Here is a 122,585-nt window from a genome sequence, read left to right as displayed (position 1 = left end):
CGAACCACCGCACATCCGTCTGCCGCAAATACCGCATTTGCCGCCGATCACGTTCAACGACAGGAATTGTCCATCGCCCACCCCTCGCCGGAAACAGGTGAGCTCGCGCGCGACTTACTCGGCTTCTCCACTATATTTTTATTTTGCGTTTTTCGAATTTTTAAGAGTATTTCCATCTCGTATTTGTATTGTATTAAGTTTAAATAATCTGTCAAAACGCCATCGTGTTGTCTGGATATCTAAACTGGTCAAGTTCCAGTTTGAAAGTTATACCACGCGTTGATGTGTATCCTAACACTTTTCTGAAAAATAACAGTTAAACTCGATGATTGCGTTGCGTGTTATTTATCGTTATTGTTTAACCGAATGTCGAAGATATAATCTTTATGAAATAAATTTAATTTTGAACATTTTGACGATTTTTACAACGCAGCGGTCCGATTAAAACAAATACATTTTCTTTGTTGCCAATGATTAGATTAACCCGTTTTGTCCAACTGGACCAGTTGAATCTAACTTTTTTTACTATCGTCGTCTTTCAACCTAACGAGATAACTTTTTTTTTTTTTTATTTAAACGCCTATCTTTGTTGTGTAGATTTGGTTCGTTGTTTGTGTTTTGAAACTCGATACCTATTTCATTTCACACAGAACAACACAATGCCGTTACATTTCAATTATAAATAAATAAAATACTCATTATTAAGTCTTTCACCGTCAACACGTTTTTTCATTGTGTACCTTAAACATTATCAACTTCAGAAATTATAATCTATTTATGATTGTATGTATCTAGGCGAGACCCAGGCGAAGATCCGGCGAAGCGATTGGCGCACAAGACCTGAGGAAAGCCTCTTCCCCATCGCATTTCAACAACAATGTCGCCGAGAATTTGTCAATGAAAAAGTCACCCAACAATGAAAATATCAACAACGAAAACATGCCGACAAATCTAAGTTGTAATAATAAGAGGCCCGACAGGACACCCTCACCGTCCGCAAATGTGAGTTACAGTTATTATTTCCGAGGTCTATTTGCATCTGATTGTTATATTAAATTAATTTCACTGGTTATTCATATATTAACCATATATAATATTACCATTTATCATTCATAAAGTTTGTTGTTAAACCGATACGTTATTTTCGAGGTGTAATAAAATATTAATTTTATAAGCAGTAATGATCAATAATTCTTCGAACTAATTCCAAATACGTCTTTTAAATAATCGATTTAATTCGTACGTAAACAGAAATATCTATGGTTTCCCCAAAATAGTGCATTGCGACCGAAAAACCAAAGACGAAATACAGAAATGTATTTATTTCTCAACCACAGTACCGCGTTGGTGTTCTATTTTAATAATTCGTTTTCACCTCTTGGTTTTTTTTTTTTTTTAACGAGACGTAATTTTTATTTTATTTTTTACTCTCAGAAACAAATGAAGGTCGAAGTGGAAGAACAAGAAATGATTGGAGACTTGGGACATAGTCAGCCGGTGGAGTTGACGGCCAACAGTGGCAATCCGAACGTAAACAACAATAATAATAACAACCAGTCGAGTAACAAAAAAAATCACCACCACCACCACCATCACAACCACCACCAACAGCAGCAGAGGCACCCGGACTTCCCTTATTACGGCCCCGATCCCATGAGCATACCTCTTAATCCACACGTAAGTACATATACGTCTTTGCTATTTATTTATTTTTATTTTTCCCCTTCTTTACCATGGGGAGTCGTCGGTATTGTTTAGCCTGTTTATACATTTCGCAAATTAAAGACCTTTATAAGTGTTATTAATGTCAACCGAAATAACATTATGGTCGTATTATAATATTTCTGGTTATTTTTAACGGGTACAAAAAAAAATTATAATTCCCTCGGCGATGACGTCGGCCACATATGATCGAAACGTCCTCGGAATGTAACACGTTTCTTCATATTATTATTGGAAACATTTTCAATCGACTTTGCGTTGTACGGAAAATATTTTCAACAAATCGTTGAAATAAAGTTGTATTCAACGGTACGCAATATCTGATAAAAATATAATGCAGAGACTTATTCCGAAGTATACGATCGGGAAACTATTGACTTTGTGCACTTGAATCTTTATGAAATATTCCTAAGAGCTTTAAACATGTTAGTTCGTGTACATCTACCGCTTCTCCACACTGTGCACGTAGTTTAATTGGGTACATTGTGTTTTTCTTTTTACAGGATCCGCACTTTGAAAACTCGTTGTTTCCGCCTTTCGGACCATTGTCATCGCTATCTCTACAAGGACCTCCGCACAGTAAGTCTACAAACATATGTACATATTCTCGTATATATATATATATGACTTTGAATAATTAAATAAAAAAGAAAGTACACCGATGGAAAAGTATAATGTGGGCAACTGGGTAGGTACGGGACAAAGAGATACAGCAAGCGAACGTAGCATTTCTATTTCATACGTTTTTCCTTTGGGTTTAGTGTTTTTTTTTTTTTTTTTTTTTGTTGTTGTTTGGGATTCATTATTTTAAAAGTGCACTCGACACATATGAGATTGTTTTAAAATATCAAGTATTCTATATGCTTTAATTCTGAACACGCTCTCAGAGTTATATAATAATAATAATAATAATACTCGTACATACCAACATATTATTAATATATTTACAACATAACGTCATTATTGACACGATAAAATGTCGCCTTATTTGTATCCTAGTTTTTTTTTTCATCATTTATATTTAATCTTATGTCATTTATATGAAGCTAATGCTTTTATTTTTTTATTTGTTCCTATTATAGTGTTTCCGATTGATGCCCAATTCGGTAAGATCTACGAACAATTAATATATCTTTACAAAATATTAGTTGTGGCTCGGTAGTCTGTATCAGGCGTTTTAGATAGATGATTTTTTTTGCTTTAGTGTTGTAGTGTATGAAATAAAAGGAGTAAAAGTATTTTATTTTATTTTCATTTCATAATCAGACCGGACCGTGGCCCAAAGTACAGTAGCTTTTAAGAAATAATAGTTGACATTATTTATTCGCATAGGAATTATGTTGAATATTATAGTGTTATAAATATATAACATTTTAATCAAAAACGAATAACATACCGTACCTGACTATATGTTTTATAATAAAACGATGAGATCGGTAATCTAAAGAGAACAACGAAGTAACACAGTATAATGTAATATCGTGTACTAAATTTTATGACAAAAACCCATTTTTAAAGTTAATTCAAACCTTTATAATATCACTATTATATTTTGTTGAAAACGTTAGCATGCTGATGATTTCGATTCGTTAACTAGATTCATCGCTAAAAACTTGTATTAAAAAAATTAAAAATAACCGCATGATATTTAAAAAAAAAATGGCTCTCGCCTCGTTGATTGACTTGTATCGACTGTTCCGAGTCGTACAACGTTCCGATTGACTTGGTGCGGCACAATACCGGCTCGTTTTAACGTGAACGATGTTGTTGCGCAGGTCTGTTTCCCGGTCTGGACGGCTGCAGGAATCCTCTGCTGAACGAACTGATCGAGCCGAGGTTCGACAATCCGCCACCGAGCAAAAAGAAAAGTAAGCGTTACTGGTGCAACAACAGCGTCATAAGACGTTCGCCGTTACCTAATCCAGTGATTTTCAACCTTGGGGTCGCCAATGGATGAATTTCCATATATTATTTAAAAAAAATACAAAGTAAATTATTTATTTTGTGAAATTTTTAAGTGTAAATTAATCAAAATTGTTTATCGTGTAAATATTTGATCGGTAATTAAATCAAATTTTGATGAATAAAATAACATTTTTTTTTTTTTTTTAAGGGGTCGCATTACAAAAAAATAAAAACATGGGGGGGTCGCGATCCGAAAAAAGGTTGAAAACCACTGACCTAGTCTAATTAGTGTAAGTACTAGTCGGTTTAATCGATTTTTTCTCCCCTCGCAGAGAAAATGTTTCCGGTTGGTCGACCCAAAGGCCAGCACAGCGCACCACGGGGTGGACCGCCCAGGTCGTGGACGAACGCTGAGCTTACGGAAGCATTGCAGCACGTGTGGAACAAGAAGATGACCACGTCGCAGGCGTCCCGGATCTTCGGGATACCATACAACAGCCTGTTGATGTACGTGCGCGGTAAGTACGGAAAGTCGCTGAAACTGGAACAGCTGAAGAAAGAGTGTTTCGGCGATATCAACGGTCCGCTGGACCTGCTGCACTTCGGGTCCATATCGAACAACAACAACAGCAGCAACAAGAACAACAACAACAGCAACAGCAACAGCAACAACAACAACGGCGGTGGCCACAACGGGGGCAGCGGCAACAACAACAGTGGCAGCAACAACAACGGCAACGGCAATGGCAACCACAACAACAACGGCAGCAACAACCAGAGCAACGGCGGCAACGGGCCGGCCGCGCCATCCGAGCCCGTGGACTTGATGCTGGGACCGCCGGGCTTTAACCCGTCCGCGTTCCCTGCATCCAACTTCTTCCCGGACTTCGGGTCCACGTTCCCGATGGGCATGGACATGATTCACTTGATCCAGCAGCAGCAACAGATCTCGCTGTCCGAGGCGGAAAAGCAGCAGTACATGGGACTGGACATGATGGGCGTGCAACCGCAGTCGGCCGTGGTGCTGGACTACGCGATGAAGTCACCGGCGGCCATCCGCAGCAACTCGGAGCCGCCGATGACGGGAGGCGGCGGCGAGGATGAGACGATCGACGGCGACGGTATGGCCGTGGGCTTGGCGAGTTTAGGCGACGTGGACGCCGAGTGCGACGACGACGACGACGATGACGATGACGAGGACGAGGACGAGGACGAGGACGGGGCCGACGATTGCGGTGTTGACGACGAAGACGATGAGGATGAGGACGAACCGGTGGCCGTGGACTTCTCGAAAGCCGGGAGCGGTGGTGCCGGTGGTGCCGGCGGTGCCGGGAGCAGCAGTGCGGGCGGAAGCGGCACCGGTGGCGACGGCGACGACGTAGACGACGACGAAAGACTGAGTCCGGAAGCGGAGGAAAAGGACAAGGAACAAGACTGACACGGGGTGTTCAGGGACTATGCGCTATCGTTTGACGCTGTGCTCCAAACATAAGTCCGGCGGTGATCTCTCTCTCTCTCTCTCTATCTCTCTTTATCTCTATTTATACATTACTTCCATCACCGGCACAAGAACGCACACATGCACACACGTCCCTGTGTTCCACTCGTTCCCACAATCACAATCGCCTTCTTCTACCCTCCACACTTTAACCCGCGACCGGCCCCACTCGTCTTCTATTTTAATTTGTACAATTATTATTATTATTACTACATTGGTATGTGTAAATATTTATATTATATTAATATGTATACGTCGGTCGTACGGCAGTGCGGTCCTTATGTGTATCGTAATTGTTATCGCGTTTTGCGGATGATAAACTTTTTTGAGTGAAAAAAAAAATAATAATAACGATGTTCGGCATAAGGCGAAAACAAACGTGTAACCTTATGTCTTATACGCTACAGCTAGTGAATACAAAGAAACGTGTAAATTAGATTTAAAATAATTAATACTGATCGTGTACATATTTATAGTGATCGTCCTATTGTATTTTGAAAAACGTATAAAAAACCGAAAAAAAAAATTAAAAATTACTATTATTTTAGACTAAAACGTAGCCATTTTTAAAATAAATAATAATTATTGTTCCCAAATAATACAATATTAATTCGTCTCAGCCCGATAAACAAATCAAAACGATTATCTAATATACAGCCGAACACATTATGGTGTCTACATACAGTTCCTAAGTTTTAGTTACAGCAATTATTTTTATTTATTTATTTATTTATTTTTAGATATAAATCATGTGTATACTTCTATGAAACTGTGATTCCTATACACAAATATTGGCTTTAAGTTTAACTGCATTTCGTACGTTTTTTTTTTTTTTTTTAGAAATAAAACAAAAAAAAACATATTTACCTCGAAATTAGTGACGAAACGACAAACACAATATATTGTTCCTCCTATATATTATAATTACAAAGCCACTAAAATATGTATATATATATATATATATATATATTTTTTTTATAGTTCCTGTTCAATCGCCATTATATGTTTGTTTTTGTTTTCTGAGCCATAAAACACACATACACACACACACACATGTTTGCACTACGATTCCGTAATAATTAATCGGATAAAAATATATGACTAACCGGTTAGTTTTCTGAAATAGGTATTAAACGATGCTATTATTTGTCCATAAGGATCGCATTAAAATTTAAGCGTCTCTTACGACTGCAAGCGGTTGGTGAAACTTTGATAACGATTCTTAAAGATACTATAGTCATCATAATACGCCAATAATAATAATAATGGTTGTAAAATATTCCAAACTATTGCGGTTAAAACAACCGAACGATAAGAATTTACGAGAAACAGTAATTGACTCACATTATTCAACAATTGAAATAATTATAACTATTCGTGTGGCGAACAATTATTTTTATTTTTTATTCGTAATACATTGATCATTTTTTATTTCTTTTTTTTTCCGTTTCGATTAATTGTAATAGTTTTAATAGGATTTTTTAATATAACTATAATGAAATACACTCGTCACTCATGCAGGGTAAACATGAAACATTTATAATAAAATACAGGTACCTCTATGTAATACATAATAATAATATAATAGTAATAAATAATCAGGAACGATAATTTAACTGGGCAAAATGTTATATTACTCACACACAGATACACTTCATACCAAAAAGTTCACTGTCTATATCATAGTAATAATGATAATATGTTTAACAAAGTTAATTATTATTATTAATTATAATAGTCTGTTATTGAACACACTTTTGTGTAAAAAAAAATATTAAAAAAAATATATAATATTATTATAATATAAATATAAATTAATGTGTGTTAATTGAGTGCAATGTATTACTTTTCACGGTGATTTATTATGTTACCTTTTACGATAAAAATAGTAAATGTCTTATGTTTGTATTTCTTAAGTTCCAATGAAGCTTTTTACTAATCTGTTTTATTTCCTAAGGCTGTGTTTCTGCTCCGTTTCGTAATATTATAATTCAAGTGTACAAAATAAACAAATAAACGAATCGTTATGCAATGATAATAATATAATACATTTAATATTATATTAAATAACAACGATAGATACGTTTTAATGATACAAAACAATGGTGCAGCATCTCAGGGCATTAACTAGATATATCAATTTTCGTTAGATAATAATTATTCTATAAATACAATATAAATATAAATATATTATATTATATTACAATTGAATCACATAACGTCCGATAGTTTATAACCTATTTTAAATGTGTTTTTATTTTGTCTGTTTTTATCATGTACATGTAAATTAATTGAACAAAAAATCATATTGTTAATATTATATAGAAAGTAGGCGTTTAGGTTAAAAGTAAATTACAAAAAATACTGTTTTACTTTTGTCTTGATTATTTTTCGCGCGTGTGTTATTATTTGCATTATTATTATTTTATTATTATTATTATTTTTTTGGTAAGTGTCATTTCGTATGACCTTGTTAAGTTGATTTTTGGTATTGGTTCCTGTTATAATTTTATGATTTAAGCTTTTAAGAATTATTATTATAATTATTTAATTGTTTTTTTTTCTATTTATTGTCCCAAATCTCTTGTCGAGTGAACATACAAATTTAATTGTGTTGCTAGGTTTAATCAATTAAGGTAATTTAATTTTTAAATAAATGAAATTATTAATTAATTTACTTATTATTATTATTATTATTATTATTATTATTATTATTATTATTATCAGCATCATTATTATTATTATTATGATTATTATTATTATTATTATAATTATTAATATTATTATTATTATTATTATTATTATTATTATTATTATTGTAAGAATCGAGAAGTTATTGAATGGATGTCGTTGAAAACGAAAAATTATAATATGTTATACGATTCATAAGCAAAATAATAATTACAAAAAAATAAATAAATAAATGAACAAAAAAAATAAGAAAAAAATAAAAATATATCAATTCAAAATAACGTTTGTTATTAATTATTTTTCCCTTATTCCAGTGTTACGTATTTGATATTGTAATTTGCGTAACTGTAATGTTCGCGAATATATGGATGATTGTGAATTCGTTCGCATCAGAAAATCCTATGGCATATCGAGTACAAAACAATATTATTGTTAATAGGTAACAGACTATCATTCAACTGAACACATTAAACTAAGAACAAGGAAATTTTTGCTTTTGTTCGATACACAATCGATACCAAAACACGCAAAGTGCTATAAAATATTTATCTTATATATCATACTAGTACTTATGTTGTGGTTTTAAATTATTGAAATAACCAAAGTTCGATGTATGAGGATGCAAATTTAAGTGAATGTTTACCGTAAAAATTACAAATAGCAAACTTTCGTGGTTTGAAATTTGACGGTTATACACGAATATAGTATAAACTATGCACGGGTGTGTTTCGAAATTTGAGAGACGTTGTAATGACGAGATAAAATAAAAAACGACACTTCAAATCAACATTATCATCACTCGGGAGATTAGTTGACGAATTTTTTCCACGCGATGTTTACCATTGTAGTTTCATCGCTGACAAACAATGCGGTGGTGTTCGATTCACCGAGTTTTGCTAATGCAACTGTTCGTTTTCATCGAAACGTTTGACTTGAGGTAAGATTTTTTTTACTTTTCGATTATTATATTCACTAGGTACTGACGTAAAAAGATAGATGTTCCGAACGCGAATATGGTACCAGTTTCCTAAACAAAATGTATGGCATTTTATCACGTCGGGCGGATAGTTACGGTCGCAACATCATGCAGTGTACATTCCCGATGTAAATTTAAAATCATTCTAACGAAAAAAAAGTCACGCGTGTACGCGAATTTAAATTATTTCTAGCACAATAACCTAACACGCGATTATTCTAAAAATCGAATGCGTGAAAATGTATATTTTTATCGATCCGTACACCCGTCCCGTAATGACGGTCATTATAACACAGCATTTATCGTGCACGAGAGAAAGATCCACGTGTTCACGGGTAGAACTTCGGACATTTGTCAGGTGAATTGCAAGTGAATGGATTTGCACTCATACCGGACGGACGTTAGAGTAGAACGACACAATATTATTGCACAGTCTTAAGCGTACCGGAACGTGATGTATCGTAACGGTTTCCGTTGCACGATAATATGACACTGACGCACACGGGAGCGCAACAATTTTTAACCAAACATATTTTACATTTTTCCGCGGCTAATAAGTAATGTGCATATATAGCTGTTAATATGGGTTGAAATAATTAAAAAATATAAGTTTTTCATAATTCGTACTCGAAAGAAACAATTCGGTCAGACGGCCCAAAGACTATAGTATTACGATAGTACCAATTAAAGATTTTATACCAATTGTAATTGTTTTTTATTTATTATTTGTTTTTTTCATACATCAGAGTTTACGAGAACTCGGAGCATGTCAAATACACCCTTAAGGGACGGCAGTTGTTTAATAATATCTAGTAGAAACCGTGTTCCAGATCGACCTGAACGAATTATGTACACCAATTCTTTGAAGTTTTGTTAAATATATATTTACTATATAATACATTTATTACATAATAATGACCCATTATGCGTCGGCCCGTCGCTTGAACAAACATCTAAATCCCACGGTTGGTGCGTCATGGAAAAGGGTACGTGGGATAGGTTTGAGAATGAGTAATATTACGTAACGCGCAGGGGTGGAGCACAACACGACTAACCGTTAAATTGGATATAGCCGGTCGACATGTGGATGTGTGTGAGCCAAAGTGAACAACGATAACAGATGACGAGGTAATCCTTAGAAATAATCCAAAAAACGTGACTTCAAACCGAACAGCCGAAAACTAAAATACACATATTTGAACGACTGCAGTATAATATTTTCATTAACAGAATTAATTGAGCTTTTGTTACCAAGCATTAGGTCAAGTCTACTTTAATATATTTTAATTAAATGTTACTTCATCGGTGTTCGGAAAACGAACATATTTATTCTTCTTTACTATTCGAATATTTGAGTATGTTTTCTGGAGCGCACATAATAATGCCTTAAAAACATTTAAATTATAAATGGACTAACATTTCTTTTAAAATAAAATGATAAATCAATAATCTAACAGAAAAAAAAAACAATTTTATCATGATTTTAATAAATTTACCCTGCGGAAAACGGGAATACGTTAGAAGTAAACACATTTATATTGAAAATAGTCGTTATAAATGTTGTTTTATTATACACAAGCAGTGTAGTATAGTGGAAAGTTTTTTGATTTGATATTTGGCTTTGAACATTTTGGTCAGCAACCTTTGACATAAGCTCCTTTACTCGGGACGTTGCAGAAAGACTATCACTTCGTGTAGGTACCCGTACACATGTTAGCTCTTCTGTCCCGTGCTGTATCATAAAACGCCTATGTTCAAAACATCAATAAAACACGTTTAAACACAGTGACGAGAAAGGCGATAAAAACAGAAAAAAAAAAGAAAGAAAAACGATAGAATGAATTCGTTTTGTTCTCAAACACGAGTCCCGAACGGCGTTTCGAAAAGCATTCGTCCCGAACCGCACAGGACGTATCACCGTAAATGGGGTGGGTGGGTAGATAGTGTTGTCTGACAGAAAAGCTTAATACTTAATTTGCACATTTGATATAAAATATTATTATGAAATATTTTCTTTGGAATCGTTGATTTTAATATCTATGCACCTACAAGTACGATTGAACTCTGGATCTACAACTTTAACTTGAGGTGGGTACTCGGTACACTGCTTCATTGGAAAATAAATTTCGCGCCGTCACTGATCGCCACTCCCCACACCATGAGTGGGCACCTTGTAGGAAAGGACCGCGACGCGCGTACGCGGCACGACCGGGGACCCGCGTTGCCTTCCCCTATGTGCTTGCGTTTAACGGTCACGCCGTCCTCGGGACTTGATGGTTCCGTCGCGAATAATGCGTGCGCGGTACCGTTTTGCGAGCGTAACGCGTTTGAGCAAATTACCTTAAAAAAAACAATATGTTCGGGCAAATATAAAATTTATTGTTGTTAAACATTGGTTTTTCAGTATGTTATAAATCAGACAGAATATACGTCAAATGATATTAAACTTTTAGAGTGTACGGATAGAGCACAGGAATGAAATGTTAAGTGAAACGGATTTAAAACGACAGTTTAACTAACATTTAAAAACGTGAACATTCTTAGTGCAATCATAGTCCGTTTTTTACCCGTAGAATTCACGGACAGTCCCGAGTCCGTCGAAACGAGAGTGAAAATGGATTAAAAGTGTAGAATACGCGTTTAGAATACTTTAGAATCACTCGCCCAAAAGCGTCATGATATAGGGCCCGAGCACATCGCGATTGTTAAAAACTCGCCCCCCCCCTGTTTCGCCCTGCGACGGTTCCGGGGTGTTTTCTCTCGTTTTTTTTTTTTTTTTGCGCACAGACGAACGCACGGCCGGCGGCACTGCGGTGATCGCGTCGTGGGGTATTTTCCGGGCGGAAAATCGAACGCAGTTTCATCTCTGGGCACGGGACAAGTGCGTCTCGATTGGGTTAGGTTAGTGCTGGTCGCCGCCGGCGCCGCCGCCGCAGATAGGGAAAACGGATTGCAACGCGGAACCAACGAACGACGAGATACAGGTACAAACGCGCGCGCACACCCTTAGGACTTTTTCTGGACTCGATCCAGAGCAACTCGACCTGTTAACTTTTACTTTTCAACTCATCAACGCCTTAGCCACGGTGATTAAATTTCTGACCGTATTAGAAATAAAATCGGATCAGCCGTTTTTTCGAAACCAATTTAAATTGGGTCTCGTATGCAAACACCCCTAATAAAATAAATACGTGATATTGCATCATGTGTAAGCTTCATATAATAAATTGGAATATTATTATTATTATTATTATTATTATTATATAATATGTACAAAACATTAAGACTGATTAATAAGTGTTATATCCTTATATTATTATTGCTTTACGCTTGTTTTTACCTTTAATAAAAGTTCGTACTGGTGTTGGATTACATGTATGTAATTGATTTTTAATTTATTTAGGCTTGTGTAAGGAATAACATTTTTACCATCGCAAACAAGTTTTTACATTCCATTATATTTCTCTCGAAGCAATTTCGTTGTTCCATGTTTCGTTAAAAAAAAATCTAGGCTGATTCATTTATTCCTACGTTTATTAAACCTAACCATTAAAATATCATCTGTTATAAATTTTTTTCATCTAACCTTGAAAGAGTTATAAATATAATGATATTTTAAAGAAATAGTGATGTTTTAGTTCATCGTTTTAAAAGAACCATTTTGTCTTATAATTTGTATATTTTGAAATTTTTGTCAAAAGTCTAATTTTTTAATTGATTTTTTTTTTTAATGTTTTTAAACTATAATGGATCTTTGAAGCAATATTTTTGTCGGCTGATTTGAATGTTGGGCACCCCTTGAAGTTAGCAGTGTGGTCTGAGATGCGTAGAGTGTATTTAGCGAGACTAATTTCAGACCTTGGTACATTCATTCGTTTAGTGGTTTTCACCACATTAGACGCTACAAACTTCATGACAGCAGTAGTTTTATGTGTATTCGTATACGTGGAAGTTATGGTATTGTGGTAGACTTCGTTTTTTTTCTTGTATCATTTTTCTATTGAGAAGATATGTTATGTCGTGGATATTATTGTTATTATCTTGCAGATTAATGTCCACGAGGAAAACGGAAGTGGACATTTGTATTTATTTTGGCATTGTATATATTTTTAGCCGGATGTCAAAGTTTGGTTAGAGTAGAACTAATTTCGGGGTATAAGGTGGAATTAAGTACATTTCTTATGATGTATATACGTGTGATGAATAGAAGAGGTATATGAATGGAAATTAGAATTAGCCTCAAATAAAAGATTTAGTAACTTATGAGATCTGAGGGTTGAACAATAATAAATAATGGAGTAGACCTACGTGTAAAATCATTCGAAAGGATGTTTTTTAAGACGATATTGAATGCAGAGAAGTTTGATATATTTTTTTTATGCGGATGAGAGGGGTCAAGAGCTCCGCATTGTGATTTTTTTTGAGGTGAGAATTTCGAATCTTCTATAGTATTATTTGTGGGTGTAGCGATTATGATTGTATTTATCATTGTGTCATAATTAATGTATTTCTCATGTACCACTATTATATGTTAAACATTTTAAATTAAAATCAATTATGTTGGTCGTATTTGATTGTAGTTAATTATTGTACTGAACAATACTATAACTATTTATATTAAAACGTTTAATTTTCTTTTATCGTCATATTATCTTCATTTTCCTTATTTTATTGTCTTTATATCATACATATACTGCAGACATTTTTCTATCTTAACAATCTGTAATATGAAGTCTTCATAATTTCAAATATTTTCTCATTTCTAAATGACAACATTTTATATATTGAACTAAAAATTATTCATCTATCAGATCAGTGCGCAATGACAATTTTATCGTACTTATTTAACTTATTCTACTCATAAAAAATTAGCTTTGAACACTTATAGTTCATTTACTACTAATTCATCATTTGATTTTTACACATCAACATTTTAAGGAAAAATTTATCTTCAGAACCTTATAAGATAAATTAATTAAATCAATATGTAATTCATTGCAAAAATATATATAATTCTGTCGAAAAAACAATATAAAAATAATGATTAACAGAATTTGATCGATTAAATAAATGCTAAACGTTAAAAAGCATATTTTTTTTACTTTATAGTAGTATAAAATCGGTAAGATTTTTTTAAATTCTTTAAACGTACTAAATAAATGTTGTGACTTAAATTTGTAAATTTAATTTCACTTATCCATAATTTACGGTATAGCATTATAATAACAATATGTGTGTGGTACTCTCTAACTTTAAAACATGTAGGTACCACTGCAGCTTGCATTAATCGCCAGCATAACGATACCATACAATAATATATATTTTTTAAGATTATTATTATTATTATTATTAATGTTATTAATAAATATTTATATGAAATAATAGTCATGAATCGTTTCTCGCTACGGAATGTGCAATTCATCATTGTCAATCAGCGCGTACGTCGAACTAACTGAACTAATCGGCGTTACCCAGAAAAATAATTGTGATTCTTCAACTTCTTTGGGTGTAACTCGCTATAGAATCATTGTCTTTTTAAGTGTAAATCACTAAAAATAACTTTAAAAATAATGCGTTATCTATATATATATATGAAACCCTCGAAAAATGAAAAATATCTGTATCTATATTACATTTTTTTCTTTGAGCCCTTATAGATCTGTTGTGTTTCTTAATACGTAATAATGCCAAATCGAAAAGTAAAGTAATTAATTACAAATAAAAATTTAATTATATGAAAGTTTATAAACAATGAATAATATAAAAAAGTATTCTAACACGAAGACTTATATGTTTAACATATCATACGTTTAATAAACATGATAAAATTATCAAGAAACTGCAAGAAAAATTTACAAAATCAAAATTATTTCAAATCTTTTGAGTTTGATTGTAATAAATTATGTATTGTGCTATCTTTCATTTACAAATTAGACACTGTAAGTTGACATAATATAAACTGATCAAAAAGTCTGTCATTACCTGTCTTACATTAATAAAATAATTAAAATGAGAAAAAAAAGATGTACGTTAAATGTGTGGAATATGTAACACATCTAGGTTATGTGTAAGAACCCTGTTTTAACATTGTTCACAATCAAAAGTAAAATGTTTAGTGAATTTATAATAATTGTATTGTTTGTTTAATATTTTTTATACAATAAGATATTATTTTAATTGTTTTTATTTGAATGCAAGAGTTAATTTTTTTTCATATTTTAATCAAATACTGAAAAACGCTATTCATAATGTTGTACTAAATCACGTAAATTATGTAACGCTACGTGTTGAATAACGGCGATGTGATAGAACGTCACATCGTAATAGATACGTCATATGACATACGAGTAGAGTAGCAAGACGATATCTAGAGGATAAAAAAAAACTAATAAAAATTAGACTACTTAAATTTTGGTTTTTATCCATTTCAACCCCTTGAAATTGAAATAATTCAAAAACCCTTTCTCGTTACACGTCTAAACTATAAAACAAACATACCCTAAACATTTCAATACGTAAGCCATCATAGCTTATGGTTGTGCGTTGATTATAAATCAGTCGGCCTAAACTTCTTATTTTATCCACACCGATTATAATAAAATATAATATACAGAACATTGCAGTGTACACGGAATTTACGTATACACGGTATTTCGCTTTTATTGTTATGCATTTTTTTTTCACGCAATTGCTGTCCGACGACCTAGTCGTTAGTGTTCGTCACCGTTTACACACATGAAACTACGATGATAATACACACATTACGGATTTCTGGTGAACATTTTTGGAATGTTTACTTCTATTATAGAATCACACGAAATGCCAATTTTTTTTTTCACAAACGACGCCACGAGTCTCGTTCGGACCAGGGTTGTGTATAATATTTTAATGTATTCGATAACAAGCCGCTCATTCAGCAGTTTGACGAAACGCGATCCAAATAGAATTCCATTCATTCAACGGATTATCAGTCACCAGTAAGTATTTAATATATTACGCGTGAGATTGAGTAACCTTATAATATGCAAAGATCCTTGAAAGTTTAAATTCAAATTTATTAATTTGTCTATTAATTTATTTTTGTTTGCAACTATGTCATGATCATCAAACAGTCTAACTATTTGTTTACTTTTGGTACTCTTTATCATGCCATTAAAAAATACTTATTAGTATAAAAAAAAAAAAAAGAATAATTTTAATAATTTTTTTTCGAAGCACACCGATTGTGTAACCTTTTAATAGCTCAACGATTATGTTACATTTTTAACAAATTATTCGTTATTTTTAACTACTAGGGTATGTACAACATTCAATCTATATGATAATCTAAAGTCAGCTTTAATAATTTTTTGTAAGTCAAATTTTTTTGAAAATATCATAAACATTAACAGTAGTCAAAGGCGTCTTTTGGGGGGGGGCAGACTATAGCAAATGCCCCACTCTAAGAAATTAAAAAAAATCGGCAATTCTTTGTCCGGTGATCAAATGCTAAAATCGGTATATCGTAAATTTTTATTTACTATTTTGTACTCAGAAATCGGATAATATTCTCTTTAAAATAAACGTTCATGGTTTATTAAGTTGGGAAACACTGGCTCTTCCCCAGTTTATGACAATCATTATTACGCGAATATTATAAACTTTATTTTTGGTATATTATATATTTCTATATATGTGAATTTTATAAAAAAGTTTTCGTGATATCCATACCATAAAAATTGAGCTCATACAGGCGGGTACTGGCTCACCGGGATATCGAGAAAATCCCGGTAAGCCCTTTCAAAAATTATAAGCTCCTTACCAAATAGGTAACTGTAGTTTCAGTTAAATTCAGTATTTTTATTATTTTTAACAATTACAATACAATACTGATGGACAGTCGACTTCATAATTTAGTACCCAATGGGAAATGAGTAAAACACGCAATTTTTCGAATAATTTAATTGATTTGCTTTTGGTAAATATGTCTGTTACCATAATTTTCGATCATTAAAATCATTTTATTATTCCCATCACTAGTGATAACATCACTCACAGAATCAGTAATTAATGTTGCTGAAGTTCGGACGAAAAAACGACCTGTATCAGCTCGGGAATACAGTAAATTTAAATATATTGCAATTTCTTTAGGTATATTTCCAATTTTGTTTTTTCCAATAACCTGCTTGATGCATTAACCGTTTTTATAACTAAAAAAAAAATCTATCTGACGTTACATTTGTGGGTCATAAATCCATGTATTTCTTAAAAATATCATATAACTCCCCTTTAATATTAAATAATCGTGAACAATTTGTTTTCGAATAAAGAAGTTTAATGTGTAATATATATTTCACTAATAAATATTACATATATCGTAATAAATGAACGGAAAATGAATAGCCAATATATATATGTTAAAACAATTTTATCTCACCTACCTTTTTACTAATTATTGAATATCAGGAGCTTCGTCAATGAATTTTTTATATCGGTTGAAGTTACAACTTTGGAATTTTTACTTTTAATCCACTCCATTTTCTCTTTAAAAAAACTTGTAATTTTAAATAAGTACCAACGTTATTATTATGTTTCATATTTTTCATGCTTTTAAGAATTAAATAAATATACCGTAGAGTTAACGGTTTAATTTCTGTAGATAATTTATTAAAATTTGTAAGAAACACATTTTCCGACAACGATTTGGTTTTATTTATTTTTCTAATTTTTAAAAGTTTTTCAAAAGCCATTATATATCTTCCTTTTGATTTTTCTGGCAATAGATTTAGTGAAACAACATTTGCCGTTTTAACCATGTATGGTGAAGTTAATGGTTCACTACAACTATTGCACCGATTGTCATCTTTCGTATTTATGCTTGTTTGCGCGCTTCGCAGTCAAACCATCACTGGTTCGATCGTGTGACGTACTCGCGTCGTTTGCAATAAAAAAGAACTCTTAACAAGGATAATTAACTAAATTATAATACGAGTATATGCCGAGATAAACGGGCCAAAAGCGCCACATTAATATTAACAAAAAAAAGTAATAATAAATACGATGAATCTAAAAATAACAATAAAATCATATATGCTCCAAACGTGTTGTAATAAGGTAACAAGACGAATCGTACAAAAATAAGCATAATATTTTTAACAAATATAACGGAACATACCTTGGACGGTGTGGCGTTCGAGTGGTTATGACCACGCGACCGTGTTCACACGTGCGACGAACGCCACAGCCGGAAGATCAGCGGCGTTGGTCTCGATTTACAATAACTGGCTTCTACCCGCACGACGATAACCGAAAGAAAATTTCGCGGGCACGGGTCAGCTACGGTTCGAACAGTCGTCACACACACGAAGTTGTCCCCGGAGACGGCGACTCCACCGTGCTATGCCGCAACAACGTCCAACGCACTTGTGTGGGAACAGTGAAAACGAAATATGTTTAAAGGTTTATGCGTCGTGCAAGGAGGTTGTGTATAAGATTTAACCGAAAGTTTATGTTTTGTACGGACCGTGGTATATGTACATTTAGGTTTCTGGTTGTGCTGGGCCAGCGCCCTTGGAAATTTCCACTTTACTACACGATGTTATAGAGATTTCCACTTTCCTTCTCCCCGCGCACTTTTTGGGATTTCTACTTTACCGGCCGCCACTATGGGATTCCCATCTTATCGCCTGCTGGACGGATATATGTGACATTCTAACGCTTCGACCGTGGTTCAACCGATGTTTTACCTAGAGGAATCATGTTTTAATTTTGATTACCGAATACAACGAATACAATTTACACAATATAATGAGAACATTGAATGACTGATAAAATTATCTTTTGAGATGATAGTAATTCAACAGTGGACGATCCTATAAACGTAACCATAATTTTTTAAACATTATGAAATCGGCAAATTTAATCAGTTGTCCCACCATGTCAAAAGTTGAAATGACGCTCCTGACAATAGTTATAGTTATCAAATATGACTAGGTATATTTTAAGCAGTTTGATTTGAAATGATGAATATTTGTTTTGTTTTAAATACTTAGACACTCCGATTATGTACTAATTAATGTTCAAAATTAAAATGAATACAGAGTTGGTCAATAATTTTACTATAACTGGTTCAATATGTAAACGTTAAAAAAACCTATTGATACAAATCCATTTATAACCTATAAGACGCAAAAAATATACTTAAAACCTGTTAAAATAAATTGGTAATTTTTCTTTTAGATAATAAAAAATATTTTTAAGACTAGAAATAATAATCTTAACGAGTCAAAATAAATCCTACAAATAAAAATGAGGTAAAATATTATGTTAGTTTCACTCTCGATATTAGAAAAATATTTTTAACTAGAAAAGCTTATTTTAAGTAATATAAAAAGACACAAAACTCATCAATCTGAAATCATCTCTGAAATTATAAAAAAAAATATACTAATTATTTTCATTCTTAATACTACCATCGGTAGTTGATCAAATTATTGATAAACTATTGTTTAAGTTCCATTTTGGTAAATCGTTCTCTTTTTAATTTAAAAATAAATATGTCTAATTTGTCGTTGTATGTACGTAAACCACTTCACAATTTCACAAAAAACATTAATTTTTTTAAACCGTAAGTTTTTTTTTCAATTATTTTTAATATCATTGACACATTAACCATTGACTTAATACTAACTATAAAAATTAATTACAATTTCAGATAGTCACACGATAAGATATTTAATTACATAATATTATAATAAATAATTACGTTTAACGTTTGATTTGTATAGAAAACTAATTAGTTACACCTCCTTCAACCGTTGTAGTAACGTTCTTTTCTGTGGTAAATACAAAAATGCACTAAAAAATTCTTAAAATATTACATCGTTTTGTATAGTAAAAATTTCCGTATACAAATGGACTTCAATAATTAATTCGATACTATTTTACGATTGAAAATGTTCCATTTTATATCAATGATATTATTATAGAGAATATTTTAATATTTTCTTTTTATATATTATCATTATATATATATTAATTTTATAAGTTTTTCCACGGTTTAAAGTAAAAAAATTAACATTTGGATTCGTACATTAAAAAAATATTTTATAGTTAAATGTTGTACATTTTTTTAAATAATATATTTTTAGATATATTTTTATATTTTTTAAAGTTTTAATATTTTACAACATTTTCTAAGTATTATAATTTATAACAAAAAGTTATTTTTTAGTGCAGTACTGCAATCGATTTTACTACTTTTTGATTATTACAATATCCGTCCTCTAACTATAATATTTATAAGGTCGTCCGTCATGATGTTATACTAAGACATAATGTAACGTTAAACAGTTCGAGGAATGACAATTGTACAGCGTACTATATTTAGTGTATTATTCAGACGTGAAGTATATAGTAAGCTTTAACATTCCAATCAGCTGAATTTTTTTTTTAAACCCTAAGATGAATGGTATTTTTACTTGCATAATCGCCCTGAAAAACGAGTATTCTATAAATCAATGCTACTGAACGCTGGCTTTGTCAAATTATATGGCTGCTGCTTTTCTTCCTGTCTTCGTGGCCCTTTTAATTTTGCTACATAAATCAATGCCAGTTATATGTATATATATAATATTTTTTATCATTATCTTTATCATTATTATTATTATTATTATTATTATCATCATTATCATTATTTTTATTATTTTTATTAAATAATTTATGATTTTATTCCTCCCCCCACTTCTTCTTTCCCTCACACTATCAAAAGATATACCATCTGCTCTCCGTCTACATGGGTATTTATTTTTTTTTTGCCAAGAAGTTTTTTCTTTCAACTCTTCGTAATAATATATAATTCAGTTTTTTTTTGTCATTTTTCTCCATTACGATTTCCATTTAATTGTATCTATCGACAATGCACATTGCAGGGACATGTAATTCGGGTTCGACGAACTAAAAAAATGATTCGAGAAAAAAGTGTATTGTGTACACTTTTGCAGTGTGCACCGAGAGAGTGAGCAGGACGAAAAGAGAGAGTCCATCAAGGCGCGCCATCAGCAACAATAACTAATTATTCGATGGTTGATTTATGACACCGGAGCGATTTTTACTGGGGACAAACTAGAATGAAGCATATACGAGTAAATTCGCGTGCGTGCGCAATGTATAAATATATAAATATAAATAATTATATATATATATGTGTGCTTACATACGTGCGTTTGTCGAACAAGCCGAACGTGTGTTATAAATTGGTTTTTTCTCGTCATCTGTTCGCATAATACTCTCGGTTACTGCGGCTTGTACGGTTAAGTATAAGAAATTATTGCGCACTAAACTATCAGCTCTTGGTTATTTGTACCGGATGAACCCAAAGGTCAACGTTGTAATACCTCATTATGTGGAAATTGATAGAAATCTCGTCGTCGGAGTGCCGACAAATAATCCTGATGTTCTCTGGATATGCCAATTAACCATCCAGTCCTTCCCACCCCTTATGAAAAATAAACCGTACGTGAGTACGAGAAGACCTTGTATATTAATGCGAGCATTATGTGTGTGTGTGTGTGTGTGTATGTGTGTGCGTTTTCTGAGAAAAAATATAAATGTGTAATTTTAAATTAACGATTGAAACCAAACCATAGGTAATACATCCATATTACAATATGGATGTATTATACAATAATATGTATTATGTTCTATACAATATTGGTGTTGGTTAAATTGTTTATGTCAAATATACCCACGGAAAAAATGTCTAAGTAAAAATGCCACTTTAATACTTCACTTATTATTTTATTTAATACAAACGCTAATACAATATTATGAGGGGAAAAACTCAAAATTATTGAAACATAAAAATATCGAATAATCAACAAAACATTTCAACAAACGATCGAAAACTGTTGAAAGTTTTCATGAAATATTTGTTTCACTATAATTTTTTTTTTTTTTTTAATAGGAAAATATAATTTACAATCTGTACTTAATTTAAACAATAATTAAACATGCTAGAAATAGAAACAATTCAAAAATAAGACCCTTTTTTGGATTTTTAAATTTTTCCAAACAAGAACCCGACATGTTTTCATTTCTTTAAATACATAAAAGGGAATTATCAAGACTGTCATGAATGTTTATTAACTTGAGGATAGTAGGTTTGGGCGGAGTGTCCGAATTGATTCCCGGATTGATACGAAGAGTATATCCGAGTTGGTTCCCGGGTCAAAATATTTTCTTTTTTCCTTCCCATTTTATACAGACTTAGGACTGTATGTATATATAAAATTGATTTTTTTTCACTTTAATTTGTGTAATGATATTCTTATAATAATAAAATAAACATAATATTAATTCGTCAATTTATTTTTAAGTATTATTCTTATTATTTTTTGTATTATTATGGTAAAAATGTATAACAAACATTTTTTATAAACTCTAATCGATTTATTTCATTATTGTTATATCTCTCTATTTCTGTTTTGATATACGTTTTTTTACTTTTAGATTTAACATTTTGTTTTTTATCAGTATTTTGTACTTTTACATAAGTTTCAATTTGAATTTCTTTTAATACGTTCATGAATTGGAAAATATTTGGATTTGCGGAATAAAAGCATCTGTTGAACTTGCTGTGAAATGATTCACAACAATTAGTTGTTCGTTCTATACTACTGGTATATTCAGCCCACATTGATGGTGGAAATAAGCTATAATTTTCAATATAATTTTCTAATATGTAATCAAAGAATTCTTCAAGTTTTCCATTAATTTTAAGTTTTAATGACATCAAATCGTTAGTAAAGCAATCGTTAACTTCTTCGGGTGATAAAAAAGATAAGCCAAAAAACAATTTTAATGTTTGTCCTATTTCGGAATCATTATTTTTAAATTCATTTGAAAGCCCTAATTAATGTATCTTCCTCCACTATGATTGACCCAAGTGAAACCGACAACCTTTTAATTGAGCTAAAAGCCATACTTCGGAGATCGCTACATAAATGGCTCTTTCAAAATCCATATATATTTCATTCGGGCTTAAATAATTTTGAATTAAACGGAAAGCTTTTGTATACGTATCACTCGTTTTATTTGGAAGTAAAAAGAAAACTAAAGGAACATAGTAATTATTTTTTACACCGTGAATTGAAAAAAGTTGGCAAAAAAGCTTTAGGCAGCATTTAAAAGCACCGTCAATAAACACAGATTTTATTTGACGCAATACTTCCAAATCGCTATCACAAGAAAAACCAATAATATTGGTTTCAGCACTGTTAATAAATAAAAAATTTTCTCCATGATTAGTTATTAAATTATAATTATAATTATTTAAGTTATTATGAATCTCGCTCAATGTTTTGGGCAACTTGGGTACTGTACTACATCGACTAGTATGTATATTTTTTATAATTCTACGTACATCTTGAGCATCTATGGTTTCAATATCGGATTTAGTCAACTCACTGCGAATAATTTTTGCTGGCTGCTCATGTAATGCATCTTGAGCTTTTCGTTTTGAAATATTGCTTAATTTCTGTCTGTTAAGTTTTTTTTCATCGTCTTTTTCGTGGTTATGTATTATATTTTTATCAACAATTGTATTTAAATTATTTGTTTTCAAATACGACTTACATGCTCTTTTTCCACATGTCCAACGGTCAATATTGTCTGCCAACTTTTTTTGAAACCCAAATTTATAACCTTCAAATACAATAAGTTTTTTATTTTTTTCGCTGTACATAAATTCCATATTCGAAAAGATTTAAACACAAATGCAATCACTTATACAAACACTCTGCGGTTATTACGGCGGATTACTGAATGCCGTACTGATTCATAAGTACGACTAGATATCCGTTAATATCGATAATATAACGCCCGTTTTATCACGGTTTTTATCTAAATGACAATTTATTTTATCTTATCCATTCCGAAATTCGTACTTATCAATCCACCTTGGTACTTATAAAGATGGGAAATTTCAAAATGTTAGTAAAATAATAATATTAAAAAATAAATATAATTAGATTGGATTTCGCCTTTTTCGAAAGTATTTATTGGGAACCAATTCGGATGTGTGTTGCCTGGAATGTCGGGAACCAATTCGGATGTCAATTTTCAGGTATGGGAACCAATTCGGATGCAGCTGATTTGGGGGGTGGGATATTCTTGCGTGGAATTTTTCATTGTGAATTTTTAATAAGCCGTTGACAATTTCAATACAATAAACCTTTATGAAGGTTGTGATTAGATGAATGGAATTACAACCATAGATTAATACACAATATGCACAAATTTTACTTAATATTAACATTATTTATTTTACCCTGTGCGTATAACAAAATAAAATTGTAACTATTCCAATATAAGTACTATGGCTACAATACCAATAAAAATACATTATAAATATAGTTATATCCGTACAGAACAAATAGAATAGATAATCAACAAGATAAAAAAAAATTCTTCAAATTTTTTTTTTTTTTTTTGTTGAATTTTCATCGTTTTATTTTATTATTATTATAGACTGAAACCTTTGTATGGAAGCAATTTAGGGTTGACTTTATAGGACTGAAAATTAACTCGTTTTCTAAATTGTGTTGTATACCAGGAACCTGACGAATAAAATATTAAATAGTAGGTTTAGAAAGTTCGTAAAACCTCAACTTATAATGGGATTACATATGATAACTTCTAACGATTGAATATTCATGTGTTTCCGGTAAATACTTAATTGTACTTTTGTTGAGTTATATTTAATCTCATATGTTGTCATTTATTATCCCTTATTTATTAATAATTTATGGTTTCCAAATTTTCTAGGTGCATAAATGTTTCTGTCCCAGGACAAAAAGTAAACGATCGATGAAGTATTTATTTTATTGATCTTAATTTGAATTTGTAAATTAAAAAAATCAGCTAAACCATCTAATTGTAAATTTGTTTACAAGCGGCTCTTGTCTTCATATCGGTGTGAAAAAATATGCGCTATATAAAAAACGACGGCTGAATAACTCCTGTCCTAAAGATGCTTGATGATAAGTCGTAAGTATGTACCAGGGATGGCAAACCTTTTTTGTGTGTCTGCACGTAAAATAAATTCAATTTCAGAAAGTTTATTAAAAAAATCGAGTATATCGTTGAAAAGCTTATACGATTTCGAAATGTATCATATATATATATTAAATTTATTTAAGTTTGCACTCCCAATAAATTTCCTTAGATAAAATTGATTTTTTTTTAAATTTCCACATTTTTAAATTATAAAATATGTATGTTATTCCTTTTCCCAAAAAATAAGGTGAGAACCTTATAGAGTATATTTTATGAGTTTTTCATCTGTTTATTTTGTAGAACAAATGGCTTAACAGTTATGAATATTTTTACGAACTTGCATTCAACAAAAAAATACAACAATTTAAATATCTCCTTTATTTTTAAGAATTCAGAATTCAATAATGTTCATTATGACTTATTTTGTTGCATTTGAGGTTTAGAAATAATTCTTGAATTTTAACAAATTTATTGTACAACACATTGAATATATATACGTTAATATTACAACGCTCACTTCGCAGATCAAACGATAATAACAAACGAACGTAATTAAATTACATCGATGACTGTAAAACATCAATTCTTTTTATTTTTTTCGAAACACACGTACTTCAGCTCTGTTGTATTCGACTATACGAGTATTATTATTGTAATGTACTGTACACTGAAGTGTTGGAAAAATCCGAATCAGAATAAAAACTATTTGGCTGCTTGATCGCTAAAATTTTATCCACGTGTCTCGGAATATCTCAGAACGATTCGTTATAGGTTTTCGAGAGCGCGGCAATGAAAACACCGTTACTCTGCTATCCGGTCCGTAATAAAATATACAGGGTGATTTTTTAGCCATACTCAACGCTTTTCATATTGTCTCATACGCCAATTTACGTTTATTATGATATCTATTTATTTGCGTAACCTTAAAACTTCAACGGCAAAAGGAAACGATCAATATTGTAATTATTTTACATTTTTAATATTCAGTTTTAAATTTGAACCGGTCCAAAAGTATTGGTCAAAACATTTGGCTGTGTTGTATTAACAATTCTAGAAAGCGTAATAACGAATGGTGTTAAAACGTTCATCAAAACCAACATTTGATATTGCCACAGGATAACACTCCGCAAGAGATACAAAAATGTTTAAGCGTTGGAAAGTATCAGAATTCATCGATCAAATGCATGATTTAGGTCCGAAAAAAAGGTTGTGCAATGAGCACGCAGGGAAAGATCACCCTATACAATTTGACGGATTTGGCGGAACGACGACGGACACCCCGGGTACCACCGCGATGTATTGTACGCGAGCGCGGAACGTGCAATCTATTTATAATAGATATTGCAGGACCACGTTCACAATGTGATTCTCGCGAACCCGAAGTTTTTATGTCCTCATTCGAGCAACCAGTTTAGAATGTGGTGATTTTAGGCGGGACGTAAACCTTGAAAACAAAACAATTGAACACGTAGCGCGTATTATAATGTTCAGGTACGCTCTCGGGTTTTGTTTTGTTTGCGACAACTGCTCATGTGGGCTGCGAAATCAAGCAAATAAAGACGTTTTAAATCAACACGCATGCGTACAAGAAAGAACAAAAAATAATGGCAATAACAATAATAATGGTTATAGCAATAATAACGTTTGCCGTTTGCCATTATACATATAGGGAACCAGTATTAAAAACCGTTTGGAATATGTAATATTGCAAAACTCTGTTCTGGGTATTCATTTGCACAATACTTTTCTTAAAAACGAGTTTTCATTGAATTGCAATACCAACGCAGATCATTATTTTCGGGTTTTGCGAAATTGTTGATTTGGAGAATGAGAAAAGAAAAAAACATATTTCTACAAAGACATTATTAAAATATTGGGGGGATTGTAAATTCCACCGATTTATAGGTAATCGATTTAGGGTTGGATTTATAACGTAAATTCCACTGATAATTTTTTTTTTCCTGAAAAAAAAATGTAAATTCCACTGGTACGTATTTTTTACCTGAAAACACATAAACTCCTCTGAGAACACACATCCAAATATACATCAATTTACAAAAGCTCTATTAGATATTCAATCATTCACTTACATTAAATTAAACAGCATTAATGAACCTAATAACCTTAGAAATTGACTGTCAAAATCACGCCAAAAATATTTAAACACCATAATTTTGGTATTTAAAGAAAACAATATTACCATTATGTAATTCATCAAAGCTGCATCTAAATATTACCCAACCAAATTTTAAATTTTAAATTATTGTAACTAAATACAATAAATATATTATAATAACTTTATACCCACATAAATTATGTAATCTAAATCAGATTGGATTTGGATTAAAATGATACCTACATAATGTTACTATTATTTCTGGTAAAAAAAAACTTACCGGTGGAATTCACATTATTTTTTTTCGGGTAAAAAAATATATTGGTAGAATTTGCTTGAAAAAAAGGTCTAAAAAGGTAGCAATCGGTGGAATTTACATGTGCCCAAATATTGATAAACGTTAAAATTTAAGTACGAAAAAATCATCAGTGCTTATGAGCGTATACATCGAAATGCTTTTAGATTGTAATTGAGGGTATATGGTAAACGGCACCACTAGATGGCAGCAGAAATACGAATATTAGTTCTGTAATAAACTTGAAAAACTTGTAAATTAATGACTTTTGATCGTTCTATCAAACAAAAAATATAACTGATAAAGATTAAAAATATAATGAAATAATGCAGTTCGATTTAGATTAAAGTTAATCCTTACATTAAAAAGTTCGTATTAATTATAATTGTTTAAAGAATAAAAGAAAAATTTCGATTCCAGTACCAGCTCGCATTATTTCACGTCCAATAATTCTTTCGTATTTGTGGTTTAACTGAAAAAAGTATTTTAACAACAAATTAATAGATAAGATCTTCGAACTTTTAATTTGAAAAATAACAATGAATTGATTTATTATTGTTAAGAGTTTATAGATATATTATAAACTGTAAAGAAATATCTGCATAAATAATAGATAATGATAAATACATAATTATTATACATTAAAAATCAACTATTTATTACGGTGGAAATTCGATTAACCGTCACTCTCTAATATTCGTCATCGCTCTCGTTAACAATCGCGATAAACCCGTCACGGCGACTATCAACCATATACAATTTTTTTCCAATAACCAACATATGCGATAAACGTGACGCGAACGAACAAATTTAACCGTTTTTAATTTCATTTAATCGGCGACTGACGAGTAACCCGATCTTACGGCTACGTAAAATATGAAATATTGCGGCTAAAAAAGCTCGAGCGTCAAAACAAAAGGTAATAACAGATTATTTATTTTAAAACTGTTAGTTTTAGTTTAGTAGTGCGATACGTAATAATATTACACATGATCCGTGGACAAACGCCCGAAAAACGAATAAACTAAACGAACAAACCTACGAGGCGTCAACCGTTTTCGAACTGATTTTGGACTCATGTCCACAAGACGTTAGGTGTCTAAGAATCTTTGGTCGTGCTCTCTCGTTATTTTTTCAATATTTTTCAATAGAACGCGACCTCGGATCGAACGTCCCCCAATCACCGATTCCCATTTTAGACCACTACGGCGTCATATACGCCGTGGTCGAATAGTACGACAACGCGTGCGTCCGACCATCCTGGAACGGACCCCGCGAGCGTCGGGGACTGAGTGATAAACGTACCGGGCGCAGCGAGTGCCGCGCGTGCTCGTGCACCACAGGTGTTGCGCTGGTGACCGTAAATCACTGTCGGATCGAACGCCCGATTGGGACACGGGTGGTGGGGTGAAACCGCTTCGCGGAAACCGTAAGTACGCGGTCCGCGCGGTCGTAAACGCGCGCGTCCGCCGAACCGACCGCGGTTCGGGTTACGCCGGGTCCGGTTGGGCGAGTCCGTCCCGCGATCGCAGTTATGTGTGGTTGGTGGGGGGTGGGGAGTAACGTCGTAACGCTTTTCGGCGTTCACCGGCTCCTGGTCCCCCGTGTCTGGTAGTTCCCCCGTAGGCAGCTCGTCGTTCGGTTCCTGACCGCATGGGCGTAACTAGCACCCAAATATTGAAGATGTGTAAATTAGCTGCAAATAAAATTGAATGGTATTTCACTGTAATTATTATAGACTATAAATATCTGTAAAAAAAAAAAAAAAATGCTAAATTTGAATTCAATGGTGCTAAATACCCTTTTGCGTCCCCCCCTCCCTAGTTGCGCCTTACAACGTTCTCGCCGAAACGGTGTGGAAACGACACGGCGCGGCCATCGTAGCGCGCGCGCTTCGGCACCGGGTTCCTCGGCGGGGGAATGCAAATTCGTGATCTCCATGCAAACGTCCGGCACCCTTCCGCCGCGTCATGCCAAAAATCTCCGAATGTTCCGTGCAGTACCCTACGCGTGATCGCTATTTTCTTAGTGTAATACGAAACTGGAAGTGTGCGCCTAATAAACACTAATATATAAGACTACTGCGAAGGTGTTTTTCAGAAAGCCAGTTTAAGCAAGACACAGCTGATGAGGACTTGAATACACCTGTTGAATTTTAAATTATATACTCCTCATCAAAATAAATAATTCTTAAATAGTTTTCAGATTTGTACCAGACAAAAGTGTATCGGTTTAAAAAATAATAACAGATTGGTAATGTGCAATTTGAATTAATAAAATAGACTATTACTAATAATTATTACTGACGTTGTACTGAAAGTTATAATCATACGAAAAGGGTTCTGTATTATATCATAAGACATTAAGAAACGTGTAATACGAATTTTTTTTGAAAAATACCTGCACGTCTCCACATCTCCCTCGAACGCGTTTCGAGTGGTCGCGCAGAACACAATCCTGAAAGTCGTGTCAACTGGGCAGAGAAGTGTTTAGATTTTATTTTTCTGAGAGACTTGGGAAATTTCTCAAGACGAAATTTCACAATTTACCCGATCAAAATCAAAAATCAGAATTTTAGTAAAAGATCTTAATATCTATTGTATAATCATGACTATCTTTTTTTTATGGAATCAATGAAATAACTACATGATTATAATCATCATTTAGAAAAACAAATGAAATTAAATACCAACATAATAGTTGAAAACTAACATAATAACAATGGAATAATTTGTATTCAATTTAAATTTAATTTAATCGCAACGACCAAAATTGTGGATATATTAACAGGTACACTACACAACAACGATTTGAACGATTTGAAACTAATAATTCATAAAACAATGAGTTTCTACAATTTACATTTACAAAGCAAGTACGAGCAAAACTAGTCGATTCGGTCGAGTCGAGTTCAAAAGTTCATTACCCCCCTCCCAAAAAAAAAAATAATAATAATCTGATAATTTGGCTCATACTTACAAAAATGCAAACACAACGAAACAAATTAATTATACAGAATACGCTCACGTGTACGCGTTGCGACCCGAGAACGAAAATGCCTACTTGTTCAAAACCGATTCACGAGTTAGGTAAATAATATACGAACAATATTCCTTTGGCAAACGATTTTCAGTACTCTAACATCAATAAACGATACAAATGTTTATTGATGTTAGAAAACGGATTATAATTATTGACCCGCTGCAGTGTACTTGTCATTTTTTATGTTTATTGTTTTACGAACACTGGGTTGTGTAAAAAAATAATAATTATTTTACACTGTTTAAAATCATAAAAATGTGAATTATAGCAAAGCGTGAGAGTTCATTAAGGACATTGAATAAATATTTTGTTTCAATAAAATACAGGTACAGGTATACGTGCGTAAATCATATTTGAAATGGAAATTTGCGAGTTTCGATCATCATAAAAATATATTGAGGGCAACCAAGTGGTTTTGGTATTTTATTACCTTATATTATTTTTAAAAGAAAAAAAAATGATATATTTCACGTTTTATTTGGTGGTAATGCATTAATGGATCTAGTGCTAAAAATAACTTCAACTATACGGCAATCTTTTTACGTTGAATGTATATGCCATTGTAGCTGTGCATAAATCGTTGTTATTCAGTATGAAAAAATTGAACCAGAAATTAATGAACACATATTCTAAACCATTACACTCTATTGAAGTGATTAAGTAAAAAATGTTTACCATATATTATTAAAAATATAGTAACTTTAAAGTTAACAACGATTTATAACTGTAGTTTTTTTTTTTTTATCGTTAAATAGCCGGTGTTGTTATAATATTTATAAAATTATATCTTCAAGACGTATTATAATTTATGAAAAAAATGAACGATTTTAACAACAAGTTTAACTATCAAAATATTATTAATCTATACAACTTATAACCACTATACCGTTTTAATAAATTGTCCGGTTATGAATTTATATTAACTCTACCATGCATTATTCAAATATAATCAATCAATCAACAATATAATAGTTTTTTAACATAATATTTGTATGATTTCTTTACGCACCTAGTTATTTTCATTATTTATACGTGTAGTTTATTTTGTGCCGGTGTAGCATTATTTTAAATAAACTCTAACCACGTGGGACTAATTATCTTACGTAAAATCGAGGATTTATTTGACACCAGATTTCTTTTTTTTATTTCAGTGTAGTATATTCTTAATTTTAATTTTCGATAGAATATTAAGATTTAATTTACCGCAAGACTATTCTCACATGTCTTCTAAATTATAAAAATTATATAAATAATGATTAGTAATGCCAAATCCAACAGCAAATCTGCCGTTCAAGAATACAATTTCTTTTCTTATGTAATATAAATATTATAAATTTTACGTTTTTTTAGCACTTGTACCAGTTTCACGTGTAACGTGCGTCAAACGTATTTAGTTAAATTTCTATAATTTCGAAATAAAATACACCTCGCAAAATATATTCATATAGTAGCCAACGCACCGCGGTTCATGAGGGATAGTATTCAATATTGACAAAGATTACCGAAATATCCTGTACCAAAGGATTTATATAAAATTAATAATAACAATAATAATATATCTGATTATAATTTTCACAAGTATTAATAATAAAGTAATAAGTATTGAGTTTTAATCATCATATATGGTACACGCTGCATTTGGATACCGGACGACTACCACTACAGCGAAGGCTTTCTCACGACTTATTAGTATTAGTGAAAACTCTATCGAATGAATTATTTGTATTTATAACATATAAAATGATCAATGATGCGTCTGAAATATATAAATGTATCACATTTTCAAATACTTTCGTTGTATGTTCGTTCTCTGCGCATTTACGATTATAACAATTATAAAATTTTCGTCCGATTCGACATCACCATCATGCCAATGTTTGTCGTCCATATTCACACCACTGCATATGTGTGCCTATGAGCCGGCCACGAACAAACGCTCGTTCAAGATCAATAAAAACATAGAAATACGATTGGTGAGTCGAAACTGGTTCTGAACACTTTTGTCTTACATTTTTAGTGATTTTCCCACAGCTATAAGTACACAATGTGCGATATGAATCATCGGTTGATCTCCTTATTACGTTTCACGCGGCAACAGTACTCTGCATCTTCAAATAATGACGTTCGAATAAAATATATTCGTACGGGGATACCGCTTTTTGCATATTTATGTCACCTGGTGGAAATAAAATACCGCGTTCGTATACAAACCGTACGGGAGATCGATAGGTTAAACAATTTTTTCGTTCATAAAAAAATATTATCATACGTTCGCCGCAGAACCGTGTTCGCGTCTCGATGATTTACGCGTTTTCTATAAAACCACTCTAAAACTATCCGAACATTATCCACACAGGCTAAACGAAAGCACACAGAACAAATTATTATAATTGTTATATATTATCATTCGCACGTATGTTATAATACGGTGAATGCCTTATAGCTGTTACAAGTTTGTTGGACAAAAGAACTTATTATTGTCGTTGAACGCAGATTTTATTTTTATTTTTTTTTTTTAAATACCTATAGCTCTTGATGATACCATTGGATGCGCATCGGAACATTACGGATAAAGAAGTGCAGCTATGCCGGTCACGAGTACTGGATTCGCTATCGCAAGAATCTCCAAAGACATTGTTTTACCACGTTAGCCCCTCCATCGTTTTCAGATCCACTGATGTATCTTTTTTCTTCTTTTTTTCAATTGCATAAGGATTAATAATAATAATAATAATAATAAGTAGAAGAAAAATATAAATAAGAAAAATAATTATAAACGTCGTTCAAAATCACCTAGAGTCCATCGTGATTTGCGTGTTTACACGATTGAGTTCTTATTAATTGTATTTAATGATGATGCAGTTGAAATGTCTTTTTCACTTTTCGAATTTATATTTTATGAGGATTCTACAACTACGCTCTATTGCGTATAAATTTACATGACGTCGATATCTATAACTTTTCATATTATTTTTTATGTATAAAAATACATAAGTGATGTTCATTATTATTATTATTATTATTATTATTATTACGTTCTAACAATCGATACAAATCGAAACTATTAATCTTTAAATTTATAATTTTTATATTGAATTTCAGTGATGTCATCATTTTAAATCCTTAAACAACATAATATTATATAGCAAATATAAAATTTCATTTGTCGAGGTCGAATAGTTTTGTCCTTGGTTAAAACAAAATTGAATGGAACTTACTGAAATATACAGACATAATGCAAATAATTGATTCCTTTATATCATTGTAAATTCATACATATACTAAATCAGTTATTTCAATAAAATATTCGTACGATCCCTAACAAATATATCAGTTGTATCCACTGATTTATTTTATTTTATATTTAAATACCTATATGAATCGAATAAGATGGAGTTTTATCAGATCTTATTTACAAAATATGTACTCTTCGTGAAATTTGAATTCTTTAAAACTTTAGTTTGTAATTAGATGTACTCAAAGTCATTAATACAAGCTTATACCTTGGTAAAACAGGAATCGACTTAGTTAAATATTTACTTGTTAAATAGAAAAACAGTAATTAAAAAAAAAAAAAAAAAAGTATAATGCAAGACATTAAAAATAGAAAAAATTTTAAAACAATAGATATTAATATTTTGTTTACCGATAAATATTTATTTTTCATAATATAAAATACAATGATAACAAGGTCATAAAATATTAACTTTGTTCAATGATATTCTGTTTCTTTTAATATCAGTACACATGTTTAAAATGATTAAAAAAAATATCATAAGCTTTAAAAATTTTCCAACACTTCACGAGGATTATTATTGATTCAAATTCCAAAGCGAACAATAAAACTTCAAATGAACAAGTGCCCGTGTATGCGATTATTATTTGAAAATATAGTTTTTAACGTTCTGGAATATTTAAAAGTTTTTTTTTTTTTTTTGTTTTAGGACTATTGGACGTTGTTTATTAAATATGAGCTAAACACACGTTTACAAACATTTAATTGGATTGTGTTTGAAAATATGTCATTGTAATATATTTTTACAGTGTTAGTGAAACATCTTGAGTGACTATACGTAAGAAACAATTTTTTAAATTCATGTACCTAAAAATCAAATTTAAGGAAACTCGGTATTTTTAAAACTGTCGTCATTTCTTCTCTTCTCCTTCAAGTTCTTAAAATAATACATTTTAATCACATAAATTAAAAAAATAATGTTTGTATCACCAAAAAATTATTTTCTCTTTAAGTCACGTGACTTAGAAACAACAATTTCAGAATTAAAATATCGGAACATTGTAAGTGTTGGTACAAGAAGATATTTGTCAACATAGTTAAAGGTATTATACTGAAGATATAAAAATTGTATTTTATAAACCGAAATAAAAATAAATAAATAGAAGAAATATTTTGATGACTGCCTCAAAAATTGCTATCTGAATGACATCTGATTTTTCTTGTTTAAAAGAAAATACAGAAAATACAAATAAAAAATGTATGGATTTCATAAATATCCAAAATGGGTATCACGAGTAAACTATGTAATTATTAAATATAATTATATTAATGTTGTGTCATAAATGTAATACATGTCAAAGTTAAATGAATAATAATATAATAATAATAATAAATAATAATAATAATAATAATAATAATAATAATAATGATATAATTGTGGTATAGGTTTTATTAAACGTTTCTATTTTGCTTATACGATTGAATGTCGTATGATTTTTCAGTTTATATGGATTCCATCCTTTTTAATACTAAAAACATATTCATTACTCAAGTTATCATCAAAACTTTTAGTTTTCTGCGATACCAAGTTCTGTAGAATTTTTCAAAACATTATTCACGTTTTTTCTTATGTATTCAGTTTACATATGATTAGTCAATTTAATTGATAATTGTCTTATCAGCTGTAGAATAAAACACGAAATCGATCTTCGTAAACACGCCTCCACTAAAATATATTATATATATATATATAATATTATCGAAAAACTTTAATTTTTAAGATCGCTCGGTCGTCGTCAAACGGCTATCTTTCATATCGGTCGAAAAACTTACAAAAGCTAACTTGTGACCTAGACAACAAAATATTTTCAAAGATTATGTCTAATACATATACGTTATTCGTCTTCGACCAAACACCAAAAACATGACACATCATGTCTACAATCAACACCACTGCTCGAAGCTGATATTTAAATGAGTGTCGACGACACAATGTTAATATTGTTCTATGATATTTTCGAAAATACAAACCAAAATAACTTTAATTGTTCACGCTACTTATTCAAATAGACATAAGATTATAGCCAATAAAGCAGATTAGCAAGTTTCGTCGTAAACACTGTAATCGCGGCCTAATTTCGAAACTCTGATCAATAACCAAATTGAGCAACGGTTTTGCTTTCATTCTAAATGTATTAAACGTAATTTGGTCTGAAATTTCGGTACGAATAAACTTACGTGTGTAACAACTCTCCATCCACCTTTAACGGTAATCAATAGAATAAAAATTACCGTACATAATAAAAACAAAAGAAAAAAGTTTGCCAATTAGTTAGCATACATGTTATGCAAAGCTAAAAATGTAATTTTCAATTGATGCAATTAAATTTGATATTTTATTTTCCAGCATTATTAATAAAACAACTTAATTTTTCTAATTTAACATAATAAGTCTATCCACAAACGTACCATTTAAATAACTAAAATAAAATTTAAAAAAAAAAAAATTAGGTTTCAACCTTTTTTGATTAACTAAAATTTTTGAATCGTAATGTTTTGTTTTTTATGTTTTCTAATTGAACGGTTTAATCTTTTTATTTCGTTATAATTATTATTTTGAAATATATCAATGAATTTTTTTTTCCAAGTTAAGTATTTTGTACGCAGAGTAATTGGCTTTCTAACGAACTATCGATAGTCCACAATGTATGTTGTAGGTTCTACGCCGTACGTTAGAATTATCATTAATTTAAGTTGCTCTATTATAGATTAACCCTATAGAAAACTGTTGTAGTATTGTTGCACACGTTTATCTATCGTTTTCACACCTCCATTGTTGGCGTATTATACTTATAATAGTATTTTAGACATTCATATAACGTGTAATCAATTGTTTTAATTGTTCTTCGCCTTATCGGCTGTCTGTGATAATACAATACTATAATAAGTGTAATATTAGCGCCTATACTTAGTACAGTGCTATCAAACTCGTCCTGGAATGGTTTCTTAATGAATACTTAACGTTTCGTATAATGTTTTCAGCAATAAAACAATGTCATATGTGTCCGAGTGGAAGACGTAACGAATCGAAAACTAACTTGACTTTATATAATTTACTCAAAGCGTTCATTATTCTTTATTCGTTACAATAATGTATATGATATTATTTTAATATCACTACGTCGCCATTTGTTTGCACTCCGGGCGAGTTAATTTCAAATTAATTGCATAACGAGATATATTAATTAGTTAGAATAATACGGCCGAAAGCAAAAGTTCGTTAGTTTAAAGTTAAGGTAAAACGTTGTTTTACCCTTTTTATTTACTCAAAAAATAAGTGAGTTCAAATATTGCTTAACATAAAAATTATCTTAAAAAAAAAAAAAAAATACACGATGAAATAAGTAGCAACTGGAAAATGCGTTGTTCGCCACCATACTATAAACCATGAAATCTTTATTATAAAATGCAGCTGATTGGAAAATGTGCGATTTAAACTCTGAAAACTTTCAACAAAACTGTAATCAATATTATTTCTTACACTGTCTTGTATACTCGTATACCAATCAACAAGGTTCGAAAGGTTACCGAAGCACTTTGTCCTCGTGGGTTGACTGTTTTTATCTTTACTATATAATGATAAGTTGACTCACAAGTTAAAAATTTGATAACTCTCAACTAGCTAAATCTTAAACAATTAACGACACCCTTGGCTGTCACTCAACGTTTTACCGATTGCATCGAAGATTTCGCGATATCAGTCATTCACAAAATATTACAATTTAATATGCTGCCCTACGCGTTACACAATATACGGAAAACTGTTTACTTTATGGCACCGCATTAATAATAACGACCGTGAGAACAAAATTACACCCAATTTTCCGCTACTTAAAATGATCAATGCATAAAACACCCATTGAGAACACACAGCGGATTTAAATAACACCCGATTTATTATTACTAGATTTGTCTCTCTCTTTTTCTTCCTCCTGCTCCGTCGGCTCCACGGATGCCAAGGTCTTGACCATATGTAACCTTTGGGCTATACCGATCTGAAGACGGGTTAAACGGACGTATAATTAGTTTAAAATTCGCATTAAGTTTTATTAGACTGCGCGCAGCTAAGATATAGTCAACCGGGAAAGGATACTGCAGACTGCGCACGTAAGAAAGAGATGGGAAGGAATCGAGGTGAAGTGAGGGTGATTGGATGGACAGCCGGTTCTATGATTATAACACTATTATAAAAACACATCGAATGCAACCCGAAGCTATTGGGTTCGCAATTTATAACTCGTTTTCGCTCGAAATGCTACGATATACACGCAAATTTTGCGAGTTTCCGGTATTTGTTTTTTTTTTTTTTATTTCGCGTATTCAGAACCACCGTCTCCCCATTGCAGTATTCGAAAAATCCCTAGACACTGCCAAACCAGTATTTGGCACATTAGAATCACGTGTCTAGACCATCGTATGCATTTTGTTATTATTTTTTCCTCTGAAGACCAACTGACCGAATTTATTTTTATTGTTTGAAAAAAAAATTATTCTAAAAACCAACCGGAAAAAGATGAATTTGAATAATTCCAAGCCGGTCGATATTTTTTTGCATACTTTCATACTGACTCATATCAGCTCACGTCTATTCAGTTTCAGCATTTGGTCATTATACTTATTTGTGAAGACAAAAAAAAATTGTAATCCATTACAGTTTTTACAGAATAACCTGATGCCAAGAAGTTTCCCAGAAACTGTTGTTTTAAATCCGTATGATTAGCACTATTATATTATTGGCTGATTTAAATAATAAACGTGAAAAACAGAAAGATCTTTGACATTAATGATATCGCGTACAAGTAGAAAAATTAGTCAATGGTAATTTGTGCAACCAATGTCCCATGCAATTTGTACTGCGTACAGGTAATAAATGTTATTACATAAATGTTTTGCACCGTGCACCGTTTCTTATCTTCTCATAATCTAATTTGAGCCACATAATATAGATCGTATACTCGATCAAATGTTATTATTAGGAATTGATTTACATGTCAACACATATATTATAATATAGATAAATTGATTTTTATAGATACAAAAACTATTTTATTTCAGATAGTACTTACAATTGTTTTTATTATCTTATTAAACTTGTAAACTTGTAAGTTTACAAATTTTAACTTTAATGATGTTTAAATTATCACTCTTTTCGGAATATAATATAAAATAAAATAAACATATTAAGTATAATGACTAAATGATGAACCAGTTTTGACAAATTCATAGTACCACTTGTTATCAGTCGTGACGCTGATTACATATTAATTTTTTCGATCACTTTTGACGCAAATCACATAAGCCAAAAAATTCAATAAAACATAAATCCAATAAATACCTTCAATTTAATAAGTTTTGCTGTGCAAAAGCTACGTCCAATCGAATATAACAATTAACCGGCCATTACGATAGTGTTAACTAATAAAAATTATATTTTGGACAAATTAAAAATTTAAGGTCATTTCGGGGTTATTTATCGCTATTTATACGGTGTGAAATACTACATGACACGTGGCATGCCGTGTGGAATCAAAATCATCAATTTAAAATCGTATATTATTTTATCGGAATCCCGCAATAAATAAAATCGATGAGTAATATTTTATTATTCTCAAAAACTGTCAATTATCGAATTTTATATTATTTTTTTCATCCGAAATAAGAGACGCTCCAGCTAATTCACAACCGAAAATTCGAATGATATTTATTTCCAATGCCTACCTCGGACGAGACAGCTAAAACCATCGAATTTCGTGGTACCATTCTTGAAAATTCACACGCACTACTAATCGATGAAAATTCGATGCTTTTTTTTCCACAGTAAAATAATCAACATTTTAGCAAACTAAACTCATTGATGTTAAACCAACACTATCCAAACCAATGTCGTTGATCAATATCCTTAAAATAATTACCGAATACTTCATCCACAAATGCATCAATTGTTCTAGTGAAGTATTCGGTAATTTTATTTTTTAATATTGACGCATAATATACTTTGCGATGTTATAAATATATGTTCTAGAACAATTGTCGTCGATATGGAAATACAATATTTTTACAGAGCTATTATATATCCATTACCAACATACTTATTGATTACAAAATATTTGCTAATGTAAAGCAATACTTATAGTATTTTATAAACATACATCTATGAATATAACACATTACCTATACATAATTTATTTTACAATCAAATTTAATACTTAATTACTTTCTAACGTCAAAGATGAAACTATAGAAAACCTAGAGTAGTTCAAAAAAAAATTTATTTTAGCTTTAAACTGTTTCAAAAAAACTTTCTTTTACACAAGTAATAAAATGTGATAAATTAATTTTATTTCTATCTATTTCTAATTTTTCTCTGTTCTCTTTCTTACAGCATTATTAATAATTATTAAAAGTTTTTTATTATGAAATATTTAAATTTAATGCATGACAGAATGCCTTTACAAAAATGTTAAAACTAAAATGTACAAAATCAATATAAAAATTCAAATAATAATTCGATATTTGTATATTTTATAAATAAACCCGAATCACAAACTCCATTCATTTCAATTGAATTCAATCTTTAAGTTGCAATAAAAAAAATTTTAAATATGCCCGATAAGTCAAATTAGTTTTAGAACAGATCAACAATGAAACAACTACAACCCAAACGTTCCAAACGTTTCGAATAATGTTCCTTATTGAAATTAATTTGAGTTTATACGTTAAATGATAAATAAATTTGTCAAATAATCAGTGTTACCTAATATCGGGTACCAATAATAATTCGCTGATTTTTCTTTTTATAACTACAAACAATCATATATATATATATATATATATATATATATATAATTATTATTATTATTATTTATTTTTTTGAATTCATCTTACTAGACAACTTTTTCCGATGGTCCTAACTCCAAATATATATTTGTTAACTACACGCATGGCGAAATGACTGAATATCAGTTACTATTTTACACATATTATTACGTCAAACGCTTTGCTCGATATTTATCGTTATTCGGTACTGTATTATTTAAGTCGGAATACGTTGAGTGCTGAGTTGATAAAATATTATCGTTATCGTGCGCCGTCGAACAACGTGTGCGGACTTGTTGGATATTATCGTGGGCACGTGTGCACTAGTGTACCAATAATAAAAAAAAAAAAGAAAATAACCGAAAGAAAGAAAAAAAAAACCTTACGCCATTATTGTTTTGTCAATATTTGAAATCAATAGGGGAAAACAGTATACAACACAACGAGGTAATACCAGTTTGTCCGAATTTCGCGGACCGGATTCGGCGGCGGTACGTCTGCTGGCGGACAAAAAAAAAAAAAAAATAATGCAAAATATTTCCTCCTACACTCTCTCTCTCTCACACACACACACACACACACACACATACGGAAAACTACCACCGAAACACAGTGTCGACGTGCTGCGATTTAGTGTCGGGCAGCGAGTGGGTACGGTCGCGTGTGCGCGCTCGTATCGCGGTCCAGCGGAAACGCGGCGTAAAACGTATCGGAAAGAATATACGAATAAAAAAAAAAAAAAACCGTACGATTTCGCGTGTTACCATAGTTTATTAAGAAACACCAGTGCACAGCATCGGGTTCCGGAGGGTGCGTGTCGGGTGGAGAAAAAAAAATAAATAAAAATATTAAATTAAAAAAAAAAAACGGTGTGAACGCGCGAGTCGATAATAATAATAATTAATGCTGGTGTAATGGTGGTGTTGCCGAATGCTGTTTCGACGGGAAGACGGGATCGTGCGAGACGGCCGCCGCCGATAACGCGTTCGAACAATTCCGAAACGCACGAAAATCGTTGAATCAGCAGCTGCACGCAACCGACGGAAACATTCGTGTTTTTCCGCTCGCACCCGGGGTGTCTCGCGGCCATCGGTCTACCGGTTTCGCGTCGCGTCACCCGGACATTTTCGGCAGGACAAAATAGAAAATCGTCGTCGGGCAGGCTTACGTTGTACAGCGGCCAGAGACGGTGAACTGCAGACGGAGAACGAGAGGCAAACAGAGGTGGAAAATCGATGAATTCCCATGCAACTCATGCGCCACACACGTTACTCATTGCGGATTCTGTACTAATATCGTGAGTTCTGATGAAAAAAAAAAAAATCTCATTCACACACACACACACACACACCCACACACATTCGTGCGTGTACGATATAGGTACGTATAAGTCATTACTGCGGCCGAGTACGCGTGTCTTATAACAAAAGGTCGGTACAGCACTCGGTCCGCATTCCGGTCTGCTACAAGTCGAACAGACAAATTGAATTATCATATGTGTACTCCACTCGTATCGTAATTCATACCAAACACGCGAGTGTGCGTACGTTCAGCGGTCAAGAAATATTTACCCTGACGAAATATCAGTGCCGGATTACCCGTTAGGCGGGGTAGGCGCTCGCCTTAGGGCCTCGCACATTTAAGGGATCCTGTGAAAATGGAAAACTACATTTTTTTTCCATTTAATAATACCTGTATTTTATTTACGGATTTACGGGACAAAAGTCATTATGAAATATAATACGTATTAAATTGTTGGTGTTATATGCAGTAAAAATAATAAAATTATTTTCAAAAAAAATAAAAATAATATAATAGTTAATTAATTTTTCTTGCAAATAAAAAAATTTAATAAACATGATTTTATTTATTGATAATAGTTGGTTATTATTAAAACTGTTTATTTTAATTATTGGATAGTAATGTTAAAGATGTATGCAAAAAATAATTTTGTAGGGCCAACAATTTTAATTGCCTAGGGGCCCACGAATGTTTAATCCGGCACTGCGAAACCGTAAAGGATATCGTACGGCACGTGCTATTTTTCCGATCGTACGACGAGATCGGATTGTAACGCGTAAAATGTGTAAATGGCAAAAAATCGTAATGAACGAAACGTTATAAATCAATAGTTATTATAATAAAAAATGATAATAACAACGAGAATAAATGATGAAAAAGAAAAAAACTTATTCGCAATAATGTATTCGGCGTAATGGAGAAGAACGGGGAACGAAATAAATGCAACGGGAAGTAACGAAATCAGCCGTAATAGTAATAGTAATAATAATGAAAAAAAAGGTAAGAGAAAAAAAAATAATGTAACATGGCGCATGCGTGATAGGCGGTTTGGGGGGTGGGCATATGGTGGATTGTCTCTAAACAGTCGTAGAGGAGAGCATATGCGACAGTCCAGACTCCAGTTTGGATTTATAAGGGCTTGGTTTCACCGCACCATTGCCGGTTAGCTCCCGGCCGACACCGTAAACATTTATAAATCGTCGTATTCGTCTACACCGGGATCGTTTGTGTTTATTTGATCATCGTGTTTTTACGTCATAGCTGTGTTATTATCAATTGTTTAATGGAAAACAAACGAATAATTTATTGAAAACGAAAAATTAAATTACAAAACAATAACACAGTTGAACATTTTTTTTAATTTTTTTTTTTTTTTTTTTATAACTCATCGGTATCTCTATAAATTTAGTTCGAGATAGATTTTATCGAACCAACAACGAGAAACAGTACGTTTTAGAATCGCACGAAAACCGTCTCGAATCTTTTCGACAACATTTACATGCGGTGACTGTACGGTGGCGACAGCATCCTGTACGACAATATCGAGTAAGTACACGACACGGTAACAGTTTTATTTCGCGATCGTTTTTTTTCCCCCGTTTCTTATTGTCTTATTCATTTTTTTCGACCCCGTCGTCGATTTTTCTCGTCTCGCCTGTGATTTATTTTCGCTTCCGTACGCGTTCATCGGCATCACCCTATCGCGGGCGACCGTTTATAGGCATAGTTCCAAAATATTTGGCTACGAATTCCACGAGGGGATGTGACAACAGATATAGACTGAAATACACGTGTGCTCGCCACCAAATCTTCTTATCTCTCGCATGCTCCAGTCCGTTTTATTTTTTATTTTTTTTCCCCGCACAATTCCGCGCAACGAAAATAGACCGTCTATTGCTGTTCGATGCTGTTGCTGCTACTATTGCGGCCCGACGAGACGAGCAATTGGCAAACGGCTAACGTATTCGTACTCGATATTGGCTGACAACCAGGGATCGTGCGTGCATGCGTTCCGTTGAAAGTGTACTCAAGAAAAAATATTAACCCAGATTTCGGTGTACACGTTACCTTCAGAGTTACGCGCCGGCTCCATCGGCCCTCGGACGTGCAATGCAAAATAAACGGTTTATGTAGTACCCGATTTTTCATTTTTTTTTTTTTTTTTTCGTCCGTTTACAACTGTGGACGCGAATGACACGTGATTCGTGTTCGTTATTGCGGTGATATCGCGTAAAAATAATATTATATTGTGTTTCAAAAAAGAATAGAAAGTCGAACAATAACCACCCTATTCCGATCATTGTTATGCGGGCCCTGTGGTAAAATCGTATTTTTTCCTTCTTCTTTTTATCCATTCTTTTTTTTTTCCAATTTGTCAGCCCGATCCTGCGTTTGTTAATTCTCAGTAAGATACATGATTTCGATCGATCGGTTTTCACCGTTGTAACACAACAGTTCCGTCGCATAGGTACGATCGTCCCGCCGCGGCAGACACGTCATCCTGAACGTACGACCGTTTTGTCACACAGAACAATAATGAACGTAACGTTTTATTCCGATCGATATTAGTATTCCGCTCCGAATGACGCGAATGAACTGATCAAGTAATACGTGTACGGGACGCGTGTAAACTAACATTGCATAATAGCAATTCGTAGTCGTGGTAATATAATTAAATATACCGGTATCGATTAAATCCAAAGAAAAAAACCCGATATTCGCGTACACCTTTGGGCGTTTTAACGATGACTCCGTTCGTTGTAAGTTGAAAATTGACTTGCCTCCAGTACATAAATCTAACATTAAATTTACTTGGCGTTAATTATTATTCCTTCCACTCATTGGGGTTATTGTGTTTTCGAACACCCGGTAGCTAATAGTAACTGCTACCCGATAATTAATACTGAAAAATGATGAAAAAAAAAATCAATCTCATCGGAACAAAATATACGTATAACGCGCAAACGTTACAATGCAAATTATGCGAATATGGCAGTTTCATTCAACGAGAAGAAGACGTACGACAGAAAGATATTTTGTTATGATATTATTATCGGTTTATACGATTATGTCGGAATTGCAAAATTTTAAAAATATTCACCAAAAAAAAAAAAAAAAAGAAATAAAAAAAGGGAATTGAACATCTCGGTGTAGGTTTACACAAGCGCGTGTACGTGTCCATGTGTGCCCGTGTATTACTATTATCGACTATATAGTACACTTATTCTCTTTCGAAACAGTGGCTTCCCTTTCTAACTTTCAGGATAGGTTTTTTCCAATACGATTTTTTCGTTATTTATTTTTTCATTACTTATGTGTATATAAATAGGTGCGTATTTATTTTATTTTATTTTTTTATGTTTTTATGTAAATAAACTTGTTCGTGTCGTCTTTGTCCGTTTTTTCTTTATTTTTACGTGTTCGCTCCGTGTAAAATTAGCGACCAGTTGAAATTCGAACCCGTAATATCTAGATCTCTCTCCCGTCCACCCGTTCGTATATTTGCTCCTCGCGCCCGCACACGGAAAAGTACGCGCGACGATGCCTCACGAGAGACGCGCATTGTTCTTTGTGCGTGGAGAGAAATCTCTTCTGCTCTCCCACTATACGCACGCACTCGCGATCTAATAAGGGAGACGATGGCTGAATATTGAAATAATACACGTACTACAGTGATACATGGAGGTAAAAGTGAAAAATAAATATGTGTACAACCGTCCGCATTTTGTAACGTTTTTTTTTTTTATATGTTTGTTTATACCTAGATTTTGTTATTATAATACATAAGTGTGTTTTCATTATTTTTCTCTTTTTGCTCTTTGTCTGACATTTTTTTTTCTCCTAAACCTGTATAGATGATGATAATGCGGTTGTGGTTAGCGGTGTTAATAGCCGAGCTATTGACCGTGGTTGCAACTAAATCACCGATCGATGATTTATTACCGCACAGCAGAACCATACCAAATACAACGTTGAATTTAGATCTCATTCCTCAGGACATACCATCCGAAAGATTGGTTACCAAATTCAAAACAGTGTAAGTGTTTAAATCATGTTATTATTATTATCATCATTGGTTTTGTTCTGCAGCTTACGACCAATTATATATTGCTGTGCACTGGTCGTACATAAATTCGTCTCGTACCACACTAAAACAACCGACTGATACGATTCGATCTCTAACTTCGTCAGCTGACAGTACAATTTAAAATTCTGTTTTGTGTGCACTGATGATTTTAACGAAATTTATACTTTACGTAATATGTTTATTTAATATTGTGATGCGTGAATATTATTCCGTATTTAATCTAATGATGAAAAAAAAATACACACAAAAAACGGTGTTGGTTTTCTCAAATAATTTTAACTTCACACGCCGTATCAGGCGCGAATCCAAGAGGGGACGAAAGGGGTGCCCTCCAAATCCACCAAAAATGTTTTTTTCCATACATGGCAAAAAAAAACTATTCAGTTATTTTTTACTGATTATTTAAGAATCCTAAACTTTTGATCTACCAATAGAATAATATGAACAATTTAAATCGTACAGAATCAGTTATTATTGCTTGTACATACAAGCCACACACCGATATAATTTTGTTGTATATTGTATTAATCGATAATATTTAACAGTGCACTGTAATTATTGACAAAATTAATGAATTGTTATCTTCATTACAGCAAAAATCGTTAATCACGTCACACGTCGTCTTGGTCATTTCTGTGAAATGAATAACAGTTTTTTATTAGTAAATCTTGAGTTTAAAAATATAAATTCTGCTCATGAAATATTAAATCATTTAGATCATAATAACTGTACAATACGCAAATCATTTCTTAAAATTTTAGTTACATTGCTAATTTCTGTTGCAATAGCAGAAAAAAGTTTTTCCTCTTTAAGTATGCTTAAAACTTGGTTAAGGGGAAGAATAGTTTAGTTAAGGAAGTTAAGGGGTAAAATGGAAAAAAAAATTGATAGAGTTGTTTCTTATAAAATATCCAATAGGATATAAATATCGACAGTGAAAATAACATAAAAATATAATTAAGAGATTTTCTAAAGAAAAATAACGAAAATTGGACTTTTTAAAAATAAAATACTATTCATTTTTTGATATCATAATATTATGTCATTTTATTCCTTTACCCGTATAAAATTTAATTTTGCTTCTAATGCTACAACTTACCATACTTACTATATATCCTATTTGTATATATATGGATATGTTACCTCTCCCCGTGAAACTTTTCTTGATCCACCCCTGCACAATGTACAGAATAGTTTTAATTTTCGGTTATGATACACACAAACCTCGTGTTTCGGTTATCGAAAGAATTCTAAAACTGTTTATTTATTTATTTTTTGTTATACGATTTCATAATAGACAATTATAATTTATGATTAAAAGTGTAATGTTAAACGTGCTCATAATACTGTACGTACATAAGAAGAATTTAAGAATTTTTGATGAAAAAAATTATATATATATATTATTTGTAAATCATATCATTAGAAATGTGTAACAAAAGCTTTATAAATAATAATCATGATATTATTTTATTATTGTAGAGTACAAATTAAATTTAATACGTTTATAAAGTATAAATCCTGAAGTATAAATCAAACAGTATTTGTGTTCATAACATTATTATAAATGTAGTGATATTATATGAATAAATTGCTTCGTAATTACAAGCGATTTAATTAATAAATCTGTTGAAACAATTATTGATACTTTATAACAAAGGACTTTTTTTTTTTTTTAATTATATTGTAGTGTAATATATAACATTCAATATTAATTTATAATAATATAATACCAGTAGATAGTATATAGAGTATAACGTATAAATAACAAGACTTGAAAAAATAATATCGTAAACCAATATCACAATATTGTTTAATGACTAACTAAAAACTTAACAAACTAAAAATAAATTACATTTTATCGCACTCACGGTGTTGCATAATTCTAAGTTTATCACAAATCATAATCACCGAGTTACCTATACCTTTTTTAGTGGAAACAAATAATTATTATTATTATCACAGCATTATTATACTTATATATATTTATATAATATTATAAAAATTTGATCGAAAAAAAAAAATTTTAAATATTTTAAAATAACTACTAGTTGGTAAACTTAAAAAAAAATGTAAACACAAGTTGTTTAAAAAACTTAATTTTCGTCCAATTCATTATTTTTTGTTCATAAAATTAATAATATAGTCCAAACATATATATGTACTTAAAATCTAATCGGATTATTATAATTTGCTCTCTCAGTTAAATACACCAATTCTACATTCCATTAAAATTACGTACAATGTGCTGTGCACGCATATCGCGGATAGACGATTATGTTTTTACCCTTTTTTCTCATACATAAATTTCAACTTGGAAGATAAGTCTTACGAAATAAAGTCGTATGTTTCGATAGCTGCAGTGTATGTATATTAACGAACAGAATAATACAAAACATATTCCTTATTTTTATTTATTTTTTCGCAATTGTTTTCAAACGTTTCCAAGTGCAGCCCTCGAAAGCGTATTATAATAGTTTAGTTTTCAAAATACGTGTATAGAGGTAATCATGACTTTTATTTAATATACAATCACAATTGGATGGAGTAGAAAAAAAAATATATGTAAAAATCTTGAAATCAAAAGTGTTAGATTAAACAATTTTTTTTTCCATCGTCGAACAATGGTAAAAATGTTACTCAATGCGAACACAAGGTTGCCAGGTTTTCAAGAGGAACCGTACAAATTATTTGATTCGAAGGATACGAAGGATTTTGTTTTCCGATTTCAAATTCCAAAAATAAGGGCTTACATGGATACAATTGTTTTTCGTTTAAAAGCCCGTGAATAAGTATCGCACACTAATGACAAAAACCTAGGGAGAACTTGCTTCAAACGTGAAAACTTATCATCGCCTATTTTTACTAAGTTATTGTAGAAATAAAAAAAAAAATTAAATACACCGCGTTGCCTGATGAAAATATTATTTTATTGTTAGATTGAATACTATTATTATATTTATGTGTAAATATAAATATAATGCGTTGAACGCATGCATGCAACTGCATCGCTATGTAATATGCATAAATAGCGCGATTGTTTTTTTTTTTTTTATCTATAAATTATAACCGATGTCCAGGATATTTTTGGGAACATTGAAATAAGCTATTATAACATTACATGCGTGCGATCAAAAATCAAATTTTCGTTTTATTTGGACCGTTATAATTGTGCAACATCCACTTAGCAACGTAACTAGTCGGTAATTTTTTATGGATGTTGTGTTTAAACAGAAAAGTTTTTTTTTACATATTTTTCGATCGATCACAATACATTTAACATTGTGATCATTTAACGCAAACAAACGTAAAAATCGTTTTTTATTATGTCTTATCGTCTAGCGTTATTGGTAATATTATCGTTCAATAGCATTAATTAAATATTTCTTACAATAATAAGCAGGTTCCTGAGACCGGACGTGGTGATTGAAACGAAAATATTTGATATTAATAATACACATTTAAAATTCTAAATGAGGGTATTTTTTTCTGTTTATTTGGGTTTTGATTTTGACGCTTTACTCGAAGAATGCTTGTTCGATTATAATAAATATAAACGAATACACGCAGTCGATATTTTGGCCATAACAATTGTCTTATTGTCGGATCGGACGGAGGGTTATGTCAGTGTTATACTACTTATTAATATCGTTATAGTTAACAAATCAAAATGATCCCCTGATAATATTTAAATATTTATTGAAAATTACTATGTGCAATCGTCTAAATATTAATAATTGGTCTTCATTGGTCGTTTTATTATTTCGTTAGCCATTTCGTTAAGCATTCACCGTTCTTAACCCGTAGCTGTTACGTATAGCTAATACGTACAGCTACAACACTCGTGTTTCGAATAATCGTCGAACGTCTCACAGTATATTTTTTTACGTTTCATGTACTATATGAATCACTCTATATACTATCAATTAAATAATATTTTCTCGGTATAAAATGCATACAAAATGGTAACCTCGGAAATCACGGTCTGCCGCTCCATAGGTAGCTGGCCGCCATAAATAAATTCACTTCTCATCGAGCGCAGATTTTTTTATTGCAATTTAAAAAAAAATTGTCCCTTAGACGTATATTAAAATTTAAAACTACAATATAACAAATAAAAAAAAAAAAACTGTATAAAATTAACATTTTGCACATGAGACGGAAAATAATTAGTGAATAGGAGTTGAGTGATTCATAACCGTAGACATTGGCCAAGTCGATCACTTCAAACGTATGCTGCGTACGGCGGAGACTTTTTTTTTGTTCTTCAGACGACCAGATGTTGAAATTCAAAGCAATTATTCAATATTAATACACATTCCGAACGTTAACGTAAACTTTAAAATTAAAATAATCGAACGAATCTGTGTCGTGTTAACTATACGGCCGGGACCGAGTAGGTACGTGTGTGCGTGGTATAAAAAAAAAAAAAAGAAATAAACGGATTTCCCACAGCGCGTTGTTATTACGATAAACCCAGACAAACCGTAAAAATAATCGTTAGAATAACCAACACTTTTAACACACTAACCGTGCAGTTAAAACGTTGTTATTATTTTATTTTTTTCCGTACAAAAAAAAAAATAAAAATAAAACTTTAATAATTACAACAGCGGTACAGTGGTAAATTAAATAAAATATTGAAAACTTCGTTTTCAGCGTTCCGTCCCGAAACGTATAACGATTCCGCCGTATAATTATCGGGAGAAGAGGAAAAAAAAAAAAAGAAAAAATACGCTAAGACTACTTCAACGTTTACACACATATGAACGCGGCGCGTACCTGCCGTTCGAAAACCGTTCAGCGGCTTGCGCGCAACGTTACGCGCACGAAAAACGCGCCGAAAACCAAAAAAAAAAAAAAAATCAAAAAAAAAAACGACGTGTACGTCAACGTCCTCGACAATAGCGTACGGTCTCGTATCTATAAATATTTTAATAAATCGGATCATCATCCGTCAGTAACACGTGCAGGGGATTCCGAATGGTTTCCGGTCGGTTTTTCTTTTCTCCCGTCCGCCTCCGCGCACCCATCCACGAACGCGAGAGTCGAATATCCGCGCGGACAATACCGTACACCGAATACGATATATATTAACCGTACGTTGTAGTGTTTGTAATAACAACGCGACGGACTGCACAATAACACACGTTCGCCAACAACGGGACAACGGTAACACGGTTTTGTTTCAATCCCGTTTCGTTTGGCTATTATTAATTTTTTCGCGAAACCGCCGAATACAGTATTTTTGCCGGTGGCGCATCGCCCCCCTTCACCACCCCCGGTGCATCTCGCGCATAAAATTACTACCGTAATATATATACCTACCGCCGGTACCGGTTTTCACGGTACGGACCGCGATTTCGCGAACACAGGTCAGGTCACCGTACCGAGAGTCCGACAACCCGGAGATGTGCATCGATAACGTGTGACGTGCGAACCGCGACGCAACAATAACGTTAATGGCGCGCGCGGGGAGGAGGGGGAAAGGATTGAGAACGAATACGAGAAAAAAAAAAATGAATAAACAATATGGGAAAAAAATGACGTCGCGACGAAAACGGGCAAACGGTGCGGGACGGGGTGATGGAAATTTTTTTCTTGTTCCCCAACGGCTGCCGCTCGCACGACGTCATCGTCGTCTTGCATAATGCGCGTACAACAATAACGCCACCCCACCTCTGACGTAGACTTTTTCGATAAACGACAACGCGCGACCGCGGCTACCGCCGGTGTATGGATTTTACGCTTTCCTGCGCTGTGCATGAATATTGGTGGGCGCCCAAGCCCACCAATAGACCCTTAAAAAAGACCGTTCGCTTCTGGTGTAATAGGTAATGATAGGCCATAAAAAAAATTTAAAAAAAATACTGATCGCTTCCCTCGCTACTCATATAAATTGATAAATAATACCTACCGTTTAGACAACACTATAAGCAACATATAACACTTCACGAGTGAAGGGGAAAATGGATCGAAGCCCCTCGGCATTTATTCATTATCATCACTCTTATAACGCATAAACGGCATCGGCCGTTACACAACGAATCGAAAAACATTAATCGTCAACAAGAAAATCAATGAGTACCTATTACATATAATAATCAATAATAAAATCAAAAATGAATAGTTTATTTTCTACTTCAATAGTTTCGTGAAACGATATTTTATTGAAATCGTTCGTCGTAGTCCGTTTGATACGATTTAACAGAAGCCCTCCAAGCACCCTCCCCCTCCAGTTAGTTTGTGCACCCACGACGTGTCCATACGTTGCTTCGCACCCGAGAGAGACCGGACCAAATCAACCCCTACAGCCGTCGGTACGCGCGTCCGGAATTTTGTATCTAGTGGCGATTTATGCGCTCGCGGACGAAAACAACGTGTTTACCGGCGTGCATTGTTTCGCGTCCGATCACGCCGCATATCCGAAATTCATTATTAATTCAATATCAATTATATTATTATTATTGTTGTTGTATTCCGATGGCGTTTCGCCGTGTCCCTTTATTGGGGTCACGCGTTACAACAATGATCGGTGATCGTCTTCGTGCAGTGGTCGACCGCTCCGCCGACGATTCACCGTGACACCATGCGACGAACGATCGTTGAAGACTAGTCGTCATGGTAAGGAAACCTGGGCGACCGGGGCTTAGGCCACTTTCGAGACATTTGATTCCAGCGGCAATCAGCAGTGAAGTTTATTTTCTAACGAAGCAGTTACGTGTATCGTGTACCCACCACAAGTCAAAATTTAAAATATAAAAATCACAGAGTTCAAACAAATTGTTGTGTAATTTATTACATTTAGTCAAATAGTGGGCAAATTATGTTTTAAATTTTTCTGTTGCACAACACTACCTACCCACCCCAATAAAACTCGCATCGCGCCACCACCGAAGCGTTGAATTAGAATAATCATTCAATACATTTTTTACAGTAATAAACTGAATTTTCTTTTTACATTGTACACCTGTTAATTATTCGTTAATTATATTCATTTATCGTTTCGTAATAAATGCCGCACGTTTAACAAAACAACATGATATGTATACTTCAAATTTTCATACAAAAATTGTATCAGTTAGGGACGCCGATTAGTTACGCCAATGATACGGTATCTCCCCGAGTGCACGAGCAACGTAATAATATTACCATTTGAATAAATTAATTTTTTCGTATTCTCCGACGACTACCCGTACTGCGTATTGTTACACGTCTCCTGATGCGAGTTTAATCCGTATTTACATGCGAATTTGTTACCAAACTCATGGTCACTGTTTCACGGCTACCTCTTCACCCCCTTCGCTGCAAACCGTACTTTTGTTTCTCCCGCTCACTCTATGTCCGACTGCGAGCACATTTCACTCTCGCTAGCGTGCACGTAACGCCGCGCACTTCATCTCTTACGCGGTCCATCACTCTTTCTCCCCGCCGATTGTTTTCCCGAGTTCCCTAGGTTATTTTCACCCCTCGATATTTAATTGCGACTTTTTAGAAAAATGTTCGGAAAACACGAATTTTATTTCATCTCTTAGACTAGTATCGTTTTAATAATGAATAATATGTACAAAGACTATCCGTGTATTCCTCGTCAATTTTAACTATTAATCGGATAACCAACCATCCGATGTATTTCGATGTTCCTCATCAAAACTGATTAATCTCATTATCAGTCAGACGCCTAGTAAATGCCTACTAGACTAATCGAATTATGGATCAACTAAATTAAATAATGTTCGATAGAAATTTGTTAACATAATTATGAAGTGTCATCACCATTTAACCATAGCCATCAAATTATTTTGATATAGCATTCGATCATCGTTTAATCGCTTTTCTACGATTCCAATCCGCGTTTTGTTATAAATTCTTTAACTTTCTTTAACTTAGTCAAGCATGACCAATTTGTTCGTCTGATTGATAATCGAGGTTGTTGAGAAACACACGGGGTTTATTATAGAACTATGTATCGTTTTTCTGATATTTCCAGTATCAATTATGAATACGAATAACACAGGGATATATTTTGTTTTGATTTATTTAACGGAGTACTTGTGACCGATGGTGTATCTATTATAATATACTGGGAACAATTGACAAAGGTGTACAGAACTTTACAATGAAACCAAGTACCCATTTGTACTACATCGAAGGGAAATAATTACACAACACACGGGATTCTAAACGTTGTCCTTTTTTTTAATTATTCATTTATTCGTCATTATAAACAGTTAAATGATAAAATTAGTGCTAGTTAATTGTCTGTGATTAATCGTGCCGACATGCTCACGCGCAGTACTGAGCGGATAATTTTAATTGATTTATCAATTATTTTCCATATTTTATTAATAATTGATATAATCAAAAAGGTGAAAAGGTCGGTAATCAATTGACTTTGATTAAAATCGAAAATTAACTATAACCGAGATAATTCATACATTATTAAAAAATATTTTACCAATATAATATAAATATAAAATGTTTTCGTATCGGTCACGGACTCACAATATTGTAATTAAAGTAGTAATATTTATTGTTTAAAATTCTTCTTACTACTATTATAATAGTAGGAATCTGAACGAGTTTTGTGTCATTATAAATATACTGAATTGAGTTGATTTCTGTTTCTTTTTACAAAGAAGTGTAAGAATTTTTCACTTGTTTTTTTATGTTATAAATTCCTATCAAGTTCGATTATCACATAATCGGTTTAGTCCTTACAATTGATTCTCAGATTATAATTCTTAATTTATTATAAAATTTTATCAATTACGATTGATTATAATTTATGTACAAATTAATATCGATTATAATTCATGTATAAATAATAACCGATTCTAGTGTAAGTATCGATTATAAACGATTATAATTTATTAACTGATATTATCTGTTATAATTTACGTATAGAAAATAATCGATTATAATGTATATAATTTTATACATATCTGTTATATGGAAAAAAAATAATCGCTAAAACCTACTCACGCATACAATTATTTTTTTTTTTTTAGAATAAGTAAATTTCAGAAACACCAGTAATTGGGGTATCCAAATAATAAAATACTACGTAACAGTAGTTTATAAAACGGTACTAAAATCTTGGTAATATTACAAAAACCAACAATAATCGTTCTGTATTTGTGTATACGTTATTTAATGTTCAATATTGGTTCAACACATGTATAACATATTAATAATATAATAATAATACATAATATATTCACGAATATTTGTTAGTAAAATAGTAATATAAATCAGATTTGAAGGAACGGAGGAACCCAATAGGTCATCTAACGTGATTTCAGAAGAGAGAAGAATCGGGCGATAAATTTAGGTGTTAAATTAAAAACTATTTAAAAATGTATATTTCGTAATTTACTTTTATTTTTTATCGAATGTTATGGTTTTTGATAATAACAAAACAAACAAAAGTCATAAGGTATCAGTAGGTATGAGATTTTTGAAAATCCACCATGGGGGTAGGGTAAGCGTTGAATACAAAAAAACTGGAAAACTCTATTTAATACTTCACAGCTGCAATTATCTTGCAGGCATACCTGAATGGAAACAAACGATTACTTATTGTCACCGTCGTTTATTATTTCATTTAATTAATGCGTAAAATTGTTTTTACGGTGAAAACTTGTAATTTTGTCTTACCTACATTATATAATACTTACATCACTCAAATTCAAACGAAGTAAATTTTATCCATACAGAGATTTTGCGTGTTAAGGAAAATAGTAGCGTGCGTAATGCTAAGAACAAGGGAAAAATCACACGCAAGATTTATTTGAGATTTTAGCCGTATAATATTATTGAAATAGAGAAACCAACAACGTAGTGTCGTTGCTCGAGAACCCTCTTTTTTTTATACAAGCAATATTACATTATGTGTGTACGTGTGCCATTGCCCCGCGGTCGGGCTGCCGAACAATGGCGTTTATTTCGAGTTTTGATCCCCTAAAACCGGAATTCCAGGTCGTCAACGATCGACGATTTCATTATTACACACAAAAAAATCCTTTTGTATATGTCATGGGTGTTTTTTTTTTCTCACCATTACACCTGTTAATATATGATAATATTCAACACTCTGAAAATATTGATGTAAGACGTGCGTGTGTGTTTTATTATATGCATAGGTTTCATTTTTTGATACATCAAGACACCGACCAAAATCTGTGCGTGACCGTCTCGCCGAACAAGACTAGGATTAATTGGAAGTTGAAATTCATACCCAACAAATACAAGCAAAAGATAATACGTAAGTTTATACAGTCACTATAATGATATACGTGTGGCAATACTTCGCGGTCCGTCGTAGATCGGGCGAATTTTCGATATTCTATACCTTCTGTTATAAGAACTGTAAATGTAGGGTCCAGATTCTAACATTAAGTGCATTATTTTCGGTTGACCTTAGACAGTGTTTTTTATGTACATTACTCGTTTCGTATAACAGATACTTCAAAAGTTAGAGCAAAGGTGAAATTTTGTTTTGTATTCTTCGATGTGTTTACATTTTTAGAATTTTCCGGTAATTTTTCAATTCTTAATGCGTATTTGTACATTAAATTATTTAAACTTAACTATTTTATCTAAAGATAAATTATTAATTTTATTAATTTTTTTGAATCGTTCATGCACCGAATCAAATTTTTCAAATTTTGCTTATCTTTGTAAATTTCAAGTTAAGTACGTAATAAAAAAATTATTTAAAACAAATATATACAGTTCATTTTTTAAAGGGTATTTTTAGTTATTTTCTCTAGCATTCAGATCCAGTCCCCTGTTATTGCTACACTACAAATAATTTAGATACTCATTGCGAATGGGTTTCTTTTTTCCGTACATTCTAGTGGGCAATAACAAATCCAGCAACTTGGGAGTAGAACTGGTGGAATACACGGGCGTATCCACACCCGTGACGTACGACCACCAAGCGACCAGAGGCCTTTACGAGATAACTGCTCAAACCATAGACGTCGAATCGAATATAACGTTTTACGTAACGCTTCGACCGAATTCATTGATTAGAAAATTTGATATCCCACCGAACAAATTAACGGTTAAGAGTAACGGTCAGAGAGTCAGTCTAAAATGGAATCCCAGGTATATGTTTAGGTTCAGTTGCGATAATTTATTTCAAACATAACATTTTTATTTATTTATTTGTTTATACATTGGCATAATATATATATTTGCAGCCATATCGATCAGCACTTTACGCAATACAGTCTTGTGATCAGCACTTCAAATATATACTCGACTTTTCTTGAAGCCAAACATCAACTCGAAGAAAAACTGAAACGAAATGTTACACACAAAAGTGACAAAACAGACTACAGATTGGAGGTGAGTACTTAGTTAGATCATCTAATACACACAAACAATTATTTATTTATTCAGTTAAAGATTTTATACAGTTTAAAAACAGTTAAAATTTACACAACACATCGCAGTTGGAATCACTGATGGCGGTTTAAAAACGTTTTGATTGTTGAACTAGATTCTAAAATATTATCCTTGCTTACTTACGTGGAGAGCGAAATGAGACGAATTCGATTCTTCTTGTGCAGTTCCGCGTGAGACTGCTATCTTTCATTTTGTACATCGTCCCTTTTGCCTTGGTGCAAAATTTTAAATAGCAGCTGTCGTATCATACTATTATGACACAAAATACCGCCCACTTGTCAATAATATATTGTATCACACCGCACTACGGAGCGTTCGTTAATAAATTTAACACGCTTTACGTGTCTTCTGAGACGATTACTCACTCTAACCATCTCACGCACGTGTTTTTCCCGTTTCAGATACATCATTTGGGATTTCACACCAACTACACATTGACGGATTTAATTTACGACCGAACGTATTACTTCACCGTGTTCGCTCTCAACGAGATGCGCGTATACACCCAATACGCCAGCACCACGTTCAAATATCAAAAGCCCAAACCGTTTGCTCTGAAAGACGCAAAGCCCAGGATCGAAAACTTGAGGGCGCACAGTGGAAAAGCATCCTTCAGGTACAAGGTTGGTGGGCTGTTCTCTAGTCGCGTGGGAACAATATTTTACGATTATTATATATTATTTTATAACGTCGGGCGCGGTCGAACCATTAATATTTTTGGTAACCGTTTCAGGTCGGCAACCGATCGAGAGAACCCGGCGCCGAGCCCAACAAACTGTTCTGGTACGTGATGACGTGCGACGGAGTGGTGAACGTAGAGATCCGGTGCAGGAAAACATTACTGGTGAAAAAAAGGGTTTTCGGTTACGAGAAAATAGTCTTGGACAACACCAAATACGGAGAGAGGTACGTCCTGAAGGTGGAAACCGTGTCGTTGGACGAGACTCAACGCGTAAAATCGATCGAGGTAAATTTACAAAGTTATTGAAATTCATTCGAACGTCGAACGAATAATGTTTTTGCAATTCTTATTCCATCGACTAATAATTAATATTTCCCCCCTACACGCACTCTTCCCCAAGAATTATTTAATTGTTTTCGACCAGTTGCATCGATATGATAACACATACAGATAGTATACGATGCATTGTTCACTAACACAGGTAATGGCCACCGTACGGCCCCGGATGTTTCCGATGCCAGACATGCCGAGCGATTTGAGGATCCAACAATACGTGAAACCGGACGATTGCCATTCGGTGACAATCGGTTGGTTACCCGCAAAGTCCAACGAGGACTTACAGTATTGCGTATACCTGCAGAACGATATACCTAATAACAGCGTCGACTTCTCAGCGAAACAGGACCAATGCGGCTTGTCGTACGGAAGGAACTGGCGAGGCAATTACCAAAGATACCGTTGCTGGTATACCGGCGAAAAAGAGTGCGTATATATGTAAATATTTTACTTTATTTTTTTCCGATTCCATCGTTCGTCTGATGAACAATGAATTGTAAAACGATTGGACATGGTGAACTGATCGGTTGTATTTCGTACAGGCTGGCGTCGGTGGAAAAGGTGTTGAAGCTAAAGTCGTCGACAACGTACGTCATCCGAGTGACGGTCACCAAGCCGAGAGGCAGGACATTGTCATACGATCTGCTCAAGTTGGACACGAACTCTTGCGGATTGAACTAACCGACAACCGCATGCTGAAGTCAAGAATAAAAGCCATTCGTTCATCCTTCGATCGCTTACGGTGGCGTCTGGCCAATGCGTCGTCTTCTTCGTCCTGTAATCCTTCATAGTATTATAACACGTATATGATTAATACTGTTTGTCGTAAATATTTTATATAGATTTTTTATTACTGTTGATATTAATTTTTACTGTTTATGTTTTCATTCGAAAACGAAACGTACGTCCAACGTGGTAAGAATCATACCTGATTTTTTTTGATACCATGGCATTAAGTAAAAATAAAAAATAAATGTAAAACCGAAAGGAATGCGCAGGAACGCCCGACGATTGTTCATTATTTATAAGGGGGAATGAAAAAGAAGAAAAAAAAACATCTGTTTCGTTTGTACGCTTGGAAACTATATATTATAGCACGAGTGTACACACGGTGAAGTGATTAAACAGGTATAGTTCATTTCGAAAATCCCTAAGTAAAAATAAATTGAGTATACATGTATGGTCTGTGGGGATAATGTGTACTTATTAAAAATATCAATAAGGCGTTGATGAGTCGAGAGAAAGAAAAGAACATTAACAATACCTTGCAGCACGACGTAAGGTACTGTGCTGATAGGTTAATATCATGTCAGAAATAGCTGCCTCAGGAATTCGAGTCCATTAAATTTGGGGTATTGTGACGGTCGGCGAAGGGAGAACGGCTATATTAAGGGTTAGTGAACTCGAAATAAGTGGTTGTGTGTACAACCTTTGGTTAATCTAATGAGTTCCAGATTTTTTCAATTTTAACAAGGGTTGGTTGATTGATTTACCTTCATTCTCGACGAAAGACACGTATATAATATATTTTGTACATTATACGAGTATATATACTAAAGGTATTTCCTTTTGTTATAAACACAAAGTGTACGCAGCTCAAGTTATTATTAATAAAAACTTCTGTATCATACTATTTTTATTATTATTATTATTTTTATTATTATTATTATTATTATTACTATTATTACTATCACATATTATATAGAAATAAATCGTGTATTTTTGTTAAAATGTTATACGTATTTGTGGATAAAAAGTCATGTGAAACTAGCGAACATATAAAATTATTAGCTAAAATAATATCAATTTACAATTCCTTATATTAAATGTATTAAAACCGTGCTTGTATAGTATCAAATTTATGTTATAATATTTAATAATCAGAATAAATACTATTAGGCCCGACGAAAACTTTAATGGATGTTACGCGTTTGTATGAAAAACTGTTTTTAATGTGTTTGCACATACGTCACGTAAATTATTCTTATTCGATTGACAAACATTTAAAAACAAAATATATCGCATTAGGCATCTGCCCGAAGTCGTGTAAAAATGTAAATTTGAAAAAAACGTAATATGTATTACAATGTACGAGCACAACTACAACTGTTTCTACTGTTACTATAAGTCTGTTTAAATTGAATTGTTTAAAAATGACAATCGAACGCATCATTTTAAATAGCATTATTATTATAATATTTGTAAATAATATAATGTTATATTATTAAAAAACCGTACTTGATTTAAATGACAATGTTTTACTCCCGACGGTTTTTACCACGCAATTTATTCTGCATGAACGTGTATGTACCGTAACGTGTACGTGCTCTACACGTTTACCGGTTACTGTTTTCATTTCTAACGTTTTTCTTTTTTTTATTATGGAATTGACAACGCTAACGTTTCATTGATCCTAAGACGAACGTATTGAAATGCAATACAGTTGGCAGCCACACGGGTCCAGGACGGCGAGCGCCGTCGCAGTCGAACATGAATAAAATACAGTGCTCGACTTGGTAAAATTAAAGAAGGGAGACTCTGTTTACTAAAAAGAAAAATAGCGTCCCCAAGACTTGTTAAGCGTTATAATTATAACGTAATATTAGTAAGGAGGTGCAAACATTTCTGAAAATTAATTGGGGTACTCCGTCCCACTGCGTCCCCCCTCAATTCAAGCACTGTTAAAATATCGTACTATCATCGCACAAACGAAAGAGACGTTCGATCATCGGATCCAACCCTTTCGGGCGCACCATTGATCGCTAGGCGAACGTTTTGAAACGTAAATAAATATAAATATTTATGTTTACGTTCAACGATAATATAACGCGCGCAAGGTTAACGGTTCGCAAAGCGAGCAGACGCTGATCTAGAAATGAAAAAAAGATGGATGAGGGCTTTGTCTTACCATTTGTCTTACGTATTTTTAAATATTTCAAGTACCTACGTTCGATATAGTTCTACCTAACGTCTAAGGGCATCAACCTCCATAACCCTTGTATCCCCGCGCCTAAAAGCGAGTGTGCGATCGTAACCCTTCGGTTTTTCGTACCGTTCGCGCGAATATCACGATCATCCCTCCGTAGATGTTGATCGGTGATCAATGATCACGGAATGTAGGACTACGCACGTGTACGTTTTACGGTCGACGGGTTTTAGTGGTCAATGGCGCCAAATACGTACCTACTTAATGTGGTACCATCTAAAATCGAAAGGTGATTACTGGATCTACGAAATTTTGAAAAACTGGTACTTAGTAGACGGTTGGTATTAGGTAGTAGATTCCCTACTTAATACATGATAATATTTTGATCATTGATGGTCAAATAATATCACGGTAGGGATGTGTTTCGACCACCTGTTAAAAAGTAGTTCATCGTCACAGTTCGCCGTGACACAGACAACTCCGCACCTAGTAGGCAGGTTGACGCGATTTTATTTACCATAACGTTTTGTATGTTTTTTTTTTCACTTTTTTTATCTATTTATTTATTTATTTATTTTTTTTATTCATATAGACAGACCACTCGCTCAGCAGAAAGTTGCTAATGTCAGGGAATTGATTTAGAATTTGCACACACCTATTAGATTATTTTCACGGATTTCTAAAAACATACACCCGGACGTATTCGATAATAATATTATGTCTAGCCGTCGTCCACGCCTGACGATGATAAACAATAAGGAATGACGCATTTCACGAACGTATAATAACTCAATTCGATACTGTCTGAAATTGCAAACGGAAGCAACACGAAATTATCGTATACACAAAATAGAAAACACATATGTACTCCGAAATATTTTCGTAGAACAGAAAACAAAAAAAAAAAATTCGTTTAGTTAACGATCAGCTGACAGTCGACGAAATTTATTACGCGTGTTACGTTTTCATTTTTAAATTATTTCTATACATGTTTATAAAACGAATTTCGTGCGTTCAATGTTTATAAGATCATTGAGTAACATAATTTCGATCGGAATTTTTATGTTCAACAATTTAAAATACAATTAATATAAATTTATAGTCTTTAAATGTGAAATCATATTTTACTGATGACCTTATAGTTTCGTATTGACTTATGTTTTAATTATTAATCGGTATTTTAAAATTGGAATTAGAACCATGTTTTTCTATCCAGTGGTACATTCCAATATTTATGTTTAAATTATTTAAACGGCTCTTTTAAATATTTTAGAAAAATTGATAACATTACTAAATAAATATAACTATTAAGACACGTAGAAAGAAAATTACATTTCCAAATAAATCCGAAGGAGGCATTTCGAGGATTAAGTGTCAATAATTTTTTGAACTGCTCTTTACCATAAATGTATAAAAATATTGGTGTATCAATTATATGTAAGAAAAATATGTTATTTTGAGCTAAATGATTGTTACTCGCTAAGACGAAAATGCCAAGGTCCACACCTGACTTTGGGCATTTTCTCTTGAGAATTCCAAACGATGTAACAGTACTATACATATAAGCAGAGTCAGAGGTATTGATTATTTTAAGACGATTTCGTTTGATTTTTGAACAGTCAACGATTTTTGCAGGTTGGTTTTATGTTTTTTAATCGTCGAAAATGTATAAAATGATGATCCCACGACTAAGTGCCTGTTACCATGTAAAATATTATGAAGTTTTCGGAATACACGTGCATACAGTCATCTGGTAGAATGAACTGCACCATAAGCATTTTATTTGAAGTGTACACGTGTGTGCCATATTTCTATACTGTATGGCCAAAAAGAGACATGTTAATACGAGTAATATTACGGTACGGTTATATGATTTGCAACAGAGCACCACCCCGTGAATCGAAATACTCGTTTCGAAGAGGTGACAGCACCGATGGACCATAATATATAACACATATACAAATATATATAAATAAATATATATTATACATTTGATTTTAATTACAATTCAAACTCAAGATGTTATTCGAGTGAATACTAATCTCTTGTAGGAGGGTTGAAATTTTCTTACCAGAGCACTTTTACTTTTACACAGTTACGTATTTATGGAGAGGGGGGAGATGGATAGAATATATATCCTCCTTTGACCTTTTTTTCCTATCTATAACAGGTACTATGAAGTTTTTAAAAATATAGTGATGCATTTGAGGACTATGAGAGAAAATTATACAATTAAATTTAGAGATACATTATAAATTAAATTATGTTGAAATAAAAAATAGTTTAAAAATGATTTTCGAATAAATGGGTTGGTTACGGATAAAGTAGGAATTTAATTAAAAATAAAACTTCAAAATAAATCCATAGGGCGAATTCAAATGTTCAAAATTGTTCTGTTGAACATTACTATTGTGTAATAATGTTTTTTTACCATACATTGATTTTTATACAACACAATTGACTGAACGATTTATTAACCATGAAAGAATATTTGAAGATGCAAATTGCAACTTTTGGAGAATAAAAATAAAATTGTATTTTTCAACAAGATCCATTATTGTTAAAAATCAAAAAAATCAAAAAATGAAAAGTTTAAAAATTTAGTTGAATTTTATTCACCAATAATCACGTGTTTCTAAAGATAGTCTATGTCCACTGCAACTCCGAAACGATAATTTTTTTCATCGAAAAGGAATCTTAGGAATAGTATGATAGAAGTAAATATTTTATCATACTTTAATATTTATCTTTATTGAATTACACTATAATTATAGATATGTAAATTTTGTTATTAGAATCGACGAAATGAGTTGAATTTATTGTCATGTCATCGAAACATTCAAGTTTCATCAGACGAGGTCATCATATGAGCTATGTCTAAGAAAAGAGGAAGTTAGAATTTGTATTGCAATAAATGTAAAATTAAAATGTAAAAATATAGAATGTGTTTTATAATATAAAAAAGTTCATACACATTTCTTATGCCACATATTAATGTTACATTATATTATAACGCTTTATTAGTCGCTATTATATGTTTGGAAAAATGAGTTTAATTAATTCGTATATTCAATAATAATATTAATCGTTACATTCTTGAGATATGTGGTTATGGATGAGACTAAGGAAACGAAGCCCTCTTTACGTTTATGAAATATTGACCAATAAATAACCCACCCCCTTGACAAAATCCTAAATACCTCATTGCTTTTATACCGTGTATAGGTATATGATACATAACAAGAAGCGACACGACGGTGATGTTTCTCGTGAACCTGAACACGATAACGCGTAGTTACGATAAAAACATGAGCAGTTAAGTAAAAACAAAGGAAAACATGAATAGGTTTTATTTTGTACGAGCGGATTATAATTATTAGAATGCATAGTTTTAGTCGGACGAACTGATTTTCTCTCGTTTCCGTACATAAGACGAACGTTTCCCATGGTTTCTAAACGTTCACGTGCTAATCGCGTAACATAATAGTATTGGACTACAAGCAATAATGTTTAAAGAATGTGTTAATAACGATTCATAATTTAATTTAATTTTAAAATATTAACAGTTGCACAGATTAAACTAGTACTGTAAGAATATCACCGTTGCATTGTGATTCACTTGGTACGAACATTTTAATTACGCGTTCGGAAATATACACATAATCAAAAACTAAACATTTAACTGTGGATCGTAATTCGTTTATTTCGATTTCTAGAAAGGCTAATTGAATACATATCCGTTTTGTAGTACAATCCGTCAGTATAACTATTTATATACGTACACGTTTCTTTAAATTCGATTTAATGTTTTTTTATTTAATTTAATGGTTTTTTTAGAACGTGGTCGACGTACGACCAGTTGAACCAGTATTTAAATTTAAATTTAACAGGTAACAATTATATTCAGATGGTATTTCAAACTCAATAATTGATTTAAGTGTTTAAAAACGTATTAATCAATGATTAACGGAGTATTCAGATACTTTATCGTTAGATTTCTCCTCAGAGGTAGATTTAGCGTACGTAAAAATAGCAATACCCGTATAATAAATAAACAATACTTCTAAAATCATCTTCAACGGTGAAATTATCTTTGGTCGTACTACGATAGACATATGGATTTTGGCCAAGTAGCAGTGATTGTGCGATTTACCACTTAACATATTTACATAATACAATAACAATGATTAACACGGACATTTATTAACATATGTAGTTCATTTATATTTATAATAAGTTAGTAGTAATATTTATATGTACACAACAGTCACAGTGGAATTAATAATAATAATAATAATAATAATAATAATAATAATAACAATAATAATAGTATTATCATTTACACATATAGGTAACTCGCAACGGTTAATGTAACGCCATTAAAACACGAGCTTATAATATCATTGTACGCGGTCGACATCAGATGAAGTAATCGAATATGCTGTCGATTTTCGCTTTTCGTTTTCTCACCACTTTCCGGTTGTTCTTGTAAAACGACTTGAGCGTGGGCCCGAGCACGCCGGTCAAATAGTTGTGCATCGCTTTACATTTCCTTTCACTGTTCACGTCGTTCGACGCTCCCCAGATGATCACGCCGGACGCGTCGTTTTTCTTCGGTATCAAAAACGAATTCATCAGATCGTCCTGGAAACGGAATACAAAATCAACAACACGGTTTTCAGTGGTACAACATCGTGCAAGGTGCTACGTAGAGGCGCCTCGGGGAAAGTGTATTCCTAATTACGTACACGGTTTCAGATATAAAAACGTTTTAGTGATAGACTTGAATGTTATAATATAGGTGTGTATATCAGAACATATTTTAAGTTATTTTCACTGGGCGGCACTTTGATAAAATTGTCTACCAGAGAAACATACAGGGAAATTGAATTCCTGTCATTACGGTCGTTACGAGAATGTGTTGGTTGGTGCCACGATCGCCCACCACTGGGTAGCATTCGATTACCACTGAGGGGCACTAGTACTTTGTGTGTTAAAATATGCTCTGATATATATTGTGTACACGCGATAAAATTTCAAACGCTAAATATTCGCAAAATCTATTACGTTCTCCGTTCCCGACCGTGCTCGGACGATATCGTTGCATTTCAATGTACGTTGACAATCCGTGCGTGGCGAACGCGTTTCGGGGAGACGTGGATGTTTATCGCCAGAGCTCGGATGTTTGCGACTTTGCATATTTTTTCAACGCGGTCAGATTTACACCCGAACATGATGTAAATCCGATTCATGAAGCACAGACCGCATATGACCAAACCTATTTCGCGTATAATGGCATATTTGACATTTTTAAGAATACGAATGTATGTATCGATTATTTTTATATCCAGTAGCAGCATATTTATAAATTATAAATACCGTACAGATGGTTTTCATTTTGTTATCAATTTTCATCGACCATCGTTGATCGTATGCAATGGAGTTTATTAACGAGTTACACGGGACAAAAGACGCAAACACAAGGTTCGGTGCGTTTTATCGGTGCGTGTCATCTACATTACTACGAAGTTATGTAGTAATATTAGGTATACATTTTAGGGCAAACGATCGAGTGTTTGAATAAAACGTTAACGATTAACATTCGAACTCTATTTGTCGCTATTTTTTCAAAACGTACAAGCTGCGGTCGTGTACGGCGATCATACAGATTTCTCGTCGTCGACTTTCGCCGCATCGTGTAGCAAGTCGTGGTTTCCGTAACATCACAACGTTACCATAATCATTACCGCGCGTGTGTGTCATGTGTGCTCGACGTCACGGGTCGTGACCCGTGTAAGTAAGTGAAAAACAATAGCATTACTTGTACATCGCACGATCAGCAACACAGACAGTACAATTGTTGACCGTATTTACATTGCCGGCGGTGCACTCGTGGACATGGTCAGTATGAATGATTGTCGATACTCAATTGGGAGCTGATAGAATATTATGTCGTCGCACGGAAACGACGTATTTATCCGCGCACCACCGTTTGACTACCGGTAGACGGTACTATACCTACGAATTCAACGCGAAAAGAAATTAACGGTAGAAATATGCACGGGCCGCGGTAGTAGGTGTGTAATCGCGACGAAGACAAACCGAAATCCAAATTGTTACGCTTGTGCGAATCGAATAATAACATACTCTAATAATAGTTATGGCAATCGGATCTAAATTCGGTCGGTTGAGGATTGAATATTAACAGTGATGTTCGATTTTCATATCGACGGTGTTCTGCGGACCATTTTCGTCGTAGAATATCCCGATAGATTATCTTTTTAAATTGTAAACGACGCGATCGATTTGATTTAGAAAGAAAAGCGTATTTTCCAACCGTTTAAAAAATAAACATAAACAGTACCTACTGCAAATTAATATTTGTATACGTGATTATTATTTTGAGATCCGGCAGTAGTTTAGCATGTTATGTATTGTATTAACAGATCACTACTGGATCACTCAAGTGGTCTTACTAGACAACACATGCATAGATATTCGAATATCGTGTAGATCTACACGTGCATGATGCATCCATCTTTTTTCTGTGCGTAAACGTGATTTATGTATAATTATGTTAGTCGAAAGGAGTTTTTCGTGTATTTACTAGCAAAATGTCCACTGCATATTATAGAACTTGATATAATGCGGTTTGAGCAAAATTAGTAGTAGTAGTACACCACACGTGTCTCGCATTGTATTCATCTTCGATTGAATCGGTTATTTCGAAAATGCCATATCTCCATAAAATGAAAATTGTCGGGAAACGTAAAAAACTGTTTTTAGAGATCAAAATTAAATTTAGATAAAAATTGAAAAAGGGTTGATTTTATTTAATTCTCTTATAAAAAACCAACTATGATATAGTGGTCTCGCAGGAAATATGAAGTATTACTATAGTAATAAACTAAATTAACTATAGTTAAACACATCTATCACATAAAACTAGTTTTTAAAATGTGTGGAACAATGGTCTTTTCGAAATGACCGATTCAATTATGGGTACTTTGGCCCATTTTAATTCAAATTTAAAATGTTATCTTTAGAAATCCTATGAGCTACACCTATTAATAATAATCACTATCCATTTAGCATAAGTTTTTATCCGAACGAATCGTATTGTGTACTTATATGTATTTATCTTTTTGGTTGTGAGTATATTTTTTCCGTAATTAGTTATTACCTTTTCAACAAATTGTTTCGTGTCGTAGTATTTAAGCCATGTGTATGGGTAAATAAATTTTCTCGAATCACTCATTTTCGCCACACGTCCGGCTTCCGTCATTCTGCCTTGCATAAACTTAGCTCTCTTTTCCGAATTCATATTTTCATATTTAAAATATAAAGACGGATAAATAGCTGTACTCTCTTCGAAAAGCCATTTGGACCTAAAAAAAAAAACTGAAGTAAATAATTGTTCTCCATTATTTTAGTAAGTTTTCATTTAGACCTAACGCAATGTTATTAAACTATTACCCTTCAAGCATGCATGTTTCAAACCGTTACTTAATTATGTGAGCAATACCTTATAAGTTTGTGATGTATGGAATAATGCAAACGAATTGTAGTACAATAAAGTACGTAAATAATATTTGTTTTTAAACATTTAATCTTGATGTGTACCTATCTAATATTCTCGAATAGTAGTGACTATGTTTCGTTAATCGAAGAAATTATTTCGCTTCGATAATTTTAACTCAACGTTGTATTCTAACTTGTAAAATATTGATTATGGAGTACGCATATTGTATTTTAAATTATAATAATAGCATTTAAAAATATTTCTAAATGTGTACGTTATTAAAACCCATTGAAATAACTATAATTGAATAGGTCAATTAAATTTTTAATAATCATAAATCATAACGGTTTAATAATTTTCCCGCAAACTTTCTACGCTAATTTATCGAATCGGCTATGTATTATTATGACTAATATGACGAGCTGTGGGCGGTTATAATGATGGTTTGAAATGTAATATATAGAAGGAAAAAGATAAGTCTTAACTTTACCGAAACCGACTCGACCAGCGATAATATATCATTAATTAAAACATAAACCAATGATATTACAGTTACATTAACTTGACAAAAATTATAAATCAAGTCCAATTTTGACCCTGATGTTGAAGCTATAGTAAATATATTTTTTTAAAATATTTATAATAATAGTTATACTCATAGAAAATAGTAGCACTGATTGCTAAATATAATTCTTGACCATGAACGCGATGTGCGTTGAACGTCAAATTGTATTATTTTACATTGCATTGATCGCTTATTATTAATTAGTGCTCACGAATTAATTGCTCGCAAATTCATGAACGTGGATTTCATAGGCCACCAGCTCCCAAACTGTACACCGAGGTCTAATGTTCATAACAAATAGTTTAAAATGTATAGAATTTTTTTTCCTTATTTTTTTCATAAAAACTTTATAGCAAATAATGAAATATTTTCTATTGTACATTCGGACATTATCATTTTAAACTTATACAATTTTTATGTAATAATTATAATAATAATAACAATAATTTTTATTTATTTATTTTTTAAGTTTAGAAATTCATTAATTTATAATTAAGTTAAATTTTAATAAAATAAATAAAATTGGTTACCAATGAATATTTTTTTTGTTCTATATTTGCTGTTATTCACAGCAGGGCACCTTGGCTAAATGGAGTCCAAAAAAAGGCACTGCGGAAAAAAAAAGTTTGGAAACCGCTGTCACAGGCAATGACATTCGACCACCCAATCACAAAATTTGTTCGGTACTCATCACGGCCGATACGTTTAACCTGTTACTATTAAATTTAAAATGGCAGAACACTTACTTTTCGTTGTTTTTTATCACGTTCGGCGAACATTTCGCTTGATCGTTCTTCGGTGTGTAATTGAAACAAAACGGGTATCCGTAATATCCCCAATACGCGTACGGCCTTAATGATTTTGCAATATGTAGTGTCCGCTTCAGGAACTGAGTAGCAGCTTTTTCAAACTTCCTCGAAGCCTACATAAGTAATAAATGTTATGAGCGTTTCAAAATTTAACGATATCGAAAATTGATTAGAACACAAAATCGTATGTACCGCGCGTTCTTATACATAATTAGAATGTTAACTGTATTAATTTCGTTGACATTTAAGCATTCTACATTTTCCACATGTATATCATTTAAAGCTGTTTTTTTCAATCTTGTGTGCTTCGTGAGAACTATTGAAGTGATGAACTTAATTGGATTTTAACTATTCAATATCGAACATTTTCATACACATACTCGTATATGATACAGAGTGGTTTATAGTCGTGGATTCTAAATAAAATGTTGCTGATACTTTAACGTACTAATTTTGATGTGGACCTCATCCTCTGATGTTTTGTGGGGGAGTTCTGGTTGTTATCGTGTCTAGATAATCTTAACACGCCTATATTCTTTTTGCTGTTTGAAAATTAAGTATACAGAATATTACAGATTGTTTGCGTAAACGATATCGAATAGTATATTTTTCTGCCGTATAAACTGACCGGTATCTTCACTGTTTCGACATCAGATGAATAATATTTTATGAAATCAAACGAGATTGGACTTACAATTACACGTTTAATGGTTCTTGTTGGAAATTCGTCACTACGGTGATGTCGGATAACAGTTTGCATAACGGGTTATGATATTTACCTCTTTTCGGAGGTCTTTTTTTCCCCAATCCGGATGGTTGTATTTTTCGATTTCCATAGAATACTCTTGGTACGCATATAATGAACCAAAGTTTTCTTCAAACATAGGACGCCAGTGTTCAAAATCAATAACAGCTAACCCTGAACATAAACGTTTAGAAACAATCGTTACATATGAATCCAATAAATATTTGAATTTTGTTTACGATGAATATTTTAAAACTAAATTTGCTTTTTAATTTATAAAAACACATATGATTTTTTTTTTACTATTATTTTCAGAAATTTTCGAGTAAATTTTTTAGTTACATATTGTACCCAGGATTGGCCACCAGTCGTCTGATTTTTAAGTTGTTTATGGTATATTTACCTAAGTAGTGGTGGTTTATCCCAAAGATAGGCCTGTGTACAAAACTAAAAAAAAAGGCCCACCTTAATTTTTTTATTCTAAATAATATAGGTATAAATATATAAATTCAAATTTAAAGTAAGAATTTTTATTCTAAAACTATAAAATCTTATACAAATCCATAAGGTACTTTCCATTTTTATTAAAATTTCAATTACATAAAAAATAAGATGAAATTACGTCATACAAATAAAATAACATAATATATGTATTAATAATATGATAATATAAATTTTAAATTAAAATATAATTTTTCAAAAAAATCTAATCTTTTACACTGTACACGGAATTAATCAATCTAAAAAATAAAAAATTAAAAAATAATATTTTATTCATTTATTTATTTCGTATGGCAATAGTATTTAATAATTACTATTTAAAAATATTTACATTTCCGTTTTTTTTTTGTTGATAATCTATTACGTCTTTCGGAAATGGTGTAGCCAGCTTTTGAAAAAATCCTTTCCGGAATACATTTTTACACATGATCATGAACGATAATTCTCATCACTACATCCAAGTAATACGTTTGCGTAGTGATAATATTTAATCGTGTAAATATATGTCATAGACGTCCATATTATATGTGTACATATTGATATACCTACACATCTGAAGAAAATGACTACAATACGACGGGCTATCAGCGACAAGGCCAGTGGCGTAACTGAGAAAAAATCTAGGGGAGGGACAATATAATATATTTATTATTACCAAAACTCTGACACCCCTCTCCTCACTAATTAAAACATATTTTTATATTTTTATTGTATGTATTTTATACATTATATCTAATTGTTTGATTTTACATAAGTCTGTTAACTCATTTTATGGTTTAGATAAACATAAATTGTAGGTAGTAGGTACTAGGTACCAATATTCTTAAATAATACCCATAGGAGTTCATTAATAAAAGGTGCTATTTGTACTGTTAGATTATCTGGAGAGGCAAAATTATACCTATTTCTCAAAAAATTGTCAGAGGGGGCACTTGCTCCTCCCTTGCCCACCCCCACACACACACAATTACGCCACTGGACAAGGCGATAACAAAAAACCACGGGAAACAGATTGCTATAAATAACATTTAAGGTCTATTCACACATATCAGTCGCCGAGACCGGTCAGTTCCGAGAAATCGGGTCAGTTGATTCTGTTGTACCAAATACGTGTTTACACATAACGTATTAAATATGTTTTTTCATATTTTTTATTTATTTAATTTAATAATATTAAAATTACATTTTGAATATGGCAAATTTCACTGACAAAGTATTATGTATTAACACAATCATTTTGGACGAGGAAACCGAAGAAACGAAAGTGGGTGCATGAGGCATGGCAAAAAAGAGTTCTTGACACTGTACATGTCCATATATTTTGGATTTGAAAGATCGTACAGCACTTCATAGTGTCGAACACATTCGATGAGTCAGTCCCTATTTCTCATAAAAATTCGTACTACACATTTTTTAATATACAATATGATACAAGCTCCTCTCTACCTCCTTCCATATGATTATAATTTTTAGTAATAGTTCTTTTTTTTAATCGAATTGCACATTATAATTAGTTAAACTTAAGAACAATCTGATATTATTTTTTAAACTGAAAATATACTTTTGTCTGGTATAAATCTGAAAACTGTTTACAAATTATTTATTTTTTATGTGGGCCATATAACTTAAAATGTAATAGATATATTTAAGTCCTCATCAGCTATCTTGCTTATACTGACTTCCTGAAAAACACCTTCGTAATAGTCTTGTTTATTAGTATTTAGTAGGTACACACTTCTCGAATCCCGTAGTGCACACTTGCAGTTTCGGACTACACACTTTGTGTCGGGGTTCACTAAAAATAGGGACTGCGATGAGTTGTTCGTCATCCATTTCGCCTACAATTCTCGTCCGTCAAAATAGAAAATATCGTTGACGAGAATTCAAAAGTTCTCAGATCTGTGACTGAACGAATACTGACGGATCGTATTCGGATAGAAAACTGATGAGTGTAGATGACGCAATATAAATTTAGCGAAACGTTATTTTCCATGACTGAGACTAATCTGACTTCCCGGAACTGAACCGTCTCGTGACTGATATGTGTGAATAGACCTTTAGTCGCCGTCACAGAAGTACAGTACATCACAGGAATACAATATCCTATATATTTTATAAATATGATATACTAATATCAGAAAAAGAAAATGAGAACCATTTGAAATTGTAAACAATTTTTTTAATTTTTTTTTGTGGAATGTTATGCAATAATGCCCCCTACCCCAAGCCGAGGACTCGTGGCATTTTCACACATCGCACACATGTATGATACTCCACTGTATCTAAGTACCTGTTTTAATCGAGGACATTTTTTTTTCTTTTCTTTCATATTTCTAGATTTTTCAATCAAATCCAGTTAGAACTTTAGGAAATTCCTAAAATTTATGAACTTAAAAAAATATGTATGCTATTCAGATAACAATGTATAGTAATTGTCCTGAGTTTTATATTCGAACCAATACATTTTATATTGATACATTTTATTTTTCAGAGTGTCAGGCGAAGGCAATTCATATTTGTATTGAAAAATAAATATTGCTGTCGGTGACAGGCATGACTACAGACTGCGCCATAAAAACACGAAAAATAAAAAATAAAACTGAAAACAAATCGAACTAATGATATTTGTATTGTATTTACGAAATTTTGTAACAAATGTATTTTGTTTGTGGACAGACAACATTATCCGTTTGGTCATATCCATGGATACACTTGATAGGGAATTTTAAAACGTTGACAATGATTACAAAATATCCACTATGAAGAGGTGCTATTTAGTTTTCTACAATCATTTTCTCTTCACCGTGACCTGTTGCTGGATTGAAAACTATAATTCAAACAGAAACTCGGTCAAAATCCCACGTCCCTCTACCCCCGGCTCGTCGATACGACTAACATCCACTACAGATCCTCGCGCTATGGCATCATGGCGCAACCTGGATAGATTGTACGTGCTACAGATCGATGGTTTACAGGGAGCCGATATCGATTTCTAGCGATAGATTGTGTTAGTGTGAGTCTAACGAGAGAGTCTGTCCCTCAATTTTCTGACAAATTGGCGTGGTCTCGTTCGCGTCTCAGTCCTTCGCTCTTTCGTCGGACTCGCCATACATAGACTCGGCGACGACTAACATACAACTTACCCGAGAATTTAGGGTCCGGCACCAGCTTGGTGACTACGTCCCTGCTGAATATGTCCAAATGCTTGGTGAGGTTACCCTCGTGGGGAACGCCCCCGTTCCGGACCACGTAGTCGCTCCGCTCAGAACCACCGCCCTGCATCAGGGCCGGGAACAAGCCGGGGTCGTAGAGCAGATTAATCTTGTCACCGCGGAAATCATCGTCCGCGTTCTGCTGTATGCCCCACTCGGCCACTTCCGTGAAGTTGTACCCGTATTTGTGACATTGGAACGTGGGCACGTTCCAATACACGCGGAAATCGTCTAATACGTCATTGTAATGCGAACTTCCTTCGGCCACTGGTGCATAGTAGTCGCCAGTATCGATGTACTTGGGGTAGAACAATCCTCTGTACCCGCTATCGCCGAATAACCTGCGAGCAAATCCCCCACCCCTATATATGTAAAAATAATCGGAAAAAATTCGTCCGCTAAACCAGTGACTCTCAAAGTGTGTTCAGAGGAACTTGGGGGTTTCGCAAGATGTATGTGAATATTATGAGTAGTAATTGCAATTAACAATAATCGTGAATACCCATATACAGTGGCGCATTTAAGGAGGGGGCGAAAGGGCAAATGCCCCGGGCGGCAAATTTTTGGAACGGCAAAATATTCTAACTTTTATTATTGATGTGTTTATGATTTTTTTTTTAATTTTCACACCTTTTTCGGTATTGTTTAGTATTTTAAAAAAATATTGTTGAACATTTAATAAGAAATTAAAAAAATTATACTATACCTAGTCACCTAGGCAATGGTAAAATAGCAAAATAGGTATATTACATTTATTATTCAATATTATATTTTCGTTCAATGTTTTTATAATAAAGACTTGGGTACACAGAACGTGGTATTCACTTTAGGGCACATTTAAGAAGTTTACAAAAGGAGTAAAATTGTACATAAAAGTGTTCAATGTATATTAGCATTTATAAAAGTGAATAGTTTAGTTGAAGTACATATATCCTTATATTGATATTGCTCTAAGGATGCTACTATATATGTACACCTTCAAGTAATTGTTCAATGGAAAAATCATTTTCTACAGGGTCAAAACTTATTTAAGATTAACAACGAGAGTAAATCATCTTAATTAATTAACAACCCTCAACATTGAAGCTGATTTAACGAAAACTATTAATTTTAATGATATTATTGAACATTTTTCTTCTTAAAAGTCAAGAAAAAAATTATAAGCTATCGATTATTTTATAATATATAATTAATAATAAATATAATATATTTAATCTAATAAAAAATCATGTATTGTTAATTATTGTGCATATATTATGTATAAATTCCGTTTTCTAAATTTAATATTTATATATATATTTTTAAGAAAGGAATATTTACTGAAAAAAAAAAATTAGGTTAACGTTAGGATATGTATTATTATAAAATTATCTAATACAATATCGCAAAACAACTGATTTATAATTTGTTTCATAAAATTAATTTTTTTATTTCTTAACTTTGAATGTATTTAAATATATATATATATATATATATTTTTTTTGCAAGGGAGAAGGGTGGAAAAATTATTTTGTCTCGGGGCGCGTATGTATTAAATGCGCCCATATACCCATAAGCCGTTAATTTACAATGCCGTGATATTTATATTTTACTAAGAAAACTATTCGAGTAACAATGTTTATAATATGTATAGTACTAACGCTTTTATTGGTAATTTCCTAGGTAAAACGCATAAGTACCAATTTGTACGAAATCATGGGTGTGGACTTGTAACGTTTTAACAAGATTCTCTAGATTTCCTATTGTTAATTAAAATAATAGAATAATATCGTACTAGAACTGATTAAACAATAATTTTTTTAAATTATTCACGAACTTACGAAAAAATTATAAAAGTAATAAGGAAACTAGTTAGAAAAAATTAATTTCAATCCATGGTATTAACAGTTTAATTTTTAGTACATAATTATGAGTTTTAGTTACTAAAACTGAATATATTAATAATTATTGGTTAGTTTTTTTTTTTTTTTTAAATACATTTATTACAATAATTTAATAAATGTTGCTAATATGTTAATTTTACTATGCATAATTTGGATTCTGCCAAGTGTTTCGTCATATTTCCTATGTATAATATTTTCATTCTTTATATCCCTATTGATTATATTCTTTTAGATCATTTAATACAATAACATTTTTGATAATTAAACAAGAAGAAAATAATGCAAACAGTTCGATAATTTTTACTACTAGGAATTTCAATGGCAATGGAAAGTCAATAAGAATACACGTAACTTTAAGAACTAATCGCTATAGTCAAGTGGATTTAAAAACAATGAAGGTGCCTCCTGGAAAAACGTATTGTCTAGAAGTAAAAAAAAAAAAAATACTATTAATTTTATTTTTTAACGAATCTTAATTAATTATATTAAACGTATGTAACTAAGGTACTCATACCGATTTATTAAAATATAATTTTAACTTAAGAATAATACATATTCTAATGATGAAGTTGACCTTTTATAACGTGGTATTCCAATAAGATGAATATATTATTCTGTGAATTTCTGAATATGTAAACAAAAATGTATCAGAACGTGTATCGTCAACATATTTCATAATTCATGGTAAACACTAGATAATTTATTGCCTGAATGCAGTAATTTTCTTTGTTTGAATACTTATAATCACTTTTTAGTGCATAATTGTACATGGATATTTGTTAATGGTCTTATATGGTATAAGGATCTACGTTCTATATTATTATTATTCTGAAGTTAAGTCACTGATTGCTTCAATAAATCGCTATTAAATTCATACCAATAATATCATATTGTTATTGCACACTTACTCGTACTTATACACTTATTGTAAAAAAAATAAGTGTGTATTAAATAATTATTATTATTATTTCCTAGTGATTATTACTATAATCATTAACTTTCTGAAACGATCAATTACTGACGTTCATCAAAATGCAATAATAATTTGATTATACGTAGAACGAGATATATAGATATATAGAAATATATAATAATGTATATATAGAAAAAAAAATGAAATTGGGAATAAGTGAGATGTCGAGATCGACAAAAGTAATAATAAAGTGATGTTCTTTGATAATAATTCGAGAACCATAACATGAGCAAACGATAGTTGTTCCCGCAAATAATTATTTTTGAGACAGAAAATTGTAAGTAGTCCCACGGATCGCCGAATCTAAGCAACGGGGCGTTATACTCGAATATGATAAATTAATATTGGAATTTAACTTTTCTAATCGTCCAAACATTTTGAAGAATTTAATAGATACTGTGTGCAGATTTGAGACCATTGTTACGGCTCCTAACGCTCGTCAAACATCGAGTACAATATTGTACGACGGTGAGGGGGGATTCATCCAATAATGGATTAGGAAAACATTTCTTAATCCGAATCAAATTTCATTTTTACTATGTTACTCTATAATTGTATGTTTATGTTTTGTTAGAATACTATTTTTGTAAATTGAGTTGTTGATTTTATTGAATATTTACATTTCAGTAGGGGAAAATGGTAAATAGACCGACGCATGATTGTTGTTAATTATGTTGAGTTATGGCCAAGCCTACGAAACAGTAAAGTTCTTTAGAAAAACTCTCGGTTAGGGTTTACCCCCGGATCAAACCACCCCCGGAGTCATCTCACGGCGTCAACGGTCAATTATGACGTGTAAAAAATCAGTTAAAGTACTGCCATCTTAGCACGGGTAACTTAAAAACTTAACAAACTCAACGTTCTTGTGTGTATGCGTGTGTGCATGTCATATTTTCGTTAGTTGTTCCGACTATCATTGTTCAACGCTGTGATCAAATAAGTAGGTGTATTCATTGAACTACAATATGTTACATTTTGAGTAATATACATTATTGTGCTGCTCTTATGATAAATATATGTTTTACAAGATGAACGAGCCTTTGAAGTTCCGCGACAGGGCTACAAGTATTAATCGGAGACTTTTAATCTACGAACATTAAAATATCTAGTGCATAGATGGCATAGTCAACTATATCGTAGAATTCCATTAGATAACTCATTGGTAGGCATAGACATAGACAATAAACCAGCATGATAATAATCATTACATTATCATTATGTTATACCTGTATTATTGTTTGCGCTGTACGCGATAAGGCCGCGCGCACATAATTATTATTGTTATTATTATCGTGATTTTTCTTTAGCCCTCATTATCATCGTTTTTGCATATTAATTATTATTATCATATTTATTTGTGCGTTCATCGGCGATTGCACTGGAGGGGTTTCGTATTTTCCGTTACAAAATACGAGACCGACCCGGTGTAATCGCTGATGAACTAAGTATAAAAGGCCTAACAACACGACCATTTTTGTCATTTACCGTCTTTCCGAACTCGTAGTAAGACCCACCCGGGCAGACTTGCGCGATTAGGAAAAGACGGTCTCCACACTCCTTGTCGGGCGGCCAGTGGATCGGTCAATGTTGCAATAGTCAGAGTTATTCCGGCATTGCATCGATCGGTTCACCTGCCTTATGGTGCAATAGTCGGAGTAATTCTGGCATTGCATCGGTCGACACACCGTTCGACAAGGCCTCCTTCCCCCGTCGTGTCGTTAGTGCGCCATCGGCTATATTGTAAATTTTGGTCTAGTAAAGATCTATTTATTATGGTTCGTGTGTTTTGTAAACTTTAAATATACTTAAATCATCCGTATAGTTAAAATGTTGTTTTTTATTTTCGTTCAAACAATTATAACATATTATTATTATTTTTTAAATATTATTTTTTTCGTCGTATCACATCTGCACGGAGTTGTTTCAGTCTTAGCGCGATAACGTCCAATTAAATTCATCAGCTACAATAATGCATGCGCGAAATCATCGTTCCGCTTTTTGTAAGTGTAATATTGCATCGAAAAAAATCATGTAACATCTACGGAATGGTAAAAAATAGTAATAAATTTACGAGTACTATCGTAACTTCAATGTATCGTTTTTTGCATTACGATTGAATTTGTTCAGTAAACTCAAAACGGATTCCAATTGAAAAAAATTGTAATTTATAGTAAATTTCGTATCATCAGAAGGAGTGTCAATTAATAATTCTTCGTCTCCCTCGTTCCCACCAGTCGGCTGTTGACTCTGTGGCACTCATTCAGTGCTACTATACGAGTCGAAAAAATGATGAAAAATTAATTCGAAATTAAATCGGGATAATCCGCTGTCGTCTTGGATGTTGTACGATCTTTGGTCAATGAAACGCTTCGTCGGGTGAAAATTAAATTACAACTATTTGTACAATACATTTACAATATTAATATTTCGAACACGTTTATAAACTGCTAATTGTTGTAATAACTTGTACGCCGTGGGCTGAATCTTTAAAGCAACCATAAAATTACTGCTGACACAACTGAGTTCATCAAGCGCACCAAAAACCAATTATTATTCAAGCCGCCCATCGTTAACGCGAAAACCTTTAGCACTTAACGTCACATATGCATATTATTAAAAATGCATACAACGTTTTCGTCTTTAATTTTTAAGTACGCGTGTATTGTATTGTTTTTTTTTTTTTTTCATAACCACGTCTTACGTTTAACATCAACGTCGTCGTGAAAACACTACGGATAGGTACTATACAATGTACGTAAATCGTGCGGAAGAACACGAGAATAATTTTACACCGGCGAGTGAAAGTGTAATATCTTCTTTTACGCGTAAGGTAATTAGCTCGAATTAGGCGCATCGCGCGAATTAATCTGACTCTCACGCACTCGCGCGCGCCCACCCATTGTGTTGGTGAACTTGACTCGAGGTCAGAGCGGAGCGAGCGCGGTTCAACCGACGCACGTGTTTCCGGCGCACGCGCAGGGGTGAGACGTGTAGGGTTGCGTTTTTCGAGGGGACAGCGGTCAAAAACGTTCGCATTCGCACGGTTTGGCGGAAAACGGGTTAGGTTAACAATATTGCAACGTACAGGTGTACAACGTACAAGCCGCCGACATCCACTTCTGGTTCCGACACACCGTTCGTATGCAATCCTTCACGCAGACCGAATAGCATATGCGGCGTCGATGGATCGCGATCGACTTGAACTCAAAAGTCGAATCGGGCCTAATCGTTCGGTAATGTGTCGCTAACTGATTTTTACACGTTCCCGTCGTTATTGAACACGCGTTGTCCGCGTGCCCGCTCGTTTTAATAATAATAGACCACGTTCATTGATTGCAGGTTTTCCAAAAATAAAAGAATGAATAACGGTACCCGTCTGAATACGCTGAAACTCGTGACGTTGTACTGTGTGGGGGGGCGGGTGGAACTGCGTCGAAAAACGAAAAAAAATAAACTTTTACGGCGCGTAACCCGGACGGAGAAAGCGCGCCGCAGCGTATACCGAAATATATTACGATAACATATTTATCGTGATAAACGACGGAACTGCGAAACGTACACATTATATTATTATTATAATAATGACGCGCGTCCCGACAACGTTTGTCCCTTTTTTTTTTTACGGTAAAATGTGTATAAATATATAAACCGCGTCGTCGATTTATTTGGCGTTTCACGCGCTTTTACACGCACCACCACCGCCGTCCTTTGCGCGATACGATGGTCCGGCGTGTACGCAGGACGTGCGCAGCCCATTAAAATGACCCAATTCAATTTTAACCGATCCTCCGACGATATTAGTACGTCGCGCGTTAATCATCACGCCCGGTACGATTCGTAATGTTACACTCGCCTTGGCGCGCAATGTCGTTTGACAAGTGTACATAATAACCGTTGTAGCTGTTGTTGTTGTTGTTATTATTATTATTATTATTATTATTCGAATCGAGCCAAAAAATAACGTGTTTTCGATTCCAACGGCTCCCTGGCTCTGGACCCGGTGTTTTCTGACGGACACGACACACGGCCCGACCCGTTGAACGTCCGTAGGCGTGGGGCGCGGGATTCGTTATTCTTAGCGTCCTCGTTAATCTAAGTTACGCGCTCCGATCTTGTTCCCGAAAATCCGTACGGTTTCGAACGAAAAAAACACCGGTGCACACCGATCCACTTCTTCTTCTTCTCCTTATCGTGTCCAGGCTATAAAATATACGCGTGGTTTTGTTTTGTTGCAATCCCTTTTTACTCCATCGATTAGCTACTTGTGTAGTCGCGTCTTTTGCATTCGCCAGATCTTCAGGTGCACACGGCACAGGGTTTAGATACATGTTCGTTCACTTCCACAATCGCAGATTTTTCTTTGTTCGGGCAGCACCTATTCTCAATCTATAGAGTGTTTTCCAGGTGTTCCATTCGTTGCGATAGCCGGGTGGAAGTTATTCCATTGGCCTTATTTTAAAATTGTTGGTTTGGTTCAAAGCTATCTCCGTAGTTGATTTCAAAAAGTTTTTCCTCGATTTCAGTCTGCTCGGGGCTGGTTGGTGTCCATGAATTAAGTGTCTTTCATCATTTGCTTGGGCTGTTTTTTGAACATCACTGGCCACACTTCTTCTAATATCGGGGGCTGTTATGCCAGCTAGAACTTGTACCAAAGGTATGGGCGTGGATTATCAAACATCCAGTTAGTAGGTGACATGTTTCATTTAAAGCTACATCTACCTTTTTCGCATGACACGATGTTTTCCATACTTGTACACGTTTGACACCGGGAAACGTTCACGTGAACCGCGGTAGAACTAAGCAACGGTGGATCGTGGATTTTCTCATTTATTTTGACACTGAAAGTGTCGCTGGTCAATCGTGTATTGCCAAGAATGTTAGTGTAATATGTAAGCTTTTATGCGCGCATGGACAAATATGTGCGTTTAATGCTAGTATCATCCGTTTATCGTTAAAACCGTATACAATGATATGATGCGTCGGTTTTTGTTTTCACTCATCGCGTGGGCGACTACCGAGACCTATGACGAAATAGGAAACCATCCTTCATCCGTCACAATGTCGAAGATCTCAGCTTCGAACGATCAACGTACATGCAAATAGTATATTGATACATGTACTTACGTATCTTGTTGTAATCGACAGAGTAATCGTGGAAAACGATTTAGTGACATCTTTGTAGTAATTATAATTGCAGAATTGGGTAATGAAACAGAATATATTTTGTACGCGTTGCGATGTACGAGTATCAAATTCATTTCGATTTCACGAAACAAACCACAAAAAATGGATTTTTATCGATTTACGATTCATTTAATACCGCAACAACGCGTAATGGTAATTCTTATAAAGAACAATCAGAAATTATCTAAACGTTTGTGCGAATAAAACTTTTGCGTTACAGTAATAATCAACTGAATAGTTAATAGTTATAAGGAACTAAAGGAATTGAGTAATAATAGGGACGCATGGAGAACTGCAGCAAACCAATCTAAGGATTGAAGACTGAAAGAAGAAGAATAATTAACTGGCGACGAGTATAAATGTATATCGAGAATGTGTACATGAGTGTAATAAGTGGTAAAATAAATAACTGCGAATGCTGTACGGCTCGTGAGCAACGCTGCACGACGGAACTAATGCAGACCTAGTTGTCTAACACATAGTTTAATTTTATCTCGTGTTACGCCGTATACATATGGTATACATGTAATGCACGCGTATAATACGCGTATATTATATTATAATTAATTAATTAATTAATTATTTTACATAATTATATTATATAAAACGAAATAGTAAAAGGTATTGGATAATAGACGGTATATTATAAATGTTTAGATCTATATGAATGCGGTAGAACCTTTAAAGATAATTCGTGGACGATTAAATATTTGCTGTCGAGCACCTTTAATTCTTTTAACATTGAACCTATGGTTGCGCTTAGATGTTTTAACGTAGAAATGAAGTTATAGTAGCTGCTTCGCTTTGACGAACGTACAGCCTGTAATAATTACAATTATTCTAATCAAAAAAACGTTGATTTATTTACGTTGATCTTGTTAGGAAATGTATCGTATCGGGATATCGCGATAAATTAAACAAATCGATTGCTTTGTATTCCTTGATGAAATCGCGTTTTTCAAGGGTGTTCGTACATTTAACGAACATTAAATAACGTATCGTTCCGATGTAATGTAGGCGCGTCCATTATGGTTTTGTGCTTACATATTTTTTTCTTACCGCAACATCAACTTACGAGTGATTTAAGATTTTTAATTATTATCTGTATCGTATAAATTTTACTTTGCGAATCAACAATAACTACCTATCAGAAATCGAATTAATGTGCGTTATTTTCATGTTATATTTATGCGAACCGTAGTCTACGAGTAGTTCATATCGTAAAAGGAGTTTTCAGCGAACGTAGATACGTTTAAAACGTAACAACGCGCTTGTAAATGTTTTACAAACTCGAAATAGTTGCGGACGAATATTTGTGTACGTCAAATATTTATAAATTTAAATGCAAGCAATAACCGTAACAACAGATAAGACATTGTTTCCGACCGTTTTAATCGAAAATACCGGCGGTATTCGGATCACGCGAAGCACATTTCGAGTGGGCCTTTGAAAACACGTCGTAGGTCCCGGACGATCGATCGATGTCATATTGGATACGCGACGTACAGATGATTTCAACGGCAAAGTTTCATTATAAAACCGTATTGTTCTCGAGCGTTCCATTATTATGTCCGCATACTGTCGTTCGTATTCGTACGAAAATAGTCGTACCGCGAAAAATCGTCACGAGACTAAATACTTCGCGCGGTCCCGTGTAACGCGTACAATTGCATAGAAAATTGTAACCATCGGTGTGTAAAATTAAAATTGTTCGCCATCGGACTTGAACACCAGTCGAATCTCCTAGTCAGCACCACACATTTCCTTCGAAACCGTATTCCACGTCGTACGCGTTCCGGTGACCGTTTTGGACGAATTTCAAATCGGTACGATAGTGTTTTCGTTGTCTTATACGTACCCGATGAAGGTTCTTTTTTTCGTTAAGTTCATGATAAACTACGTTAACAACGAGTGATTATGCGGTGGTCTAAAATTGATATAACAACGCCAGTGAAATCAATTACTGAGCGATTTTGGAGGCTGAAAAATCCGCGCCCACTCGTTTTATAACACCGTAGGACTAGGGCACGGCCGTGCGCTAAACTAAAAGTCAACACAGCGATGTGCAATGAAATTCGTTTCAACATTCGTTTGAAAACCGTTGTTCGCGGGGAGAAGAAAAAATAACAACTTCTATTGTACTCATTCTGTTCGGACGGTCGGTGCACAAGACCGTTGCTGAACCTTACGCATCGAAATACGCAACGCGAGGATTATATTATATACAGTGGCGTATTAACGTGCCTACAGCGGACAATTCTGAGGGGCGGAAAATTTTCTATGGTTGAACGTTTTACGCTATTACATATTATATTTATTTACGTTCATAGGTTTTCTGATACTGTAAAATACATTATTTATACTCCCAGTAGCGTTGAACTCGGGATTCAAGTCTGGTTATGACAAGATCATATTCTTAGGAAAATGAGTGGTGCCGTGATGGACTAGTATACAAGTAATAAATGATTAATTCAACTGACTATACATCATAATACTGCCCGTTTAGTAATTACTATTTAAAACGTTTAAGTACATAAATTATATCATAAATACTAAAATAGGTTAAACATTTTGGAAGGGATTGAACTCTCAATCCTTTATAGTATGTTTTTTGGTGGGGTTGGTTATAAGTTGTAAATTGGCTGACCATTGACCAGTCCATTCAAAATTTGGTTTGGCGCCACTGTATAATCTTATACTAAAAAATAGTAGACAATAGCTTACCTCACCAACAGTTAACAAGATAAATATTTTTATAATTTCTTATCGCCAACTATATATATAAGATTTGAAAACTTTTATGAAAGAAATCGTTATCGATGATTTTAATAATTAAAATATCTAGCAATAAACAACTGTTCTGAATTCAGTTACTGTTCACGTTGCCGTCTGTATAAATATTTCGTACGTAAATCGTTTTCCATTGATTTTTTTCTCTACTAACTTTTTGTTATTTATTTATTATTTTTACTCTTATTTTTTTTTCTTGTGAAAATGAATAAAAAATGGTTGAGCGATGAACAATATAAAAACAATGTTAAGCTAAAAAGTGATAATTTGCAAAATGTTTTAAATCGAACAGAAATTGATGGATTTTTTTAAAAATAAAGATTCTTCTACTTCTTATAATAGTAGCAATACTATAATGCCTACTAGTTATGGGCAGAAGTGACTAATTCCTACCGACTTAGTAGTACTGGATGACTAATTTTATTAATCTACGTAGTATAATTAATCATTTTACTAATATTTTATTCGACTATGATCGACTCAAACTGATGAAAAATTAAAAAGTTTGGCATTGTTATCAATAGAGTTAAAGGTGTTAAGAGAATTTAATTTTGAAAATTTAATGACACTTGTACTACTACCAGATGTCGACGTAAACCGATATAGTTAATAATTATCCAAATTTGAAAAATTTATTTTATTTATTGTATGTAGTTATTAATTATTAATAAAAATTGTTTAACTCACAAAAAATTATGTTTTATTATTTAAATAAAATGTGTTTCTTAATTGTTGTATATTTTATAGTGAACAAATTATAGCCATATCCAAAGTTTAAGTTATTTTAAGGCGGCAATTTTTCACAGGCCTGCGAGCGGGAAACGTGTAAATGCACCCCTGATTATATGGGATTCGTGGCGAGATATTAAAAAAAAAAAATAATAAGAAAACGAGTTCACGCGATTTCGAACGAATTCCACGCGGTGAAAACGTTGCGCGAAAAATACCACGACGACGGTACGACGTGATCCAGCGAAGTTTTCGGTCCCGATCGTATCGTACGGGTTCAACCCGGATTGACGACTCCGTGCGGCTGTTTTCTGACCATTACTCCTCGCGAGAAAGGACGAAAGCGCGTGCGATTTAGAATAAAGAACGAAATATGTATAAAAATAATAATAAATAGTTACCAGGAAATGCTGAAGGATTCGGTGGACGGGACGCGGAGCAGCAGCAGCAGCAGCAGCAGCGAACACGAAACCGCGAAGTGGCCGACGGAACGCGTCCGAGGTGCCGACGACGACAACGATCGCAGCAGACGCATCGGCGAGTAGTTGCTCGTCATTTCCAAGACGTTATGCAACTGTGTACTAAGCGCGCGCTTTTCCCTTCGTTTCGTATAAAAACTCACTCGTCCAAGTTCCCCCATCCCCTCCCCGTACGACGGGTGCCGCGTAAACATTGTAGTAATAATAATAATTATGATAACAATAATGATAATAATACGTCGTTCGACTGCAGCCGCGGACCTGTACTACAATACAGCCGTCCGTGAAAAAGACAATTTTTCCGTCCTCTCGCTCTCATTTTTTTTCCTTCCATTTTTCATTTTTCTTGACCAACAGTGCAGGTATTCCACTAGATATCAGCCGTACACGTCGAACCAGATTGGTTGTATGCCAATGCGGCCGTAAAAATGTCCTCGAACGTTGTAACATTACATTGCTAACGACGTCGGGACGAGAGAAAAACGCGCCGGTTAAACGGGACGGGTTCGTTTCCGTTTTTCGATATTTTCGCGCGTATCCTCGACATTTTCTCGCTCCACCGCTGATTGACCCCCCTCGAACCGTAATTTGTCCGTAAACTTATTTCACATTTTTCGACGGCATCCTTCACGTGTACACTTCCGCGCCCGCTGCCATCGATAACGTTCCACGCCGTTTCCGAATCCGAAAACAATTAGAAACCCCGTACATTGCGTAACCATTACTTGTGGACGTTTACGGAGCGCACGCAACAAATATTAATGCTCTTGAACAATCGGTATCTGTTGAACGAACGGAGAGTGCTGTCAGAATATCAAAACAAGTTTACAAATCACAGGTTCTAGCGTTGCAATTGGTTTTATAACGTTTCGCATGACTGCCCGCCGAATGGACTAGTTATAAAATTATGTACCGGTTGTAGTTATCTTCAGCCTATTAGTTAATAAGTTGTGTGTCGACCGTTTAGCGGCAGCCTGTAGCCGCTGATGATGGAGACTTAACACGCGGAACTGCTGTAGGACGATCGCGGTACACTGATTACCAAGGCTCGGAAATTTAGGCAATTGCATATTTGTCTGGAAAGTGCATATTGAAATTCTGATTTGAAACAAATTCGATTCATAGTATGTATATTTCAGGAATAAAATTTTTGTTACAAAATTTCGCATATTTTGTACCAATTCGCATATTTCATAGATTTAACAACATTTTTAGGAAAAAAATGTATAGTTGAATAATAAAATATTAGATTTATGACAAACAAAATTCTAAGTTTTATATCGTTTGACAAAATAAATTAATTTATCAACGGCTATCATTTCTATTGCTCCGGCTCCCAATGCACTTAACAATAATATTATAATCTCTTTAGTACTGAGAACTCGTACTAGTGACCACCGTATTTATTTTTATACAAATTTTCCACTGTATTAATATTTTGTAACACAACATAAACAAATTGTATAACCATAAGTAATTCGTAAACAATTATGTTTAACCATTAGGTTATCAGGTTATACACAATATTATTTCTGTTCGTTATAATACTACACACATCTGCACGCAAGGGACTTCATTGTACAGTGTACACTAGTCAGTAGTCAATATAATATTTTTTGAGCAATTATTTTCCAATTTTTTACTACATATTATACCGCATATTTATGCGCATGTTTTAGTACTTCTTAGCGCATAAAGTTCCGAGGCTTACTGATTATCGTTGCACCTAATTATTATCATTTAAATTTTAATTCTTCCGCGCGTACATGCGACTGTACTTTCTTTTTTTTTTAATATTCTCTCGTGTTCGGTTTTTTACTCGTGAGCACTGCGGGTCGCAATGGCAATAATGTTAGCCGGATGATATGTACTATACACATTAAATGCAATATCAATAATAATACACCTGTGTACTCAATGTCACACCGCTGCACTTGTTTACGATTGCTGTAGGACTATTATTGCCGTGTAAACAGCGGTTCAAACAAAAATACATAAGTACACCCACGCACACGCTGTTTACTTGTGGTTTAATTATATATCGATATTAGTAGTTGAATCGTTTTACATGCGAACGGCTTAACGTGTCGTAACGTAGTCTAATCAATGCGTGTTGTATTCATAGTTTTTGACTCGTTACCGATGTCTGATGTTCTTCTCACTTTGAATTTCGTCCTTCGCGTTTCTTAGTTTTCGATTTCGAAGCTCTTTTGATTAATTTTTTTCAATCCATACCGTTTCGATTTCACACGCAATATGATATAACTTGGGTGATCGCATTTAATATATATATATACATATGGTATAGAATTATTCGGTTATTTTCCTGTTCAGGATTCCTTTCCCGAAAAACAGTTTTATCGAACCTGAGATGTTGGTAAAAATCCATATTAAAATTATAGTAATTTTATGTTTGAACGATTACTGTTAAAAAAATTATAACGAGGACCTAACCATGCAAGTTTAAATTTAGTTAATAATTATTGGTACCGATATATTTTATTTCCGGGATGTTTTTTTTCTAACAACTCAAAAGTATAATATAACAGTTCACTAGTCTAACTATACAAGTTTTATTGTTTAGTAGACCCTTGTATACTGTTCACCTACTTATGCGAACTTGAAAGAATTATCTCCCTTTTACCGAATAATTGTTTGAAAATTATTGACGTAAAAACATATTTTTTGTTACACAGATTTACCTTAGGCGATACCTCAGTTCTACTGTTAATTTTCGTTTGTAGTTCTTTGATTATAATCTGCGAAATAATTTTCCTATCTGTGTTAATGACAATCTAAATAAATAACAGCTACATTTTATGTTTATCGTTTTTATTAATTGAGTTTTTATTTAAAATGTGTTTTTCGTTTTCTTTCGTCGATACTTTTATTTTTCCACATACTAGCCTATAAAAATATATTTTATTAGAATTGTTTCTGTAAACATTTTTGATTTATTGGTCGTTAGAAGTTAATTTTTTTACATGTGGATCATGAAGTCTAGCCATCTAGGATTTTATGCGATGCGAAAATAAGACTGGTTCCCAAATATTTTATGATATACAATAGAACCGGTGCTGCTTAATATTTTTTAGGTTTTCTATGCTAATTTATTTTAATGCGAATTTTTTCTTTGCATAACTGTAAACATCCAAAATGTTTGCAGTACATTAATATTTTTAGGCCACATATTTAAACATTTGAAATGTTCAAACTATAGTAATGATCTGCGGCAATACATTTGCTTCTTAACCGATTTTTAACACTCATATAATTGCATACGGTTAACGTTCACAAGTAGTTCGACTTTCAGTGATATTTATTATGACTGCGAATAATTATTATAACTAATCATCAATGGAGTATAGACGAATAAACGTGTCTTCCTGTGACCATTATCAGGCAAATGTTATAATTTATGATTAGAAGATACACAACCAACTAGTAGATAATAACGAGAGTATTACTGTATTCAATATCACGTACTCTACTTACTATTCCGTGATTTTCAGTTATAAATACAACAGCATAGTTACAGAGCATCAGTGTGGTTTTTATGAAAATAATAATAATTTCAGTTTTAGATAAATACGGTTTTTTGCGATCTTTGAAACGTTCGGATGCTAAGTACCATTGAGTTACTATCGCATAATACCGTGTTTATATATATGCAATTAATTTTGTTAAGATAAAATTTAATTAAATGCTGCAATACATTACATATGTTAAATAATTCAAGCTCTTAGTGATATTCTTTGATTTATTTTTACCATAAAAATTTACATTCTATAAACAATTATGCTACTTTGTAATAGTTTCAGTATTCATAAATTAAAAACACTGGTGTACTTACGTATTTACGATTACAAAAAACATTTCTACGATAAAAAGTCTGTAGTGTTGTATTTATTTGCATATCATAATTTCAGAAAACCCTATCGGAAACCGTTTATTGGTTCCTTTCGTTTTCGCATAAACCATGATAATGTATGACACATTGTAAATTGTTATGTAAATATTCGTAAAAATAATCATTTGAACATATTAATGTAATCGTATGTATTATAGGTTAAAATGTAAGATATACAAATATCGTTCCACATAGATTTCACAATTATCACATCTGTCTTATAAATAATACTATAAGTTATTAGTTTAAAAATTGTAAATACCTTTTTAGTTTTTCTAGTCATTTAAAATACTAATAGAGATGAAATTCTCATAAAGTTATTATTTCAAACAATAATTCATTTTAAATCACTATAATAGTTAGTTATTTATTATATATTTCCGAATAATATAAGATAAATATAAAATTATAAAAATATATATAAATATAAATTAAAAAAAAAAACTATAATATAATATACTACATATATAATTTTTTGGTATATAAATATTCAATATGTTTATAATTTAACATAACCTAAACAATGGTAACTAAATCGACAAAACAAATTTCATTTTATTTATCAATTATTCAATAATAAAAAATAAAAAAATGTTTGTCGTATAATCAAAATTTATTTCAACAATACGATTATAGAAATCCATCACCGAGTTGTTCAGACATAAGATAACATTTTTGAGATAAAATTTATGAATATTTATCGAGAACAAATATTCATCGTGAGATATTTCATTGTCGTTTACTGATTTTCTTGTGTTATTTGGGTAGTCATGTCAAGAATCGACAACATTTTATTTTAACGTACACAATTTTAACTATGATTATTAACCTGAATTATATTGTGTAACATAATGCGCACAACGTACAAAACCATATCGATTTCGATTCGTTATAAAATGCATAATTTCATACACCACCACTGTTCAATGTAACCTAATTTGAAATGTGTATCCGTTCGACTTTTATCGAACCGACTAAAACACATAATTGCTTGATTTCGCATTGGAATAGCGCGTTTAAATTAATTTCCTGGTGCATTATAAAATAAGATTAATATGCGAGAACACATTTACGCACGCGTACAACTATAAATAGTTTATCGCTCAATTATAACTCAAAGCTCGACAATGAAAACGTTACAAGTGTTTTTGTTTTTATACTCGCTCGAATTTATACATTAATAATAATAATAATAATTATATATACCCGTACCTCGGCAATAATCGTATGGTGTCGTTGCCAAAAACCAAACATTTCAAACAAAAATTGCGATCCCTTCGGCGAGATGATTATTCTAACGTCTCGTGAAAATCCAATCAGAATTGACATTTTTGCAAGATTTCAGTGTTTACTTATTTATTTATTTAATTATTTAATGCCAGACAGCAGTGGCACCAAACCCTACGCTAGGTCAGGCCGTGACCCGACGATATTTTTAAAACGAGGCCGAGGATCAGAGGGACCGATCTATGATTTTCACTTTCTTAATATTCTGACTACGCGATTATTCTCATGAGGAACGCCGGATGAACTATCGGATTAGTACGAACCATGCTTGTAATTAGTTTGAGAGACACAAATTATGTTCTATGGAAAATTAAAATATAGACTTGTGGGCGCTGGGGCGTCGCTGTATTTTTATTTAACACGAGTAAAATTTTAGAAGTTTGGCGCCACTGGTAGACAGTAATTGCACGAGGGATTTACGATTATCAGTACATTTACATTTTATATGTAACACAATGTACATAGTTTATAGGTAATAACGAAAATAATGATATGTTAAAGTTTAACGATAAGCACAAATTAGAGTAGCCAATAACACTGAGGTAATATTACAATTAAATAATTAATTTTTAAAATCGAAAAATGATTATGTGTCGAGAATGCAAAGCATCTTATGGATAGAGTGATTGTTAAAGTAGAAACACATTATTGTCACGTCACGTGAAGTCACGTTTTGTCACATTGACAAAATAAAACCGTGACATCAGGCTCGGAAACACACTACGGTCACATCTATAACAATGTCACGTCACCAGTCTTTCGAGAAGTTTGTTTCAATCACACCGCTAAAATAATTAATACTTAAAAAATGGTATGTACAAGCTCTACTAGTTCGTCGGACTGGGAAAAAGAAATTGAAACTTTTGCTGCTCTAATCGTTCTTCAAGAAAATGTTAACGAATCTAGTAGAACATGGGTCCATACAATTAACAAAAATCGTGAAAAATATTATAATATGAATATTAGTACAATAATTTAACAAATTTGCTTATTGTATTTCTTGTTCATTTTAAACTGTCATTTCAGTGTTGGACAAACGAATGGTGCTTAGTACACGACGGAGGAGGGGAAGGGGTTCGTTCGGTGTCCGTATCTGAACAATATAATAAAGTACAATAATTTCATTAAATGTTGTTTAAATAGTAAACCATACGATTTATGGCGAGTGGCTCCTCCATTACACGAATGTCGTAAATTAAACGTGTTTACATTGCCGAGCGCACGTCGCTCGTCTTATATTTCTACCGTCTAGAATTTCGGACCACATCGTATATAATTTTTTCAAGGCCGTTTCCTGTTTATAGTGTTTCGAAGGACTTTCGATTCGTGTACACATTATTCAACCGCATTTTTCGTCGTCCCGTACACCGGGTCGACATCGCGATGATATCGTTACGAACGCACACCGGTCTTTTCGGAATTAAGTAGGCACACATTGTACACGATTATTGTACGTATACGATTATTGTATTGTTGGTGTTGTTTTTTTTTTGCTTCGGTTGACCCAATTACCCGACGACTACCGCGGCAATCGAACAAAGCAACTGCACTGATTACCCTACACGACCATTAGCATATCCATTAATCCATTACGCGCATCGTTATTCATCCTCGTCGCGGAATCGCGTATCGTCCGTAATAACGTGCATAAACATTGTACCTGGTTCACGGTTATCGCGACACTGATTTGTAAACAAGAGTGGAATAATATGATTATAAAATCACGACTGCTCCCGTGCGCTCTACGACACTCGCCGAGTGCCTCAGAATCGAATATATCGTATTCATTGTAATAAACCAATGTTTTACACCTGCGCGGCGTAGATAACGCACTTGAAAATTATGCACTCGCGTAAGTAAACCAATTTATATCACCTTGAAGTCGGCTAATTCAATTGTTGATGACTTTTTTTCGTGTCACAAAACACAAACGTTTGAATTGTTACCGCTGCAGCTCTTAAACTCATTCTGGAGAAAGAAATTAAACAAAAATAATAATACATATATTTCACGCAGGGTGTTGATCATGCCCATGTTTTGTTCAAAACGCTAATCGTTTTTTTGTTTCCATCCGATCGAAACACACAGTGGTTATTACTTATAATACGTAAAAACAATACGTTTGTAACACAATCGTTGTTAAAATTCAATTCTCGATTGGAAACTATTTTTGTTTTCACAACAAAAACAATGTAAATTAACAAACATTTCATTTTAATTAATCAAATTATAAATGTATACATATATGTTACATAAACCATTATGCTCAATCGTTTCAAATATCATTATAAATTGTAATCACTAAATGTAGTGAGTTATTGACATTAATAGGTGATAAAAAGCGCATAAACGATCAACTTATTCAGCTTGTAACACGGCACATTAATTTAAATACTTAATACATGAAGTAATGAAATATACTATACAGAAGGTAGGCATGTCTAGAAATAAGGATATACATTTATACTTTGAATAGAATCAGATTATTCAAATACCGAGATTCTATTTTTATAAAGTGAAAATCGTATAGTAAACATAGAATATTCTAAAATATCTCAAGTTCTATCTCAAGTTCAATGCTTCGTTTAATTTTAATATGATCATCGGGCATCGGCCAATGACCAACTGGATACCAAATAGCAGTGTGACTATTCGACGACAGCTATTTATTTCATAAAACTCTCTAATAATTGTTATTTATAGAGAACCAACTAAAATAAAAATAAAGTAAAACAAAAACATCGCTTGGCCTCGTCCGAAATTTTGAATAATGCTATTTTATGCTTTAAGTGAAACATTCTCCCTAAAACTACTTATTTCTATTCGTATTGGATGAAATAAAATAATTATTCAGTATGGACGGTATATAATATACTCGTATTTTAAAACCAACACTCTCTACGCAATGTTCCAAGTTCGATAAAATAGTATTCGCTCGTAGGTATTTGAAATTAACATAAAAACGTACTATCTTGTTTTCAAACAGCACGTGTAATGTATAATGTTGCGTTGAAACAGCGAACGTTTTCGAAACGAAACACACATTAATCGTCTTACATTTCACTTTTGTTTGTTCAAACACTAAACATAATGAGTGCATTTTTTCTATTGTTTTTCGAACTGTACAGAGATTAGATCCGTTATGTTTTCACATCTTCGTAATATCATGCGATGTGTGACTATTGACGAGACAATTAGGCAATTATATTTTAAATCAATCCGTCTGGATAGATTACAACTGTGGTCCTTAGGTATAACACAAAATAACGAGAAACAATAAAATAGCCACCATATATTTTGCGATTGCAAGATTTTATTTCCATCGGGAAATTGCAGATGTAAACGACAGACGTTGTAGTAAGTGGTTGTTCGCGATATTGTTACACACGCTGACTTACATATATAATAAGGTAGCTATATGGTAACCATCATGGACGTAACTTGATATAATAGTTATGTGTAGGGGCTTATTATTATAATACGAGTATAATATAATAACACTATGAGAAAATGTTTTAAATTAAATTATGACACTCTTGGTCAAGGTTGATCATTAACGAGTTAAAAAATTAAATTTTAGTTATTTAACAAGTTACTTTTATTTTCATAAGTTCTAATTTGACGAGTTTCTTCTTTTTTTTTTAAGTGACTTCTAACTTAACGAGCTTTTATTTATATACATTTCTTAAAAAAATAATTGTCGGTAAAATCAAATATTATTTATGTTAGTGATTATCATTATTTCTGTATTTGAGATTTCAATAAGTATTAATATAACGCGTATCGAATATTCATGTGTTGTGATTAATTTAATAAAGTTATAATTACAAATTTAATAATTACAATTTACAAATTTAGTGAGTATTATCAAAACATTTAAAATGTTTAACCATCATTTTGAAAAACTATATATAAATATAAAAAAGGTTAGCTTAGGTTCATAATATAATAACATTACTTTAAAAACTACTTTGTTTTCTTGATGTGAATTTTTTTGTTGAATGCTTGATGCCAATTCGTTGATATTTGGCGTATAATTGGTAACTTTTAATAAAGTACACGTGACACTGCATTCATCAGTTAGTCGGTTTCTTAAATCAGATTTTATAAAATTAATTTCTGAAAATAATGACTCACATGAATAAGTTGAAGAAAAAATAGACAAAACAGCTAACGCTACTATTTTTAAAGTGGAATAATCTTTTGGAACTGCATTCAAAATCTTGTTCCCTATGTTAACAATCAATTTGCCTATTGCACCATCACGCTGAATTTCTTTCATTTAATTTCTCAGTATAACGAATTTTTCTTTCCATAAGGTATTCGACTGAAAATATACAAGTTGCATTTCAAAATCATCTAAGTTCAGCAGTTCAAACACTTTTAAGTTGAGTTTTTCAAATGACAATGTGTCTGGATAAATAATAATTTTCATAGTTTCTTCAAATTCATTAAACCGAGTAAAGCGTGTAGAGAACTCATTCATAGCTGTCTTAATATTATTTGGCGATTGCCCCCGGGCGCCGAAGTCTTGTAACAGTAAGGGGGCGCCCTTATCAGCACTTAATATGCTACCTGTGCCCAGTGGCCCCGAGGAAGATATGTTGCCTCGGAGCGTTGAAATGTTTGACACGGCTCTGCGCGTATAAATATAATTATACGTAATGCTGTAAGACGTATAACATTGGAAAATGTGCTGCCCCTCAAGTGCCTGCGTATAAATACACCACCGCTAATAATACAACTTAAACAACAACTGAAAAAAATACGTTTATCTTTATACTATAGATAACTCCGAAAATTGTTCTAATCCAGTGGTTCAATAGGAGGAATAACCAGAATACGTAATTTGTATTCGTAGTACGTTTGGTTTTGTTTTTTCTGTTCGATGTTCAAATGTGCCGCCCATAATATTAATAAATCCGTATCCAGCGCGTGCGCACAATCGGCGTCGAAACGGTCCGATGGTCCGGCACTGCGACAGCACGTCACAGATATCTATATTAAACTAGATAAGGTACTCGCGTTATCGTATGAATCCCACAGATCCGTTATCACAAATTTCGTGGTTGGCAAAACAATTTGAATTACCATTACGATTACACATTTACACCTATAATATTATGGTTTTATGAGTGTGTGAATTTATTTATTTGACATTATTTTGACAATAATGATTATATTATTTTACTTATTGTGCTTCATATTTTAAATATAATCATGCCAGTGTCATGTGTTGCGTATGGATGTACAAATAGATATAAAATTGGTCAGAATATTCATTTTTTTCGGTAAGTTTATCTATGATTAGTTATCTACTATTATTATTAATATAGTTTACACGTAGGTATACATAGCTAAGGTTAGGTTATTTTAATACAGATATTTTGAATATTATAGATTTCCTTTAGCCAATGTTGATCTAAATAAAAAATGGATTGCAGCTATTAAAAGAAAGAAGTTTACACCAACGAAATGGAGCCGTTTATGTAGTGATCATTTTGTTAATGACAATTATCAAGTAAAACTGGGTAATAATAAAAACATATTTTTAAAAGAAGATGCTGTGCCAACAGTGTTCTCTGCATTTCCTTCTTACTACCAAAAGGCGTCCAAAATTCCAAGAAAAGAACCGCTTGTAAGAAATCTCATTCAAATTGAAAATTCAAATTTAAATGCAGCAGGTACTTATGAAATTAAATTAAACTACACAAATGAAAACTTAATTTAATTTATATCTAATGACAATTAAAAAATATATTTAATTCAAATCTAGCAGAATATGACATTCCATTAATTGATGATAAAATTGGAACTTCTGATGACATTCAATTAGAAGATGATAAAGTTGAAACCTTTGATAAAATAGTTCCTACTACTAATAATAAGGAAGTTCAAACAGTTAATAGTTATACCAGTGAACTTTTATTGAAAAAAAAAAATAAGAACTTTACAGCAAAAGTTAAGAAGAAAAGATAAAAAATTATATAACCTGCAAGAATTATTAAACGATTTGAAAAGTAGAGGCTTAATCGATGGTGAACCAGTAAATATAATAGAAAATAGTTTCAGCGGTAAATATTAATATTTAAAAATTTGTTATTTTGTAAAATAAAATATACAACTTGCTTGCTTTTTCTGCTTCTAAGCACTTATTTGCAGGCATTTGCACATTTAATATTAATGAATGGCTTATATCTTATGCTTTCTTATTAGGCACTATATTGAGCCTATTTAAAAATGAATTAAAAAACAGTAAAAAAGGTACAGGTTGTCGCTATACAAAAGAAATGAAAGAGTTTGCCTTAACCTTACATTACTATTCACCAAAAGCTTATAACTTCTGCCGGTAATTAATGCTTTTCTAGTAATTTGAATGACTACTTTTATTTTATTAAAATATACAGTGGCCGACGCTTATAGTGATCACATTTGTCCGAGAGTATTTTGATTACTGTAAGCAGCTGATTCTTATATCCAGTGAATACTATAAATGGCAACCACTGTACTTGTTATTAATCTTTAATAACTTCTATATCTATAATCTCCCAGAAGCATACAATTATGGTTTTATTATAATTATTTATGTATAATTTTTTAGTACTATTCTAACTCTTCCTAATCCATCTTCAATTGCTAATTGGACCTCAACTGTTAATGCGAAACCTGGTTTTTTCAAAGAAGTTTTTAAGAGTATTAAACTAATTCCAGCTAGTGAGAAAGATTGCAACCTAGTATTTGATAGCATGTCAATAAGAAAAAAAATTGTATATGACGGAAAAGAAGATAAATTTGTAGGGTATTGTGATTTTGGCGGCATACAAGTCGAAACTCAAGAGACCCCTGCAATTGAAGCATTATTTTTTATGTTGGTTGGACTTAATGGAAAATGGAAATGGCCAATAGGATACTTTTTGCAGGCTAAAAGTACAGCTATAATACAAGCTGGACTTATTACAACTGCAATTCAAATGGCTAAAGAAATAGGAGCTAGAGTTTGGGGTGTCACTTGTGATGGAACTACAACCAACTTGTCAACTATGACACACTTAGGGTACAAACAAAGTGGTACTTATGATGAAATACATGAATCAATTAGTATACCTGGGATCGATTGGAAGGTAATAATGTATACAACAATTAATTTGTTGAACTTAATTTAACATGAATATTAATACATTTTTTTAAATGAATACATAGATATATTATGTGCCCGATGCTTGTCATAATATCAAACTTGCTCGCAATGCACTAGCTACTTATCAACAATTTAAATACAATGACAATGTTATTAGTTGGTCATACATTAAGCATTTAAATACAGGTATAAATTATATTATATTAATAACATTTACATTAAATATTTTTATTTAATTTCAGTTCAGCAAAATATAGGATTAAATATTGCAAATAAACTATCAAATACCCATATTGATTGGAAGAAAAATATCATGAAGGTGAAACTCGCAGCGCAAACTTTATCCTCATCAACAGCTGATGCTCTTGAATTTTTTAGACATATAAATGAACCTACATTTAAAGACAGTTGAGTTTAAGTTCTATAAATAAATAATACAATTTGAAATTAAATATTTTTTGTTGGATTTCAGGTGAACCAACTGAAACATTTATTAGAGTAATTGACAGCATATTTGATTTTTTAAATAGTCGCAATCCATTTGGAAAAGGTTTTAAAAAACCTCTGTACAGAAATGATGTTGATAGAATGAGATGTATAATTATACCTCAAATAGAGTATTTATTAAAACTTACAAATATCGAAGGAAAGTTCCTTTATTTAACTCCACGTAAAACATTTATTCTTGGTAAGTATAAATTTGATTAAAATGTAAACCTATTAAATTTGTTTTGACAAATCTGACACGTCGATTAAATTTCTCCTTTAGGGTTGGCAACTGCAGTGAAATCAATATTTAGCATAGCAGATGAATTGTTTTATACTGCTGAATATAAATACATGTTAACATACAAGTTTTCCCAGGACCACCTAGAAATGTTTTTCTCAAAAATAAGGCAGCGTTTTGGGAACAATAATAATCCAAATGCTTTAGAACTTAGAACAGCATTGAAACAAATACTTTTAAAAAATTCAATTTCTTCTTCGTATGCTGCTAATTGTATTGCACTAGATAACACAGGTTCTGAAAGTGTTTTTGAGATACGCTGGGCAAAAAAAACATTAGTAGACAATGTTATCGAAGAAGTTGAAGATGAAAATATATCAAATCTTCTGCCTTATATTGATAGTTTTGATTTGGTAAAAGATAATATTTTATATTATATTTGTGGATTTATCGTTAGAAGTGTTTATAAAAAAATTGACTGTCAAACTTGTGCCTATAGTATAATTGAAAATGAATCTGAACATAATTATAGTCATAAATATCCTCATTCAATATTAGTAGATGTTAAAAATAGAGGAGGATTAATAAAAAGTTCAAAGGATGTGGTTGTAATTGTTAAATTTATTGAAAGTACATTAATTCAATTAACATCAAATTTTTGTTCATTATTACCAGGCTTAAGTCAAAAAGTTATTCTTGCCGTTAAAAATCATGTATATAATTATAGTATTTTTAATTGCTTAAATTGTGTAAATGACGGTTTTTTAGAAAATCACAAGTTGAATTTGGTAACTTTAATTTGCAAGCAATATCTGAAAGTTCGTCTTCATTATGTGGCCAAGTTGAAAACAAGTGCAGACGTTAGTAAACGTCGCTTATTGACCAAATTAATATTATTTAACCATCAATAACATTATATGTATGTTATATTATACTGTATTATGACATGAATTTATGTAAACATTATATTAATAAATAACTATATACAAAATGAGTTTTTGCTATTTCATACATACTTAATCTTAATAAAAATGCCATCAAATACTTAGTACCATACTAACATCCATAGTGTATACACAACAGACCCAACTTTTGAAGATATAAGTTATAAATTATGTAAAAAAGTAACGAATTTCTGTAGTTATTAAGCTAATTCCTATAGAGTAATCGAATGTTTTGCCAACCAGCAATATGGCGCCCATATGATAATACACTGATAAGCGCTTGAAATCTGGCTTCACTTTTTCCTATGTGCAACGTCCCGAGTACCTTATCTAGTATAATATAGATATCTGTGCAGCACGTGCGTTCGGAACGTTTATCGATATCGTTATCAAAACGATTCGTGATAATCGAACGGCCTACGGACCGCTGCCCGTCAACGGATTTTGGTCAGGTGCTCGACGTAAGTGCTCTCGCGTGTCGCGTCTTGCCGTGTTCGCTCCGGTCGGTTCGCGATAGTATGTCGCCGAACTCGGTCGTTCCGTCGCCGTCGGCCCGTTGAACGGTCACCGACGAAAACGTTGTCCGCGCGCGCGCCTGTGTTCGCACCGACATGACGTCCGTAAAACGCTTGCAGCTGACGTTAGCCATCATGAAACCCCACGTGGTGTCGTGCCCGTTCTCCCTGCTCGTGAGTATCGGCTATTCCGTCCCGGTGTGGACGTTCGTTTTTTTTGTTCTTCTATTCGTTCATCTCATTCGAATCAAATACCGATCCCTGCGGAAGGCGATGCTTCCACGGTTTCCTCGGCCAGCGGTTGAGGCGGTTAACGAGGTCGCGTCAGGTTGACAGCCGGTGTATACGTTCTGTCGAACAGTATGAGGAATCCAAATCAAAAGTTGGGCGGCTTGTCCCATATAGCATGTGAGCGGTGACAACAGGTGAGAGGAAGCATTGTAGAGGAGGCTTGGATAATTAAGTGTGTTATGGTAACTGTTCTACTAGTTATGTTTTCAGGTCTATCCGACAGGAGTAATTTCAACGCTCCCGTTTAAATCTGTGTTTAGTTATGAGAGATAGGTTTAAAATGAGCAGTGGCACCAAACCCTTTTGCTTGATGTAGCAGTCGCTACTCCTAAAAAAATAACAGGTGAGTGGGTACTATAACGTATAAGTGAAAATATTAAGACATAATAATTATTATTATTGTTAAAATTAACAATGATAACATTGTGTCATTCATGCTTCATATTATTTCTGTAATACCTATAATATTAACAAATAAACAATGAAATAAAAAATAAAAAAATAATTTAAATATTGAGTTTTTCGAGGAGTTGGATGAGTGGAAAAGAATTAGCAGAATTATTGAAGAGGAAAAATGTTAATATTTGTTGCGTTGAGGAAACTATGTAGAAAAGAGTGAAAGCAAAAGCAATAAGATAGGGCTATAAAATAATTTATTCAGGAAGGACTAGTACTAGAAATGGGGTTGTAGTATAATTGGATGAGGAGATAAAAAGGAAAGTAGTCGATGTAGGAAGAAAAAGTGATAGAATTATTACGGTAAAATTGGTATTACGGCCAACCCCAAATAGTTAGGAGAAAGGCGAAGGAGAAGAAGAAGATTCAAATCAATACTGATCCGTTACCTATGAATTCAGTCCGCCTAAGTTTTTTCTGCGCAACACTACACCGTTATTGTTCCTTGTAGGATATCAGGAGAACAATACTTGACAATGGTTTCTATGTTGTAAGATCAGTGCGTCAGACTATTCAATTAGAACAGGCGGAACGATTTTACAGTGAGCATAAAACAAAGTTTTTTTACAACAGACTCATCACGTTCATGACAAGGTAGTTAAGTATGTTCTTTGTTTTATTTACTTATGGTCTAATCACCAATACATTGTCATTTAGTGGGCCATCTGAAGCTTATATTTTGGCCAGAGAAGATGCGATTGCAGTTTGGCGTCGTTTGATGGGACCAACTAAAGTTTTCCAATCCCAACTAAGTCATCCTGATTGTATAAGAGCGAGACATGGCCTCACCGATACCAGAAATGCTACTCATGGATCTGGTGACTTATAATTATTTTAGGTTAATCTATCGAATTATATTTTGATATATACTTAATTAATTTATACCATGTGGTATTTAATATTATGTTTCTTAACACATCAATATCTCCCAATTTATATAAATTATTTTTATTATTACCGTTGTGCAAATAATTCCATACTTGTGCGTGTTAAGAAATTTTGTATGTTATAATTAGAGAACGGATTTATATGCACAAAAGATCCTCAAAATATGCTTCCAAAAATGCTGTAATATGCTACAAAATATGCACTTATAATTAAATCAAAATTATTATTATTTTTTAAATCATGTAAAAATTTCGCAAATATTGTAATACAAAATTGAACCATCAGTTTGAAAATATCTTTATGGTCGTTTATGTATGTGTATAAACGACTACTAATTAGTGTTTTTACTTTAGGCATTTTATAGTTATGAAAGAATAATAAAGTAAAATTACTAGACACAAAAACCGCGATAATTTTATATGTAACAATATACATACGAATGCACCCACTGACTGATTGGTTTCCGTAATACCGTCTAGTTCAAGTGTTCAACTGTATCATATGAATTTATCTATATTTATATAATTTGTATTGGATCATATGTTGCATACAAGTATATTATTTTGTTTTTGGCTATAATGACTAGTTTTCATTTTATTTGTATCATGTGGCTGCGAACATGAAAATAATAGGTAAAAAAATATATGTTCTATAAATTAAACTATACTCTATAAAACTACAAATATGTATGAAATATACAAAATAAAATTAATGTAATTTTAATAAGAATGATCTAAATTGAGGACAATTCTCATCAGATTTCCAAAAACATAATCCATTACATATAAGCATTTGCCAATAAATTCGTTCCCTAATTATAATCATTTACTAAAAGTGGTAAATATAATTTTGTTTTATATTCAGAATATTTATAGTATTTAAATAAATAAAAAGATATTCTCCAAAAAAGATATTGAAGTTTTCAAATGAAATTACAAATTGTTCTTATAGATACATGCGCAATAATTTAATATTTATAATTTAAGTGTAGTTTTTACCTATATGTTGAAAATATCCAGGATATGTATTAACATAAACTATTTTAGTGTCATTACATTTTATTTTACTTTTTTTACTACATCAATGTTAGGCAACTAATCAAAAATGTTGTATTATGAAAGAAAGGTATTAAAAATATTCTAAAAATAACATAATATTCAGCTTTAGAAGTAATAATAGTAAAAATATAATTGATATTATATACTTTCAATTGTATAGTCGTGTTTAACAATTATTTTTATTTCAGATTCAGATGAATCAGTGCGTAAAGAAGTTAATATAATGATCCCACAGTTTAGTTTCGAACACTGGAACCAAATCGAAGAACCATTGTTTCGAAATGGAAAAGTGCAGTTCAACAAAGATCAATTTATTCATGTCTTACACTCATGAAAGTGTTTTAACACTAAATTAATAATATAATATATATATATAGTTAGTTTGACTGTTTACTAGTGTTTTCTAGATTTATTATACTTTATTAGTTCAAAAGTCATTATTTCATAAGAATAATATATTTAAATCAATTAGGTACTTGTACTATTATGATATAGTTTGTACATAATGCATTATTATAATTCTAGTTGCCAAATTATTCTTTAAAAATGTTTATATCATTAGTCAATATTGAATTTGTGTACTTAAATAGGTGCTACATTCTGATTTGTGTTATTTAACATACATTGTAGACAATTATCTTCTGTATATATGCATACAATATTGTAACATTTAAGTAAATTAATCCAAGAATTAAATAATCATTGATTTATAATTATCAATGATTATATATTATTAATTAATTTTTCAAGGTTTAAGTTTAAAATTAAATATATGTATTTAAAATAACCAAATACTTAAATCTTAAAATATGTTTAAAAACGGCTAGGAAGTAACAAACCAAGCGTTTCCGATTTTATAAAAGGTTGAATTACATCAAAAATATACTTTATAATTCACACAACTGATAATATTGGTGTTCTTAATTTATTATCAGTATACTTTATACTCAGACAAAGAAAATAAATTGGAAACTATAACAACATACAAATAATTTTGTTAATAGAACTTCACTCAAGAATTAATGAATATTTTTAATATATTTAAAAAGAAAATTTTCAAATGTGATTAAAATATTCATACCATTTTTATTAATATATAAATAAATAAAAGTTTAGCCTTTTATATGCCTGATATTAAATTTTAAATTAAAAAATTATCGTACTTTACAAATATAATAATACTACAGGCTAAGCTTTTATTTATTTATAAATTAATTTACAAATATTAACCATTTAATAATATTTTATTTTTTATTATTACATTTGTTTCATTGCAATTTAGTCTATATAGTTTAATCTAGATCAGCGGTCCTCACTAGAATATTAGAAAAGGCCAAATGTAATTTTTGAAAATTACTTATAGGCCGCATACATGTTTAATAATAATAACCGTAACATTGATTGTTTTTCAGAAAAAATTCCTTTTTTTAATTCAACTAGTTTGTCTTCTCTAATTTTAGATGAGTGGGGATAATTTTTAGAAAATTAAATTTGCTGAGTTATGTAATGACGATTAATATTATAACGTTTTGGAATATTTATGGTTATACGATAAATTAAACTTAAAGCATCATGTTTCTTACAAGAAAAATTCAATCTCCCAACTGTCTTGAAATATTATGTGTTCATCTTAAATTTTACGTTTCGCCATTATAAAGAATTAAAATGTACATGATAAAATACAAACGGACAATAAGCGATAATGGATAAACTTATTAAACAAGATTACGCGGTAAAAATTAATAAACCCATAATCGTAGGTACCTGCTCATCTGGCCAACTGAAATTCCATACATCGAGATAGATTAACAATATTGTATTGTTTAACTATTTCGATGATTCCATATAAGTTTAAAATAGAAAGATAAAATAAATAAAAACAAGATAAAAAACAACGTTCATTTTATTCTCTATAGAATTTTGGATTTTAGAGTACAATTCAATTCTAGTGCGGGCCGCACTAAATTTATTGAAGGGCCGCGTAGTGGGGACTACTGATCTAGATCAACAATTTTTAATTTTTTATAAAATTAAAAATAGTATCAAGATGAAGTTTACTTTACATCTTATAAAGTTTAAATTTAATAAACTAAAAATCATTATTTTTCCAACATAGCTAATAATAAAGAATATGTTCATTATAAGTAGAAAAGTCTACCACTTTATGGTAAAAAAAAATAATTTATTCTATTATCATTTTTAATATATTTAAACTATGCTAATTATTTCTTTTAGTTCATATTGTGTTTTCTTAAAAAGATCTTTAATATTAACAATATTCATTGTTATTATATTATTAGTTAATATTTCGAAATAACGATGTTAATAATAATGTGCTATTGTATCCAACAAATTCTTAAGATAATATCATAGGCGTGCCCACGGCGGGGGGGGACTACGGACTCTGGCTTTTTCTTTAATAAATGTATACCTATAATATGCTAGATACATTTTTACATTTTATATGAATAAAAAAGTAAAGCCAGTTTTAATCTCATAGTATAGAATTGATATCTGTAAATAAATGTAATAAAGTTATTAGTTATTAATCAGACTAATCAGAACTTGCATAGAATATAAAAATTGAAGATGTAATTGATACATTCAAAAACCTTACTCCCGTGGACAGAAGGATGAGATTGTAAATAGTATAATAATATGTAAATAAGGATTTCTTGGATATAAATTGTGTAAGTTTAAATAGTATTTATTTTTATATTTGCATATTGAATTAAATAAATAATTTATAAAATTTAAAATATTTAATTATACTATTAGTCTTTAGTAGGTATAAGAATCTTTGGTTCACTTTTTTTAAGGGGCCTCCCTGCGGACAAAGTCTGCGCACGCCTATTAATAATACCAAGGGTGTATTTGAGTTGAGGCCATGGTTGGGGGAAGGGAGTAAAACTAATTTTTCTTCGATACAAACTTAAAAATAATTTACAGTTCATTACCTACAGCTTATGTTCCTGTTATAATGATAATATATCATAATGATAGACTATTAATTTAATTCTTAATTATTTATACATTACATTTTTTAAATAAATCAATGTATTATATTCAAAAAAAAAATACGAGCCATGAGAAGGGCGAACGCCCCCTTCGCTCCCCTTCAAATACGCCCTTGAATAATACCTTCGAAATCTGTTGTCTCCTTTAAAAATATGTTTCATTTAATGACGAGTTCCATCATAGTTAATTTGGTTAATTCTTATCGGTACATTTTATAAGGAATTTTCACTGGGCGACAAAAATGTTTTTCTCAAAATAGTCAATGTATAATACCATAGTACGATTATAGTATTACACGTTTGTTTCGCATTATTTCGCCCAATCTTTTAAAATACTGTCGACAGAGTATAATCACTGGGCGACATTTGTGTCGCCTAGTTAACTGGTTAAAAAATGCACTGATTCTTATGACAATGCAAATATATTCATATAGTAATGTTTCTTAATAACTTATTATAATCAGTAAAATACACTTTTAACTGAGGAAGTTCAAAATAAAATATTATATATTTGACAAAACATCAAACGGGATATTCTATAGGTTTTTTAATGTATTAATAAATATATATATATACGTAAAAACCTTGTAATTCATATTTGATATTTGTGTACCGTTAACGATTGATTGCACGTGTAGACCTGGCATAATAATCTTACTGAAAATTATGACGCTTGTCTTGTCATTGTTATGTCATGCTAGACTTTATACTACAAGAACATGCCGGATCCGTTACGATGCAGTTTATGATATAAAAAAAAATCATTTTGAGTGTTGCTATCGGGTACTGGCCAAAAAAAATTATAAACAAATACACTACACGTATCTCTGTACGCGATATTGAACGCATTCAGTCAATATAACCGATTTGGAAACCGCATTTGAACGTAGCTACCAGTGAAGTGCAGAACAAAGTTTAAACGGGATAACATTTCAAATATTTTGAAACATTTTCCGATTCTCGCGTGAACGTCTAGCTGAATAGCGAACATATTCATTCCGAACATATCGAATTCACTGAATATTCTCGCGAGGAGTATAGAACCGGCAGCAACCTTCTATCATGTAAGTATTAAATATCCGTAAGGGCGCGTGCACAACCGAGTACATTTAGATCACGATCACGTCTAATCGTAAACATTGAATTTGTATGCGTACAACGAAGCGAACGAATCCGAACCCGAACAAACTCGATCGCCTCCGATGTCGGGAATAACAGTGCATTTTTTAATTACCTAGTTAAGTAGGCGACACAAATGTCGCTCAGTGATTATACTATGTCGACAGTATTTTAAATGATTGGGCGAAATAATGCGAAACAGACGTGTAATACTATAATCGTACTATGGTATTATACATCGAATATTTTGAGAAAAACATTTTTTGTAGCCCGGTGAAAATTTTTTATAAAATGCACTAGAGAATAAGGCGCTCGCCCACTGTGTATGGGTCTCAGTCCTCGTGGTTAAACGTAATGGATGCGTGAAACTACCAGGTTTTACGGAAGTCTTGAACGGTCCATATTTATGATCATTGATTTACATCGATCGATCGATATCACCGATCAAACGCGTCCACACCCATTAGATTGTGTAAAACGAGCGCAGTTTTAAACGGTAAACGCGCGCGAGCGCTGCGGTAACATTGGATCCGATTATTGTACGATTGTCGTAGGTAGTCCCCGTAGCTCTGTCCCGTGTACACGGTGTTTGATTTATTTTTATTATTATTTTTTTTTTTTTTACGCAATCTGCACATTAACATAATGTGGTTTTTTCTTCACTTTTTATCGGAGTAGAGTACATTATTTATTTGCTTAATCTCTTGTCGATTTTTAAGTACATAATACACGCATAGTGACTTAGTGACTTGCACGCATAGTGCAATCAATAGTTTGCAGTGTTGTGCTTCGATAAAAAAAAATTATCTAGATATAGATAAAATATCTGGATTTAAAATTATCTAGATATACATAGATAAAATCACTTTTATCTAGATATAGATGGATAAAATAATTTTTATCTAAATATTTATATAAGGCATCAACGTTTTCATCCGTTTGTAGGCGAACTCTTTTTGGTTTTGGGTAATGGGTATTATGTAAAGATCCATTTCAAAATATAAAATATTTCACCTATACAATAAAATTGAAAGTCATAGACAAAATTATGAAAAATCTTAAGAAGACGGTCTGACGTTAAACACTGAACACGTTGTGGATAAGAGTGCGCTGCGTACAGTTCAAGTTTTTAATAAATAACGGACATTTCACGCCCAATATTCATTTTGTTGTACAATAGTATTATGTAGACACATCAAAGTACGAATTCATAGAATTGGGGTCCGGTAATGACAATTATTTAGAGCACATGATTACATGAACAATAGACATAATTTATATATAAATATTGAATTTAAGGCGGTCGAATGATGATGGAGAACGATCAATTTCTGTGTAGGTACAGCGTAATGCGTATTATGATATTGCTATTTTCTTATCAACAATTATATCTGTATTTTATTATTTACTAGCTGAATTAGCCATCGTTGCCGGGTTTAAGTATATAAATGTATGTAACCTGTAAAGATTAAATTTTGTTAAATCTATTGAAATTTAAATTAATTAAGATTTTTGAAATAATATTTTATACATATTAATTTAGTTATTATCATAAGTTATGATTCATAACCTATTCGATAAGTTATAGCTTACAACTACCTGAACCTCTCTACAGTTTGGTATTCGGTTGAATACATATAGCATCTCACTTCTCCGAATATTTTACCTTTTGTCAATAAATTCATGGTCTTTTTGACTTTTAACCGAAACACTCTTGCAATTATATCATGTTGATCATATGATCTTTGACCGGGAAGTAAGAGCTCTTTTATCTCATCCCAGCGAGGATTACATGTAAAAGTAATAAAAAGGTCAGGACGACCGTAATGTCTAACATAGGTCATAGCATCTTGTGTTCTTTCGTGCATGTACCTTGGCCCATCAGTAAAAGTTGACGGGAGTATAACCATTTGGCCTAACTGATTAGCTCAGTGGTTTTCAAACTTTTACTAGACACGGCGCACCGTACTCTTCGAAAAATTTTCACGGCACACTGACCTTTTTTTTTAGATTAACAAAATTATTTTGAATTATAATTATATACATTTAATTAGAAAAGTGCGCTTGATGAGCTGACAAATGTTTATTAATTATAATTACATTGTATTAGTAATTAAATTTATTTACAAAAAAATAGTGTAGTTTGTACATGCATGTAATGAAAAATGTGTGCCTGATGAGCGTTACAAATATTTTTAATGTTTGGACGAATAGTTGACAGACATACCCTCATTTCTTCCTCCATTAAATTTATTTTTTCTCGTTTTTTATTTTTTATATTTGTAAGCGCTGAAAACCCCTGTTCACAAAATTATGAAGTTTAGAACGGCAAAAGAATCGTCAATGCTTTTATAGATATTTCTGGATATTCTTCAGAAACATATATTCAGAATTTATTGAGTGTGATTTCTTTGAATTTCAACTGCATTGTTCGATTATTTTTAATTAAACAGAGATTTTCTTCTTCAGCAAGTTTTAAATCAACCAAGTAACTAATAGACACTTTGAAAGGGTCTCGTAATTCTTAATATTGATACTTAGAAAATATATTCATTTTTACTTCCAACTTAAAATGCGATAGACTCGACTATTAATGACAAAATGTTGTCATCCGCAACTAGCAGAGCAGTACGTGGAAACATAATTAGATTACCTTGATTAACTTTAGTTTTCCATAAATTCAATTTTTCGATGAAAGCCATTATTTTATCTGAAGATGTTAACATATTTTCATTGCGACCTTGTATACTTGAATTTAGTTTATTGAGATGCTCAAACAAATCAGTTAAAAAGGATAACTGTCCACCACACTTCATCACCAAGAAAGTTGAATTCAGATTCTTCCATGGTTAAAAATACAAGTAACTCCTCTCTTAAATTGTAAAATCGTGATAAAATATTGCCCCTAGAGAGCCATCTTACTGAGCTGTATAAAATCAATCTTAAATAGTCTGCATCCATCTCTTCACAAATGTTTTCGTATAATCTTGATTTAAGAGATTGGCATTTAATAAAATTTATGATTTTTACAACCTGATCAAGTATATTTTATAAATCACTTAATAAAGATTTTGCCATTAGTGTCTCTCTATGAAGGAAGCAGTGGGTAAAAATAATTTTTGAATTTTTTTTCTTGACTAAAGAAATGAAACCTTTAATTGATCCAGTCATTGAAGGTGCTTCATCAGTACATATTCCAATACAATTATTTCATGATAAACTTACTGATGACAAATGTTCGAAATGTTCGTCCAAAACTTTAAAAACATCTTCACCTTTCGTTGTTCTGGCCAATGTTTTACAACAAAAATAGTTTTCACTAATATCGTCAACTACCATACGTACAAAAACCAAAAGCTGTGCTTTTCCACTTAAATTTGTAGATTCGTCTACTTGTAGCGCAAACATATGAGAATCGCGTAGCTTATTTAATACTTGTTGCTCAATAATTTCATGTCATTTATGCGCCTACTAATTGTATTATCTGATAAAGGAATTTTCAATATTCCTTGTTCAGCTTCTATTACAAAGAATATTTTCACAATTTCACGGCAAACAGGTAAAATTATCTGCTCACCTATTGTATGTGGTATCATTATTTTAGCTACAAGATCTGTAACTAATTAACTTGCTTCTTGAGATTTTTCAGAGATCTTCACAATTTTTGTCATATTTTTACTTTGTTGAGATTGTGACTAATAAACGTTGAAAACATGTAATTTTTTTTTCGATCAAATGTGAATGCTTAGAAAACAAATGACGTTTAAGTTTACTGAGCACCATTGCTTCATTTGATAATTTTTCACCATATACAAGGCACCATGGACGAGGATCATCCGTATCACCAGTACAAGAAAATCCCATTTTTAAGTAATTTTCATGATACTGACGAATATTACTATATTTTGGTTTTTTTTTTTTTTTTTGGTAGTTGAACAACGTTCTGTCAACAGAACGAGTAACAAATTTATCCGTGATTTTGATTATTAGTATATATTATTAACTAATAACTTATTAGTTAATGAATACCACAAATGTATTATTCTTTAATACTCGTATACTGTTACAATAGATTGCTATACAATTGAAAAACTACACTACGAATACGGCATAAACGGTACGGTGAGTTGCAATAGATAAACTGTCTGGGGTCTAATAATATTACCTATATATTTTAAAATTTATAGTTCAATAGTTATCTAAGATTACTTATCTTATCACTTAATTCCTATTAACTTTCGATTGATAAGTGCATAATGATTGCATTACGTTTGAAGACATTTATTTTCTTATATCACAATTTAATGCAATCAGTTATTTATGGAAACCATTTTTCTGAAGACTGCGGCACCCAGTTTGAAAACCACTGGATTAGCTTCTATGTCTCGTCGTCCAATCGCATCTTTTAAATGAATATAACTATCTGCACGCAATTTGGCTTGGTTGTTTTTGATGTAATTTAGTCTTTCAGTTTCAATTTTGGCGTATTCATCTACCAAATATTGACTGAAAAGAGAACGATAATTAACTAAATAGTTGTCTTCCCCTTCTCTGACCATTATTCTATATGAGTAAAAACTTGATGCAGAGACAGTTTTTTTAAGCGGTAACTTGGTTTTTGGATCGCGTTGTGGTATATTGATTGCATACCCATCATCCCCCCAACAAAACATTAAGGATACTGCAGTGCGTCGTATGCTCGATGTATCTCACTGATACGGTGAAGTGAGTAACTTCGGTTTTCGAGGATGATGTTTCTTCGATCAAACTGCTGATCTACTAACACTAAAGCAACTTCATTTGCCGTGATTATAAATTATAAATAATTCCCACCTCCCATGCATACTATGTAGGTAATATATATACATAACAAATTGTCATTGTTCATAATTAATAATAAATGCTATGTAAAACTATTTTAGAACCAATTTTTGCAAGTAAATATACAAATGAAATTTCTTATTTAGTTATATATTTTATATTGAACGATACAATTGTAGATTAGTTATTATTTATGATTAGCTACATATTTTGTGATTTATCTAGATAAATTTATCTATATGGCTATGATTTTTATCTCAATGAAAATTAAATGTCAATTTTATTTTTTATCTAGATAAGATAACGGTATGAAGTTTTTATCTAGATAAATTTATCTAAAGCACAACACTGTGAACAATGGACATAATACATAATGCATACTATTAGTATGTGATACAGATGCTGATGACCCCTCTTGTTGAAAAGGTCGCTGAAACTTCTTGAAAAAGATTTCACTCCCGTTTACGAAACTGTACAATCCTACTCATCATATTATATAACGAATGATAAAAATATTAATAATAACGTCGCACACACTTGCGTCCATCGGGTATATATAAGGGACTTGAAAAAAGGGCGAAGCAGACGATTTTTTGCTACGCGACACTGAGTACCTTCACGCTAGTGTATGTTATGGTCTGGACTTAAAATCTCAATAGTTATTAAATTATTAGGACTTAGCATATTTCACCACAGTTTAAATATTAGGACTTAGAATTTCAACGGTTTATTTAATTAATTGTACTTAGAATAATTTTGAACAGTTTAAATAAATCACCTTAACCATAACTAGTATTAATTATTTACAAAATTCACCTACATCAAGCGTTGAACAGACTGAGTGAAAAACTGAGATTCGATCAATCGGTTGACACGCAACAATAATAAAAATACTGATATTTTAAAAACGTACTGAAAAATAAAAGAATAATAATTTATATATATTAAATTCAGTAAAGAAAAGTTAATCGTCTTATTGTGGTGTAACTATTTTTTCAGCTTTAGAGTAACCAATTTTGAATTCTTAAAGAATGAATACCCCAATGAATAAAATGAACAAGAGCAAACAAACAAAAAAGTAAATCATTGATTAGTTTATTATTTTACAACAACTAATCATTTGTAACTAAAGAACTTTAAAACCGCATGTCCTTCACGTATAATTTTTTAATAAAACCAAACTTGAAACTACAGATGAAGAGCCGATTATTATTTTTAGTTGATTTAAATTTATTATATTTTAAATTCATAACTATTTATAAAATATTTATAGAAATGAGGAAATACCTTTAAGTAACATGAAAAACAATCATGAACGTAAGAAAAACCCAACTGAAGGTATAACTGAAAGCAAGACATTACTTAAAGACGGGTATGGACTAATTTTAATTTCAACAAAAGCAGTGATTGATAAATTTTAGTAAAATTTCAAATGCATCTAAAATATATACTTTATTCAGTCTTAAATATTAATTAAGTGCATTTTTAAAATATAACTTAAATATATATGTAATATTAATATTTATGTACAGATCAATATATACTTATGTCGTTATAATACATTTCAAGATTAATCTAATTATTTATTGAAAGATTTTAACTTTTTTAAAAACACTTCTACTTAAAAATGCAAATGAACCAAACTATGCTCAGCATGATTTAAAAATTCAACTAATTTACAGTTAATAAACAAACAGTTTTCAAGTTACTCTAATAGAATCCTAATACTATTCGTTTATATTCTTTGTTAATATTTTTTTATTATCTTAGTATTGTATATTTATTAGATTTTTCATAAATAAATGTAAGGATTTCATAACTTCTTTTAATTACTGAACAGCTCAGTTAAACAGTAGTAAATAAAAAATATCTCTGTTATGTTTTAGAGCTAATGTTAATAAGATTAATGACTCTAAACCAAAGAAAAAAGGAAAGAAGAACCGTAAGAATAATTTATCGTTAAACGAACAAGGTCAAGTTATATCAGATGGACAAAAAGAAAAACGTGATGAACCTAAAACATCCATAGGGACTGAAAGTCAAGTTAATGTTCCATCAGAAGTGATGGTAAAAGAAACAACAAATATGAAACAGGAAACTTGCACCGAAAAACCTGTAATTGGGTACGTATTTAATTTTTATTGTAATAATTATTAATCATTTATATTGATACAAAATAATATATATTATATAAATTTATACATTTTATATACTTGTATGTATTTATAATTTATATTTTGTTGATTAGTGTTTTCGTATAAAATACGAATTGTCATTGGATACATAATAATAGTATATAATAATTTTATTTTGGTCAGAAAAACATGTATTCATTGTTTATATAATTTATAGTATTAATTAATTTAGGTATACGAAAAGAGAAAATAACACGGTCAGATAAATAGTTATATTTTCTCTATAATTTTAAAATAAGTTTAATATTTTTTTAAGTACAATTTGAAACTTACAAATGAAATAAATAAAGTAAACATATTTACAAAATAGTCACGATTTTAGAAAACAAATCTCACTAATTTGAATGTTAGTAAGCCACGTTGTACATTTATAATTGAATAGAACTCTGTTGTGTTACTTATACTTGTTGTTAAAAATATTTATGAAATTAGCATAAATGTATAACTTAAATTATTAATTAAATATGCAACTAGTCGTGATACGTGTTCGAAAAATGATAAGAACCGATCTCAGAATGAAAATACAATCGATGAAGAGAAAATTGATGAAAACTATGTAAAACCTATAAGTTATGCAATGGCGTGTAAAGAAACGAAACCTAGAGTAGATCAAAATAAAAAAGAACCAACTTTAGAAGATAGAATTTGGTATATATTATTATTTTAATAATTCAGTTAATTATAATTGATTATAATTAATAGTAAACATTAATGCATTAATACATTAAACATTAATAATGTTAATTTATAATAATTAATTATAATTAATATTTGAGACTAATTTCTATAATACTAAGGGATATTTTTAATGGTTGTTATAATTTGTGTAGTATTAGAAATGTCATTTATTTTAACTATATAAGATTAATTAAATATGGATAACTCCAAAAACTGCTTGCCTTCACCACTTGGGTTCGTGGTTTTTCCGGGGACTGCACAGTAATTTATATACATAATACTGATAGTAAATATAGATAAATAAAAATATTGATGATTTAATCAATTTATTAACAATTGTTTTAAAATATTTTCAAGTTATTTGAGAGAAATAGACGAAAATTTATTCAACCTGTCTGGAGACGTTTGTCTTGCGCATTGTGTAGCGGAGGATTTACGAATGGGAGATGGAATTGCGATGGAATTCAAGTATAAATATTTTGCAAATATAATATTGATCAAAACAATAATGATTTCAATTGTTTTCTAGACGTTATTTCGGTGGTATTGGTCAACTGTTTGATCAAAATTTAACCGTAGGCAATGTCGGTGTGGTATTCAACAATCGTAATGAAACGGCATTTTATTTGGTGACTAAGAAATATAGCGGTGGGAAATCTACAATGCAGTCATTATCAGAAGCCCTAAAATCTCTACTACAAAAAATGAAAGAGATGAAGTTATCCAAGTTAGGGATCCCGAAAATCGGTTGCGGATGGGACGGTTTGAATTGGGATGAGGTAAAAGCACTTATTGCAAATATTTTTGCAGGATCCCGAATAAGTATAACCGTTTGCGTCCCGTCCAAAGTAAGTGTTAGAAATTACCAAATATTTTTCGGCCATTATTTTATTTTAAAACTTTTTCAAGATATACAATCGCATACCACCGCCACAATTAAAAACGTTTATAACACCGAAAGAATTATTGGAAACGAAAGCGATGAGTGATATTTTACTGTTCATTGATATTGAACAGTTAAAAAAGAATAATTGGACCAATGACTTGGTGGATAAAGTGAATGTTAAATATCCGTCGTTCAAGGAGCGGTAATTACATATTAATTATAATTCTACTGTTGAAAAAACATTAAAACTTATTTTAATAATAGTAATACTAATACCAAAACTATAGATTATATACCTAATTCGTAATTTAATTATTAAATTATAAATCGTTTTTAAATTCTATAATTTAATATAATCATCAGTTTGATAGATTAATATTGATGGTAAGCGATTTAAAATTATAAATACATTTTAATGTTCGAAAGTTAAAAATTTAAAAAAATTATTATCTTGATTTTGTTTGTCTGTAGATTGTTGAGAGATATCAGAATCAATCAGTTGAGTCCTGGAGATGTGACATCTTATTTCATAAACAAAGAAAGAATAAATTGCTTGTTTATTAGTCCAACGGCATATTATAGTTCACTGGAAAAAGGCTTCACAAATATGAAAAAATACATAAGAAGTTATAGACATTTTGTTTTCCAGAGTGGACCAATCAAATCAGCCGACAATTTCAAACACATATCACGCATGGTGTCGATAATGCGGTCCATCATTTACAGTTCGGAACTGTGGTTATGTGGGGATAAGGACCTGACTAAAGAAACAGAAGTCTATGATACTTACTGCAGAAATATAATTAATGAAATGAAACTTGCATCTCGACAAGTTACGGTTAACAACAGATCGAAAGCTGAAGATTGGAAACAAAATAATACTCCATCAAATAATCGAAAACGAAAAAATGCTCTACCAAGAAAAAATATGCAAAGAAGATAGGTAATTTTTATAAATAAATGTTACGAAAAATTACACTCACGTTAAATTAAATTATAAAATATGTAGGCAGTATTGTTTTATAGGATATTAAAACAAAATGTTAGTCATCATAAATATAAACTTAACCATCCGAACTACAGTACACATTTTGGAAAAGATCAAGAAAAAAAGTTTCATGATAAATTAAATTATACCTATTCTGAATCCGATATAAATATTTCACAATTCATTAGAACTAATATTTTCACCTATTCCGACCATTATAATACTTATAATTTTCTCTACCTAATAGTATATTTTAACTATAAATTATGATAATGTTATTCTTTATGAACTGGACAACGATATAATTATTGAACATTTAAGTAAAATTTTATTAACTCAGTATTATACTAATAAAATATATTTATTTTCTAGAGTGCAATTGGATGTCATTGCCAAACGTTTTGTATTGCAAACTGTACATATTTCCCTTTTTATAATTCGTTTACGAATTTCCATATCGTTCAATAATTTTATAAATATTTTACACTTTTTTTCTTCATTTTCTTCATTCCGTTACGGTTTTTGTCAATGCATTAACCTCCCTGCAGCGTTCGATCGTGGCCGTTACCAATTATTTCAGGGAATCATCTGTTTTAATTAATTTCAATTGCAATTTTAATATGTAAATTATGCTCTGTTGAAATTTATCAGGCGATTCCAATGGCACTGTTCCCCTAATTATTTCTCGATTTCCTTTTTCGTACGAGTGCAAAAATATTTCACGATGTGCTCTCTTTTTTAATAAACGGTCACTCCGATTTGGCATGGTGTATTTTTTCAAAATGTAGTCATTCAGTTCTTGTACCATACAGGATATTTCTTATTTTTAATAGTCAACTTATCTGTCGACTTTTAATTCGACAATTATCAAGTAGCTAATGTCATTCGTCTATACAATTACCTGGCCGTCTGAAACGTGTAGATTTTATTACTTTTGCTATATCACATCAACATTTTCGTGTTACCTACGTTAATGTTCTATGTTCAAAATTGTATTTGCTGTACGAATCACTTTCTATTGTTCATTCACACATTTAATTTAATTCACTTTAAACGTAAATTCGTGTATATTTAAAGTGAATTAAAACATGGGAATATACAACGGGATGTGATCTATACAGCAGCTATGATTATCTGAATATCTAATATCAAGGTGTTATCGAAATGCTGATCTGACGTTGCATCAAAAATAATGAAATCTCCACATTTCATAATTGTATAGACGTATAATATTTCGTTATTTGATGGCCGTTGATGAAACTCGACGGATGAGTTGACCAAAAAAAGAAATCAGTATAAAATGTGTTGTATGGCGGTACACGAAGTGTGAAAATAACTCACCGTCGAATTCACAATGACCATTTCACGAAAACATGACCATTTCGTGAACATGTTTTGAATTTCACGAAGTGTGAACCACGTTTCCGTTTGTACATAATCTCCCTGTAACGGTGATCGGTTAGTATTGTCCCGAGCCCATGTACGCAACCATGTAAGACCACAACATTTAAAATTTCGGATTGGTGTGCTCACTTTTCGGTGACCTGTTGATACGTTATTCGGATTTTCCTCGCCCGTCAGTGTAAGCCCGTCTTCGTCGCACACCTGAGACTTCACCAAAAGTGCGCCCATCGAATGTATCGCTCCCGATGTACAGATTCTGGTTAGATTTGCCGGAAAACAGTCGTTTGACTCGACCGTGAGTGAGGAGTTACGTCCTTGAAAAATCGCAACGCAATGACTTCGGTGCTGACCGGCACTTGACGGAAATATCCTTAAACGCGTCACGTGCAAACGACACTTCACGGCAAGCGAAGTGATTCCGGATCGGATGTAATGTTCTCTCAACATCGAATAACGTTGCTCGGGAATAAGTCACCGAACTACGGTTTTGCCAAACGGTTCGTCATCAGTGCCGAGACCGCACGGAAAGGAAACTTTTTACGTGAGCTAAAACAAATCTGGTGACGCCGAAATGTCTTGAAAACTTTTTACGTAATGATATTCAACAGTTGAGAACGTGCGAAACACCGGGGAATACGTATCGGCTGCAATCTCGCACCGAGCCGTCGTCGACACCACCGCGGCGGTGCCGTTTTGCGATATGACGAGAATACAATAATTGATATTTAAATACTACATTCCAATGTCAATGCATATTTTATGGGCTGCTCTTTTAAATCAAGAAAATTATAATTTGAAGCGGACAAGATAATCATTTTCGTTGTAAGATATTATGTCTACAACACTCGTATTGTTTACGTTAAATATATTATAAATATTAGAAAAATAAATTATTGTTTCTATGTTTTTTTTTCGTACATTTATATATTAGCTGACCCAAAAGACGTTGTCCTGTCTTAATTATGAATATTGAATTCGAATTGGTATAATTAATAAAAAAAAATATGGCATACAATTTTCTTGAATAAATTTTGTTGCGCCAAATGACGTCATTTGATAACAATAATTGTTATTGTTTTGCTGTATATTAGTCAAAAAATGTTTATAATCTGGCACATTTCCGGAAACCAATGAATGTAGTGGATCTGATGGCGGTACCAATGACATCGATTTGATTTGACTGCTCGCGCAACACACTCCAGGAGCTTCGTTTTTAAACATAAATGCCTTGCAATATTGGCATACAACGTTCATCGGTCCAATAGCAACGATTTGCTGTGAACTGTAATCGATATACACGTTATAATTGAATGCACCTCGTTAGGGGTCAAACACAACGTTTCTATGTAGTTGATTTCGATTCCATTGATTCCGTTCGATTTCATTCCGCGCTTCGCGTTGCTCGTCAGTTTGACTTGCTCTTGTATATCTTTGACTCGTAGCATTGCGAGTTCTGCGAATTAAGCTTGTACATCTAATTACTGCCATTTTCATAAATGAAAATTCAAATGTATATTAAAGAAAACTTTTGTATTCTTCTTTAAAACAAAGTATATCACTTGTGTTATGTTAGTAACAGTGGTTAAAGTGGGGAAAATGTTGTGGGGGAACTATATTCATCAAAAATTGAGGAGCGTTCCCCTTCCTAATTTTAAATCTTACCAAACTTTTTTAGAAAACCCATGACGTCTAAGACTCTTTTGTTACACATATATGTTCATAAAAACTTTATTTTTATAGGGTGTAAAAACAAATTTCCCTCATAGAAAAATAATTCTATACATATGCCTGCTCAAAAAAAATAAATTGAAATACATAGTAGGTAATGTCTAAAAAACTTAACAAAACTTAAAAGAATCAATTGCTAACCTTGCTAGTTGTTGGTCATCGTAGACAGTAAAAAATACGTACATTGCATATAAGGTGAATACTGTCTATATTATAAAATAGTGTCTATCTATCATAATTTAATATTTATACTATTTATAGTTATTATATTCTGTTTATATTTATTCTAAATAATAGTCGATATCACCATCACTTTAATTTTAGAGCTATGGGTAATATTCGCTCGGGATCATCTATAATTAGACACAGCGTCAATTAAATTAACCCATGGTGTACATTATCTACCATATTTTCTTATCGTTATACTTAAATATTATTTCTCCGAAATTTTTTCCACTTGTTCAAATAAATCAAGAAAATAAATTTCATGTAATATTGTAATATTATAATAAGTATTGTATATTCAATATGGTATTTTAGTGACCAATGCCATTAAGCGTCCACCCCGACTTTTGGCGACTTAAATTAAAGAGGACGCATATACTTACTTTAAATAAGAAGGGGGACTCTGTCCCCCTCCACTTTAACCACTGGTTAGTAACGTGTATGTTAGTTTATTCAAACTTATCAAAATTCCATATTAAATTGAACTTTTAATATTAGGCATTATGGCTCTGAACTATTCGTGATATGCACTAAGAAATTCAGTTATCTTACATAATTTTATTAATTAGATACATGCGTGATTGCGTAATAGGGATTCATTTTTATATGTTTACTTTATACTGTTTGTCATATAACAGGAGGTGTCGTGCACCCAAAGGGGATTACGACGGGTAGTGATGGAGAAGAAAGAAAACAACACTTTGAAGAATATATTATAACACACTGTAATTATGTAAATAGATATAAAGTTAAACTGTACAGGAGTCAAGTCGGTCACGACCAGGCGCGTATACAAGGGGGAGCATGGGAGCAATGCCCCCCCAATTTTTTAAAAAAAAATGGTCGGGGAAAAAATTATATGTATACATACTATATAATATATTAAAACAGTATTTAAAATTATTCTTATAATATATTTTCTTTATTAGATTATTAGACAATAATCCCAAACTTCAAATACACAACTTATTAGATACAAAACGAATGCAAGAAATAAAAGAAAATCAGGAAAGACTTATTCCAATTATAGAAAGTATTGTATTTTTGGGAAGACAAAACATCCCTTTTCGAGGGCATAGAGACGATGGCCAACTAGATTTACCGCCTACCATTGAAGATGGAAGAAGTTCAATAAACGAAGGTAATTTTAAAGAGCTTTTAAAATTTCGAATCAAAGCCGGAGATTCTATGCTTGAAAATCATCTGAAAAATTCATCTTCAAAAGCAACATATATTAGCAAGACAATACAGATCGAGTTAATCGATTTATGTGGTAAAGAAATTTTAGACAGTATTTTAAAAAAAATTACAGACAAGAATATTTTTTACAGTATAATTTTTGATGAAACCTTAGATGTGTCTAAACGATCGCAAATTAGTTTAGTTATAAGATATATTGATGCAATAACAATTAGAGAAGATTTTTTGGCATTTATAGATGCATTTGACGAAGCTCGACTTATTCAACTTAGGAGTTCTAATAATAAATTAAGTGATGATGAAGAAGTAAATATAGAAAATTCTTTTGAAAATTATGAATGTTGCAAAAATGTAGAAGAAATATCGATAACTGGGAAAATGCTAGGGCAAAATGTTTTAAATCAACTGAGAAAAATGGGTCTGAATCTTAACAAATGTGTAGGTATTAGTACTTATGGTTGCAGTGTTATGACATCAGAAATTTGTGGAGCTGTAGCTGAAATTATAAAGAGTTCACCGAATGCCCGTAGATGTTCATGTTACAACCATTCTCTTAATATTTCTATTTCAAAATCA

The 122,585-nt window shown here is 32.1% G+C and overlaps 6 protein-coding genes and 1 pseudogene across 10 annotated transcripts in view; 6 read left to right on the top strand and 1 right to left on the bottom strand.

Moving 5' to 3' along the window:
• LOC112684965 (protein jim lovell-like) overlaps window positions 1–5,631 on the top strand; it is a 25,384-nt gene extending 19,753 nt beyond the window's left edge. The window contains exons 4-10 of the mRNA XM_025556710.1: window positions 2–97; window positions 796–1,002; window positions 1,435–1,677; window positions 2,226–2,301; window positions 2,805–2,828; window positions 3,498–3,590; window positions 3,960–5,631. Of these exons, the coding sequence (XP_025412495.1) occupies window positions 2–97; window positions 796–1,002; window positions 1,435–1,677; window positions 2,226–2,301; window positions 2,805–2,828; window positions 3,498–3,590; window positions 3,960–5,065 (1,845 nt within the window). The 3' untranslated portion in view covers window positions 5,066–5,631. The remainder of the gene's footprint in view (window position 1; window positions 98–795; window positions 1,003–1,434; window positions 1,678–2,225; window positions 2,302–2,804; window positions 2,829–3,497; window positions 3,591–3,959) is intronic.
• A 35,606-nt stretch (window positions 5,632–41,237) lies between these two features.
• On the top strand, window positions 41,238–59,857 carry LOC112684952 (protein NDNF-like). Of its 4 annotated transcripts, none has more exons than XM_025556692.1 (9): window positions 41,238–41,688; window positions 45,548–45,729; window positions 55,926–56,047; window positions 56,643–56,895; window positions 56,991–57,138; window positions 57,600–57,821; window positions 57,932–58,165; window positions 58,362–58,654; window positions 58,759–59,857. In XM_025556692.1, the coding sequence occupies exons 2-9, from the start codon at window positions 45,548–45,550 to the stop codon at window positions 58,895–58,897; spliced, it is 1,593 nt and encodes a 530-aa protein (XP_025412477.1). In that variant the 5' UTR covers window positions 41,238–41,688; the 3' UTR covers window positions 58,898–59,857. The 4 variants fall into 4 exon arrangements, with proteins under 4 accessions (XP_025412477.1, XP_025412476.1, XP_025412475.1 ...); XM_025556691.1 differs by lacking the exon at window positions 41,238–41,688 and adding an exon at window positions 42,794–43,238; XM_025556690.1 differs by lacking the exon at window positions 41,238–41,688 and adding an exon at window positions 45,205–45,377.
• Window positions 59,858–65,324: 5,467 nt separating this feature from the next.
• On the bottom strand, window positions 65,325–86,649 carry LOC112684957 (hyaluronidase-like). Of its 2 annotated transcripts, none has more exons than XM_025556700.1 (6): window positions 86,457–86,649; window positions 74,428–74,858; window positions 70,818–70,957; window positions 69,976–70,151; window positions 68,326–68,530; window positions 65,325–65,786 (listed from the first exon to the last, which is right to left on the bottom strand). In XM_025556700.1, exons 1-6 carry the CDS (start codon window positions 86,609–86,611, stop codon window positions 65,562–65,564), a joined length of 1,332 nt encoding a protein of 443 aa, XP_025412485.1. In that variant the 5' UTR covers window positions 86,612–86,649; the 3' UTR covers window positions 65,325–65,561. The 2 variants fall into 2 exon arrangements, with proteins under 2 accessions (XP_025412485.1, XP_025412486.1); XM_025556701.1 differs by having other exon boundaries at window positions 74,428–74,837.
• A 9,124-nt stretch (window positions 86,650–95,773) lies between these two features.
• Window positions 95,774–98,421, top strand: LOC112684947 (annotated as a pseudogene).
• Window positions 98,422–100,838: 2,417 nt separating this feature from the next.
• Window positions 100,839–104,142, top strand: LOC112684948 (nucleoside diphosphate kinase 6-like). The gene is made up of 4 exons (XM_025556683.1): window positions 100,839–101,229; window positions 102,254–102,396; window positions 102,460–102,620; window positions 103,937–104,142. The coding sequence occupies exons 1-4, from the start codon at window positions 101,152–101,154 to the stop codon at window positions 104,080–104,082; spliced, it is 528 nt and encodes a 175-aa protein (XP_025412468.1). The 5' UTR covers window positions 100,839–101,151; the 3' UTR covers window positions 104,083–104,142.
• Window positions 104,143–111,705: 7,563 nt separating this feature from the next.
• LOC112684964 lies at window positions 111,706–117,407 on the top strand. Its single transcript, XM_025556709.1, has 7 exons — window positions 111,706–111,731; window positions 113,979–114,077; window positions 114,592–114,828; window positions 115,936–116,046; window positions 116,108–116,426; window positions 116,488–116,666; window positions 116,936–117,407. The coding sequence occupies exons 1-7, from the start codon at window positions 111,706–111,708 to the stop codon at window positions 117,405–117,407; spliced, it is 1,443 nt and encodes a 480-aa protein (XP_025412494.1).
• A 1,694-nt stretch (window positions 117,408–119,101) lies between these two features.
• LOC112684945 (52 kDa repressor of the inhibitor of the protein kinase-like) lies at window positions 119,102–122,535 on the top strand (the record flags this gene model as incomplete). The annotated part of the gene is made up of 3 exons (XM_025556682.1): window positions 119,102–119,151; window positions 121,739–122,100; window positions 122,164–122,535. Coding segments are annotated over exons 1-3 (784 nt in total), but the record flags the coding sequence as incomplete, so codon positions are not given.
• Window positions 122,536–122,585: the final 50 nt, after the last annotated feature.

The sequence above is a fragment of the Sipha flava genome, unplaced genomic scaffold, assembly GCF_003268045.1.
Source record: "Sipha flava isolate LNK unplaced genomic scaffold, YSA_version1 259_pilon_pilon, whole genome shotgun sequence".
Classification (NCBI taxonomy): domain Eukaryota; kingdom Metazoa; phylum Arthropoda; class Insecta; order Hemiptera; family Aphididae; genus Sipha; species Sipha flava.
The sequence above is the reverse complement of the archived record's forward strand: the minus strand, read 5'-3'. Positions and strand labels throughout refer to the sequence as shown.

Bases quoted from the DNA above. Each gene is read 5' to 3' on its own strand.
- LOC112684964 (XM_025556709.1), top strand. From the start codon at position 111,706: ATGGACGAGGATCATCCGTATCACCA. The intron at 114,829-115,935 runs GTACGTATTTAA...AATATTTTCAAG, and splicing joins ACCGAAAAACCTGTAATTGG to TTATTTGAGAGAAATAGACG. The intron at 116,667-116,935 runs GTAATTACATAT...GTTTGTCTGTAG, and splicing joins TATCCGTCGTTCAAGGAGCG to ATTGTTGAGAGATATCAGAA.
- LOC112684948 (XM_025556683.1), top strand. From the start codon at position 101,152: ATGACGTCCGTAAAACGCTTGCAGCTGACGTTAGCCATCATGAAACCC. The intron at 101,230-102,253 runs GTGAGTATCGGC...TGTTCCTTGTAG, and splicing joins CGTGCCCGTTCTCCCTGCTC to GATATCAGGAGAACAATACT. The intron at 102,397-102,459 runs GTAGTTAAGTAT...ATTGTCATTTAG, and splicing joins CTCATCACGTTCATGACAAG to TGGGCCATCTGAAGCTTATA.
- LOC112684952 (XM_025556690.1), top strand. The intron at 57,139-57,599 runs GTGAGTACTTAG...TTCCCGTTTCAG, and splicing joins AAACAGACTACAGATTGGAG to ATACATCATTTGGGATTTCA. The intron at 58,655-58,758 runs GTAAATATTTTA...TATTTCGTACAG, and splicing joins GAAAAAGAGTGCGTATATAT to GCTGGCGTCGGTGGAAAAGG.
- LOC112684957 (XM_025556700.1), bottom strand. From the start codon at position 86,611: ATGACGAGCAACTACTCGCCGATGCGTCTGCTGCGATCGTTGTCGTCG. The intron at 70,152-70,817 runs GTAAATATCATA...TTACTTATGTAG, and splicing joins AAAAAGACCTCCGAAAAGAG to GCTTCGAGGAAGTTTGAAAA. The intron at 65,787-68,325 runs GTAATAACTAAT...TTCCGTTTCCAG, and splicing joins CGAAACAATTTGTTGAAAAG to GACGATCTGATGAATTCGTT.